The sequence below is a fragment of the Balaenoptera ricei genome, chromosome 13 (assembly GCF_028023285.1).
Source record: "Balaenoptera ricei isolate mBalRic1 chromosome 13, mBalRic1.hap2, whole genome shotgun sequence".
In the NCBI taxonomy this organism is placed as follows: Eukaryota; Metazoa; Chordata; class Mammalia; order Artiodactyla; family Balaenopteridae; genus Balaenoptera; species Balaenoptera ricei.
The window spans coordinates 82,554,331-82,682,352 of NC_082651.1; the positions used below are offsets into that span (position 1 = coordinate 82,554,331).

Genomic DNA, 128,022 nt, shown 5'->3' on the forward strand with positions numbered 1-128,022 from the left:
TATTCTGTTCTTAAATTCATCTATTAGTTTTTATAGCTGTTTCGTAGATTCCTTGGGATTTTCTGTGTACAAGATCATGTTGTCTACAAATAAAGACAGCTTTATTTGATCCTGTCCAATCTGTAGGCCTTTTATTTTGCGTCTAACTGCATTGGCTAGGACCTCCAGTCCTATGTTGAATAGGAGAAGTGGAAGTGGACATCTTTGCCTTGTCTCTGATCTTAGAAGGAAAGTCTTTGGCCTTTCACTATTGAGGACGGTGTTAGTTGTAGGTTTTTTGTAGATGACCTTTATCAGGTTGAGAAGTTCCTTTCTTACCTACTATTTTATTGTTTTCTGTTCATCTCCTCTATTTTTTGTTCCTCTGGTTCTTCCTTCCTTGCCTCTTAAAGAAGTCTATTTCATTTTTTTCTATTGGCTTTTTAGCTATACTTCTTTCCACTTTTGTTTTTTTTTGGTGGTTGTTCCAGGGATTACATTATTCATTCTTAAACTTTCACAGTCTATATAGAGTTAGCAGTATATTAAATATAGAAAACTTGTAACATATAGATCCATTTATCCCTTCTCCAATATACATAGCACTGTATGTATACATTGTATGTATGTACACACATTTACATGTATTTCATTAACCCCACAAGACAATGTTGTCATTTTTAGGTGTAAAGAGTCATACATATTATAATGAAACGAAGAAGAAAAAACAGACCTTTATATTTACCCACATATTTACTTACTGATGCTCTTTATTCCTCTCTGAGGACCCAAGTTTCCATCTGGTATCCTACACCTTCAGCGTGTAGGAGTTCCTTCAGCATTTATTGTACTGCAGATCTGCTGGCAATGAATTCTCTCTTTTTTTTCCCTCTTTTATCTGAGAATGTCTATTTTCCCTTTTTTCTGAAGGATGTATTCATGGGATATAGAATTCTGGGTTGACTTTCTTTTTCTCTCAGCCTTTAGAGATATTGTTTCACTTTTATTTGGTAAATAAATAGTTCACTCTCTAGGGGCTTTATTTAGCTGATTTTTTGTATAAAGTCCAGAGTTTATCTTTTTTTAATTTTTCCCCCTGTGGAGGTTGCTTTTATAGGATTTACTCAACCATTACCAGAAGCAGAAGTGCCCCAACCTTATTTTTCTATTAAACTTTTTATTTTGAAAAGAGCTAGACCTATAGAAAGGTTGTAAAAATATTATAACAAACTCCCATGTATCTTTCACCTCGATTCACAATATAATACGTATTATTCTTTTCTTTTCTGAGCCATTTGAAAGCAAGTTCAAGACATCATGCTCCTTTGCCCATGAATACTTCAGTATGTGTTTCCTAAGAACTAGGACATTCTCTTACACAGCCACAGTTCAATTATTAAATTCAGGAAATTTAATATTGATACATAATATTCAGTCCACATTCAATTTTTTATCCCAGTATTGTCCTTTATAGCATATTTTCCCAAGATTTAATCTAGAATCATGCACTGTATTTAGTTACCGTGTCTCTAAGCTAGAACATTTTCTCAGCCTTTTTTTTTTTTTTTTTGCTTTTAAGACATTGGTATTTTGAAGAATATAGATCATTTGTTCTGTAGAATGACCAGTTTTGCCTGATGCATCACTGTCAGGAATACTCAGGGCATCATACCAGGAGGCAAGTGATGTCAGTTTGTCCCACTTTTCGTGATGCTAACTTGGATCACTTGGTTCAGGTTGTGTTTGCCAGGTGTCCGCACTATAAAGGCACCGTTTTTCCCTTTGTGATTAACAGAGAATCGGTGGGAAGATGTTTGTGACTGTTCTCAACATCCTGTTCCCCAGCACACTTGCACCCAATGATAGCATCCATTGCTGATTCTTGCCTGGGTCAATTATTACTGTGATGTTTACTAAATGGTGATTTTCTAACTCTGTCATTCCTTAAACATGTATTAGTTGGCATTCCACTACAAAGAGGAGCTTGCCCTCAGCCCCTTATTTATTATCAATTCATGAATTCTTTTAAATTCTTTATTTTGATGCTCAAACTGTCCTATATTTGACCAAAGGCAGCATCTTTCAGCTAGTTCCTGTGTGCCATTGGCATGCACCCATAATTCTTTGGAATTTTCCTTACTTTCTGAAACAATAGGATGTTCCAGGGTCATTCTGCCCTTTGCCTGCCCAGCTCTGGAATCAGCCATTTCTTCAAGGACTACTGCTTCCTTTTAGTGATTTGGGGACTGTACTCCCAGCAGCACCATCTGTAGAGTCCAGGTGATAGAGGCTTTTCAGAGTTGAAAACAACTAAGAAGTCTGTGTTGTCCTCTGAGGGAAATATGTCCACGATTCTGTCCACTTGCTACATAGTTCTGCGGCTGGAACACCATAATCACTTACCCCTCTGCTAGCAGGCTGGATAGACCAAAGTACAGTCTGGAAGTCTTCCTGTTGATGTTTGAAGCACCATATGGATATTGTCACCGTGTGTTCTTTTTTTTGGGGTCGAGCCACGCAGCTTGTGGGATCTTAGTTCCCTGACCAGGGATCGAATCCGTGCCCTCGACAGTGAAAGCGTGGAGTCCTAACCACTGGACCACCAGGGAATTCCCATGTCATCGTGCGTTCTTATAAAGGGCTGGGACATTCCTAAGGACATTTTTATTTTTTATTTATTTATTTTAAAGCCATTCACTTTTTTCTTTTTATTTACTTATTTATTTGTTTGTTTGTTTGTTTATTTATTTATGGTTGCGTTGGGTCTTCGTTGCTGTGCCCGGGCTTTCTCTAGTTGCGGCGAGCAGGGGCTACTCTTCGTTACAGTGCACGGGCTTCTCATTGCGGTGGCTTCTCTTGTTGTGGAGCACGGTCTCTAGGCACATGGGCTTCAGTAGTTGTGGCTCGCGGGCTCTAGAGCTCAGGCTCAGTGCTTGTGGCGCACGGGCTTAGTTGCTCTGCGGCATGTGGGATCTTCCTGGACTAAGGCTCGAACTCGTGTCCCCTGCATTGGCAGGCAGATTCTTAACCACTGCACCACAAGGGAAGCCCGACATTTAAAAAATGAGCTCAATTTGTTGACTTTCAGCCCTCATTTTGTTATCACATAACATTGTGTTAATTTCCTTTTCATAAGTTCTCTACAATTAAGAAGAATTCATTGAAGATGTTCTTTCTTATTTCTGTGGTGTGAACTATAAAGTGTCTTAGAATCCTGCGAAGTAGGAAAGAACCACAGTTTGGTTGACCTTTGTAATTTACCTAATGTAGTTCATTAGGCAAAAAAATGTAGAAAGGAGCCTATTCAAGGGGTGTGTTTTTTTGCATGTTTATATTTTATCATAAAAGGAGAGAATGTTATAGGGATAAAGAGGAATTGGAACCCAATCCTTATCTATAGGTTGTTCCTGAAATGCTCCTTCCAAAAATTAAATAACTCATGAAATATTTATTTCGGGAAGTTAGAATTTTAAGTTTTGGTCAATAGTGAACACAGTAAATCAAACTACACGTCTTATAAGTTGGGTATTTTGTTAGTTGATACACTTTTTTTTCAAGTAAATAATACATGTTTATCCAAAACAAATAAAACGTTTTGACTCTAAATAGTATTTTAAATAATATTAGGAAAGAAGTAACAATCAACATGTTTCATTATTTTCATTATTCCATATTTTTCATTTTGTAAAATTTCTTCTAATTAAGCTTCACCATCACTAAGATGTTTTTAAACTGAAGCTTCATTAGCCTTTTCATCTCTTGCTTTTAAATGGTGGTGTTTATGTTCACGACATGAGAAGCTTCAGAATCCTTTAAAAATGACTTTATTCAAATTGTTTTCTAAAAAAGAGATTTTGTGCTACTTGTTTTTCATACCATTCAGAACCACACTTGCCTGAATAAACATTTCAGATGGCCTTGGTATCATCTGGGCCCAAGCGACAGCAAATAACCAAGCAAAACTGTAGAAATTGTCCAACGTCTTCTCTGTGAATCAAGTCAACGAATTAGCTGAGGCTCTGACAGCTTTGCTTTTGTCTGCTGAGACAGATTGTCCAATAATTCCACTGAAATTCCAATCTGAGCAATAAGACAAATAGATCAATGGAAGAGAATAGAGAGCCCAGAAATAGACACAGGCAAATATGGTCAGCTGATCTTTGACAAATGAGCAAAGGCAATTAAATGGTAAAAGAAAGAATAGTCTTTTCAGCAAATGGGGCTGGAACAACAGGACATCCACATGCAAAAAAGAGAGAGAGAGAGAATATAGACCCAGACCTTACACCCTTCACAAAAATTAATTCAAAATAGCCCATAGACCTAAATGTAAAATACAACACTATAGAACTCATAGAAGATAACACAGGAGAAAACCTAAGTGACCTTATGTTGGGCGATAACTTTTTAGATGCAACACCAAAAGCGTGATCCACGAAAGAAAAAACTGGTAGGTTGGACTTCATTAAAATTAAAACCTCTGCTCTGCCCATCTGAGCAATAGTGTCTGGATAATATTCATGGGTCTGAAAGATGTGAGCTTCCTTCTCTAGACTTAAGATCTGACGTTTTGAAGATGGCAACACAACACGGTTGATATTTTTATAACGGGGCAAGTTGACTTATTATAGATCACACATTTACCCTTACCACTTGCTTTGCTGCTGTTTTCACCAGTCTTCTTGCCACCAACCAGGCATCAGGTATGGAAGACAGCAACTGAGAGCCCTGGGCTTACTGTCAAGCAAAGAAGCTTCCAGAACTTGTGGGAGAGCTCCCACTCAGTCACTCATATAGCGACTGAACAGTTGGTAGGAATGCCTTCTGGGGAAGTTGGATTCTTGACCATGTATGTGAGGGTTTATTTCTGGGCTCTCTATCCTGTTACATTGGTCTATATGTCTGTCTTTATGCCAAGACCATATTGCTTTGGGGTTTTGTTTTTGTTTTTTACTGAGGTATAATTGACATATAACATTATTAGTTGCAGGTGTATAACATAATGATTCAATATTTGTATACACTATGACATGATCACCACAATAAGTATCATTAACATCCATCACCATACATAGTTACCTATTTTTTTTCTTGTGATGAAAACTTTTAAAGTCTAGTCTCTTAGCAACTTTCAAATATACAATACAGTATTATTAACTGTAGTCACTATGCTGTACATCAACAAAATGAAAATGCAACCTACCAAATGGGAAAAAACATTTGCAAATCATATATCTGAAAACCCCAAACAACCCAATTTAAAAATTGGCAGAGGATCTGAATATATATTTTTCCAAAGAACACATACAAATGGCCAACAGGTACATGAAAACGTGTTCAACATCACTAATCATCAGGGAAATGCAAATCAAAACCACAGGGAGATATCACCTCACACCTGTTAGAACTGCTGTTGTAAAAAAGATAAAAAATAACAAGTGTTGGCGAGGATGTGGAGAAAAGAGAACCCCCTGGGCACTGTTGGTGAGAATTTAAATTGGTGCAGTCACTGTGAAAAACAGTATGAAGGTCCCTCAAAATATTTAAAATAGAACTACCATATGATTCAGCAATTCTACATATGGGTATTTATTTGAAAGAAAGAAAAACACTAACTGGAAAAGATATCTATGCCCCCATGTTCGTTACAACATTATTTACAATAGTCAAGACATGGAAACAACCGAAGTGTCCATCGATGGACAAAGAAAATGTGAAATATATGTATATATATGATAGACATATATACACATACATACACAATGGCATATTATTCAACCATAAAAAAAGAAGGAAATCCTGCCATTTTCAACAACATGGAGGGTATTATGCTAATTGAAAAATACCATATGATCTCACTTATATGTGGAATCTAAAACAAACAAACAAAAAAAAACAAATGAAAAAACGAGCTCATAGATACAGGGAACACATTGGTGGTTACCAGAGGCAGAGGGCTGGGGGGTGGAGTGAAATGAGTGAAGATGGTCAAAAGGTACAAACTTCCAGTTATGAAATAAGTCCGGGGGTGTAATGTACAGCATCATGACTGTGGTTAATAACACTGTACTGTATGTTTGAAAGTTGCTAAGAGAGTAGATCTTAAAAATTCTTATCACAAGGAAAAGAAAATCTGTAACTATGTCTGGTGATGGGTGTTAACTAGACTTATCATAGTGATTGTTTTGCAATATATACATACATTGAATCATTATTTTGTACACCTGAAATGAATATAATGTTATATGTCAATTATACCTTCATTGAAAAAACAGTATGTTGTTTAATTTTCATATATTTGTAAAATTTCCAGTTTCTCTTCCATTATTGATTTCTAGTTTCGTTCCATTGTGGTCAGAGAAGATACTTTTAAATATTTCAATCTTTTAAAATTTATTGAGACTCGTTTCATATAATGCTATTTTATAAATGACCAGAGTCTATTCTATTTGCTTTTTATGTGAGCACTTATTATTACAATATTATGGGAATTTAAATTTTAATAAAAGACATTTAATCAGTTCTAAAAAAAGGACTTGTAAACTCTAGTCTGTTGTGTATAATATACTTCTATGTGGTGCAGGGTCAAGTCCCATACTCAGTGATGATATTATAGTATACACATGTCTCATATTATTTTCTAAAGTACTGCTCTATTTTTACAACAGATATCAAGGAGTGAAAGTGGCCCTCCATTAGGGCCTGGACTTCCAGGGAAGGTAACTCCCCAGGTATGGGAGTCAGACCCACCTGGGAATGGGCCTGAGTTTTTCTTTCTGCTAGTGTGATTCTGACAATTTACATAATTTGCTGAGCTTGTATTTATTCACTTGCCAAATGCGGACAATAACACATACCTCATGGAGTATGTATCCTAAATCAGGATTAGCTGAAATCAGATTAGCACAGGGAACTCTACTCAATACTTTGTAATGACCTATATGGGAAAAGAATCTAAAAAAGAGTCGATATATGTATATGTATAACTGATTCACTTTGCTGTACACTTGAAACTAACACAGCATTGTAAACAAACTATACTCCATTTAAAAAAAAAGGAAGATGAAGAAGACACCGGCTCTGAGACTGAGGAGGGCAAGTGAGGGAGGGAGAGAGCAGTGTCCTGGGATCCAAGTGAAGGAGGTGTTTCAGGAAGGAGTGATATTAATGAGTCAACATCTCAGATTCAGCACCGCTCTGACCTCGGCAAGAGCTTTCCTGATGGGGTGATGGGAATGCAGCCCTGATTTAATTGAGCAGAGAGGAGAAGGAGCAGAGAAGCATATAGACAGCCCTTCAGGGAGTTTTGCTATAAAAGGGAGTAGAGAAATGGGTGGGAGCTGGAGAGGACGTGGAGTTGGGAATCAAGGGAGGGTGCTTTTCTTTTTGGCAAGTATTAGAGATCTTCCATCATGCTTCAAGTTGTTGTTTGCCCTACTCTTGTGTGAAATGTTAAAAGAGATTTACCCTATTCTAAATAGTTTGGAACCACTTCTCTGGAAAGCATTTTCTTTCAGAATTCTCCACTCAGTTTTGTTCTCTTTAATTATTGTAACCGGTTTAAAAAGGGAAACTCAAGGGGCTGTTTCACCCCTGCTTTCTACATCTCACTGAGTGTGTGGATTTATCACAGCCCAGCAGTGGAGGTTTAAATATCACCACAACCCCTGTACTTGGTTCCGCTAGTTCTCAAGTAAGTGGAGAGGCGCCGGGAGGGATAAAGTGGGAACCGCCTGGATTGGGAGGATGGCCACCTGGGCTCCCCGCCCACTAAGTTGCTGTCAGCTGTGTGATCCTGAGCCTGTCATGTGGCATCTCTGGACATCTGTAAATTAAAGCCCTGCAATATGATTTCTAAGTGACCTGTTTGTCCCTCAGTTATCCTTGCTTTCTTGAGAATTTTGCTATGCATTTAAAATTACATTTATCCTGTATTTCTAGGTGTCTGCTGTATTGCCTGGTTCAAAGCACAAACGTGAAGCTTGATCAACTCTCGTTTATGCGTTCATTCACTCACTCCTTTAACATGATTTACTGGGCACCTTCTGTGTGCCAGGAACACTTAGGCACTGGAGATCCCGTGGCAAACCAGGCAGATTTTCTCCCTGCTCTCAGAGAGCCTGGTCCCTAGCCTGGTCCCTTTCCTCACTCTTTTCACATGCTCCATCAGCTCTGTAACATCCATCACCTATCAATATTATTTCTCCCACTTGCGTTTCTGGAGACCACGTCCTCCGGGTCCACTCGAGATCGGTTGCTTCCTAGGCCAGCGGCACAGCCCTGCAGGATCTCAGGTCTCCCTTTTTCCTGGTGTACTTTTTCATTTTGCTAGAATATATCCTCCAATAGATTCCTGAGAAGGCGAGTAAAGGAAGGAAACATTTACCTCTTTGCATATTTGAATACATCATTTCACATTTAACAGGTAATTTGAATGAGTATAGAATTCTACATAGAATATCCTTTTCACTCAGAATAGGTCTCAGCATTACTTTAGGAACGTTTAACTCATTCAGGTCCTTGATTCTTTTGTATGTGACCTGTTTTTTCTCTGCTTTTTTTTTTTTTTAAATCATTTATCTTTGGAATTCTGAAATGTCATGATGACATTCCTGGGTGCAGGTAATTTTTTGTTTTTTGTGCTAGGCCTTTTCAATCTGGAGACTAAAATCCCTCAATTCTAGGAAGTTTTCTTATATTCTCTCTTCGATAACCACCTTCCTTCAGCTTTCCTCTCCATTTTCTTTCTCTAGACCTCCAACTAATCAAATTTTGGCCTTTAGATTGGCCTTCTAAATTTCTTATCATTTCCTCCTGTTTTCCATTTCTCACTCTTTTTTGTGTGTGTTTTACTTTCAGGAAGATTTCCTTAACTTTTATCTTCTAATTCTCTTGAATCTTTTATTTCAGTTGACAGTTTTTATTTTAGAGAATTCTATCTCATTCTTTGTTTCTCTTTTTATGACATCCTAATCTTGCTTTTTGGATACAATATCATCTCATATCCAAGAATATTAATGAAAGTGAGTTTGGGATTTTTATTTGATTTTCTGCATTTTTTTCCCCCTTTGTTTCCTTTTTGTGTTTTTTGTTTGTTGTTTTATTCTCTCATTTATGTTAATGTGAAGAACTGAATATCTGATTGAATGCAAATATCTGTTAAGTCTGAGGGTCAGGAACGTGGATTTTTATTAATTTGTCTATATGTTTCTGTGTTTAAATGATCTCATATATATATTCTAGGTAGATTAGAAACTTTATGTATATTCATCTATCTTGATGACTGGAGACCTTCAACATAGAATAATGTGCAATGAGCCTAACTTGTAGTTGGTGAACCTCCAGTATTTGTGAGTCTTTTCTTTTGGGACAGGTTTTCCAGAGAGGACATTCCAAATCTTTGGCCTGGCTATGTGTGTCTGGCTGCCAGAATTCTGGGAAAGGGAGGGGAGAAGGAAGGAAGGAATCTGAGGAGCTCATCATTCAAGATGCAGATATTGGGACTTCCCTGGTGGCACAGTGGTTAAGAATCCGCCTGCCAATGCAGGGGACACAGGTTCGAGCCCTGGTCCAGGAAGATCCCACATGCCGTGGAGCAACTAAGCCCGTGCGCCACAACTACTGAGCCCGCAAGCCACGACTACTAAAGCCCCTGCGTGCCTCAAGCCCGTGCTCCGCAACAAGAGAAGCCACTGCAGTGAGAAGCCCGCGCACCTCAATGAAGAATAGCTCCTGCTCGCCGCAACTAGAGAAAGCACACATGCAGCAATAAAGACCCAATGCAGCCAATAAATAAATAAATAAATAAACAAACTAAAAAAAAAAAACCCAATGCAGATATTCACTGAACTCCTGGTGTTCGACCCTCTGACTCACCTCCACCTTTCCCCATGCCCTGTGTCCTCAAGTCTGGAGGTTCTGTCATTCCATTTCTGCAAATAATAAGCCTCCAGGAAGAGTGGCAGCAACTCCTGGCAGCAAGAGGTGGGCAGGGACACCTGGGGATCCCATTATTTCTTACACAGACTTTCTACCCGTCCTCATTTTTAACCCATCACCATATGTTTATCTTCTCCACTGTCCCTAGTACTGCTAAACTCTGGAACTCGGATTCAGGGTGAATCTACTCACTTTTTATTGGCATCCACCTTTGAAAACACTTAGGTTGTAACTTCTGCTCTAGAATAGTTAGCGCTGTTTTCCATCTCCCACTTTTTAAAGACCTAGGGCGATATTTGCATAAATAAAATGTTTTATTCTTACAGATGTTTCTTGCCTTTTTTTATTTGGTTTTTGTAGGATTATACTTTGTAAATTCCTTTACTCCCATCTTACTGGAGGTTGGGAGAGAGAATTCAATTTTGTGTGGCTGTGTTTACCACAAATTCTTGATGACGGATCTCAGACTGATGGGCTCTGTTGAAGTTTCCGGTGCACAATGAAGAAATGCAGTTCCCAGGAATGGTCACAAGGTGGCTCAGTGACTCTACTTAATTTATAATTTCTCCATAGCCATCCCTGCCAACTCGCCAAGAGTTAAGAGTATTTTGAGTCTTGGTTAATCAGGCAGAGAGGAACCACAGAATCAGAGAATATTTACATTGGACTGAGTCTCCGAGGGCTTGCTAGCCCACCTCCTCCAAGGCAACGGAGATCCACGGAGTCATCCAGCTTATCCTGTGTCTGGAGGTAGTTGTAGAAATAGATTGGGCTTGAATTTTAAGGTTCTTTTATGGTTATATTTGAAGTTGCCTTTAAATTGGAATACAAATGTGAATGCATGAAAGGAGGCCAGTGCAGCGGGAGAAAGATGGAGAAGGCTGTCACTGGTTCACTGATCACACATCCTGAGCTCCCGCCGCTTGGATGGCAGTGCGCTAAGTACTGTGAAGACACAAAGGAGATGAGACGGGGTCCCTGCCCACCAGAGCTTATAGTCTGGTAAGGAGATGAGCCAAGAGAAGACAATTAACCACAACCAAGGAAGTCTGCAATACATGCCCAGTGGAAATGTAGCTCAAAAGTGCTACAGAATGGATGGAGAAGGGCAAGGTCACTTCCCTGCTCAGGAGTAGGGAATATCCTTGCTGGTGGGACTTGGGCTGGCCTTGGAAGAACAGTGTAGATCAGCCCTTCTCAAATTGGAATATGCATAACAAGCATCACCTAGGGCTCTTGTTTCAAGATCCAATTCTAATTCAGTACAGCCATGGTGTGTGTGTGTGTGTGTGTGTGTGTGTGTGTGTGTGTGTGTGTGTGTGTTTGCCTGGCATTGAGATTTTGCATTTCTAACAAGCTCCCAGGTGATTCCAGTGTGGCTGACCTAAAGACCACACTTTGAGTAGCAAGAGCGTAGGCACTGGTTCATGAACTTGGCTGCACATGACAATCACACAGGAAGTCAAACAAGAAAACCACTAACAGTCTCACCCTAGAGATATCCTGTGTTAATTGGCCTGGGGTGCAACCTTAACATTGGTATTTTTAAAAGCACTTCCCGGATATTCTAATGTGCAGTAAAGTTTGAGCATCACTGACACCAGGGGCATTTATCATTCATTTTGTCCACCCAGCACCTGAATCCCCGACCCTTAGAGTCAGAGCCCACCCCCACTTTTGAAGCTGAAAACAAGAGATACTCCCTTTCCCTCACTTGCCTGGAATTTGGGCTCCACCGACCAACCCAGACTTTGCAGCGAAAGCTACTGAAAACAAAGAAAGAGAGGCTGAACTATATAGACTTAGCAAAGATTTTGCATTGGTGGCAGCTATACTGTTTCAGTGACAATTCTTTTTTTTTTAATATTTATTTATTTGGCTGCGAGGGATCTTTTAGTTGCGGCATGCAGGCTTTTAGTTGCGGCATGCGGGATCTAGTTCCCTGACCGGGGATCAAACCCGGGCCCCCTGCATTGGGAGTGTGGAGTCTTAACCACGGGAACACCAGGGAAGTCCCTATTTCAGTGACAATTCTTGGGGCCTGATGCTCAGCAGCAGGGACTGTAGCGCCTTAGCAGACCAATTCTGCTAAGCTTGATTTTGAGCATTGGTCTTGGCTGCATAGCCTCTCAGACTGGTTCTACAGTCCTGAAAACTGTGGTATCATTTAAACACACACACACACGGCACCCTTTATGGTTAAATACAAACTTTAAAACCCATATAGGACAAATGTGTAGATTAATGTATTGCTATAAAGCAAACACCCTTGTAAACAACATCCATGTCATAAGATAGGATTTTGCTATCCCCAAAACCCTTCATGTCCCCCTACAATGTGTAACTCCTCCCTCCTGGCTACGAATACCCCTACCTGACTTTTAATCGTTTCCTTAATATTCTTTATATTATTTCTGTACTTCCCTAAACACATTAAGGTTTAGTTTTCCCTTTTCCTTTCCATCTTTTGTTAATTTACAATCTCTCTCTCCATTGAAACTTAATTGTTGAAGAGACTGGATCAATTATCCTGTAAAATTTACCAGTCTGGATTTTGTTGACTGATGTAGTTTAATACATTCCTCTGTCCTTAGATTTCCTGTAAAATTGGTAGTTGGATCTAGGTAAGTTTGACCTGAGGTTTGATCTTTTTTTTTTTTTGGCATGGCCTCAGCATAGAAAGTGTTGTGTTGTCAGAAGATACATAAAATGTCTGGATTTCTCTGAACTTGCACTGGAGACATTTTCACTTTGTAGTTCAATGACAATTAATGTTAGAAGTTCCTGAATTTTTTGCTACAGATTTTTCCCTAAGCAGCTGTTATTCTCCCGTTGACTAGATGCAACAGGAACACACCATCTCTTTTTATCTTGGTGCTGGAAGTTTCAGACCTAAATTCGACGTCCTAGCAAAACACTTTGACTTGGAGCACTCACATCCCATACATGGCTCTTGATCTTAGGGAGTCATACTGATCTCAAATCCACCTAGGAAGTTGGCATGAACTTATACCCAGCTGCCTTTCCCCCCGCCCCTGTATTTTGACTTACTTCACTACTATTATTCACTGCTGTGGCCATTATTAAGTAACAAAAGTCCCCCTCAAAGTACATAGCCTCAGAAAGCCAATTAAGAGAATCGTGAAAAGCAACTTCATCATCATTTACTTCTAGCCAAGAGATGGTTTGAAGTAGGAGGAAACAAAATTAACAAGATGGTAAGGGGTAATATAGGTTTCAAGAAAAGATGTAGTAAACTGAGCTAAGTACTTTTCAAGGGCATTGTTCTTTGTTCGAGGTACCAAGGTTAGGCTAAATGGCTACATTAACTCGATAAGCTAAGGTTACACTCGAGCATTCTATCTTTCTGTTGGCTCTGGCACATGTTTGTTTTATTACCCCCATTATAATCAGTATAACCAAACCTTAGGACCTTATCCTGAGAAACTGTGATATGGAGAAGGTGAAAATAGACTGAGCACTGGCTTGGTTTCAAAATCCAACTCTAGCACCAACTGGCAGTGCAACCTGAAGCAAATTACTTAACCCTGAGACAGTTCATTTTGTACAAATGGTACTACACCAGGCTGTTGATGACATAACCCAAAGAACAGTGCCACAAGTACCTAATCCGCTTCCTAGTAGGCAAGAGACAGTCTTTCTCTTTCACATACTCCCCTGTATATTAAGCCTGCCCTCTGACATAACCCAAAGAACAGTGCCACAAGTACCTAATCCGCTTCCTAGTAGGCAAGAGACAGTCTTTCTCTTTCACATACTCCCCTGTATATTAAGCCTGCCCTCTGCCATCATTTTAGTCTGGTCTTATTCAAATCGCAGTAATTCAGCAACCTTGTCTGATCTCTAGAACCCTTGTTTCTCCTCTTCCAGCCCACCCAGACTCGCTTTCCTCAAACACACTGCTCTCTACACTCTGCAGGGCTCACCAGGACTCCTACTGTCTATCACATTGTCCAGCTGGACTTGTAGTCTGCCACACAAGCAAAGCTTGTTCTTAATGTGCTCGTGGTCTCTTCTTAACCTCCCCTTAGCCCTAGCCATTCAATCCACGTATCTGAGGACCAATTCATGTCCCTCCCTCCTCTCTCAAACACCACCCTAACTACTCTCACCAGCTGAACTTGCTCTTCTATTAATACAGCACTTAAATCTGGATCACAACTATTTGGCTCTTGTATATGTTTACCTGATCACCAATTCCTTCTGCTTTCTAAACTAGATCATAGATGTAAGGGCAGAGGCCATGGTCTCTTTTCCTATACCAATCTTAAAGGCAGAAATCATAGGCCCCACCCGAGACACAAAATTCTGTGTTGATGGGAGTGAACAGGGAAGCATTAACATCACTCTAGGTGATCCTTATAAAAACTGCACTATGAGAAAACCTCTATATATCCTTTCAGCAGAGATAATCTTGTCAACAAATATTTATCTTTATTTATTGACTAATAAGGCCTTAATACAGGATCAAACATTTCTTTCATCAATACTACATATAAAAAAAGCCAAAGTTGTTTTTTATGGTTCACAAAAAAAGTAGGAAACACTTTATACTTTTCAGATAAGAGGACAGTCGCTGCTAAAACAAGGATTCATCCTCCAGCATGGCAGCCTTACCTTGGTGCCCCCGGGTAATCAGCTGACTTCAGTTGTAGTTGGCCTCTGGCACATTCTAGCAAGTGTTAGCTGGGGAGGGACTATGGTTGTGCACTTGATGCCAGGATGACTCTGCGTTTAAAATGCAGTTTCTTCCAATGATAGCCCTTGAAATTGCCTTCCCAGCATTCCCTAGTTGAAAAAGTTATTCTATTTCTGCTCCTCTAATACCCAGTTTGCTATTCTGCACTATTTCCAGAAGGAATCCTCCATCTTAAACTCCATAAATAAATGAAAACCAAGCCACGCAGTTGGAAATCAAGTTTTGTTTTTATACGAACAGAAGTAGACCATCTAGAAATATTTCAGTTTATTTAAATTGTTAAGTAGAATATGAAACCGAATTTGTAGCTAGTACCAGAGAATGGACTTAACTGTTTGGTGTTGAATGAGAACGGCTTCTACACAGGATCCCAAGAGACTTACAGAAAAGGGGGCAAAGCCCTATTATTAAGCAAATAAAACTCATGTTTCAAACAGGTTATACAAAAATTGATTTATACTCCATTTCCCTTTTTTTTGATATTTAGAAAGTGCAGATTTAACAAAAGGTAGCCATATCCTTTCTATGTACAATGCCAATTATAAGTATGCAAACAACAAAACTGTCAGTCTGTTACCCAAAAATCCCAGTGTTTAGCTCTCAAACCTTAAGTCACTGAACTGAATAAGGATTAAAGAGGGTTAAAAATAAAAAAAGCTACTGCCACATTCCAAATAAAAGAAAGCAACAAACACATTAAAATTAATCTAACAACAGTAGGTTTAACCTAAAACTTTTTGAGAAGCTTAACATCATTTCATTATTATTTTTAATGGAAAATTAAGGATTATTTGGCAATGCTGCTTTTACTAGTAGTAAACAATGATAAAGTCAAGTGAGGGAAAAAACCTAACAACAACCACCAGTGAGGCATATAAAATCACTTTTAGGGCACTATCTGAAAATTCATGGATGTTCATAGCAGATACGTCCCTATGTTGTTTATGTGAGCCAAGAGGTCATTAAAATGCTATCCACGACACAAAAAGACTTTTCAATGGAAGCTGCTGTCCTAAACTCAGCCTCTGCTAGAAATGAATCATGCTATTCACAATTATTTCAACAAAGGTATCATCTTAGGATGCCAGCAGCATAGCAAACTTAACTTACCCTATCCTAATGATAAGCAATGAAGCAAAACTAGAAAAATGAAGTGAAAAAATGACAGGGTGAGAGAGAGCTAGAGTATCTTATCTTCACATGAAAAGCCTCTGTTGTCCTTTTTCCAAATCCATGGTAATACAAGTTTTCCAAAGGGATGTGAAGATAGGACTTAAAATTAATAATATTCTAACGTACTTCTAAATCTTAAGGTAAAGACAACTTAACACTGAAAAAATGTTCTTCAAAGGCCAAATCTCAATATATTTGGCAAACATGTTAATAAATTTCACTCCTCCTTCCCACCTTTTTGAAACAACCTTGACTGGGCTACCAAACTGCTAGAGGAGTTGCCAAAATGGAGACTATTCAAATTTAGGTTAAGAGGTTTATTCTAGGAAAGTGAATAGGCTATACACCTAATTAGAAAGACAAACCACAACACCCTCCAAACACTAGTGCATGCAATTAACTCTTCCATTTCATAAACTCAATGGAGAGACAGGAAGGGAACAAAGAGGGAAAGAGAAGAGGAACATGAAGTCGAACAGCAAATGAAGGAATCTGGGACAGAAGCTTTAGGGGAGAGAGAAAATGAGGGGAGGACACAGTTAACTGACATTTGATAACAGGCAGTTAGAATTTATCTTTCAGTTTACTTAGCAAGTTAAATCAGTGCTTTATGTTAAACTTGACAAACCTGCTAGTTTACCCCTTTCATTTTTAAATAACTCATACCACAGGGTGGTGGGGGAGAAGCAAATAAAGCAGCATGCAGGAAGAGACACAAGGAAAAAGTGGCCAAGGAAAAGAACCGGTGGCAGGAATAGTTTTAAATATCAAGGCCACTTAAAATGAGACGCCGCAAACCAAAGCTATCATTTCTGCATTATCCTTTGTCCTCAATTAACTACTTTGAAAATTAGAGCCAAGCAAACCACAAACATTTTAATGCTTTATGTTTCGATGATATGTCTCCTGCACATGCTTCCACCAAAACAAAAAAAGGAAAAACCAAAGAAGTTCCTTTCCACATAAGGCACAGGACAAAATTAACCCCATTTACATATCCAAGGCGAAAATGAGTGTTTTCCTGGCTTTTGTTTCTTTTGCTATCACATGTCTATAGATTATAGGGACTCAAGCACATTATCCATGACAGAAAATTCCACTGTTGTACAAAATAAAATTGTTAATTCTAACTTTTATTCTTATACAATTTGCAGAATAGAGTTGAAATGATTGCTATAGGTTTTAATGTTGATAAGAACTGGACTATAATACAACTGAAATGCAGTGGTGAGCTGAGCAAGTACATTTAAAAATGAACTCACAGACATGATTTTTCTATACATATTTTTGTTTGAAGAAAATTATAAAGTCAGCAAGCAGTCACAGATGAAAGAACAAATAAAACAGGTGGACTAGGAGTTAAAAGATGAGGAACAAAAATATCTGTTGAAGAGTTAAAAATGGACAGAGTGGTTTATTTTGCAGCAGGAAGAGAAAACAGGGTGGTGGATGGTAACTGATGGAGCAGGAGAGCGTTCAGCAACATTTGCTCTTCCAGCCTGTCACGCCTCCTCCACTGCTGATATCTACGTTTTCACTGTTGGGCTCTTTTACAGGGGTCTGGAACAAACACACAAGGAAAGCAACCCGTGAAAAAACACTGCCATGGATACATCAAGATTTAACAGCAATATTCTCATAAATGTTAATTTAAGTAACACAGTGCAATTACAGTCACATGAGATAGGTTTTCCCTCCCATGCAAAGTAAAGAAATGGAAGTTTTGTTTTTGATCTTCATTTTGCCTTTTTCTTCAAAGTTGTGAAATGTCTTGAGGCCTCCTGGCTTTCCTTTGTAGAACTTCTGCAACCTTCTCTGCCCTAACTCTTGTGAAGAGAGGTATGTTATCTCCTGGCCTGACCCCTGAGTATTTAGTACTTAAAAAGCATCATCAAGCATATGTATAAAACCAATGATGGATCATGTCTAACTTCAGAGTAGTGAAACAGCACTTTTCTGTTTAGTTTTACTTGCCTTTTGAGATTGGAGCTTGTATTTCCATAGCATTGCTTTAAAAAGGCAATTTTAACTATGATACACTAACATTAAGTGGAGGAAATAGGGTGGGGCAGAATGCAAAGTTGTATTATTCATGTTAAAAATGGATACAGAAAAAAATCAAAATGAGAGACACCAAAATGTTAATAGTAGTAACCCTTAGGTGGTGGGTTTATGAATTATTTTATTTTCCTCTTTGTATAATCCTGTATTCCCCCAACACCCTAAATATTACTTGTATAATCAGAAGAATATACTATTTTAAGTGGATAGCCTATATGTATGAAAGCAGAATTTATTTTAGGGATAGCATACCTACAGTAAAGTATACAAATCTTAACTGTGCTTGATGGATTTTTAATATATGCTGTGAAACCACCAGATCAAAATATAGAACATAATATGCCCCCAGAAGGCTCCCTTGTGTCCCTTTCCAGTCAGTACTATCCTCCTAAAGGTAACCAATACTCTGATTTCTACCACCATAGATTAGTTTTTTCTGTTTTTGACCTTCATATACATGGAACCATATTTTATGTATTCTTTTGTATCTGATTTCTTTTTCCTTTTACTCAGTATCAGCCTGTGCAATTTATCCTGTGTGATTTATCCATGCTGTTGTGTGTGTAACAGTGTTCATCATGAATGGAATTTTAAAAGCTAGGATATAAGTGGGAACTTATTTTCTCATGGAAACAATATAAAGTTAAGGTAGCTCAAGGGGAAAAAATTAAAATAATTTCTAAAACTCACATAGCCCAAGAGAGGCCTGCTGAATTCATACTGAGGTGAAATTTCTACTTGCACTTTGAGCTAACCCACCTACTCTCACTGCCTTACGGAATTCTTCTTTTCACTGTATGTTAAAGATGCAAGTTTTGCATTAAAAAGGTCTTTGTGAAAAATGCACAGAAGAGAAATAGGCAGCTCAGCACCTGGCCACAGCAAGAAAAGTTGCATAGGCAGTACTCTTTCTCTGGGACTCCTGGGTGTGGGTCAGTTAAAGATATATGGGTGCTTATAGCCAGGGAGGTCACTACATTTATTCAGTTACATATCACTCACAGTCTGTGCTTGCACAATTTAACTTAGACCCTTGAAACAGACTCTCAAAAAAAAGGGCCAATAACTAAATAGCAAAAGTGGGCAAAAGAATAAACAAAAAAGTTTACAGAAAAGGGAAACACAAAGGTGCTTCTTAAACATATCTTTAAAAGTGCTCATCTTATTCATAAGAGAGCTGCAAATTAAATCTGTGTTTTTTACCTGTCAGGTTGGAAAACATCTGAAAGTCTTATAATTCACTATGTTGGCCAAGAGTTTGAGTAAACAGACATTCTCATATACTGCTGGCAGGAGTATAAAAGGGTACAGCCCTCAGGCAGAAGGTGGCAAGCATGTATCAGAATTATAAATGTACTATATGCTCTTTGGCCACTTCTGGGAATCTGTCCTTCAAATATACTTGCACATGTGTAAAATAATATAAAGATTATTCACTACAACACAATTTATGAGATAATAAGGCTGAAAATCACCTAAATGTCCCTCATTGGGAAACCTGTTTAATTATAATACTCAAAGGAGTAGCACTCAGTTATTTAAAAAATGGAACTATTTTACTTATATTACGTGCCAAGCAGTGCAGAGCATGTTGCCTTACCTGTTTTTTTTTTTTAAAAAAAAGGGGGGGGGGGCGGAGGAAGGATGGGAATAAAATGTATATATATTCATATTTACTCATATATTAGTAACTAAGAAATTAATTATTGGTTACCCATGGGGGAGGGATGAGGAGTTGGGGGAATATAGTGAGAAACTTCTCTGTATGTTTACTCTTTTTATTTTAAATGTCTGAATCATGGGAATGAATTATCTATTCAAATAATTAAGTTTTAAATGTTTTAAATTGCTTTCATTCTAAAGTTATTTTTTCTTTTATCAACTCACGAGAAAAAGCACTGCACAGAAGGTTGCTAGTCAGGAATCACTACTGTATTTTACATCTTTTAAAGCAAGTTTACATTTGATGTTTTAACTCATAACTTTATCACACTGAAAAGTGCATGTATGTGTATGGGGAAAAAAATGCTGCCTCACAATTGGGCCTGCCTACCTGGGGAAGACTCTAGACTGAGATCTTTATTTATTGGTGCATCCATACCTTTTAACCTTTAATATGATAAGGAAGATCTACCTCACTGACACACAAATTATATGCCTATATAGCACTATTTTTTTGAAATGCAAAGATCTGGAAGAAGATCAAGGGATATAATACAGAAAGAAGTCAGAAACAATGGAGAAGACCAAATTTCCAGAAAGAGAAAAAACACAGAGAACACGGGTATTTCAGTAACTTTTGTGATAATTCCTATAAGTATTGAAATAATTTTTCACTGTAACCCACCAATCTCAGAAATACAAAATATTATACTTTCCACTAATTAAAGTATTTTTCTGTTATTCCTTTCATTTAATTAAAAATACAAATGTTTTTTCGTAGTCTACCTAGTATTTTTCTGTTCTACTTTAATTTTTGTTTCTTACAGGAATATTTTAAAATAAAAATATATTTCCTCAAGGAATTCTAATGGGTTTTTACCTATATCCAGTTGTGTACAAATATTTTTTTAATTGTTTTTATAACTTTAAAAAGAAGCAAGTTAAAATTTCAAAACAAAACTGTACATGAGGTAAAAGTGATTCTGTCCTGTATCCCCTTCCCCTTCCCACCATCACACTAGAGTACTCACTACTTAGAGTCTGGTATATATCCTTCCAGATCCTTATTTGCTAAGCATAACCAAATGTGTGTGTGTGTATGTGTACATGTGTTTTTGGTATCATATATAATTTTTAAAAGATCATTTACCACACAAGTTATATCCTAACTTGCTTTTTATTACTCAATATATCAATACATTATAGATATCAGATATGATATGCAGGATGTCGGCAGATGTGGACAGGCACAACTTTTGTAGTTACTCTAAACATTAATGAGTGATAACTGTTTTTTCTAGTTTGAACACTATAGTAAACAGATAGCTCTCCCCTCAAAAAAATTAAGTTGCTTGGTTCCTCAGAAATTTCATTAGATTTACACTTGATAATACCACCTCTATTACAGCTTAGATTTATATGTGTGTGTGTGTATGAAATTTGAGGGGTTTTTTTGGGGGGAAAAATACTGATATCTCAAGTATAAAAACAGAAGGGTTACTAGAAGCAATTAAATTTTCTCTTATACAATACTTGCTTCTCCTTCAGGATTGTGTCAGATTTTCTCTATTTTATTTGCGTTTAAATATACCATTAAGACTGAATAGAGAATTCAGGACTCATAATCTTAATTCATAACTGTGTATTTTATCTAGTCATTTGAGGGAAAAATATGAAAATCAGATTTCCCAATTTTGCTACATGTTACTTGTACTGGCAAATTTTGGGATTCACAAATTAAACCCAGAAACTAACCTCGAGGTAAAATTCCCCGAGATCAATTTTCAGCTTTTTTTTTTTTTTTTTTTTTTTACCTTACAGGTTGAAATGATTGGGTAAATGAAATTTGGGGGCAGACTTACTCTATTTATTCAGTATATAGTATATACATGCCCTTCACTGGCACGTCTGAGAAATGACTGTATAGAAGAATAGTGATTTTGTAGCAATAACTGCATCATAGATTCACCTCTTATCTTAAATTTTTTATCTATGGGAATGCAAAGGATATATAAGAGAAATGAAACAGAAGAACCATAACACCATGGACCAGACAAAAAGTTGGAAAAAGGAGCATGAAATTAGGCTAGAGACTGAGTACTGGAGCTCAGAATATCAACTGTTACCACTGACTAAATCCTAGAGATTTCTAGATGGCTGCCTGTTCCTTCCAGCTCCTTTCTTTACTTTGGAGGATTATATATTGGTGATGGGTAAAAGTTTAGAAACAATACCACCCAAACCCAATTTCTGTATGTAAGTCTAGTACTTTAGAAAACATGAAATGTTCAAATGTGACACCAGGCACCTTAGCAGTAAAAAAAAAAAAAAAAAAAAAGAAAAGAGAAGAAAAAGAAAAAAGAAATTTACCTTTCGAAGGATATCTTCAGCTAATGTGAGGAACGCCTTTTCGATGTTTATATTTGCTTTTGCACTAGTCTCAAAAAATCTAATACCATGCTCTCTTGCAATCTAAAATAGAAGCAAAATATCATCATAAAATTATCAAGTATAGGTTACCAATTGATGACTTTAGCATCCTAAAGGAAATAGTAATACTATTCTAAAGGTAGTAGTCTCAACTAGGTTATCTAAAATGAACAGATTATTTCAATGGGTCAAGACTCAAATGGTCAAGCTCCTTAAAAAACAAACAAACAAACAAACAAACAAAAATTCACTCAAATGATAAGCTATTTCCAATAGCATTTTTAAAAGGATGCGAATAGCTCAAGTGCACTCCACTACCACTAATGTAAAAACAATCAAATGCAACACCATCTTCACAAAGAAAAGGGCAGCATATTAGTCTCATTCAGAGCTTTTTACCTGTTCTCCTTTTCCTTTAGGTACAACTCTTTTATCATCCATATCACACTTGTTTCCTAGTAACATTCTTTCCACATCTTCATTGGCATGCTAAAATGAAATAAAATTTTAATTTACACACTACCATGAATTATGGCTTAATAAAAATGACTTTATAGGAGGCTGTCTGGTTTCTAGAAACATTCTCAACAAGAGAGGACATATGCAAAAGATCTGAAACTGTAATTTCTTACACATAGTCTAAATCCAAGCTGGATCATGATTTTAGATAATGTGTATTACCCTATAAGAAACCTTAGTTTAAAATTCTATAGAGCCCTTAGAGTCTCAAAAAGTCACATTGCTAGGGGATTCCATGCACAAAAATCAGTTAAAAACAAATGTTGCTCCACTGAAATCCTAATGACATCTTCTGCACAAATAGGAAAATCCATCTCTAAAATTCATGTGGAATATCAAGGGACCCTGAATAGCCAAAACAATCTTGAAGAGAAGTACAAAGTTGGAAGATTCACACTTAACTTCCTGATTTCAAAACTTACTACAAAGCTACAGTAATCAAAACAGTGTGCTCCTGGCATAAGGACAGACATGGACAAGAAGAACAGAATAGAGATACCCGAAATAAACTCTTGTGTACACCATCAAATGATTTTCAACAAGAGTGCCAAGACCATCCAATGGGGGAAAAGACAGTCTTCTCGACAAATGGTGTAGGGAATACCAGATATCAACATGCAAAAGAATGAAGCTGGATCTTTAACTTACAACACCATACTCAAAATTGGATCAAAGACCTAAATAGAAGACCTAAATCTATTAAACTCTTAGAAAAAAACATAAGGAAAAAGTTTTATGACCTTGGAATTGGCAATGATTTCTCAGATATGACACCAAAAGCATAAGCAACAAAAAAGAAAAAACAGATAAACTGTACTTCATCAAAATTAAAAACTTCTGTGTGTCAAAGATCACTATCAGCAGAATGAAAAAGCAACCCATGGGATGGGGAAAATATCTCAAATTGTCTATCTTTGGCCCAATGCACCTTTCTCTGAAATATCCCTGCAGCAACACAATTATGTTCTCTGGACACCAAAAGTAATTTATGAGACTTGGTTTGTCTTAAATTTGAATCCATCATATTATTTCCACCAGCCCCATCCTTATCTGGATACCTTCTACTCATCTCTTCAGGTCTCAGCTTAAACGTCACTGCCTATTTCAAGACTGTTTGGCTATTCTGGGTACCCTGAATTTCCATATGAATTTTAGAATCAGCCTGTCAACCCCCGCCCCTATCCAAAAGAAGCAGCTGGGATTTTGATAGGGATTTCACTACATCTGCAGAACACTTTGGGTAGTACTGCCATTTTAACAATATGGAATCTTCCAATTCATGGACATGGGATGTCTTTCCAATTATTTAGATATTCTTTAGTTTCTTTTAACAACATTTTATGGTTTTCAAAGGCTTGTGCTTCTTTGGTTAAATTTTTCTTATTTTTTTCTTTTTGATGCTATTATAAATAAAATTATATTCTTAATTTCAATTTTTGATTATTTGCTGCTAATGTATATAAATACAACTGATTTTTGTATACTAATCTTGCTTCCTACAACCGTACTGAACTTGTTTATTAGTTCTAATAGTTTTATTTTTTGGTGGAAGTGTGTGGATTCCTTAGGATTTTCTATATACAAGATCACACCATATACAAATATAGTTTTACATTCCAATCTGGGTGCTCTTTTTTTTCTTTGCCTAAATGCCCTGGCTAGAACCTCTAGTACAATGTTAAACAGTAGTGGCCAGAGCAGGCATCCTAATCATGTTCTTGACTGTAGGGGAAAGGATGATGTTTTCTGTGGGATTTTCACATATGTCTTTTAGATTTTGTCAAATGGGTTTTTTTGTGTGTGTCTGTTGACAAGATCATATGGTTTTTGTCTTTTATTAATACGGTGTATTACATTATTTCATATTTTGCATTCCTAGGTAAATTTCTCTTGACCATGATATGTAATCTTTTCTTAAATGCTGCTGGATCAATTCAGCTGTTAAAGTTTAAATTTCTACAACACATTAAAAATTAGACAAAGTCAATCTCTTATATATCAGAAAAACATTTTTTTTTTAATGGCTGGGTTTTACGTATGTTAGTTCTCATGCTGGGAAACTTAAGCCATCCAGCCTACCAAGTTAAATGTATGAGCCTGTGGTATAATAAAAAACATATTTTTGGTCTTTGTTTCTATTCCTGGCACAGTGCTCCTAATTTCCTGAGTGACAGGATGTCTTTTGTTATTCATAACAAGCCTCTTTCTGTTTACCTAAATTTATGCTAATAAAGGACTCTGGCCAGGGCCTCTACAGAGTTTCACAATGGAGGCTGGTCACCAGAGGAACCAAACACTGAGGGTTGAGACTTTTAACCCCCACCCGCCATGAGGTGAAGGGGGCTAGAGATTAGGGTCAATCACCAGAGGTCAATGATTTAATTATCATGACTATGTAACGAGGCCCCCATTAAAACTTGGAAACAATGAAGTTAGGGTATCTTCTGGGTTGGTGAACACATCAAGGTGCCAAGAGGGTTACATGTCCAGAGACAGCCTAGAAGCTCTGCATTCTCCAAACCCCATACACTGTCTATGCATCTCTTCCATTTAGCAGTTCCAGAGTTGTGTCCTTTATAATACAGTTGTAAGTATAGCTCTTTCCTGAGTTCCGTGAGTCATTTTAGCAAATTACTGAACCCCCAAGTGGGTCATGGGAACCTCCAAATTTGTAGCCAAGTCACACAGAAGTGCAGGTAGCCTGGGGGACCCAGGACTTGCATTTGAAGGAAGAGCAGTCTTGTGGGACTGAGTCCTTAAACCTGTGGAGTCTGACACTGAGTAGTTAGTGTCAGAACAGGATTGAATTGTAGGACATCCAGTTGATGTCACAGAATTGGAAAATCGGTTGCTGCTGGAACATTGCATAGTCTCTCCATATAAATTGCTCTTATTACACATGCTACTTGGCCGAACAATAAAATAAAGGCTAAGGAAATTTTAAAATGGAGGCTTTGTTTTTGGTTTCAAAATCTGTGTCATTAACAGATTATTAAATACTAACAGACTTCTTGTAGCAACGGAAAAGTTAGTAATAAGCCCTTAGGATTGCTACCATTGAAGATATTATTATCTTGGGTCTAATACTGGCTTAAGACTTGGTCTTTGTGTTTCCAGCCAAAAGTTGCTTTAAAGAGGTTTTTTATTTTTGGCCATGCCACACAGCTTGCAGGATCTTAGTTCCCCGACCAGGGATCAAACCTGGGCCCTTTGCAGTAGAAGTGCAGAGTCCTAACCACTGGACGGCCAGGGAATTCCCAAGAGTTAGTCTTAATGAAATTCAAAGCATAGAAGGTAGCAATAAGACATGAAAAATAATTCCAACAAGAAGCTACCTATGCTGCAGCACAGAAACAGACATGCTTTGACACACTACCTTATAAAAACTGACATCTTCACGTGCAATGATATGGCACTATTTTCTTGGTTAGCATTTTACTGTATTAGTACTCTGTATCTTTCAAAATGTCTAGAAGTGATACGGTATTTCCATAAGTTAAAAATACATTTTTATTTATTTATTATTTATTTTTGGCATGCCACACGGCTTGTGGGACCTTAGTTCCCTGACCAGGGATTGAACCTGGGCCACAGCAGTGAAAGTGCCAAGTCCTAACCCATGGACCACCAGGGAATTCCCAAAAATATGTTTTTAAAATTACTATTGAAAATGTAATTCATTCACTCAATAAAAATTCCCCAAAAAAGAATTCATTTAGACAGGTGTGTAAAACCACTGTTAGCTTCTATTTGGGGCCATCTTACAAGATGGCTGTATAGAGTTTCTGGGTAATCTGGTAATTGCCTTGGATGGGGTTCAAAACAGATCTGCCCAAAATTTTAAGAAAAAGGTAAGCAAAAAATAACATTACCCTATAAATAAGTAGAAATATTCAATAGTAATGATAGCAAACACTGTAAGATCAACTGGAATATTTATTCTTCTTAACCAAGCACACAAATGTGTGTTTATGTAGGGTTTACACAATTTCTAGGTCTTACCTCATCTATGTTTCTAAGCCATTTGCTGATGTTTTCAAAACTTTTACCATTGGTGATGTCATATACTAGCATGATACCCATTGCTCCTCTGTAGTAGGAGGTTGTGATGGTGTGAAATCGCTCCTGGCCTGCCGTATCCCTGAAATAAACAGCCAATAATTTGCACTGAGCATTTTGATATTACTAAGTTCTAGATAAAGGGCAAAACAGTAGAACAGTTTGGTAAAATAGAGATTAAAATCCACTATATGACACAAAACAAAATAGAACCACCAATCATTTAATTCTTAAATAGTAAACAATTAAGGTTATTCGTAAACATATATATGTGCAAATACTTTTTAGTCTAAGGAAATTAACAACCTACCAATACTGGATGAAAATCTGAAAGGGAAAACAGTACAAAGTGACATAAAATTCTTTTTAAAGTTATTTAAAGACGAATACCAGCAAGTGTGATAAAAACTCTTGAAATTCCATTTATTTAGTGATCTAGTTCCATAATGTAATACAAAAGCTTGTGGAATTTTTAGAACATTAAAGGACTACACCATAGTATAGCCACATTTATCTTTAGAATCATTTACAAAAAGTTGTAAAGATAACCTCATTTATAAATAACAGGACAGAAATACGTAAATAGTAGTATTTTTCAATGCTTTCAAGCCAAAGATTTAAGATATTTTGCCTCTGTAATTTTTCCCTCATTTGCATCACCAATTTCTTTTTATGGATCATTATAATTAGCATATATACATATTTAAGTCTCCCCCTTTTTTAAAAAAAATTTATTTATTTTTGGCTGCGTTGGGTCTTTGTTGCTGCGCGCGGGCTTTCTCTAGTTGCGGCGAGCGGGGGCTACGCTTTGTTGTGGTGTGGGGGCTTCTCATTGCGGTGGCTTCTCTTGTTGTAGAGCACGGGCTCTAGGCGTGTGGGCTTCAGCAGCTGTGGCACACGGGCTCAGTAGTTGTGGCTTGCGGGCTCTAGAACACAGGCTCAGTAGTTGTGGCACACGGGCCCAGTTGCTCCGCAGCATGTGGGATCTTCCCGGACCAGAGCTCAAACTCGAGTCCCCTGCATTGGCAGGCGGATTCTTAACCACTGCGCCACCAGGGAAGTCCCTCCCCTATCTTTTCTAAAAAAAGCAAAATTCAAACAAACCAAAAACCCCACTCTCAACCCCACATCCCTCCAACTAACACTGCATTTCTCTGTTCCCCTTCCCAGGAAACTTCTTTTTAAAACTTTTGTTTTAAAATAACTATACCCTCACAGGAAATTTCGAAAACAGTACAAAGAGGTCCTGTGTACCCTTTACCCAGTTTTTCCCAATGGTAACATCTTACATCATAGTACAAAAAGAAATTGACACTGGTACAATCTACAGACATTATTAGAGTACTGTTCTCTGCAATTTTATCACATGTATAGATTTGTGTAGTCACTGCCACAAAAAAGGCAAAAAACTGTTGTATCACTCACTCCTCTACCTCCTATAGTCCCTACACCCTGGCTAATAGTCTGTTTTCCATTTCTCTACTTTTGCCATTTCCAGAATGTTATATAAATGGAATCATGCATAATGCAACCTTTTGAAACGGTTGTTTTCACTTTTTCCAGCTTAATGCCCTTGAGATCTACCCAAGTTGTTGCATGTAATACTAGTCCGTTTCATTTTATTGCTGGGTAGTATTCCACTGAATGGACTCATCACAGTTTGTTTAATCACTCACCTGTGTAAGGATATTTGGGTTGTTTTTAGTTTTTGGCTATTACAAATAAAGTTGCTATGAACATTCGTGTACAAGTTTCTGTGTGTACATAAGTTTTCATTTCTCTGGGATGAACACCCAGGAATGTTACTGCTGAGTCAGATGGTAAGTATATGTTTAACTTTATAAGAAACTGCCAGACTTTTCTAGAGTGGCTATACTACTTTAATACATTCCCACTAGCACTGTATGAGAGACCCAGTTTCTTTGCATCCTCATCAGCATTTGGTGTTCTCACTATATTTTATTTTAGTTGTACTAATAGGGCACGCAGTGATATCTCATCATCATTTTAATTTGTATTTCTCTATGGCTAATGATGTTATACACTTTTTCATGCAGTTATCTGCAATCCATATATCCTCTCTGGTGAAATGTCTATTTGTGTCTTTTGCCTATTTTCTTTCTTTTTTTTTTTTTTAGCTGCACAGTGCAGCATGCAGGATCCTAGTTCCCCAACCAGGGATCAAACCTGTGCCCCCTGCAGTGGAAGCACAGAGTCCTAACCAGTGGACCGCCAGGGAAGTCCCTCTTTTGCCTATTTTCTAATTGGATGGTTCCCCCCCGCCCCTTTTTTTTAAAACTATTGAGTGTCGAGAGTTCTTTTTACATATAAGTCCTCTGTCAGGTTATGTGGTTTGGGAATATTTTCTCCAAGTCTGTAACTAGTTTTTTCATTCTTTTGACAGGGTCTTTTGTAGAGCAAATATTTTTAATTTTGTTGAAATCCAATTTATTAATTTTTAAAATCTTCTATGGATTGTGGTTTAGTGTTATATCTACTCTTCACCTAATCTTAGGTCCCAAAGATTTTCTCCTATGTTTTCTTCTCAAAGTCTCATGGTTTTACATTTTACATTTAAACTGATGACACAGTTTGAATTAATTTTGGTACAATGTGTGAATTTTGAGTAGAGGTTCACCTTTTTACTCATGGATGCCCAACTGCTCTAGCACCATTTGTTGAAAACGTTAAGGAAATATCCTTTCTTCATTGAATTGCTTTTCACCTTTGGCAAAAACCAGTAGGCCATGGTTCAATCTATTTCTGGGTTTTTTATTCTGTTACAATGATCTGTGTATCTATCTGTGCCTCCCCCAATACTGTACTGTCTTGATTACTTTAGCTAAATAAATTCTTAAAATCAGGTAGACTGATTCCTCTAACTTCTTTTTCTATCAGAGTTGTTTTAGCTATTCTAGCCTTTTCATACACATTTTAGGACAAGCTTGTCTACACTGACAAAAAAAAATCTTCCTGGCAATCTTCTTTGAAGAGTTATCTCTAGTTTCTGTCTCTCCAAATTCATTCCTCAACCAATTCTAATCCAACTGCTATTACTACTACTCTACCAAGACTGTTCTTGTTCAAAAAGTCTGATGGCCAAATCCAGTATTTAGTTCCCTTACATATACAGTAATCATTCAGTAGGATTCTACACAGTTGACCACCTTCTCTTGAAACATTCTATTCTCATGACTTTTCAGAAACCATGTTTCTGCTCAATTCTCAGTATCTTTTGTTGGCATTCTAACATTTAGAGAAGTAGGAGCTGACATTCTCTACACAATAGCAGAGTGATCTTTAAATATATGTGTGATCATATCATTTTGCTGCTTAAAATTTCCAAAAGCTTCAATGGGGAAAAAATGGAGCTGAAACAACTGGCTATCTTTATGCAAAAAAATGAGGTTGGACCCCACCTCATACCGTATATAAAAATTAATGCAAAACAGATCTAAGACCTAAATGTTAAGAGCTAAAACTATGATACTCTTACAAGAAAACATAGGAGAACAGCTTCATGATTTTAGATTTGGCAACTGTTTCTTAAACATGCTGTACCAAAATCACAAGCAATGGAAAAAAAAAATAAACTGGACTTCATCAAAATTAAAAAGTTTTGTGCTTCAATGGACACCATCAAGAAAGTGGAAAGAAAACCTGCAAAATGGAAGAAAATATTTGTAGATCATATATTGATAAGGAACTTGTACATGCAGAATATATAAAGAACTCTTACAACTCAATAAAGGATAAATGATTTTTATCCAAAGAAGATATACAAATGCCCAATAAGCACATGAAAGGATATTCAACATCATTAGGAAGTTGCAAATTAAAACCCCTTCACAGGCACTAGATGGGTATAATCAAAAAACCAAACAATAACACATGTTGGTGAGCATGTAGATAAATTGGAACCCTCTAACGTTGGTGGGAATGCAAAATGATGCAACCACTTTGGAAAACAGTCTGGCAGTTCCTCAAAATGTTAAACATACAGCTACCAAATGATCCAGCAATTCCACTCCTAGGTATATTACCAAGAGAAATGAAAACATATGCCCACCCAAAAACTTATAAAAGAATGTTCATAACAACATTATTCATAACAGTCAAAAAGTAGAAACAACCTAAATGTTCATCAACTAATGAATGGGTAAATAAAATGTAGTATATCCACACAATGGAATATTATTCAGCCATAAAAAGGAACGAAGTACTGATATATGCTACAACATGGGTGAACCCTGATAACATTATGTTCAGTGAAAGAAATCAGACACAAAAGATCACATATTGTAATATAATTCCACTTCTATGAAATATCCAGAATAGGAAAATCTACAGAGACAGAAAGTAGGTTAGTGGTTACCCTGGATGACGGGTTTGGGCAGGATGGAAAGAGGCTGCTAAAGGGTACGGGTTTCTTTCCAGAAGTATAAAAATGTTCTAAAATTGTGATCATGGTGAATATACATTGCAAATATACTAAAAAACTATTTAATTGTACACTTTAAGTGGGTGAATTATAAGGTATGTGAATTATGTCTCAATAAAGCCATTACAAAACAAGTAAACAAACGGAAAACATGACTAGGCTTAAAAAAACAAACTAAAAATTCCAATGGCAATTCATTATAACCAGAGCCAATCCCAAAATCCTTACCCTGAAGTTTACAAAGTATTACAGGATTTGTACTTTTCACCAGCCCCCCCAAATTTTGAGGCACTCTTTTCCCTGACAGCTAGAACCACATTTTTTTCATGTCTCCAAATTCACAATCTTGGTCTCACCAGAGAGCTTCTGTACTAGCTGTGCCCACAGTCCTGTACATGGTTGGCACCTCATCTTTGCATTTTAACCATCACCTTATCAGAAGCCTTCTCTGCCCATCCAATTTAAATAGTCATCCAGTCTCTCTCCATTCCATCTCCTTGCTTTACTTCTCTACAAAGCACTTATTACAGATTTATTTACTGTCTCCCCTGTCCTCTAAAATGTAGGTTCCATCAGAGATTTGTCTGTCTTGTTCACTGCAGAATCCACAGTATCTACATGGTGAATAAACACTCAAATGTTTGTTAATGAGTCAGTATTTCAGAATCTTACCTAGCAGTCCTTTATTTTATTTTAGAATCAAGGCATTCCAATTTAGTTATGTGACCCTTAAAAACGTACATTTTTAAAAATAGTGCTTATATGTCTAAAAATATAAGTAGCAAGGAATATAAAAGAACTACCAGGGCTTCCCTGGTGGCGCAGCGGTTGAGAATCTGCCTGCCAATGCAGGGGACACGGGTTCGAGCCCTGGTCTGGGAAGATCCCACATGCCGCGGAGCAACTAAGCCCGTGTGCCACAACTACTGAGCCTGCGCGTCTGGAGCCTGTGCTCCGCAACAAGAGAGGCCCGCGCACCGCGATGAAGAGTGGCCCCCGCTTGCTGCAACTAGAGAAAGCCCTCGCACAGAAACGAAGACCCAACACAGCCATAAATAAATAAATAAATAAATAAATGAACCCAAAGCTTAAAAAAAAAGAAATTATATTAAAAAAAAAAAAAAGAACTACCAATACATTAATATTCCTTACATTTAATCACAGTGTGCATTACATGTTCATATATCTGACACCTATCCATTTATCCATCAATTCAAATATATACTGCGGGTCTACCATGTGCTAGGCATTATGCAAGAACACACACAGAACATGGGTCTGGAGTCAGATCCAACTTTATTGTCAGGTTCCAATTCTTCCAGCTGAGTGACCTTGAAGGTATTTAACCTCCCTGGATCTTTGGGGTTTCTTTTTACAAAGTAGTAGGGATAACTAAAGTAAAATTTTATAGTTAATTTGTATTTATTATAGATAACCCCAAAGAATCTATAGTATAAAAATAGGCAAACATGTAATAATATCATTATATGTGACCCAAAATTTAATTGTGCTTTTAAAATGTCCTAAGTCAAAACCATCTCTATAGAGATGCTCTATGTCTATGGTATTCAGAGCTCTCTCAAGTTAATAGTTGTGTGTGTTTAAGCTATAATCAAAATTGCTTCACAAGGAAAACCTTGGCCTATCCTAACCTGAAGCCTATTTCTGTAAAAAAGTAGTATGTTTTTTTATTTAGCCAAGTTAAAGATTTGGCTGGACTTTTCAATTTTCTTAAGAGAATCTCAGCCCTGTCATACTAATTTCTGCAATTACACTTCTTCAGAGGGTGAAAAGTGCCAAGAAGACAAAAAGTAAAGAGACTAGGGGCTGATGCTGGGGATGGTGCAAGCAAGTGAAATTTTAAACAGGGCAGAGGAAGTGAAGGGAATAAGAAAGTGAGCCATACAAATACGTGGGAGCAATGGTATTCCAAGAAGGGGAAAGAACAAGTGCAAAGGTCCTGATGCATGGTTGAGGAATAGAAAGGAGATCAATGTGACTGGAATGGAAGGAGTGAAGCCAGATTGGTAGGAGATCAGAGAGGTGGTGGGGCGGCAGTGCAGATCGTGTAGGATCTTACAGGCCTCGGCAAGCATCGCAGCTTTTCCTCTGAGTGAGATGGGAAGTCTACTGGAGGGTTTTACGAAAAGAAATAACTTAATCTGGGTTTAAAAAAAAATTGTTCTGTCTACTGTGTTAAAAATGCGTGTGTGTGCAAAAGCAGAGTTAGGAGGTAATGTAATACCTATCCAAAAAAATGACATTTAAGAAAAACCATCTAACAGACTTGGTATCAATTCTTCTATGTTGCATCCTTAAATTAGGTTAGACTACTAAGAGGCCACACACACACACACAAACACACGCACATGTATGCATTTGTATTTATGTATTTATATACCTTCTTAGACCACAATTTTATCTCCATTATCTCAATATTATGTTAACAAATTAGAATCATTACAAATAGCTTTATGAAAACTTATTTTGTATTAGTTATGACCTGTTCTTTCCTGCTTTTTTACGTTATTTCTGAAAAGAATAACTTACTTTTTTTGTTGGTAGCCCTCCCTCCCTGCCCTTTTTGTGTTGGACGCCAAGAAGTTTATAGGTAAATTTTACAAATTAAGCATAGCAAATGAATTGTCCTTTAGAGACAGTATATTTACATTTTCCATTTTTCTCAATTCCAAATTCTTATTTTATCTTTCATTAATCTATTTAGTTACAAGTTGCCTTAAAACAGATGTAATTATAAATGTTTTCATGAAAAAACAATAAAAATTTGTCCTATCACAGTAGAAATAGTTTAGTTCTTTTGTAAATTGCAAAAAGAAGTATAAATTAACTAATAATTCTATCCCATTAGAGAGGGGTTAAAGTTTCCTACCTAAAATCCAGGCTAAAAATGTACTTATCCAAGACAAAGAACATACAGGACCGGGCTTCCAGTAGTGTCTAACAGCTATAATGTAGGAGGGATAGAAAACTTGCATTTCAATTTTTATCATAAGTAATAACAATTTAGGGAAAAAATCTTCCACAGCATTCTGCTATGAATACCACCCCCAACACTGTCTAACATTCTTGGAACACTGTTACACCCAGGTATTTATATGGCTCACGTCCCCATTCATTCACACTACACAATTAGCAAATTATATACACACTTCAGTGTCAAATCTATGACTAAATTCTCCACCAAGAAAAAACACACTGCAAAGAAACTACTTAGCTAAATCTAAATCAATGGCACCTGGAGAGGATATTTTATTTTTATATTATTATGCTGCTTAGTTATGAAATACTGATATAAAAGATATTGAAATATTAATGGCCCTTCTGAAAAAGTAATCATGATTTCAAAACAAAATCAGAGTTTTTGTTTTGATTGATGGCATACTACTCCATCTGTTCTTTGATTTTTGTCTCCTCCATCTCCCAAAACTTCTTACACCCCCTCTTCCTTCTTTTTATATGCTCTCCTTGCTAAGTCTTTTAAAATTATCCTTTTCCTGGATCCTCCTAATACCAATCCCTACCAATTGTTAATGCAATCAACAATTTATTTCAAACCAGAAAGGGAGTCCCTGCCTCACTACCTCTAAGCTAATTGGTGACCCTCTGCCCAGGGCTAAAAATAGCCACAGCTGCTAATTCATGGTCAAATTATTTTTAGGTTTGCATAAAACCTAAAACACATACACTCAGGTCTAAAGACAGCAGGTTGACTCCAATCAGCAAAAGCAGGTGTTTATTATCTGAAGAGCAATTAAACACTGTATATATTCACATTATCTTTTTATGTCCCATATTACAGGTTTTTGAGCCTGTTTTCAAAACCACTTGGTTTTCCTCTATTAAAAATTTTTTCTTCTCAGCCTATGTAGTATAATCAGATTTCTGAAATTATGAATCAATGGCAATAGAATTTTCCTTACATAAAATGATAGATGCACAGCTAAGAGAATGTTGTAAAATCCTATTTTTTCCCACTGACATATAATGAAAGGAGTGATATATTCCTAGGAACTAAAAGAGCTTAGTTACTTAATTGTTAGTCCCACACACAGGGTCAAAGAAGCCGTGTGCTCTGGCTGCTATTATGACAGTTATTTTTAGTCTAGACACTGACAGCACTAGAACAGGCCAGAGACAACATCAAGCTGCTCGGCAAGGCAGAGACCCCAGATTTCGTAACTTTGTGCTTTTGGTAACATAATGAAGTTATTTACTTTATAAATTAGGATGTTAAATTTCTCACATTGAGTTTTATTTTAACAAGGCCTGGATTTCCTCACAGATATGCAACTTCTCTACACCTAAAATACCGTGAGTTTAAATTATGCTCATCTTCATTGCCCAAAATGGGTCAAAAGTCAAAAGCCTGATACCTACCCTTGCAGAGCTTACATTACAGTGGGGACAGGAACAAACAAGTAAATAAATATGTAATTCCAAATTGTGATAAATGTTAACAAGGTAAACAGGGTGGAGTGATGAAGAATGATGTAAAGGGGAGGGAGGAAGTAATCTAGATAGTATGATCAAGGAGGTCCTCTCTATAAAGGTGATGTTTAAGGTAAGTGAGAAGTGAAGTATAAACAGAAACCAATCAAACAAAGTCATTCAGTCAACAAATATTTTATTCAGCATCTGAATCTGCCAGGGTCTGTTGTAGGGGGTGGTTACATAAACACAAATCAGACAGATGGCATCCCCACCCTCAAAAAGCTGACATTCTAGTGGGGGGAACAACAATGAACACATTTTTTAAATATGGTAAATTTAGATACTAAAAAAAATACTATGACAAACATAAACTAAGATAAACATGATAGTGCCTAAAGGACTGGGGTGGCTTTAGCTTGTCATCATGCAGGGCCTCTCTCAGAGGCTAACAATGAACTGAGATTGAATGAGAGAAGGCAGCAACACAAAGATCTGATAAAAAGCATTCCAAGCAGAAGGAACAGGTGAATAACAAGGGCCCACAGATGGGAATATGCTTGGCATGTTCAAGAGAGGAAAAAATGACCACATTGGCTGGAGCAAAGCTGGTAAGAGATGAGGTCAGAAGGGGCAGTAGCCAGAACCTGGAGTTTTCAAATTTATTTCTGTTGAAATGGGAAGCCTCTGGAATGGAGAGGTACTTCAGAATGCTTAGTCTAGCTACACTTGGGTGGGTTACGGGGGATCTACAGGGTATGTACAAAGGTCCTAAACTGGAAAAGAGCTTGCCATGTTCATGGAATTGAAAGGAGATGAGCTGTGGGTAGAGACTATATATACAGGGAGCACAAAAGGAGGTCAGAACAGCGGGCAGGGGACCACTCTGTAAACTGTGGAAAGGAGTTTGGATTTGGAATTTCGGCTTTCATTCGAAATGCAATGGAAAGTCAAAATGGTTATAAATAGGGGAAGGAATGACAACCATGATCGTATTTATATTTGAAAAAGGTTACTAAGGCTGTTACCTGGGAAAAGTACTGGAAGAAGGCAAAAGGGGAAGTAAGGACCTGTTAGAATATTAAAAGCCTACTGCAATGGTCCAAAGAAGAGGTAATGGTGGCTTGAACTAGGGGGTAACAACGGAGACATCAGATTGTATTTGGATTCTAGACATATTTTAGAGATAGAATCAATAAGACTTGCTAAATTGGATGTTGAGGTTAAGGGAATGGGAAAACTCAAAGATGGCTCTCATCTATCCGGCACTTTATGTAGGTAAATGGTTAATTTCTCTACAATATGATACTAACTGGTTTCTGGTAACGGTGCTGATGTTAAAATCTGCTGCTGGTACAAGATACAGATGTTGACAGTGGCAAACATTTCTGATCCCCCCCCCCAAACAAAAATAACAGAAAAGAAAAAAACAGAAAGAAAAGGCAGACTTAAAGTAACTCACTATGACTGTTTTCCTGGCAGGACCCACTACTCTATGGAAAATGTAGATAGCAAAAGATACTTTGGTAGAAACTTTCTAGAGATCTGGGATTTTAAAAACCATAGCTAGCTGCTTCTCTATCAGCCAAACAAGCTAAATTTCAGGCCCACACATATGTGCCTTGGACAGGTGAGACCCTTATGCAACAGTTAAACTAAAAGATTCCTAGAAAGAAATGAGTGAAGACTATTCGAGTAAGAAAAATAAGACAAAGTTTTAGCACAGATTAAAGAAAGTTTCCAAAACTAATATTCAATCACAGAACAACTTTTCATGCTGAAACAAGAACCTGAATATATTCATTCAAACTAAAGAGAGAGAAAAATCACTGTGCTTTCTTTCAGTAGCAACTGGAAGCAAAGCTCTAAAGTTGAGAATAGCATTTTGATTTTGCTATCATCATAAGTTAAGAGTAATGGGGTTTTTCATCCTAAAAGCTTTCTTGAATCACTGCAGCATATCCCAGCAGATCTCTTAACCTGGAGCTACATGACTTTTTTTCTCCCTGGAATATTAACATGCATATCAACTCAAGCAAAGAAAACAAAATCAGCTGGCATAATGCTAACCTCTTGAAAACTATTAATCACAAATTTTAACCAGTCACTCATTCCTAATCTTTATAAGAAAATGGATATTTAAAATTAAAAGCAGGGCTTCCCTGGTGGCGCAGTGGTTAAGAATCCGCCTGCCAGTGCGGGGAACGCGGGTTCGAGCCCTGGTCTGGGAAGATCCCACAGGCCACGGAGCAACTAAGCCCGTGCGCCACAACTACTGAACCTGCGCTCTAGAGCCCGCGAGCCACAGCTACTGAGCCTGCGTGCCTAGAGCCTGTGCTCCGCAACAAGAGAAGCCACCGCAGTAAGAAGCCCGCACACCAGAACGAAGAGCAGCCCTCACTCACCACAACTAGAGAAAGCCAGCGTGCAGCGACGAAGACCCAATGTAGCCAAAAATAAATAAATAAATATTAATTAAAAAAAAAAATTAAAAGCAGTCAATTGTATACATGAAAACCTAAACTACATCAAATTTTCCTTCTGAAGTGTTATAAACAACTCTAAATTATAAATGTTGCCATTTCTGTGCTATACTTGATTTTATAGGTACACTAGAAATCTTTTCTAGATTATCTTGAAGGCTACACTGGAGGACTTATTATTTCAAAAGAGCACCTTCTGAGGAAGGCTCTCTTTTTAAAAACAAGTGTTAGTTACGTGTTACTCTTTACTTCTAAAAGCTACAGAAACTAAAATGGTAAGAAGAGGGAAAAATGTTTAAAGCCACAGGTCAAGAAACAGAAGGGAGAGTCTGTGGAGGACAGAGTGGAGGAGGAGGAACAGGACATATTCAGTAGGGCAAAGGTTTTATATATTGTATAAAGAAAAATATATCTTAAAAAATATTGTTTTGTATGCTCCTATTTCTGTTATATACACACTCACATATATACATGTACATGTATATTGAGTCACAGAGTCACAATGTAAAATGTATCTTACCTACTGTCAAAAAAGTTTGAGAATTATTGGCTTAAATAATAATTGTATCCCCTATACAGAGGGGATACAGTTAAGAAGAGAGCCAATCAGTCTGGCAAGGCCTAGGAGGGGGCTTGAAACACAAATGATATATAGGGACAAGGTCGGAATAACACGTGAGGGGCTGGTTGAAATTCAGAATAAGTAATTGACATCCTTTCCCTTGAGATCACTTTAATTATAATGAAACAGAATATGAGGCATTTTTCATTTGCCGGGTTATTTCCCAGTTAAAGAAAAGAAAAAAATCAATGATCATCAAGTGGGTTGTGCTTCAAAGAGAATCATTAAATTGAGGAAATGCTTTAAAATGTCTAGGTTTTATTTAAATTTGTATTAAATTTTAAAGATGTTATAAAGATTGCACTTCTAATTACATGGTCAGGTAACGAAGACATTCTGGTTAGACATACCCGATTTCTAATTATACCTAACTTTCTGAAACTGTCTTTTGGATTCTGGGACGTTGTTCTCTCCTAATTCTCCTTTCTAACTCTCCAACTATGGCTTTGCAATTTCCTTTGCTAACTTGTTCCTCTGCTCAAAAATGTTACCATTCTTAGGGTTCTAGCCTCATCATGGGAGATCCCCAAATAATAATATCTACGATTTCTTGAACATTAATTATGCACTGGAGACTGCTCTAAGTGCTTTACATGTATCACTAATCCTCATAACCACTCTATGATAGGTCCTATTACAGTAAAACCAAAGATTAACATGAATTCATATTTAACACAACTGTTGACTGGCAATGAAGAAAGAAAAATGATAGTTACTGGAAAGAGCAGCAAAATCAATCGACAAACTACTACTTATAGGAGGAAGTATAGCAATTAAGAATGTCACTCTCAACCCTACATTCTGAGCATGTAATGCATCCCAGCTCTGCTATTTACATGCTGTATGACCTTGGTTAATTTATTTCAAAATGCCTCCATTTCATTATCTATAAAATAGGAATAACCCAAGAGAAAAGAAAGCATTTGCCTATACAAAGATCTGTAGCAGCTTTATGGTGAATAAACAAGTTGTGATTTATCTTAACAATGGAACACTACTTAGCAATAAAAAGTAATGAACCGGGCTTCCCTGGTGGCGCAGTGGTTGAGAATCTGCCTGCCAATGCAGGGGACACGGGTTCGAGCCCTGGTCTGGGAAGATCCCACGTGCCGCGGAGCAACTGGGCCCGTGAGCCACAACTACTGAGCCTGCGCGTCTGGAGCCTGTGCTCCGCAACAAGAGAGGCCACGATAGTGAGAGGCCCGCGCACCGCGATGAAGAGTGGCCCCCGCTTGCCGCAACTAGAGAAAGCCCTCGCACAGAAACGAAGACCCAACACAGCCATAAATAAATAAATAAATAAACCCAAAGTTTAAAAAAAAAAAAAAAAAAGAGCATTCCTTAGTTGCTAAAATATGTTTGAAAACAATGACTATTTCTTACCAAGGACTCAGAACACAAAACGCTTTCATTAATAAACACTTTAAAAAAAAAAAAAAAAGTAATGAACTTATTGATACACATAAAATCATTGATAGTTTTCAAAATAACTATGCTGAGTAAAGAAGCCAGACCCCTCCCCTCAAAAAAGACAAAGAAAAATAACACATTATATGACTGCATTTGTGTATAGTACTAGAAAATGGAAACAGGTCTATAGTGACAGAAAGCAGAAAAGTGGCTGCCTGAGGACTGGGGATAGGAAAGCAAGATTACAAAAAGGCTTAAGGAAACTTCTGAGGCGATGAATATGTTCATTATCTTGACTGTGGTGATGGTTTCACAGATTTATATATATGTCAAAGCTTACCAATCTGTACACTTTAAATATATGTAGTTTATTGTATGCCAGTTATACCTCAATAAGGCTGTTTAGGAAAAGAAAAAAAAAAGGAGTAATATATCTCTCACAGGGTAATTGTGATCACCTAATATTCACTGAAAAATGCTATTATAATTTTAAAGTCTATGATTCATACCTGAATACAAACTTAAAGAACTTTATTGTGCTTCTATGGGGCAAATCCTATACAAACTAATGAAAATAACGCCTATAAAAAGTTATAAACACATTAAATACATTTTTAGCTTAAGACTCTCCAAACAACAAAAAGATTATATTAATTTTTATATAGTGTTTCTGAGCAAAGTATTGTGCTAAAGGCACTACCTAGATTATTTCATGTAATCCTTATAACAACCTTTTGAGATAGGTGATATTATCTCCATCTTACATATGAAGATATAAGGGCCTCACGGTGGTACGTAACTTACCCAAGTTCATACTGTAAGTAGAAAAGGTAAAACACTCAAGCCAGATCTCACAGACTCCGAAGTCCATGGCAACAATTTTTTTTTACATCACTGAAAGAAGGTCACCTGACTACTGGCTTAGAATGGGAAGTTTCCTAGAATTTAAACAGTTGACAAGGAAGGATTTCACTGCCTAACCTTCAGGAACTTAACATTCTACTACATAAAGTGAATAAATTAGCATTACTTACCATATCTGTAGCTTGATCTTCTTTCCTTGTAATTCAACTGTTTTGATCTTAAAGTCTATTCCTACAACACAGAAAAAAAAAAGGTAAATTGTATCTATGGCTCTGAACATGGCTATACTAAAAGTAATTGGTGTAAAAACACACTTTCAAAATTTTTTATTTGGTTCTGGAAATTTACTATGTATGCAATTCTGAGCAAAAGTGTCCAATTGTAAACCTGTGTGATATAAGATCCAAGACAGTAGAAGAAATAGTTATATACAGAGAGATTTTACAATTAGGAAATTAAAAAAAAATTTTTTTTAATATCTAATATTTCAATGCAAAAGAATAAAAAGATGTTTCCTATTAGCAAAAAACATAGCCTTCACTAGCTTGCAGAAAAGAATACTACCAGGGATAAAGAGGGTCATTTCATAATGATGAACAGGTCAATGAATCAGAAAGTGTAAAAGTACTAGATGTTTATGCATCTAGTAACACAGTGTGTCACAGTACATGAAGCAAAAGTATTATAGGTTCCCCAGGATCTGTCTGCTCTTTAACTAACTAAAATCTTCAACTTGGCCCTTTCAGTTTGTTTCCCACACCCAATTAAAAGAAAAAAAGAGGGCCATTTGTCTGACACTTACAAACCTCAGACTATGTCTACAGCCCATAATTTTGTTTCTCTAGGAATTACTGAGAAAATCATCCTAAAATGACCTGGTTGTCAAGAACAACTCTGAACAGAACTGAACAATCCCAGTTAGGCATAGAATTTGTTAATTAATCTTAATGACAAACCTGACAGCCAATACTATTTCAGAAAACTTTCCTGAATAGAGGTGAAATTAGGACAGTCTGAAAGCTCCAAACCCTTTGTGATAGAAACCAGGTAACACTGGAAAACTTCCAAGAATTTAGACTGTTTTAAGCCACCTACCTAATTGTTCAAGACAGAAACCTCATCCTAGACTCCATGAGTTCCCCTCTCCATCTCATGTTGTCTATCCTCAAAATAATTAGCAGCAGTTGAAGCAGTTCTTCATTCTTTTCTGCACAAAAACTCTGCTAGTGTTCCTACCTCTCTGGCCACTCGTCAATCTTCATTATTGGTTTCTCCTCATCTAACTTTTCTAAAAATTGGAGTGAACTTCTTTTCCCTGATTTTATGGCCTTAAATTCCATGTACACACTGGCAGCTCTCAAATTTTATATCATAGCCCAGACTGCTCCCCTGAACTCCAAACTTAAGATACCCAACTGCTTACTGGCTATCTCTAAATCTCATCTTTCACAAAGACTAAAAGCAAAAGTCCCTAAAATAGTTCATAAGGTCTTTATACATTCTGTCCACCTCCCTCTGTTCACTCTGACCTCAGCATTTTCTATATCATCTTTAAAAAAAAAAAATTTACTTATTTATTTTTAAAATTTTGGCTGCATTGGGCCTTCACTGCGGCATGCGAGATCTTTAGTTGCAGCATGTGGGCTCCTCAGTTGTGGCAGGTGGCATGCATGCAGGATCTAGTTCCCCGAGCAGGGATCAAACCCGGGCTCCCTGCATTGGGAGCGTGGAGTCTTACCCACTGGACAACCAGGGAAGTCCCAGCATTTTCTATATCATCTTACTCAGATCTAGCTAACAGTACTGGCTTCCCCAAGTTGTTCCACACACAGGTCAGGCAGATTCCCACCTCAAGGCCTCTGCATATACTGTTCTCCCATCCTGGAATACTTTCTTCTCCATCAGAGCTCCTTCCCCTAGCTAACATATCCTAAGCTGCAACTTTTCCTCATGCCCCTTACCCCATGTCCATTATCTGTTAATACTCCCTTAACCCTATTCCTTACTTTTTAATCTTTAACATTCCTTAAATATACTGTATATATTTACTTATTCCTTTTCTTTTTCTGCCTCCCTTTGCCAAATATAAGATCCAACAAGGGTAGGGATTTTTATCTGTTCAATTCTATTAAATTCCCAGCACCTAGAGCTATGCCTAACATATAAGCAGGCATTCAAGAAATCACTGTTGAATAAACAGATAAATGACATTTTCTAGAGAAAATAAAAGGGTCCCTGAGAAAAGACACAGATACTTCACCTTTAGGGCGAAACTCACCACTTGACAAGTTCCACACTTGCCTACTTAGCTTCCCAGTCAGCTTTTTAGAGCTTCAGGCAAAAGCATGAAGGACAAAGTTCCAATGAGATATCAAAATAAACAAGCAAAAACAAACAAAAAAGGAAACCTGGAGGAAACAGGGGCAATACAGAGGAAAAGATATAGCTCTTTTTATATTCTCAGAACAAGATGGGGTGGGGGGTGGGGGGAAGAAACAGTAATCTGAACTAGAAAACTCCTGGAAATTAAAAAGGCAGAAATAATATACTCAACAGAAAGGCTGTAAAGGAAAATTAAGATCTCTCAAAAAATACAACAAAATGACAAAGAATGGAATATATGTGAGATATAAGTCAGAAGATCATACCAGGAGATCTGATATCTAACTCATAGAAGTTCAAGAAAGAACAGAGAAAATGACACACAGAAAATAGTAATCTAAAAATTATGCAAGAAAACTTAACAGAATCAAAGGAATCTATTTTAGACTGAAAGACTCACCTAGTGCCTAGCATAATGAATAAAATAAGATCTATACCAAATTATATCATCATGAAATTTCAGGGCTAAAGATACATTTCAGGAATAAAGATAATATTATAAAAGCTTGCAGAGAAACCAGGCCATGTTAAACAATCAAGAATAACAACTCTGAACTACTCAGCGGCAACACTAGAATCCAGAATACAAAAAGGTAAATAAAAAGTATTCTTGGGCTTCCCTGGTGGCACAGTGGTTAAGAATCTGCCTGCCGGGGCTTCCCTGGTGGCGCAGTGGTTGAGAGTCTGCCTGCCAATGCCGGGGACACGGGTTCGAGCCCTGGTCTGGGAAGATCCCACATGCCGCGGAGCAGCTAGGCCCGTGAGCCACAATTACTGAGCCTGCGCGTCTGGAGCCTGTGCTCCGCAGCAAGAGAGGCCGCGATGGTGAGAGGCCCGCGCACGGCGATGAAGAGTGGCCCCCGCTTGCCGCAACTGGAGAAAGCCCTCGCACAGAAACTAAGACCCAACACAGCCATAGATAAATAAATAAATAAAATTAAACAAACAAACAAAAAACAGTATTTGTCGTTTAAAAAAAAAAAAAAGAATCTGCCTGCCAACACAGGGGACATGGGTTCGAGCCCTGGTCCGGGAAGATCCCACATGCCATGGAGCAACTAAGCCCGTGCGCCACAACTACTGAGCCCACATGCCTAGAGCCAGTGCTCCGCAACGAGAGAAGCCACTGCAATGAGAAGCCCGTGAACTGCAACAAAGAGTAGCCCCCGATCACTGAAACTAGAGAAAGCCCGCACGCAGCAACGAAGACCCAACGCAGCCAAAAATAAATTAAGAAAAAAGCATTCTCAACCTATATCCAGCCAAAATCAAATAAGAGTAAAAAAAAAGGCATTTCTAAAGATGAAAGATCTCAAAATATTTAGCTCTTGTGTATCTTTTCTAAGACAGCTACTAGGAGAGATTGCTTTACCAAGAATAGGAAGAAAAAGAATCCAGCAAAGAGAGTGATATAGGGAATTCCCTGGTGGTCCAGTGGTTAGGACTCGGTGCTTTCACTGCCGTAGCCTGGGTTCAATCCCTGGTCGGGAAACTAAGATCCCGCAAGCCATGCAGCACACCTCTCCACCCCCCAAAAAAAGAGTGATGTAAAGGGCAGTTCAAACTGGCCTAGAGAAGCAACCAGTTCAGGAGAGAATGAGGACAGAAAACAACAGGACAGAATAAAATGCTAAAATGCAGAGAAAGTGCCAAGAGGTATGCCTCCTAAGAGAGGGAGGGGATGAAATGGTATTAATGGAATTTAAATGAAAAGAAGAGTTCAGAGGGTCTGGCAATTCTGTTGTAGAGTTTGGGATAAAGTATGAATAGTGCCTTGAAATCTAAGCATATGTAACAATGAAGGGACTGTAAACTCAGTAAAAACAGAAAGCTGTCCAAGAAAGGAAATGCAATTATAGTACACTACTTGGTTTAGCAGTTAACAAAACGTGTTTTAACTATTTGAGAAGATGAAGGGAGAGGCACCAAGAATGCCTCATGGTATTAGAGTATTCCAATTCTCATCTTCCATAACAACAAGACAAAATTTCTCAAATTAGTCTTTTTAAAAGTTAAAAACATATGACTAGGGAATATGGGGTTGAATATCAGAAGTAAAGGCCAAAAAATGTTTGGGAAAGGTAACACACAAGTGAGCACGGGGCAAGGATTTATTGTTGCTGCTGCTGTTGTCATAGGCCTTAAAGTACTAACTTCTAAAACTCTGTAGCTATTACATTAATAGAAACAAAAATTAGGTTAATAGAGGAGGAGGTATGTTTACAAATGTTCTCTCCACTACGCAAACACTCCGACTTGATCACCGAACTTCTAGCATGGCCCCAAGCCACCGCTACAGTCTCATTCCTTCCAACCTTCTTTCTACAGTCACTCTCAGAAACAACTTTTACAACTGTGCACTTTTCCCAAGTAAATACCTTAGTCACTCCAGCACGTACTTTCCACACCCTCAAACATAGGTTGAAAAAACCTATATTTAAGATAGAGCAGAAAAGTTTTTGATACAATTTAAAGATTAGGGCAAAATCAATAACTCAGTTGCCAAGAGAAGCTAGGAAAACCTATCACCCTTTACGATTATGCCAGGAAGAATCAGATTCTCCTGCAACACTATCATTTGTTAAATTACCACAGACTAGAGCAAAATCATAGGGTTTGATCCAACCAGCGATTCTTTTCCAGCTTTTGCTTACGTAAAAACATACTAGAGGAAATCCTCACTTTTTACAGATTCCTGGGACCCAGTTCAAACGAGTATTTCAATTTACCACAGTCTAACTCATTTATCAATTTTCAGTTGCTCAGGAAAGTGAGAAACAATATCAGGCAGAACATTTGCCTTAATGATGTTGCACCATCCAGTGGCAAGAAAAGTAACTGCAACTTCTAGTCACTATAAATATCAGTTCTCCAAAGCTTGGCTTCTGATGACACATCAATAGTAATTAATGCAGGCAGAAACAACCTATATAATAAACTCCAGACAACCAAAGTTTAACAACTTATAGCTAAATGATCAATATCTGTGGTTTTTAACAGTGAAAATCAAGTGTTTTCACCACACCAGGAGAGGAAATAGGAACCGCATACCTACAATCCTTTGAATGTAGCTTAGTCTGAAATTTAAAAGACCAAGTCTAGTCCTAGCTCTGTCATTAACAGCACAAATTTTGAAAAGGCCATTTTCCATAATGGACATCTCCATATGGATGTGAAAATGGAGAATGCAAAAAAGTTCCCTCTAAAGATCCTTTCATTTAATAGTAATAGCTTAGTAAACACTTTGAGAATTTACAATGTGCCAGGCACTGTTTTAAGCCCTTTGCATAGATAACTCATTAAGTCATCAGAACAACCCTAGTCCATACTATTATTTCTATTCTACAAATGAAAAGTGAAATAAAAACCAATAGCAGCAGCAAAAGAAAAATCAATTAACACTAATATTCACTGGATAATTAAATATTGTAAGCATTTCACATATACTATCTCATTTAATATTAACAAAAATCCTCTGAGAAAGTACTAATATGCTTATTTTATTTTATTTTTTATTTTATTTTACTTTGGCCGTGCCACACAGCTTGCAGGATCTTAGATCAAGGATCACACCCAGGCCCTGGCAATGAGAGTGCCAAGGCCTAACCACTGGATCGCCAGGGAATTCCCCTAATATGCCTATTTTATAGAAGACAAAATATACAGTAATTTACTTAAGGTCACAGAATTAATAGGTGGCAAAAACCAGGACTCAATTCCATGTCTGTTTGATTGCAGACCATGCATGCTCTTAACCTATTTTCTACTGAGGTAAAATTCACATAACATAAAATTTACCATTTTAAAGTGAACAATTCAGTATATTCGCAATATTGTACAACCAGCACCTCTATCCAGTTCCAAAACATTTTCATCATCTCAAAAGGAAACTCCATACCCATTAAGCAGTGGCTTTCCATTATCCCCTCCCACCACTCCCCTGGAAACCACCAGTCTGCATTCTGTCTCTATAGATTTACCTATTTTGGATATTTCATATAAATGAAAGCATATAACATGTGACCTTTTGTGTCTGGCTTCTTTCACTTAGCATAATGTTTTCAAGGTCCATCCACATTGTAGCATGTATTGGTCAGTACCTCATTCCATTTTATGACTGAATTATATTCCATCATATGTATATACACCCTTATCTGCTTATCCACTCATCTGTTGACGGACATTTCGGCTGTTTTCGCCTTTTGGCCTTGGTAAAGTGTTGCTATGAATATGCATGTATATGTGTTTATATGAGTACCTGTTTTTAATTCTTTGGGGTATATACAAGGAGTGGAATTGCTGGGTCATATGGTAATTTTGTTTAACTTTTTGAGGAACCACTGTTTTCCACAGCAGCTGCACCATTTACATTTCCACTAGCAATGTATGAGGGTTCGTTCAATTTTTCTACATCCTAGCCAATGCTTATTATTTTCCTTTTTGTAAGTCATTCTAGGGGGTGCATATGAAGTGGTGCCTCACTGTAGTTTTGATTTGCATTTCCCTAATGACTACTGATACTAAACATCAGTTCATGTGCTTGCTGGCCATTTGTATACCTTCTCTGGAGAAATGTCTATTCAAGTCCTCTGCCCATTTTTAAATCAAGTTATCTTTTTGTTGTTGAGTTGTAAGAGTTCTTTATATCTTCTGGAAAACAGAGTCATATCAGAAATATGGTTTGCAAATATCTCCTCCATTCTATAGGCTGTCTTCACTTTCTTAATTACCTTTGATGCATCAAAGTTCTTAATTTTGATGAAGTCCAATTAAATGATCTATTTTTTTCTTTTGCTGCATGCCATTAACTACACTGATTTTAATTTCTGAAATGCATGAGACAGGGTAAGTTCCTGGGAACTGAGAAGTTACTGACAAAACCAAAGCTAAATTCAACTTTTCCAACTACATCCTAAGATGTAATAAAGGGATAACACAAGCATTTCTAGTGCAATGTAACATATATGTCTATATATGTATTGTCTGCAAGCTATTTCACATTATAGTAATGTGTGTTACAGCAGAATAAACCACACTTACTATGTACTTGACACTGAATGAAGCAGACAAAATCCTCTGTTGAGGGGATTTACATTCCAGGGAGAGGAGACAAAAAAATAAAATACGTGAGGAGAGTGTTTCAGGCAGAGGAAACAATAAGTGCACAGGGTCTGAGGTAGAAATATGCTTGGCATGTTCAGGAAAGATAAGTAGGAGTTTGGGTACAGTGATAACAAGTCTTCTGATCCATGAACATGGTAGAGCTCTCTGTTTATCTGGGTCTTCTTTAAGTTCTCTCAACAGTATTTTGTAGTTTTCAGTGCCTAGGTCTTGCACATATTTTGTTAAATTTATCCCTACTTCATTTTGTGGATAATACCGTAAATGATGATTTTAAGTTTCATTTTCCAACTGTTTTTTTTTTGCTAACTATAGAATACAATTTATTTTTGTATTGACCTTGTATCCTGCAACCTTGCTACATTCACTTATTAATTACAGTTGCTCATTTTTTTTCAGAGGGGGGGTGATGGTGGCTTAGAATTTCAATGTATTTAATCAGGTAGTCTGTATAAAGGCACTTCCATATCATCTTCCTTTTGACTTGCTTCTTTCCCTTGCCTTATTGTACTAGCTAGGACCTCTAATACATGCTTCTTTGACTTGCTTCTTTCCCTTGCCTTATTGTACTAGCTAGGACCTCTAATACATCGTTGTTTTGTACTTGATCCTCAAGAGAGAAAGCTTAGACTGAAAGTTTCACCATTAAAGTTTGGTGTTAACTGTACATCATTTAGTTGGTTGAGGAAATGTCCTATTCCTAGTTTGCTGAGGTATCATGATGCAAAATGAGGTTGCATTTTGTCAAAGGGTTTTCTATACGTATTAAAGATGTTCATGATTTTTCTTCTTTATTCCATTAAGGTGGATAATTTAAATTGATTTTGAATGTGAAGTCAACATTGGATTCCTGAAATAAATCCCACTTGGTTGTGACATATTATTCGTTTTATAAGTTCCTGGAATTGATCTGCAAGTTAGATAAGAGTTCTTATATACATGTTCATGAAAGACATGTCAATGATCATTAGGAATAGGTCTTATCTTTATATGGTTTTAGTATCCAAGATAAAGCTGGTCCCATAAATGATTTGGAAGTGTGCCCTCCTCCTATATTTACTGAGGTAGTTTAAGATTGGTATTTTCTCCCTTAAACATTAGATAAAATGCACCAGTGAAGCCATCTGGGCCTTGAGGTTTCTTTCAGAGAATTTTAAACTAAGATTCAGTTTCTTTTTATTTTTTTACTATTTTAATTTTTTAAAAAATTTTTGGCCGCACCGCACAGTATGCGGGATCTTAGTTCCTGGACCAGAGATCAAACCCGTGTCCCCTGCAGTGAAAGCGCGGAGTCTTAACCACTGGACCGCCGGGGAAGTCCCTCAATTTCTTTAATATATGTCTACTTAATCAATTACTAAAGAGGAATGTTGAAACATCCAGCTATGTAATTGTACATTGTCTATTTCTCCTTCCAATTCTGTCAGGTTTTGCTTCAGGTACTTTGAAACTGTTATTAGGTATATAAATATGATAAATTGACAACTTTATTGTTCTGAAAAGTCTGTATTACTGTAAAGTCTGTATTTATCCCTCACTCTGAAATCTATTTTGTCAAATATTAATAGTCATTTGAGCTTTTTTATGATTAATAGCTTATTAGATATACCTAATTTTTTTTAAGTGGTTGCACTAGCATTTATAATATACATTTTTAACTTAGGACAGTCTACCTTCAAACAGTATTATACCACTTCTGGTATTAATATAAGACACTTATAGCAGTATACTTCCATTTTCTCCTATTACTGGGCTATTTAAAAAATCTTTTTTCTTCTACATGTTACACTTCTACGTTTGCTAAATATTTTGAATCCTATAAAACATAAAAATCTTTGCTTTAAATAGTCAATTGTCTTTGAAATAAACTAAAATGAGAAAAAAGTGTTTTATATTTCCCCACATATTTACCATTTCTTAATCTCTTCATTCCTTTGTGCAGATCTGAGTTTCCATCTGGAATGATTTTCTTCAGCCTGAAAAACTTCCTTTAACATTTGTAATAGTGCAAGACTGCCAGCAAGAGATTCTCTCAGCTTTTGTATGGAAAATGTCTTTATTTTGACTTCATTTTTGAAAGATATTTTTGTTAGGATTAAATTCTAACTTGATAGTTTTTTCCTTTCAGAACTTTAAATATGTAATTTCACTGTCTTCTGGATTGCACTGTTTCTTTCTCCAACTCCCCAATTTGGGGAGAACTATAGATTTAAGAAATTTTTTATTTTGAAATTATTTTACAAAAAAGTTGCAAAAATAGCTCAGAGTTCACATATACCTTTCATCTAAGCTTCTCCTAATGTTAACACTTACATAACCATAGTACATTTATCAGAAACAAGAAAGTAACACTGGTACAATGCAAACTACAGACCTAATCCACCAGTTGTTTTTTTTTTTTTTTTTTTTTTACTAATGTCACTGTATTCCAGAATCCAATCCAGATTCCCACTTTGTATTTAGCTGTCATACGTCCCTAGTCTCCTCCAATCTGAGACAGTTACTCAGTCTTTTCTTGTCTTTCATGACCTTGATACTTTCGAAGAATACTGGTCAGGTATTTTGTAGAATTCTCCCTCAATTTGGATTTGTCTGCTGTCTTCTCATAATTAGAGTAAGGTTTTGCATTTTTTGATAAGAATACCACAAAACACCACAGATGTAATGTTTTGCCTTTCTTGGTTCATTGTATCAAGTATATATTGTGGATGTCTTCGTTCTATGATATTAACCTTAATAACTTAGTTAAGGTGGTATCTACAGAGCTTCTCTCCACTGTAAATTTGCTGTTTTTCCCTTTGTAATCAATAATTTCTAGGAGAAAATACTTTGAGACTATGCAAATGTTTCTCATCGTACCTTCACCCACTGATTTTACCTTCCATCACTGGACTGCCCGTGACAACTATTACTGCAGTATTTGCCTAATGGTAATTTTGTTTCAGTCACGGTTTTACACTTATTAATTAGAATTCTTCATTTATGATTTGTCCCTTCTACCTACCAACCTACCTGTTTGTTTTATACATACCAATATGGACTAATGGCTATTTTATTCTATTGGTAGTAATGCAATATTATAATTATTTCATTGCAGCTTTGGACATTAGAAGCTCTTTCAGGCTGGTTCTTACATACTTTTTTTTTTGATTATTTATTTTTGGCTGTGTTGGGTCTTCGTTGCTGCACGCGGGCTTTCTCTAGTTGCACCGAGTGGGGGCTACTCTTCATTGTGGTGCACGGGCTTCTCATGCGGTGGCTTCTCTGGTTGCGGAGCATGGCTCTAGGCACGTGGACTTCAGTAGTTGTGGCCCGCAGGCTCAATAGTTCTGGCTCGAGGGCTCTAGAGCACAGGCTCAGTAGTTGTGGCACACGGGCTTAGCTGCTCCACGTCATGTGGGATCTTCCCAGACCAGGGCTCGAACCTGTGTCCCCTGCATTGGCAGGCGGATTCTTAACCACTGAACCACCAGGGAAGCCCGGTTCTTAAATACTTTTGACATATCCCATCCTCTTCTGAGCACTTCTTCATTTTCTGGCACCAAAGATGCTCCCATATATCCCAGTTCTGGAATCAGTCAGTTCTTTTTAAGAGTCCTGGTTCCTTTTGTTGAAAAACTGAATGTAGAGTCCAAGATCTGGGCACTAGGTATGCTCACTGCTTCTTCTAGGCATTCCCAGAGGACAGAGTGAGAAAATATATTTATGTACACTAATCCATGCATATACACACACCTGTATTTCTACAACCATCTGCAGGTATAATATATAAAACCATGAGTTCATACTGATCATTCTGATTCCAATTCAACATCACAGAGTTCCTTCTAGTCTTCTTCCTTTCCTTAACCTCTTTAACAATAGAAACCTGGCTCTCATCTAAAATATATTTACTTGTATGTTCATTCCTAGCATATACAGTTTCCAACTTGCTAACCCATACCCTTGTGAGAAATCAGATTTACCAAAATTCATGTTTACAGTCCTTTTTATCTTTAGTCTTACAATAGCTAATCAAATACTGTTTTCTAAAGGTATTTTGATTATTCTTTTCTTCTTCCTTAGTGTGGTTATGTTGCTCATTTGTTGGCTTATATTGTTTCATGAAAAGTCAACAGCTGTTCTTATCTTTGTCCCTCTGTATATGTAATGTGGTCTTTTTTCCCTCTGGCTTCTCTTAAGATTTCTCTTTGTAACTGGTTTTTAGCCACTGGATTAGGACGTGTCTCACTGTGATTTTCTCTATGTTCCTCCTACCTAGGTTCATAAAGTCTATGGGATTATAGTTCTCGTCATTACTTGGAAAATTTTCAGCCATTATTTCTTCAAATACTTCTTCTGCAACCACAGGACCCCCACCTACCGTCCTGGAGTCCAAATGCACATGCATGAGACTGCTTGATAATGTCCCACACATCACTGAGGCTCTCTCCCTTTTTTCCCCAGACTTTTCCCCCTGTGTTTCATTCTGCACAGTTTCTATTACCTTACACTGATCTTTTCTTCTGCAGTGTCTTTTCTTCTTTTAATCTGCTGTTAAGCCCATCAGCTGAATTTTTCATTTCAGATATTGTGTTTTTCAGTTCTAGGAGTTCTAACAGATCTTTTTTACATCTTACATTTCTCTCACGTTCATGCTTCCTTTAAATGCTTCAATGGGTTTCTTACATGTTGAGTTTTGTTCAGGTGGGCAGCTAAATTAGTTGAGAATCAGCTTAATCCTTTTGAGGCCTATTTTTCAGCACAGTTTTAAGGTGGGACTTGAGTAGCCTCTTTTCTAAAGTTACTTTGGCCCTACTCCTAAGGAGTACCATATCTGGGGACTCTCCCAAATGGTTCTGATATTCCACAAAGTCTCTCCATTCTGGCTGGTCAAAACTAGAAATGTCTCACAACCCAACATTAAGTCCCAATACTTCTACCAAGTCTTTGGTAGTTGTTCTTCCTCTAATAGTTAGTTGTTCTTTGCCCAGCCTATGGAGCTCCACCCAGCTTAGTATCCAGCCAAAGAGTCAAAGGAACTCCTCTGCAGATTTCTGGATTTCACTGTCTGTGTAACCCCATCTTCTATGGTAATCACCCCCGCAAATTCCAGCCTCCCAAGTCTATTCTCTGACTTCTACCTCCTTGGCCCAACAAGACTGCCTCACCCTGCTTAGATTCTAATTAACTTAGATTCTAACTGGAATCTAGTTTCAGAAAGAAAGCCTGTGAGATTCGCAGGGCTGAATTTTATTTTCCTTCTCTCAGGGAATGCAGTCCTGCCCTGCCTGTTGAATGTGTTTTGTCCAGTTTCCTCCTTATTTATGGCCAGAGGGCTAATCTGGTACCAGTAAATTACTCTGTAATGTCCAGAAGTAAAAGTTCTCAACAGCTTTATTGTCTTTTAAAGGTTTAAGCAATCCTTAATCTTTTTTGGGATATGTTCCAAATCATTTGAGAACCTAATGAAAATCATGGATCCTTTGCACATGCCCTCACACCAATGTGCATACATACAAAATTTGTAAGTAGAATTTCAGGGAGTTCATAGCCTCTGCCCCAGTCCCCCCACCTTCTATTGTTCCAGAGGGTTGTAACTTATAGTATTGGTACACTACACTATCAATTCTTTCCAGGTTTTAGGGCCAATTTTTATTTACTGAAAACTTGCTAAGTCTGAAATTAAAGTATCTGAGCCAAGGAAGTTTTTTTTTTAAATCAAATGAGACTTTTTAAAAGTTTATTACAAAGTTCAGAAACAATCCAGCTATTATTCTTTCTCCACCTGTGACAGATAATATTTCTCACATATCTTCATTATGATATACTGGCAGTCTGACACTACAGAGTGAAGAAACAAAGCCAAAGTAATCTGGATTTTGTACCCGATTTTGTAATTAGCTTTCTTTCATTATATAATTATTAAATAGCGAATTCTTTTCTTTTACTATCCCAAATCTAGCCACTAGCAAGAGCAACACTGATACTGAGTTATAAATGTATATATTTCATATACATACTTATTCACCATTCTTCTCTAACTGCTGTTAAAAGCTGGCATTCTTCTAGGATACAAGTCCTTAGAGTACAAGCCAGCTCTGTCAGGCCAGATGTATGTGAATAAATCACCTCAGAAGTCACCCTAGTCCTATGCACTCACAATAAACACCTGTTGATTTAAGTAATGGAAGGAAGTTGAGAGGGTAGAGACAGAAGGGTGAATTGGAAAGGACAGTATTTTGCAGTACTTAATATCAAATTAACAAAAATCAATTGACCAGAATGTAAAGGTTTATTTCTGAACTCTCCACTCTAGTCCATTGATCTGTATGTCTGTCTTAACACTAGTACCACACTGTCTTGATTACTGTAGCTTTGCTTTAAGTTTTGAAATCAGGTAGTGTATCTTCCAACTTTGTACTTCTTTTCAAGGTAATTTTGGCTACTCTGAGTCCTTTCTATTTCCACATGACTCTTAGGGGCCACTTGTCAACTTCTGCAAACAAGCTAGCTAGGATTTTGATAGGAATTGCACTGAATATGTAGGTCAATTTGGGTAGTACTGCCATCTTAATATTGTCTTCCAGTCCATGAACAGTGGGGTAATCTTTCCATTTACTTAGATCTTCTTTAAGCTCTTTCAACAGTGTTTTCAGTGTGCAAGTCTTGCAGTTCTTTTGCCAAATTTATTCCTAAATACTGGTTTCTTTTGATGCCACTGAAAATGGAATTATTGTCTTAAATTCATTTTTGGATGTTTCATTGCCAGTGTATATAAATACATTTCATTTCTGCATATTGCTCTTATATCTCATTCATAGACTTTAAAAAACCAAAGTAGCTAAAGTATCTGTACATTATATTACCTTAAAATTACATTACAGATGCCAACAAAAGTCATTCTAACAAAAAATAATTTCATCCAAGTAAACCAAAGAAGCTGACATCACACGGTAATATATAATAAAGCCCAAGAACTGCTGTATCTGTAAGTCAGGATAAAGAAAGTCTTATTTGTTATGCACTAATTTTAGAGACACTCCTCTAATTCATAAAGTCATTAGGATTCTCACAAGTAATATAGCTGGAAAAGACAGCTGGGAAATCTGACAAATTCCACATCAGTTTATAGACAGTAATATAAAAGCAAGAGAAGCAATACCACAAAAACAGAAAATTAACATGTTTCTCTATACACAAAAGATGTGATGCCTTTTCTCGACCTGCCAGAATAAGTTTTCCTATTTGAAAATTTAAAGTTTCCTTTAATACCTATATTTGTAATATCCATGTGGCATTTTAAATATTTACTTAGAATTTGCATTTTACCACCTATGAAATTTGGTAAAAATGAAAAAAATATAACCAATTCACATGTACATCTCACACAATTTCTGAAAACTCAAACGCTCTGAAAAAGTAAAACACAACCCACTTAATATGTCTTAATTATTCTGAATTCAAAATTAGTATAGTAGAAATTAATAAGTTTTGCTTTGTTTCACAGAAGTCATAAGATTTGTTTTACTGGAGTCATACATTTCCAGAGGTAGTTTTAAATTTGGCATGTGTAGTTAACTCCTTGAGTCCCTAATGAACTTCCTCCATTCCTTTATTCCTGAGCTTCTTTTATAATGCTCCTTTGACACTTTTCTAAAAAGGAAAGAGAAACTTTTTTCATGTCAAAGAACTGAGCAAGTAGATTCTGTGATAAAACACCAATTAGCTGCTTTTGTTGCTACTTCCACTACTCAAAATTTTGGAGGCACCTTCCAGAAGGTGGTGTTCTCTAGAACATGGCGGTATCTTCATATGTTCTTATTTGGTACCACAGCATCAAGAGTAACTCTGCCTCAAATAACCATCATGATCCCTCCCAAATTACTCCAATCATATTGATGATCTGTTAGGTTATACACTACACATCAATAAGCAAATATAAGGTTAGGGCTGACAGTGAATTAACTTTAGGAATTAAGAAAGGCAGTATGGTGACTTCCTTGGTGGTGCAGTGGTTGAGAATCCACCTGCCAATGCAGGGGACACGGGTTCAAGCCCTGGTCCAGGAAGATCCCACATGCCGCGGAGCAACTAAGCCCGCGTGCCACAACTACTGAAGCCTGTGCTCTACAGCCCGAGCTCTGCAACAAGAGAAGCCACCACAATGAGAAGCCCGCGCACCGCAACAAAGAGTAGCCCCCGCTTGCCGCAACTAGAGAAAGCCCGTGTGCAGCAACAAAGACCCAACAACAAAGACCCAATGCAGCCAAAAATAAATAAATAAATAAATTAAAAAAAAAAAGAAAAAGAAAAGAAAGGCAGTATGGACCACAGTGATTAAGAGGATACAGACAAACATGCTCTCTGACTCTGCCACGTACTAGCTGTGTTGCACTGGGTGAAACTTTTAACCTCTCTAGACCTGTTTCCCCCATCCACAACAGGAATTAAAATTTCTATCACCAGTATGCTGTGAGGATTACATAAGGATTACATGAGGATTAATGTGTAAAAAGTCTAGGATGGCGCATAAAAAGCCCTCAATTAAGCTATTACATTGGTTCTGAACATTACTCTAGCTACCCAATTTCAGCCTTCTCCCAGTCTTATCGCTTTGCCATTAGTGAGTCAAACTGTCTCTCCTGTTTTTGGCCTGCCCTTATCTTATTCTCCTGATACCTCCTTGATCCAGACCAAACTGTATTCCAAGCAGCATCTCAAGTCAGCAACATTGTTCTCAATTTTTCCAGAACTTGCTCACTTATCTTCTAACCCTTTGTTGCTTTCTATCTTCCTTCCCCTTTTATGGATATTTGCAACTTTTCAAGTATTAAAAGGTTTTCTAAATCATTAAAATGAGTTCATATACTATCTTTAAAGGCCACCAAATCTTCAGAATCTAGGACTTGTTGATCAACTGTTTCAAACTTATTAATGAATAATGCTTATTACTCTCTAAGTAATATGACAACTTGTTATTTGGTCACGAAATTTTTACATCAGAATAATACTTTGCAATGGCATTTGTTTATTCTGTATTAGATAAAACAAAGCCACTTTAAATTCCTGCTAATTCACTTGACTTCCCCAAATCCTTAAGTCCTCCTCCCCTTTAGATTTCAGATGAGGTTTTATTTAATGTTTTTCGTTTTTTAGTCTTTTTATTTTTTTAATGTATTTATTTTTGGCCACGTTGGGTCTTTGCTGTTGCACACGGGCTTTCTCTAGTTGCGGCGAGCAGGGGCTACTCTTCGTTGGGGTGAGCAGGCTTCTTATTGCGGTAGCTTCTCTTGTTGCGGTAGCTTCTCTTGTTGCGGAGCACGGGCTCTAGGCGCACAGGCTCAGTAGTTGTGGCGCACGGGCTTAGCTGCTCCGCAGCATGTGGGATCTTCCCAGAGCAGGGCTCGAACCCATGTCCCCTGCATTGGCAGGCGGATTCTTAACCACTGCCTCACCAGGGAAGTCCTCCTTTTTTTAGTCTTAAGAAACAAAAACAAAAAAACCTTTCAAGCAACCCTCTTCTCTAGCTTATTTATCAGAGAGACAAAAACATCTGCTTAAACAAGTTAAATCTGTGCTGATCCACTCAGGACACTGCCAGCCAAAGCACAAAACCATTTCATTCCAACAGAGAACCGGGAGGAGGTGGATGGGAAGGATCTTCAAATGGCATCAGGCAATAAATGACTTAATGGAGGAGATGAGGACTGTTTTCCCTACTGGAAAATAAAGGATAGTTCTACTTTTGGCACTTAAGAATTTAGGAGACATGGCTTGTTAAGAATGTTTGATGTGGGGAAAAGGGATGTACTAATAAACTTTAAGCATAATGTTCTCTAATTCCTTAGCAATATTCCACTTTCAATTATCTCATCTTGGCATCTTTTTTCTTCTACTGTCTAGGAAGCCTGTACCCTCACACTGCTGCATGTAGCTGCTTCAAGATTTAGAACCAGGCATGCCTCTTCAAGACCTCCAAATTAATCTCAGTTTCCACTCACAACAAATGTGGGAGAAGAACCTCTGCCTTTGGCCCCAACTTCTTATTCCTCCCAGAGGTCCCTGGCTTTTGTTACTACTTTTGTTTTATCTAACACTTATATACTGCTTACTATGTGCCAGACACAAGCACTTTACACCCATTGACTCATTTAATCCTCATAGTAGCTCTTAGGGTTTTGTGGATGAGAAAAACTAAGGCACAAGGAGGATAAGTAATTTACCCAAGGCTCATTTACACAAGGCTAAGACTGGCTTTTTAACTCCGTCAGCTTGACTCCAAAGTCCACGCTCTTAACTATGAATGCCACCGCTTCTGTTTTTTACCTTGAAAAATAAAATCTGTAACTTACAGAATGCCTGTGCAAGAAATCAGACCAATGGTTCTCCCTCCTTTACAGGACCAATCTTATGTTGTTTCCAGAGGTGATAGATGACAAAGAAAAGGTGGAAAGATTTAAGAGTCCTCAAGATCCAATCAATGTAACACTACCATTGCTATCACAGCCTTTCACTTTACTGCTCCCTTTTGAAGCCCCAAAGTAGTATATAAGTTATTTTGCATATCAGTTAAGTCACTTTCCTCCAAATCTCTTAAAGAAATGTTGCTTTATTCTCTCATAGAGGCACTACTGCTGGTACACTGCTATTTCTCTATATGTAGGACTGCACAAACCATCTCTCAGACCACGCTAATACCGGAACCAGAAAGACAATCCATATAAACCCCTTAGTACAGTTCCCAGCACATTAGTTAGCCTGTGTTAGATCATATCACTTTTATTACAGACAGGAAACGAAGGCCAAGATATGAAGTCATTTGCCTATTAAAAAAATTTATTGTTACCAAAGCTAGTTTTCTGTCTCCAATACAAAGTTCTGTCTACTACTATACTACCAAAAGATTACTACATAGCAGAACAAAGAAAGTATTCCAGTTTATAGCCTCTGGAATTAGTTTAAAAATCCAAGGATTCATTCAGTCACTCAACTCTTAATCTCTCCATTCCATAACTTTCATCAACTGCTCTTTCTTCTTCTACTCTTTGTGCTACAGAACGATGATGATAGTCACAAACCTAAGAACTTCAAGCCCATTTCTAACTCATATTGGTTTGTATCAACCTCCCATTAATTGGTTACCTTGGTTATCTTTCACTGTAAACACAGAATAAGGAATTGTTTTTCTATTTGAGAGTTCCTAGACTGCTAAAAACATTCTACTAATACACTGTTAAAATTAACTATTTCTAAATCAAACAGAAATTAACAATTGTAATAACAATACAGAAAGCATTAATTCCAAACTTCCTGAAAGGAGTACCCTCATTTGCTCTTTACATTTCCTGAAACATGTGTGATTCCATGCATGCCTACGGAAGTCCTCCTTGTCTACTGATAGATTCCAAGTCACAAGGCTGTAAAAAGAAGGTAAAGTTACAACACCATGAAAATACTAATAAATACACAACTTACTAGCATCTATCCCTCAGCCATCACATAGACATCGTTGGTATGTCTCTTACCAGATGTTCTAATAATATAGTGTAAACCTAATTATAAAGAGAGACTGGAAATCCAGTAAAAGATGCACTGAAAAATGATAGGGAAGAAATAAGTCACTGACAAAGGAGTGGAGAGTTAACATATAAACAGAAATAGATAAAGATGGCAGCACAAGTGGGCCTAAAATTAAAATTATATGAACAGGAACTTCCCTGGTGGCACAGTGGTAACGAATCCACCTGCCAATGCAGGGGACACGGGTTCGAGCCCTGGTCCAGGAAGATCCCACATGACGCGGAGCAATTAAGCCCGTGCGCCACAACTACTGAGCCTGCATGCTAGAGCCCTCGAGCCACAACTACTGAGCCCATGTGCCACAACTACTGAAGCCCACATGTCTAGAGCCCGTGCTCTGCAACAAGAGAAGCCACCGCGATGAGAAGTCCACGCACCGCAATGAAGAGTAGCCCCCGCTCACCGCAACTAGAGAAAGCCCATGGGCAGCAACGAAGACCCAACACAGCCAAAAATAAATAAATTAAATAAATAAATTTATATTAAAAAAATTATATGAACAAAGGACTAAGAGAGTCCCTTGAAGAAATGAGTAAGACTCAAACTTTTTTTTTTTGAAGGTGTTATGTATGTTTATTTTTTAAACAAATTGTAATCATAACCGTATGTTATTGTGTTACTTTTTTGGGCGAATTGAGGTAATATCACTTCAAAATAAAACAGTCTGAGATACTGCCATGGACTTGATGTATTTTTCATAGTTAGAATAGCTTCTTTGTTGGATCCCTCTGCCCTATTTTAATCTCCTGTTATTCCATATTGTTTAAACATGTTTTTAATGGCTTTTTATGTTCATACTATAAAAGTCAAAAATAAGATTCAAGGATTTTATTTATATAATTTTGTCAGAAAAAGTATGCCAACACTTCCAACGTTAGATTCTTTTTCTCAGTGCCAAATAGTAACAAGGAATCAAAATTATAATCTAAATTTTGTCAAATACAAGACAAAACAAACTAGGTTTCATAAGTTTTAATTTTATTTCTCAACAATTTCCCAACATTTTTGTCTGTTTTCCATTACTTGTTAGGAAATTTCTTTTACTGTTTTGAATGGATTCCCTTTAAGTGACTTTCCTCAGTACCATTATTTCATACATTATCCTACCATCTGACTTTTCATTTTGTGTCAGTCTATCCTACTAGATTATAAACTGAGTTAGGATCGACCATACATAGAAGCAATGAAAGAGGTAGACCACCAGGACTCAAACTTTTTGTGCTGAGGAACCCTTTATACTTCTAAAATTACTAAAGAGCCCAACAAGCTTTTGTTTATGTGAATTACATCAATTTATATTTACCACATTAGATATTAAAACTAAGAAACATTTTAAAATATTTATTAATATATTTTAAAATAACAACAAACCCATAAATAACATATTTATGAAAAATAACTATATTCTCCAAAACAAAAATAAACTGTGAGGACAGTGGCATGATTTTATAGTTTTGTAACTTTAATGTCCAGCTTAACAGACCACAATTTTCACATCTACTTCGGCATTCAGTCTGTTGCAATATGCTCTTCTGATTGAAACGCATTAAGAATATGAAGTATATGAAGAAAAGTCTAGTTGCATGCAGATATGTAGCTGGAAAAAGGAAGAATATTTTAAGAGCCTTTTCAGATCACCCTAAATATTCTTCTTTGACACCGCCAAACTCAACAAATGGTACTTTCTTAAAGATTAGTTGCAATGTGGAACCTTAAACCATGTCAATGAATTTTTCATATTCTATTACATTAAATCCATCAGTTACTTTACACTTTGAGTGGATCTTTTTATCCATGCGTGATTTTATAACATATAAAGCATTAATTTTTTGGAAAACATCAGTTCACTAAGCTTAACAACATAAGTTCCAAATGTCGACACATCTCATTACACAATATGAAAAAAATCATATTCATTAATATCACCATGGACCTCATCAGGAGAATCTCTAAGAACTGGAAAGCTGTCAAGCTCATGGAGGCAGACCCAAGTTTTCCAAAATTCTAATTTTCATTTAAAAGCATGAATTTGTCATTGGCAACAAATACTATCATTTCATTCATTTGAGAAAGTATCTGCCAAATACTCGTTTGAATAACCATACGATGCCAGTTTTCTTTCAAGAATAAATCGAGTTCCTGAAAAAGGTGGCCAATTTAAACAATTTCACAAGTGCTTTTCCTTGAGACAACCATCACTGTTACAGAATGAGGCAGAAGTATTTTACATTTACTTCCCATTTTGTCACAGAAAAAAGATGTGTGCTCATGCGTCAAGATTTAATAAAACTGAAAATTCTTTCCGCTTCATCAAGGACATTTTTAAGTGAAATTAAGCTTTGTTTTCTCCTGTTTGAGTCCATGGTGGTGAAGAATACAATAACTAACTAGGCCAGCTTGGTGCCATTGTCTTAGTTCACACTAAGACCAGCAATTTTACATACCATTGTTTCTGTACCGTGATGAAAATGGCAAATAACATCTTAGAATTAATATGAAAATAGTTTTGACTATCTGGTCAAAAAAGATCCCCAGGTGGGGTCAGTGGAGATCCAAATTTTGAGAACCATGGAGGTACATTAACATTTGTTGATAATATACATGCCATACGATGTTAGACGCTTTCATTATGTATTTCACTGGTTCCTTTTTTAAAAAAAACAGATGAGGAGGACTTCCCTGGTGCACAGTGATTAAGAATCCGCCTGTCAATGCAGGGGACATGGGCTCGAGCCTTGGTCTGGGAAGATCCCACATGCTGCAGAGCAACTAAGCCCATGCGCCACAACTACTGAGCCTGCGCTCTAGAGCCCGTGAGCCACAACTACTGAAGCCCACAAGCCTAGAGCCCATGCTCCGCAACAAGAGAAGCCACCGCAATGAGAAGCCTGTGCACTGCAACAGAGAGTAGCCCCCTCTCACCGCAACTAAAGAAAGCCCGCGTGCAGCAACGAAGACCCAACGCAGCCAAAAATAAGTAAATTTATATATATTAAAAAAATCAATTCCAAAAAGGAAAAAATAAGTCCTTGAGGTTCAAAAAGATGTACAGTCACTCTATTAAGTGACTGTGAAAACTTAATGTTTTTTAAAATGGTAAAACACACACACAAACAGATAAAACCAGATTTAATACTGTTTTGCTCAAATCACAACTTCATGATTTGATCTAGTCTTCCCCACCAAATCTTATTGAGCTCTCTAGCCTATCCTTCTGAAGTAAGCTCGAATTTCTGAACTTCCCAGAAGAGCCAAAAACAAGTCCTCTACACTCTGTGAAAAAGCCAGGAAGTCAAACACAGAAAAAGAGAAACTTAAATTAGCCAAGAAGACCAACTTCCGTGATAAAGCCAAGGATACGTAGCTTCAAGTTCAAGGGCCCAAGCATTAAAAATCAAGGAGCTCTCATAGAATACTTGTAGCTTACACGTCCACTATGGCTCAATATAACAAGCAATGAAAAGTAAAGAGAAATCTAAGACTAACACGCAATGAAGTACAATGCTCCACACCAAGACTGTTACCAACAAAGCTATCTGAGCAAAGTTTTTTAAACACCTTGCTATCTAATACATTAATATCTTCAAGATACACCTCAAAAAGTTTAAATTATGGAAAAACATAAATCTGTAAATGCTGGAACACTGCAATCCAACAGTTCCAGGGACAGTTAGGATTATGGTTTTTATTTACAGAGACAAAGATGCAGTTTTACTGATGCTACTAGGTAGGTGCTTGCTACTGGTGACAGGACCACTAGCTTCAGCCACGGTCCTGCTGCAGAAAATTTAAACCACTTCTATTAAAGCCAACTTTGGGGGCAAAAAATTCCAAAGCATCTCAATGCTGTTTAGAGGGAAAAAGAGGCTGCATTAGACACTAAGAATGTATTAGCAGCTCAAATTTTTTAAAAAATGTATGAGATTATAGACGTAACAGGCATAAGGCAAATCAGAAATTCTTAAATTTAAAATACAAGGAGGTGCCTCAGTAGTCCTGTCCCCTAGCTATAGTGTACTGTATTCTCTCTCCTCAAGAACGAATCTGCATGAACTGACACGCTAACTGCTCTGCAAAAAACCCTTTTATTAAAAACAATAAATAAAACATACACACAACGACTCTTTCTTTCCCCTGACTTCTACAGATGAGGTATGAGATATCATTAAGTTTAACTGGCCTTTATTAAGCCTTGCCCACATAGTCAGTCTGAGAAAATGACTCAGCAAGACTCAGCCCAATATGAGTTAAGCGATTAACACAATTAGGTTCAACACACATTTCTCTAACATGCCCAATTTACAGATAAAGCAAGAGGCTCAGAGGTTAAATTACTTGCTCAAGCTCACAGAGCAAATTAACCATGATTAGAATTCTGTCCCCTGGCTCACATATACTTGGGCACTAAAAGACTATTTCCAAAAAATTAAAGGCTCATTGTCAGTCACCAATAGGCACTTTCACATATACTCTACCATGATCCTTAAAGATTAAATCACTCAATGCACAAACAAGAGTTTAAACACACCTTTGTTAAGTCTTTCACTAGAAAATTCCAACTCCAATACATTCTGCACATTGTCTGGGCCAACCATCCTTTTAAAGCTGAATCTGACCACATCACATACCTGCTTAGACCTTCACTGGAATTCAAATCATTAGCATGGACTACCAGGCTCCGGATGATCTAGCCAACGCCTACCTCTTCAACATCTACTGCTCTGCTCACCTTACCTGACTCATACCTGCAACACAGACCTTTTCGTTCTTTGAACTAGATAAGCTTCTTTACTCACCAAGGACCTTTTCCTGACTATTTCCTCTGTCTGAAATGTTCTTCCTTCTCACTCTTTTCTCCTACCTAACTTCTAATAATATCTCAGATAGCAGCATAAATTCCAATTCCTCAGGACCGAATTCCATGAGCTGCCTCCCCATTCCCTGAAACAGATTAAGAACCTGTTTATTCTAATTTCACAATATATTTTGTATTCCTAGTGATTATCTAATTAGAGATTACTCTGGTTTGGTGTTTTTGTTTGATGAATATGCATCACATCACCCCCACCAAATTGCTGCAAGTATGGTGATCATTAAGTCTGTTTGACCAAAACAGTCTTCATTTGTCATGTTTCCCAATGTCCTGTCCAAATTTACTATGTCTCAGATTTCATATTTTTAACAAAGCTGCGTTAAAGTATGTGGAGAGGGTTTGGCAGACCTTGAATTGGTACTAACTTCTGCCAAGGTCTTACCAAGTAGTTATGTGAGACAAATGTCCAGTGTAAACAGTTATCACTTTTTAACACATGGTTGCATCTAAAAAGATAACCAGTGATAACCTGTTGCTCTTTCCCAACCCTTTACAAATGCAAAATGACTGACATTTCCCTTTCCAGCATAGCAAGCTGACAAAGTGTAATAAAAGGCAGCCAGTTCCCTGTTTTTTTGGGGGGGTTTTTTGGGGGTTTTTTGGTGGGGGGAGGGGGGTGGCGCACCGCTCTGCTTGCAGGATCTTAGTTCCCAGACCAGGGATTGAACCCAGGGCCATGGAAGTGAAAGTGCCAAGTCCTAACCACTGGACCACCTAGCAAGTCCTCAATTCCCTCTGGTTTTAACAGATGCTGGGAAGAGAGTTTGAAGCTGCTGCCTCAACAAGATGCAAGAAGTCATCAGGTCACCAGTCAGTGGGATAAATGGGAAACATGGAAAATTATATGTGTATATGAAATGTTTCTTTTATAAAGTATACAGAGAGTAAAAATGTTTTTGCTACGATAATTTTATATTATACAATGTATATCTACAATCAATCTATATATTTTGCAGTAAGCCCTCTAGGCAGCAATTTACTCAGAAAAAATTTATGTTTAAAGTGATAATACTGACAAGAAGAAAAAAATCTGATGCAGCATCAACATTTAATTCAGAAGGTAGTAGTTACTGTAACACTGTGTCTGAAGATGACAATAACACATGCAGCTACAAAAGATGCCATTACAAACATTCTGTGAAGCATGACTTAATTTAGGTCAAATGACTGTTCCTCTAAATTAATTTTTCATTTTTTCAATTCCAAGTTTCTTGTCACTCAAAAAAATTTTTAATGAATCAATAATTATTAATCTGTTGGCTTCATTAGCAGAATAACTTGACAAAGAGATAGTCATGTTTCAAATAGAAAAACCATCATCCCATTAATGGCATGTTTTACTTTGTCCAATTTATGGAATGAAAATTAAGCTTTTGGCACTGAAAACAGAATGTAATTTGAAAACGACATGTTAAGAAGTTAGTTATATATGAACATTATGGCAAAATGGTTATTTGCACTTCTTAAAATTTTGAAAATACTGTATTTTCAAAGTCAGTCCCAGGGTCATTACAAGTGTTTTCTAAAAACACCAAATAAGCCTTTACGTGAGCAACAAACAGGAACAGAAATCACTTTAAGACACATGGTAAAAAACTGGAGACTTTATTCTAAAGATGTTTTGTTTCACAAGTGGACTCATCATGAAAACACTAGAGAATTAGAACTTGAGCAACTATTGGTTTTGCCATACTCCCATTTACTAGGCACACCTCTCCCCTATAAAGTGTTGTGGGTAAATAAATAATAATAAGAGTAAAGCTTCTGTAAGTTCATTCTGTTGAAGGTGAAACATCTGATATTACTGTGAATGCTACTGTGAATTGAGTTAAAAATATATGTAACATTGAAGACAATTTTTTTTCCCTTAGTGATAATGAAGATACAAATTCCAGCGGAGTACAGATGTCATGGTAAGACATACATTCTTAGTATTTCCACTAAGCTTAAAAAAAAAAAAAACCTATACAACAAAAAATATACTTGGAATGATTGTAGAACACATTATTCATAACTGCAGGGACTTCCCTGGTGGTGCAGTGGTTAGGAATCCGCCTGCCAATGCAGGGGACAAGGGTTTGAGCCCTGCTCCTGGAAGATCCAACATGTCACGGAGCAACTAAGCCCGTGCGCCACAACTACTGAGCCTGAGCTCTAGAGCCCGCGAGCCACAACTACTGAGCCCGCGTGCTACAACTACTGAAGCCCACGCACCTGGAGCCTGTGCTCCACAACAAGAGAAGCCACCGCAATAAGAAGCACGCGCACCGCAACAAAGAATAGCCCCTGGGGCTTCCCTGGTGGTGCAGTGGTTGAGAATCTGCCTGCCAATGCAGGGGACACGGGTTCGAGCCCTCCTCTGGGAAGATCCCACGTGCTGCGGAGCAACTGGGCCCGTGAGCCACAACTACTGAGCCTGCGCGTCTGGAGCCTGTGCTCCACAACAAGAGAGGCCGCGATGGTGAGAGGCCCGCGCACCGTGATGAAGAGTGGCCCCCGCTTGCCACAACTAGAGAAAGCCCTCGCACAGAAACGAAGACCCAACACAGCCAAAAATAAATAAATAAATAAATAATTTTTTAAAAAAATTATATTTGAAAAAAAAAAAAAAGAATAGCCCCTGCTCAAAGCAACTAGAGAAAGCCTGCACGCAGCAACAAAGACCCAACACAGCCAAAAATAAATAAATTAAATAATAAATTTTTTAAAATTAAAATAAATAAATAACTGCATACAAAAAGGCTACAATATTCTACCAACTGAAAGACAAGCTTAGATGTTAAACCTTAGAAATACACACAGTGACTCAACTATAAAACCTGTGATCAAGCTGTTAATAATACATATGAATGAACGGGCAGCATGTGATTTGTTACATGTCCTCAATCATATTTTAGAACTGTTTGAGCCTTTAAAGAACTACTTCATGAATCTAAGTATCCTACAGTGGTACTGAACTTTTTTTTAATAAATGAGTCTTCTAAATTTTGGTTGCATTTTTAAAAATCAGCTGGAAGTATTTAATCAAAGTATTTAATGAAGTGGAATGCCAAAAACATCTTCAGGCTTTGAAGCCTTTGGCAAATTGCAGTTCTTGAAAATAAGAGGTCGCAAACAGGGAAGTGCCAAATGAAATTTCCAATTATGTATTTGCAATATATAAACTCTAAAATACAACTCAGAGAACTGCAGAAAACTCTATTTAAAAAACGCAACCATACTGGAAAAAACACATTCTTCACAGAAATACAAGGGACATGGCATTAGAGACAAAGTTAATAGTTAATAAAGGTATATGACTATGACACAAAGACTATTCTGCCTGGATCATGTTTTTTTTTTTTTTTTTTTTTTTTATTTTATTTTATTTTATTTTTGGCTGTGTTGGGTCTTCGTTTCTGTGCGAGGGCTTTCTCTAGTTGCGGCGAGCGGGGGCCACTCTTCATCGCGGTGCGCGGGCCTCTCACTATCGCGGCCTCTCTCGTTGCGGAGCACAGGCTCCAGACGCGCAGGCTCAGTAGTTGTGGCTCACGGGCCCAATTGCTCCGCGGCATGTGGGATCTTCCCAGACCAGGGCTCGAACCCGTGTCCCCTGCATTGGCAGGCAGATTCTCAACCATTGCGCCACCAGGGAAGCCCCTGGATCATGTTTTTAACAATCAAATACTTGATACTAAAAAAAAAAAAAGTTTTACTTTCATGAAAACAGACATTCATTTTTAAGAATTAAAAATTCTTATTTTTTAAAATAGTTTTGGAATAAATTAATAAAAACAGTGTCAAATATTTCAACAAATTATGTAACTATTTTTAGCACCCCTTTCACTCTCAGACTTCAGTCTGGCTGATAAATTACATGGTCACTCCAGCCACTAGGCATACTCAACTTTGTTCACTCTCCAACAACCTAGCACAATGCCCATAGTGAGTACTGAATACATGTTTGCCAACTTACTGAAGAGCTCATCCCTTTGATCTTTCCAATAGAGTTTATATGGATTAGTAGAGACCTCACATAAATGAATCCACAAATAAGGGGAGGAAATCCCCATCCCCGCCCTACCATTAACTACTTCAGTTAAAGATATCAGTTACTAGTTACCTAAGTTAGGTCCCTTGATCTCACCAATCTTGTCCCCAACATGAATCACACCAAATCTTTAATATCTTAATTCTCACCTTCCCAGCTTGGACCCTCATCATCTCTCTCTCTTGGATTCTACCTAGCATTTTGCAAATCTGTCTCTCTGCCTCCATTAATTCCCATGTTAATATTTTGGTATGTATCTCTTTGTGTTCTTTTTAACACACACATCAAAGTATATATACAGTCATCCCTCGGTATCAGTGCACGCTCAAGTCCCTTATGGTTGGCCCTCTGTAACTCGGATACAGAGGGCCAACTACAGCACACTTTTTAAAGAGAGAAAAATGTCATACTTTAAATCTGAACTCATTGCCCTACTTGATGATATCTTAGAAAATCCAAATTCCTTAACAAGACTTTTAAGGTCTTCTACAATCTAGCCCCAATTTATGTCCTGTCACGCCTCGAATTCTAGCCTCTTTGTACTACCTGCAGTCCCCAAACACACCATGTACCAATGACTCCTCCATTCCTATATTCCTATATATTCTGGCTCCAGAATGTCTGGACTCAAACTCTCATATTCCACAACAGGAAATCAACAAATAATGTCTAAAATTAATAAATAAACAGCAGTATAATAATCACATGATTTAGAAATATGACTTTAAAAAAAAAAGTCAGGAAAATGCTTGCTTAATCATGGCCATGTTAACACAATTCTAGCTAATGAAATGTGAACGTAAGCCGGCCAAAGGGCTTCTGGTCAGAGTTTTCACGCTCTTAAAAGATAAAATGGGGGAATTCCCTGGTGGTCCAGTGGTTAGGACTAGGTAATTTCACTGCCGGGGCCCAGGTTCAATCCCTGCTCAGGGAACTAAGATCCCGCAAGCTGCGAGGTGTGCCCCCCGCCCAAAAAAAAGAGAAAAAGAAATGAAAGACAAACAGTTTTTGCAACCAAAAATGTAATAACTGATTCATTCATAGATCAAACCAACAGGTAAAATGTTACTAGAGAATAAGATAGTTGCACCATCTCAAAGCATCACCCTACCTATAATTTATTAATTACAAAGGGGGAAAGTACCTTTAATGGAGAAATCCGGCAGGCTCTATCTTACCCAAGGGCTCAAACTTAGTATCTCCAATAATAGGACAAAATGACATTATGCACTGAGATGTGATGCACTGAGAAAGACACATCATCTAGGTAGTATTTTTGCCAAAATGTTTAACATGAATCTATTCATGAGGAAACAAATCCAAAATGTGGGTCATTCTTAATAAAATATTTAGACTCATTCAAAAAACTCAATGTCACGATCTTATTTATTCTAGATTAAGAAAAGTAAAGAGACAGGACAACTAAATTCAATGCATAATCTTGAATGGGACTCTGGACACCTACACCACCAACCACTCCCCAAAAAAGGCAAAAATGTTGAGGCAGTTTGAATAAGAACTATAAAGCATATACTACTGACTAATATTAAATTTCTTGGGTGTAACTATGAGGTTGTAGTTATATAAGAGAACATTCTTGTTCTGAGGAGATACGTACTGGAGTATTTAGGGGATGAAGTGTCATGATATCTGCAGCTTACTTACAAATTTTCAAATGGCCTAGCAAATAAAAGAAATACAAATACAAATGGTATGAGTGCACAAATGCAGCAAAATGTTAATAATATAGAAAATCTACATGAAGGACATATATGTGAATAGTTACACTATTCTTCCAAATTTTCAGTGCATTTGAAAGTTTTTAAAATAAAAAGCTGGAAGGGAAAAAAAGAGACACGAGGAAAAAATTGTCCCTTTTCCTTTGGATGATGTTATGACTCAGTATGTCTGGAGCCTAAAATTGCTGCATGTATCTCCACACCAATGAAGAGAACTAGCCTGAGGACAAACTAACTGACTGAGTGGCAGGATGTAAAGATAACTTGGGTTCTTGGTGAGGTTGCTGAGCATTTAACAAACTAACCCTAAAAGTGACACATAAACATTTTGTTGTTGTTTAAGCCATCTGGGTTGGCGGGGGGCGAGGGGGGGGGGCAGGGAAAAGCAAGGAGCTGTCACCTCCTAATACACAAATGTACTGAAAAAAAGTATTGCCATCAAAATTACATTAAGGATGTGCAACAATTAGCAGCAAAGAAGAGGGACATCACAGTACTTACCCTTTCTATGCTATACATTCTAATGCTATGTTTTTAAGCTAATAGGCATTACTTTAAATATAATTTTAAAAAAATATTATTCAAATAAAAACAGATGCACCTGTCATTGGAAATCACTTTCCTGGCCCAGGAGTAAAGGCACTTACTACAGTGATTTACCACATGATAAAAATATTCTAAACCAAACAAAATATCATATATAGAAACCAACTCCAACCCTTTTCTGAAAGCTCCTACAACCTTAGGCTGGTGGTAGTTAGAGATTTTGACGTTCCAGTGAGTCCCATTTAAGGGGTATGATGTTTGATGCTGGGAAGAGCAATGGCTGCTTAAAATTATCAACAAAAGAGATAAATAGAAAAAAAAAATCTCAACTACGTATCAGCTCTTTCAACCTAAAAATATGAAAAGCAAGGCAAATTCTTTGTCTATAAAGAAACTACATCTAATCTGTTTATAACCATCCCCAAAATTATGTACCCAAAGAAATTACTCTTGTAAAAGATATTTTTCTTCTCATTTGTGTGTGTGTGTGTGTGTGTGTGTGTGTTTTGATAACTACTTTTTTTTTTTTTAATTTATTTTTTGCCTGCATTGGGTCTTCGTTGCTGCGTGCAGGCTTTCTCTAGTTGCAGCGAGCAGGGGCTACTCTTCGTTGCTGTGCACGGGCTTCTCATTGCGATGGCTTCTCTTGTTGCGGAGCACAGGCTCTAGGCGCATGCGCTTCTGTAGTTGTGGTGCACAGGCTCAGCAGTTGTGGCACGTGGGCTTAGCTGTTCCGTGGCATGTGGGATCTTCCCGGACCAGGGATCAAACCCATGTCCCCCGCACTGGCAGGTGGATTCTTAACCACTGCACCACCAGGGAAGTCCGAAAACATACTTTTCAATAAAGTTTTATGAGTCACAAAATGGTAGCCCTTGTACCAATATTTCAGGTCTGGCCAGTATTGTTTTGTTCTAGGTTTTTTAAAATGATTTCACTTTTGTAAAAGTCTGTATTTCCAGCTTCTCTGGTATAATGTACTGGAAAGAATATGGGCTTTAGAGTCTGAGGGACCGGGATTAACAATTCTAGTTTCACCATTTACTAGCTGTGTGACCTTCTTGGCTCAATTACCTAATGTTCCTAATCCTCAATTTTCTCATTAACAAAATGGGGATAATACAAATTTCCTCAGAGGATTAGTGTGAGAATGAACTGAAATAATGTACAGTCATACCTCATTTTATTGCATTTCACTTTATTGTGCTTCAAAGACGTTGCGCATTTTTACAGATTGAAGGGTTTGTGGCAACCCTGTGTCGAGCTAGTCTGTTGGCATCATTTTTCCAACAGCACTACTCACTTCCTCCTGTCTCTGTGTCACATTTTGATAATTCTCGAAATATTTCAAAGTACTGGGGGTTTGTTCCAGACCACCACAATAAGGCAAATGCCACAATAAAGCAAGTCACATGAATCTTCTGGTTTCCCAGTGCATGTAAAAGTTATGTTTATACAATGCTGTAGTCTATTCAGTAATAGCATTCGGTCTAAAAAAATGCACATACATTAAAGATACTTTATTGCTAAGAAATACTAACCATCATGTGAGCCTTCAGCAAGTCATAGTAACATCAAAGATCGCTGATCACAGATAACTATAACAAACACAATAATAATGAAAAAGTTTTTGAAATATTATGAGAATTACCAAAATATGACAGAGACACGAAGTGAGCAAATGCTGTTGGAAAAACAGACTTGCTCAATGCAGGGTTGCCACAAACCTTCAGTTCGTAAAAAGTTAAGAATCTGTGAAGAACAATAAAGCAAAGCACAGTGAAATGAGGTACGCCTGTACTGAGTGCGCTTTGGACATGACCATGGTGGTATGGCCTGAACTATGTATGCTATACAATCCCAACCTAGTTGTGATGTGGGGTTTTTTTATTGTGGTAAAAACAAGTACCAGGGCTTCCCTGGTGGCACAGTGGTTAAGAATCCACCTGCCAATGCAGGGGACATGGGTTCGAGCCCTGGTCTGGGAAGATCCCACATGCCGCGGATCAACTAAGCCCACGCACCACAACTACTGAGCCTGTGCTCTAGAGCCCATGAGCCACAACTACTGAGCCTGTGTGCCACAACTACTGAAGCCCACATGCCTAGAGCCCATGCTCCACAACAAGAGAAGCCATCACAACGAGAAGCCAGCGCACTGCAATGAAGAGTAGCCCCCAGCGCACCGCAACTAGGGGAAGCCACAGCAACAAAAGACCCAACGCAGCCAAAATAAATAAATAAATAATAAAATAAATAAATTAATTTATTTTTTAAAAAAGTACCATAGAATTTACCATCTTAACCATTTTTAAGTGTACTGTTCAGTAGTGTTAAGTATATTCACACTGTAGTGCAACAGATCTCCAGAACTTTTTCAACTTGCAGAACTACATGCATTAAACAACGCTCCTTTGCCCCTTTTCCCCCAGCTCCTGATAAGCACAAATGGACTTTGGGTTCCTTCCACCTCATGGCTACTGTAACAAGTGCTGCTATGAACACGGGTGTGCAAAATCTCTTCAAGACTCTGCTTTCAATTCCTCAGGATCTATATCCAAAGGTGGGACTGCTGAACCATACAGTAGTTCTATTTTTTAAATTATCTGACTAGTTATGATAATCGTAATCCTAAAGTACTCACAGTTTTTGCCCCAATAAACCTTTGGAATATTTACCATGTACTTCTCAAATTTCGCATTTTGGTTAAAAAAACTTATCATCATGCCTGTGAGACATGCTCCTAACTAGCATATTCCCTAAGTTAGTGGCACCGATTCGCCCAGACAGTGGTAGCATCAGGATTATGTGACATGGATCTAATCCTGCCACTCACTACCCCATCTACAGGATGAAGTACAAGCTTACTGCCAGATCATATAAGGCCCTTCACAGTCGGCACCACATAATTTCTAAACACTTTATGCTCCAGACCCAAAATGTTGATAAACACGGAACTCATTAACTAAATCGTGATACATCTAATGGAACACTATGCAGCAGTTTTTAAAAAATGAAGAAACTAATCATGAGGAATGATCTCCAAGATACACTGTGGAAGGAGGAAAAAAAGTAAAATACAACTACTTCTGTGATGTATTTAATAGTACAACCTTGGTTCTCAAACTTTAGCTTGTATGGAAATCATCTGGACGGCTCCATCAAAATACAGATGGCTGAGTCCTACCCCAGGAATTTCTGATTCAACAGTTGACAGGTAGAACGTGAGAATTTGCATTTCCAGCAAGCTTCCTGGTGATGCTGGTGCTGCTGTGAAGAGATCCACACTTTGGAACCACTGTCTTCACAGTCACTGCGTATTTCAAAAAATGGATCATTCTTTGTTCACTGCAGCACTATTTACAATAGCCACGACATGGAAGCAACCTAAATGTCCATCAATAGATGAATGGATAAAGATGTGGCACATATATGCAATGGAATATCACTCCGCCATAAAAAGGAACGAAACTGAGTTATTTGTAATGAGGTGGATGGACCTAGAGTCTGTCATACAGAGTGAAGTAAGTCAGAAAGAGAAAAACAAACACCAGATGCTAACGCACATATATGGAATCTAAAAAAAACGGTACTGATGAACCTAATGGCAGGACAGGAATAAAGATGCAGACATAGAGAATGGGCTTGAGGACACGGTGGGGAAGGGGATGAGGTGAGAGAGTAACACTGACATATATACACTACCAAATGTAAAATGGATGGCTAGTGGGAAGCTGCTGCATAGCACAGGGAGATCAGCTCGGTGCTTTGTTGACAACCTAGAGGGGTGGGAAAGGGAGGGTGGGAGGGAGGCTCAAGAGGGAGGAGATATGGGGATATATGTATACATACAGCTGATTCACTTTGTTGTACAGCAGAAACTAACACAACATTGTAAAGCAATTATACTCCAATAAAGGTATTTAAAAAAAAAGGATCATTCTTTATCATCTTTAAAGAAAATCAACCCACCACAGATTGTTCAAATTCAATGGCTGAGGAAAGCCAAATATGGTCTTAAAAGAAAATCATCCACTGAAGCAGATCATGGCAGTTATGTGAGAAAATTTAACTGACAAATAGCAAGGAGGATGAGCCAAGCTGTAATAGTACTCCATGGTACATTTCAAAATCTACAAAACAACATATGTACAATTGCATTGCATATATCATACAATACCAAGCAGGCACACTGACACCATTGCTTTGAGGAAGATGTGTTTTACAGTAGAAGAGTCAAGAACAAACTAACAAAAAATTTTAATTATTTACTCTTGAAATTAAGTTACCTATAATGCTTTCCTTAAAATTAATGTTTTAAGACCTCCATTTCTTCCCTTCTAGCCACTCATTTCCATCAACCAACAAATTCACCTAACAACAGATGATAAAACAAACTGTATTTGAAAATACAGTTCCCTAAAAAACTCTCACTCAACTGAAGCAATTTTAAACTCAGTAGGTTTGCTAAAATTCAATAGAAGATCAGGAAAAAAGGCAAATGTTTGAAGAAACAGTCCATTCAGCAGGGGCTAAAGCATTCCAGGGGGCTCACGCATTCCAAGGGAGACAGAATGTCAAGGATGAAGATGTCACCTGAGACTGAGGCAAGTTTTAAAAGGCAAATTGTGCTTAACTAAATCACTGCTGGAGCTGGAAATCATCATTTAATAGAAAGACCACAACCTAGGGCAAAGAATAAGAGCATTCATATATATATATATATACATATATTCATCACCAATGACTTAAACAGTGCCTGCTAAAAAGCATAACGTAGAAAAAAAGTAAAAATCAGCTCAAGAAAATGTGTTGGGGGCTAAAGAAGAAAGTTTTAAAAAAGTCCTGTAATCTGTGGCACCTACATATAGACATCTTATTAAAGAAAGTTTTTCAGAAGAGAAATTGAAGAAAAATTAGAGGGGGAAGGGGCTTCCCTGGTGGCACAGTGGTTAAGAATCCACCTGCCAATGCAGGGGACACGGGTTCGAGCCCTGGTCCAGGAAGATCCCACATGCCGCGGAGCAACTAAAGCCCGTGCGCCACAACTACTGAGCCTGTGCTCTAGAGCCCGTGAGCCACAACTACTGAGCCCACTCACCACAACTACTGAAGCCTGCGTGCCTAGAGCCCGTGCTCCACAATAAAAGAAACCACCGCAATGAGATGCCCAAGCACTGCAATGAAAAGTAGTCCCCCTGCTGCAATTAGAGAAAGCCCACGCGCAGCAATGCAGACCCAAGGCAGCCAAAAATAAATACATAAAAATAAATTTAAAAAAAAAGATGAACCAAAATTGATAGGACCACTTTGTAAAATTGTTCAGTACTATCTGCGAAAGCTAGTACCTACCAAAGCTAAATATATGCGTACACCATGACCCAGCAATCCCACCCCTAAATACACACCCAAGAGGAATGCATGCGTATTTTTAAAAAAAGAAAAAGAAAAAGAAAAATTAGAGGGGCAAGTCACGATATTATAGTGTAAAAATTAGTTATTTGAGTATATCAGGTTAACATTGAAATTATCTTTATTCCCTTAAGCACACATTGATCATCAGTCACAAATACTCCACAAAGGAAACTGTCCACCTGTTGCTTAATTTATAGTTACCTGTGTTATATAAGATATTATTATTAAATACTTTTATTAGAATATTTTATTGTACAGAGAAATACAAACTGCTAAACCCTGTCTGACTTATTCAAAAAGCCCACTATTCTTGAGGGAGGCATATTAAGTTAAGAGCATGGCTGACTTCCTGGAAGTCCATCTTAGAGCTTAGGTATAAGCCAGTTTCATTAAGATGCTATTTATGGTCCTGACATTCACACAGCTGTGCAGACCCTTTTTGAATCCATTTAAAATAGAGAAATTACTTCTGTAAATGTTTCATTCAACATGAAAAAAAAAATCCTTATATTTATCCCCCAAACTGTTCACTCACATTTTAAAGGATAATCCTCCAACAATCCTAATACTTGAGAACTAGTGAGTAAATCTTAAATTTACCTCATCCAAGCTCATAACTTTGTTTGGATTATATTCACCCTCAGGCTTCACTTTTCCATCAATGCATCCCAATTTTTTAAATTCTTTCTGAATACGAGAAATAATTTCATTTTATTATAATAAAGCATTTATCCAGCATCTTGTGGAAAAATTATTCCACAAAAGTTAAACTCTGATTATACATACATAAGGCACCAAAACTCATTTTTTATTATGTCTCCAAAATATATCAAACTTTCTACCTCAACAGAGACTACTGAAGATAAAAGAACTTCTTCTAGGGAATTCCCTGGCGGTCCAGTGGTTAGGACTCGGTGCTTTCACTGCCACAGCCGGGATTCAACCCCTGGTCGGGGAACTAAGACCTCGCAAGCCGTGCGGCACGGCCAAAAAAAAAAAAGGAACTTCTCATTGGCCATAATCATCAATTCACAAATCTGTAACTGTATAGTATGGTAATACAATCTTTAATCTTTGTCTTAGTTTTCAGGTCTCCTACCTAAATGTCTATCTGGTCTCATTTCTGCTGGCTGGACATGTCACCGCCATAAAAACAAAAGTCTGCTGCTTCTTCAGGGTCTAATAAAATGGAATTAAAAAACAAAGTCAGTAAGGCACTAAGAAAACACTAAGTACTACGTGTGGCTTTAATTTAGGTGATTTGTGAATATACGATTTGTTTTCGTCTGTATTATGTTCAGAGGTTAATGGAAGACTAGTCTCTAGATACATGTAAGTGTTACTACCTGACTGTTTAAAATTCTGTATCTTAAAAAAACAAAACAAAACTTTCTTTCATGAGGTATAGCAAACGTAACTTTGTAAGACAAGAAAACAGAACAGAAAAATAAGGTGTCTTAAAGAGCATAAAGCTTGTATTTCCCACAAATATGAAATGTCTTAGAAGAGCAGCAAAGATATTGAGAATCAGATTCTAACTTAGGTGCTGAGAAAGTAGTGGTATGTTGGTGCACTTTTCAAAATTCTCCACTAGAACTTAAACTCCACAAGGACAGGCACCAAGTTGTACTACTCACCACTGCATCTCTGGTGCTCACAGAGAGTGCCTGACACATTGCAAAACCTCAACGGCAAGTGCAAAGGCTTATAGCTTAATTTCCTACTTTATTTTTGAAAAATGACTATGGCATACAAATCTTTAATCTATTTTGAATCAGACACCACTTCATACATAAAATAAACTATCTAAAGAGACATAAAACCAAATGTAGCAAAATATTGGCAATTGGTGAATCTAGAGGAAGGATATAAGAGGATTCATTATAATAAGTATCTTTACTGTAGGTCTGAAACTTTCCAAAAGAAGAAAAAAGTTTTCAGAATTCTTACTCACTTAAGCAAAGAGCTAACACTTGAACAGTTATTTTGATATTATATTTACCTTCCACAGCACTCTTGTCCATTTATTATGCTGACTATATATTCCCACACACAAAAATATGCAAAAAGACACGAATGGATTTAAAAAAATTCACACGTATCCATTAATGTCTAATTTAAGGAAGGCAAAGCCATTTTAGTAAGACTGAGAATATACAAAGAGGCAGAATAACTCTACTCACACTTTGTAAGGAAAAATATTTACTAGTAGGTTTCAAACCAGCTAAAAATCAAGCGGGCGATACCTTATCATTCAAAGCCAAGTGCTGTAATATATAGGACCCACTGCAATCCTCTGACAGATTATGAGTTTGCTGAATCATTTGTTGGTCAGTATTCTATAAAATAGTATACATCGAGAGCAAAAGACTGAAGTTTAAGACTACAGTCATACTTTGTTCAAAAAGCAAAAAATACTCTCCCTTCTCCCCAGGTAAATCAGCCAAGAATTATACATCTAAATTAAAGCTCTTTCCTTTAAATGGTGCTGTTGTGAATACTCTGATTCCCTACTACATTCATTTGACTACCCTAAATAACAAAAATATCAGTATTTTGAGGATGGACTAGATATTTACAAGAACAGTAGCAAAGTATCATCCATCCCTAATCCTACTGGATGTTATTTATGAGTTAAAAAGTGGAGTCAAAAATCATTTGGAGTGAAAAATTACTTCAAATTCCAGTTAAACTAAAAGAGAAAAATCTTTCTGATCCCTTCTCTCCAAAATCACACCAAAACTTTAAGGAAAACAAGAAATATAAAGAGTTTACCTTCATTGCAATGGAGAGACATTGTAACTAACCACAATAGATGAAGAAGTTTATGACCTCAGAACCCACTGAAGAAGATACCAATGAGGAGCAAGCCAATTCACGTCTAAATAGGAGGTTTAGCAATAGGAGGTATTAGGTACCAGGCAGAAAGTAAAGGCCTGATTGAAGGTTTATATAAGGACACCCCAAGACCTAGTCTCCATTTCACATAACCAGATATTACCACTCCTCAAGACCTAGCAGGAGTCTAAAGATTTATTCTCTAGAAAATCTGAAACTGACACACTCTGAATTCAGGAACAAGAGGTTCAGTGGAGTGTGGAGATGAAACTAAAACCAGGGAGATTAAAAAGCCCCACCCATGTTTACAAAGCTCATGAACATCTTTTCAAAGACCCATTCTTTTTTTTTTTTTTTTTGGCACTTTTTAAAAAAATCTTATTGAAGTGCAGCTGATTCAACCACCCATTCTTAATTATGAATGTATGTCCTGAAATCACCAATCATTTGAGGAAGGCCTCTAAAATAAAATACAGAATAAAACAAACAGGGGTATGGAAAACTCGAAGGAAAAAGAGAGTCAAGAAGAAAATGTCAAAAAAGCTATCTTCCAAGAAAAATACTGTATTTATAAAACAAGAACAGAATGCTTAAAAACAAATTTTAAGGAATAAACCAGAAAAAACACTAGAAACTTAAACATACTACAGCTGAAATAAAATCTTCAATAGAAAAGTTAAAAGGTAAAGTCAAAGAAATCTCCCAGAAAGAACGAATTAGCAAAGCTAGAAAATAGAAAATTATACAATCAATCCAGGAAGTCCAACATCCAACTAAAAACAGAAAATAAAGGGAAGAAAATCACAAGAGGGAAAAATGTAAGAAAACGTGAAGAAGTTAAGGACCTGGAAAGGCCCACCAAGTATTGAGAATGATAGATTTATTTTAAAAAAAGACCCACCCACTGAGGTACATGATCTGTTACCAGGAATTCAAAAAAACTAAAAATCTAAAAACTTCCAGAGACAAACTAGGCCATAAATGATGGATAAAGAATCAGAATGGTATTGTACCTGCCAACAACATCAGAAGCTAAAAGACAAAAGTAATACTTTCAAAATCCTAAGGGAAAATTATTTTCAAACCAGAATCCTAGGCCCTGTCAAACTTTCAATTGAGTGAAAGGAAAGAATTTAGACATTGTCAAATATGGAAAGTCTCAAAAAATTTCCTTTGCCATGTACCCTTTTTGCAAGAAGCTACTAGAGAATGATATGATCCAAGGCAATAAATTAACAACAGTATCTCACATGAGAGAGGCTAAGGGAACTGAAGCAAGAAGGAGAAAGACCTAGAAGAGAGGTATCCAGGAAGAAATATATATATCTCTAATAGTTTGACTGTGTAGAAATTCATTCTGAGAGGTTGTTGGAGGATGTAGGAAGACTTGATAATGCGTAAAGGAAATTAATCAAATAAAAAGAACTTTCAACTTCAGAAAAAAGGAAATAGAGTCATAACAGACTATTTGGCTTGATAGGGAATATTCACATGGGCATATTAATGTAACCACTGGATATCAATTTAACAAAAAAAAACTGGGATAAAAGTGGGATGAGATTATAACAGGTTAAAATTTTCATCTAATATTAAATTAATACTCAAGAGATGGCTGTATACCTTATCTTTTGAAAATACAGGAGTATATAACAGAAGAGGTAGAAGATGCTTCTAAAGAACAGGACTGAAGATGGAGAGGAAATGAGACAGGAGACTGCTTTTTTTGTTACTATAAATCTTTTAGCAGTTTACTTAACTTCAAATATGTGTACACATCACTGATAAAAATTAACTTTAAAAAGCTTTCAAGGGACTTCCCTGGTGGTGCAGTGGTTAAGAATTCGCCTGCCAGTGCAGGGGACACAGGTTCAAGCCCTGGTCCGGGAAGATCCCACATGCCGTGGAGCAACTAAGCCCACGCACCACAACTACTGAAGCCCACGTGCCTAGAGCCCATGCTCCGCAAGAAGAGAAGCCACCGCAATGAGAAGCCCGCACACTGCAAAAAAGAGTAGCCTCCGCTCACCACAACTCGCGTGCAGCAACGAAGACCCAACGCAGCCAAATAAATAAAATAAAATGTATAAAGAGCTCATAAAACTCAATAGTTAAAAAAAAAAAAAGAAAAAAGAATGCAATTAGAAAATGGGCAACTGACGTGAACAGATATTTCACCAGAGAACACACAGATGGCAAATAAGAACATAAAAAGATTTTTCAACACCTCTGGCTATCAAGGAAATGCGATTTAAAACAACAGTGAGTGAGATTATTACTACACACTTATCAGGATAGCTAAAACACAAAATAGTAAAACCACCAAATGCTGGTGAAGATGCAGAGAAACAAGATCACTCACACGCTATTGAAGGAATATAAAATAGTACAGCCACTCGAGAAACAGTTTGGTAGTTTCTTATAAAACTAAACATGCAATTACCATATGACCCAGTAATTGCACTATTAGGCATTTATCCCAGAGAAACAAAAATTTATGATCATACAAAACCTTCTACATAAAAATTCACAGCAGCTTTATTTATAACAGCCAAAAACTGGAATCAGCCCAGGTGTTCCCCAATGGGTGAGTCATTAACCAAACTTGGGGAATGCATACCATGAAATACTACTCAATAATAAAAAAGGAACTATTGATACATACAACTTGGATGAATCTCCAGGGAATTAAGCCGACTGAATAGAACCAAATCCCAAAGGTTACATCGTATATGGTTCCGTTTATATTACATTCGTGAATGACAAAATTTTATAAATGGAGGACAAATTTTTGGAGGAGAGAATGGGGGGGGTGGAGGGAGGAAAGGGGTATAGTTAAAAAAGAACACAAGGGATCCTTGTCCCTTGGAACTGTTCAGTATCTTGACTGTGGTGGTTGCTACATGAACCTACAGAAGTGACAAAATTGTAGTGAATTTCATACACACACACACAAATAAGTACAAGTAAAACTAGAGAAATTTGAGTAAGACTGGTGTGCTGTAACAGATGACAATATCCTGGTTGTGATATTATACTACAGTTTCACAAAATGTTACCATTAGGAGAAACTGGGCAAAGTGTACAAGGGATCCTTCTGTATTGTTTTTTACAACTGCATGTGAATCTACAACTGCCTTAATAAAAATGTCAATTAAAAAAAGCCTGCATAAGCATTGCTACTGATATGAAAGAAACAAATCAATACTGTCCTCTGTTCTGATTTTGCTACATTGTACTTTTTGGGTCTCCAGAATAATGGTTTTTTTCATTTTCTAATGTTTTACAACCTTGGATGCTCTGTTTCTGGGTCATGCTGGAAATTTAGTGTTCCATCACCAGTTGCTGTTTTCCCCAAAAATATGATTTTTCATCTCTGGAAAGAAGGACAAACATCAAGCAATCACTTTTGCTTGTAACTCAAAATATATGGTACTACTATCTTCAAAGATAATGTTTTTTCTCATTTGAGATTTACCTTCAGATGAGTTTTCTTCACCAAAATTTTACTCTTGTCATCTTTTCAAATTCCTTTTCTTATAACCCAAATTTAAAGGACTTATTCCATTAACCCCCAATATTCACCTCTTTGAAGGAAGCAAATCCATGACCTTTACAAGACTTTTATCAGTCTTTACGTTCAGACAATGGTCTCAACACTCTCTATAGCTCTTTTACACTCTACCTTTAGGACTGAACCATCTCCATAAGCAGTCTTCCCATGCAGATCTATTAGCTATTCACAAATTTATATTTTGTGCTAAATAATGGTCTCTTATTTGTAAATTAACTCAACAAGCCCCTATTTCTCTGTTAATCACAATTGCTATCACAGCACTGGCTGGGCAACTCTGTACTGTTAAAAGTTGTTTGACAGTATTTCTCCTATCATTCTTTCCCTTTACAAACCAAACAGGAATATCAGTATTTCCTTTGCCACATCTCGTATACCATTATACACCATAATTCTTGAAAATAAAATAATTATTTCTAACATTATAAGCTCAGCTCTGCTGTGTTATGCTCTGTTTGCAAAAGACAAGTAACCTGAACAAACCCCTTGGTATTTGGTGCTGAGACTTGTTACTTTCCCACTTCTGTCAAAACAAAGACAAAACAACAATAAACCACTGTAACTCCACTTTTCAAATTAAAATTGATGAGTAGGAGAATGATCCTATCATTAATTTTTTCAAACAAAACAATGAAATTCTCAGGATGAGAAACACAGCCATGAACAGGATTGGATGTGGATTTTAGTCAAAACTCTTTCACTAATTAGCCATATAATCTTCTGCAAGTTACTTCCCCTCATCAGTATCAGTTTCCTGACTCAGTTTCCCTGGTGGTGCAGTGGATAAGAATCCACCTGCCAATACAGGGGACACGGGTTCGATCCTTGGTCCAGGAAGATCCTACATGCCGTGGAGCAACAAAGCCCGTGCGCCACAACTACTGAGCCTGTGCTCTACAGCCCACGAGCCACAACTACTGAGGCCCGCCCGCCTAGAGCCTGTGCTCTGCAACAAGAGAAGCCACTGCAATGAGAAGCCCGCTCACCGCAATGAAGAGTAGCCCCTGCCCCCGCTCACTGCAACTAGAGAAAGCCTGTGCGCAGCAACTAAGACCCAACGCAGCTAAAAAAAAAAAAAAAAAAAAAAAAAATTCATTGCAGGGTACTTTCCTGTATTAATATTCCAAGGAGATCTATGTAGATACACACAACAAAAAGACAAACCTGCCTTCAGTATCTAAAAGTACAGACCAGTAATAATAAAGCATGGGAAAGTACCTTAAAGGATCCTGTTGACTTAATGACCACTGGTTAACAGTAGCTATCACATGAAACAGTGAGGGGCTGTCTGTGATTAAATGCTCTTTTAGAGAGCTGTGTCAAGTGGTAAAGAGTTTTTTGGGGGCTTTTTGGCAGTAAAATATACATAACATAAAATTGATCACTTAAACCATTTTTTTAATTGCAGTAAAAAAAACACATAACATAAAAATATACCAACTTAACCAGTTTTAAGTGTATAGTGCAGTAGTGTTAAGCGTATTCGCACTGATAACACAACAGATCTCCAAAACTCCTTCATCTCATAAAACTAAAACTATACTATATCCATTAAACAACTCCCTATTTCCCCCTCCCCCCAGTCCCTGGGAGACCATCATTCTACTTTCTACTATTCTACTTTCTGTTTCTATGAATTTGACAACTTTAAATACCTCATATAAATGGAATCATGCAGTATTTGTATTTCTGCGCATGTTAACCATTTCTAAGTATACAATTCAGTGGCATTAGATATATTCACACTGCTGTGCAACCATCACCACTATCCATCTCCAAAACTTTTTCATCTTCCCAAACTGAAACTCTGTACCCTTTAAGCAATAATTCCCCACTAACTGAAATTCTGTACACATTAGCCAATAACTTCCCATTACCCAGTCCCCAGGCCCTGGTAACCACTATTCTACTTTCTCTATGAATTGACCTATTCTAGGCACCTCACATAAATGACTTGATGCAGTATTTGTCCATTTGTGTCTGGCTTGTTTCACTTAGCATAGTGTTTTCAGTGTTTATTCATGTTGTAAAATCTATCAGAATTTCACTCCTTTTTAAGGTTGAATAATATTCCATTGTATGTATATGCTACATCTTGTGTATCCATTCATTGGTCTATGGACATTTGGGTTGTTTCCACCTTTCGGCTACTGTGAATAATGCTGCTAAACAGACAATAACAAGTGTTGGTGAGGATGTGGAGAAATAAAACCCTGGTGCAGTGCTATGGGAACATAAAGCTGTGCAGCCACTGTGGAAAACAATATGGTGGTTTCCCAAAATATTAAAAATAGAATTATGGTATGATCTAGCAATGCCACTTCCAGGTATATACCCAAAAGAACTGAAAGCAGGGACTCGAACAGATAAGTCTATGACAAAGTTCTTTTTTTTTTTTTTTTACCAAAGTTAATTTTTGATGTCAGTCATCCTAATGGATGTGAAGTAACATCACATAGTGGTTTTGATTTGCATTTCCCTAATGATTAGTGATGTTGAACATCTTTTCATGTGTTTACTGGCCATCTGTGTATCTTCTTTGGGAAAATCTCAGGACAGTTCTTAATCAATCCTAAAAATACACGTTCAGGGGCTTCCCTGGTGGCACAGTGGTTGAGAGTCTGCCTGCCAATGCAGCGGACATGGGTTCGAGCCCTGGTCTGGGAGGATCCCACATGCCGCGGAGCAACTGAGCCCATGAGCCACAACTACTAAGCCTGCGCGTCTGGAGCCTGTGCTCCGCAACAAGAGGGGCCGCGACAGTGAGAGGCCCGCGCACCGCGATGAAGAGTGGCCCCCACTCGCCACAACCAGAGAAAGTCCACGCACAGAAACGAAGACCAAACACAGCCAAAAATAAATAAATAAATAAAGTGTAAAATTAAAAAAACAAAAAAATACACGTTCAAATGAAAGAAATTCCTTAGGCGGGCTTCCCTGGTGGCGCAGTGGTTGGGAATGCGGGGGACACAGGTTTGAGCCCTGGTCCGGGAAGATCCCACATGCCGCAGAGCAAGTAAGCCTGTGCACCACAACTACTGAGCCTGCGCTCTAGAGCCCATGAGCCACAACTACCGAGCCCTCGTGCCACAACTACTGAGCTCGCGTGCCTAGAGCCGGACCTCTGCAACAAGATAAGCCACCTCAATGAGGAGCCCGCGCACCGCAACAAAGACCCAGCACAGTCAAAAATAAATAAATAAATAAATAAATTTTTTTTTAAAAAGAAAGAAATTCTTTAGGCACACTGGCATTCCTGCAGCATGAGCCACTGCCTGGGTGTCACAGCAAAGTCCTGTCACGTTTAATATGAAAAAGGTTTTGCTCAATTCTCTAAAAAGCAGCCTCTCCATATAAAATGGGCTCATTTCAATTAAATAAACCAATTCTTAAATGCATGTTAGTGGAACCATCCTACTCTTCCAACGCTTAGTAAAAACACTCAGAAAGACAACAAAAAGGGTGTGTTCATTATACCCCTCCCAGAGGCAAGAGTCTTTACCAATTTAATTTTTTACATGGAACCCAGAGACTCCATTTCCCAGTGAAAGACAGTCCTTACAGAAAAAGTAATATGAAGTCGAGGGGTGGAGGGAGGATTAACAACACCAAAAGATAGCACTTTCAGTATAACAGCCTACAAAAAATTTCTGCTTTGGGACGAGTCCAAGTAACTACCGTATCACGAAAGGGTAATGCTTTCCTGAGCTCATACTGCCAACAGGGTTATAGCCAAATCAACCAGTGAAATCTGCTCATCCAAAACCAGTAACTCTCTTTAGCAAATACTTCAACAATCTGAATTTCCAAGACCAGTTTTACCCTAAAATTACTCTATTAGCCAAACAGCTGATTTTCTTAAGTAAAATCTGACCTCAATCTACTTCACATATTTAATGCTCAGAAAATAGATAGACAAGAAATGTTAAAATAAAACTAGCCAATTCTAGAGGATGCTGATTATACTTACTACCTGTCTGTCTGCCTGCCTTCATTCACTATTTACCATGCACCCATTAAATGCAGGGATTCTTCTAGGTGCTTAGCATCTATCAGCTAAAAAAAAAAAAGACAAAGCCCTCTGCCCTTGCGCAGCTTATATTCTAGTGCCCTTGGATTCACTTTGCGATTGGTGAGTGTGGAACATACCAGTAATTTGTTTTTACAGCTCTGTCTGCAATAAATCTGACCATAAACATCATACACAATTTCTGGCATAGATGTGTGGGAAGTGAAAAACATACAGAAAAATTTAAATACGGTAGTCTGTGTAAGCACTGTAAGTAAGCACCATAAGCCTATAAAAATTATTTCTTCCAAGAATCAATAACCAATAAGTAATTGAAATGACTGTGCCTAAAATAATGAGGGCCAGTGTTATACTGGCAGTTTGGCCCTACTGAACACCTGCAAGGTAACTACTTCTGTCCAAACCTCAAGAGGTTTTAATAATCAAGTGACAACTCAAATTTCAGTATCATTCATAATTAGAGAGTGCTCTAAATTTTTTAAAAAGCAAAGCAAAACAAAAAAACATCCTAGTCAACTGATGAAATTTAAAATGTCCTAAAAGTAGTACTCATTCCAAGTATCTCTAATCATCTGCACATTAGCCAACTGGCTAGTTTATACTGTTTAAACATGCACTGTCCAATATGGTAGCACTAGCCACACTCAGCACCTGAAATGGGCCTAATCTAAATTGAGATGAGCTGTAAATATAACATACACTCTGGAGAAAAAGAATGTAAAATGTCTCAACTATTTTTTAATCTTGATTACATAATAAAATTTTAAGACTGGATAACATGAGTTAAAATATAGTATTAAATACTTCTTTTACTTTTTAAATGTGGCTACTAAAAAATATGATCTATGTGACTCACATTATATTTCTTTTGGATGCACTGGTGTAAGATGCCAGCAGACTTCTAAACCTGCACACAGAGCTAATACATGCAACATGTTGGAGCTGTACTCAGAATTTTACACCCATGTATGTATCCATTTCTCAGCTTACACTGTTCAATATATCTTATATATCAAAGTATCACACATATCAAACACTTTTACATCAAACTATGAAAGCTTCAGAATCTGAAGTGAGTTGTTACGCAGAGCGCTCACAGATATCTGTGCGACCACTGCGTGCAGGGCACTCAATCCATAAAGTACCTTGTTCTGCCTCACTTCAGCAGCACAAGGGTCACGAGTTCCATATACAGCTAATGTGCATGCACGGTGCTCCTCCAGTGTGCCTGGCACCACGCTAGGTGCTTTGCTCTCAATGACCCATAATATCCTCACAACGACCTTATGTGATAGGTACTATTATTAACACTATTTAAAGAAGAAACAAGCAGACAGAGATTAATTAACTTGCCAAGGTTCCATAACTAGTAACCTGTGGAACTAGGATTCCAACCCAGCAGGTCTGATCCCAAATTACTACACATTTTCCCTAGTAAAAAGACTACACAAGGGAATTCCCTGGCGGTTCAGTGGTTAGGACTCCCAGCTTTCACTGCAGAGGGCGCAGGTTCAATCCCTGGTCAGGGAACTAAGGTCCCCGCAAGTCTTGCGGGGCAGCCAAAAAAAAATAAAAGTAAAAAAGAAAGACTACACAAGAAGATTATGTCATTATCTTACAGGATTGGGCTTTAGTTGAGGGTATGCACTCATTAAAAAAGACAAGAGTAGATGGAGTTAATGTTTTGCTTCCTACCCTCCACCCCCTACCCTTCTCAACGACAGGTTAAAGTTGACCACATGAATTAAATCCCTGATCTTACTACAGGTTTATTCTATGCTCCCCTTTCCAGAAAGGCCCTATCCCACCCCTGTGGTCCAATTCCTATTTGTCCTTCAGACTTCATTTTAGACATCATCTCCATGCAAGCGCCTAATTTAGGCTAGTCACCCCTCCTTCCTATGCTCACCCCCACTGTAGCACTTTCCACACTCTATTGTGATTGTCCTCACTAGACTGCTCCTTAAGAGGTCTATTGTGTTCACTTATCTATCCCCAGTGCCTAAAACAGTGCCTAGCATTAGGTGCTCAATAAATATTTACTGAACTATCTAACTACCTGACCCACCCAGATACAGCTAAAAGTGGAAATGTTAAAAGTAAACATAGTGGTAGGAAGTGCTAACCCACAGGCAGAGAACAAGTTCTAAGTTTCGTGAAATTTATGACAGGTCTAGAGAGCAGTATGACACTCAGAAAATAATGATTACAATGACCCCCTCCCCCCAAAAAAGGGAGTAAAATCAAAACCTAGTTAAAATGATCACTTGCCCAATTTAAATTCAGTAAAATTTGTTTTATGAAAATGAATTAAGTAGCTGACAAATATTTATCACAAGAAATCCAAATCAACGATTCCAAATGCTATAAACTGTTTGAAGTCAGCTTAATTGTGACAATTCCCAGAGTTCAAAGAAGACTACAGTTGCTTCTTTCAAAAATCATCTTAATATAAAACTAGTTACACTTAAAAATGGGTTTCATTGCACTGCCCAAACGCTGTGTTCTGGGCCCCAAGTGACAGAGACAACCATGTGTCCTTTAAGATATTTATTGTGTGTGGGGAAAAAACGGATTTCACATACAACCCATTTAACACAATTCGTGTTAATGCACTAAATTTTCTCAGCAGAGTCAAATGGGACTTTCCTAGAGCGTTCCCTTTTCTTTTCCTAAACGGGAAACCGATTTAAAAGGTCAATCTTTAGCTCTTACTTTCACACTAAATAATTCTGAAACATGAGGTGAAAAGTACATTATAAGTCCTAAGGCTATGACTGGCAAGACAGTTCCCTGTAAATTCTAGAGTAAAACAGAAGGGAGAACTTCATTCTTTCGGGTTCGAGGACAGAAGCTGATCGTCTCCATTAGATTACTGCTTCTGTTGATGTCTCGAACAGCTCTGTGAGCAAACATGCCAGAGTCCCACCCCAAGCACGAAGAGCCTCCAATTGTTTGACACATCAATGGGTTAGTCAACGCCGAGCAACACACTTTTCCCTTCTAATTTACCTTAATTATTCCTCACACAAATCCTCAAGTTTACTTTAAGACCACATGGAATCTTCTCTTTGCCCTGAAGTATGAATCCAGGCCTTTACCAAATGACTCCTAGTGCTTCAGTCCCAACCACCAAAATAAATCCCTTACAAATATCGTACAGCTAGTAACGCCACACCAACATGGAAAAAGCCAATCCAGACCCTTAAAGAAATAGGATTCTAGAACGCTGTTAATGCTGCATATTTTGTAACAGCAGGCACTGAGCAGAGTGAGACTTGAAAGCAAAAGACCGGATGCAAAGCTTGGGAAGACCCCGCCCCAGAAAGCTCAATGCCGATTCAAACAGTAACTTGGGTCTGTCGCTTGGAATCAGAATCACTGAAACAAAGGCGTATATTACTGGAAGCAAGATGTCTGGAATAAAAGAAACGGTTTGCAGATGCAGAGACCGCACACCACCCTCCCACAGGTCTTACCTATGGTGGAAATAAAGGTGGTATTGAAGGCATCATCCGAAAAACGAAAAAGGACGCAGGTCTTCCCCACTCCCGAGTCCCCGATCAGGAGCAGCTTGAAAAGCAGGTCGTACGTCTTCTTCGCCATTGGGAGGAGCGGCACAGGCTCTCGCCGCCGGCGGCCCCAAGGGATCGGTCCCTCTCACTACGGCCAACTCCTCCTCTCTCGGGCGTTCTCAGGCCGGAGGACCGGGGAAGCGTGGGAAAAAGGAGGGCTCGAGAGGGCGCGGGCGACCTAGGAACGGCCTCGTCGAGGAAGCCCCGACGGTGGCTGCGTTCGGTGCCTCCGAGGGCGGCGACCGCGGCTCCGCAGCCTCTCCCAGCCGCTCTGCCCGGTTCCGGGGAGTCGGTCGGGACAAAATGGCCTCCCCTCCCCCCTCAGGGCTGCTCGGCCGGGACGCTCCCACGGGCGAGCAAGCAAGCTCGGCCGTCGAGGGAGAGCGGCGGGCGTGAAGACAGTATCCCTCGCGAGCAGCCGCTCTGCGCTAGGACGCGGCGATGGCAGCGAAGGAGGACCCCGAGCCGACGAGCTCAGCTACATAGCCACAGGAAGCCAAGCCGCCCCGGCCAGAGCCACCTTTCCCCCGTGCCCTCTCACGCCGGCGTGCGCGCTGCCTGAGACGCACGCAAGGACGTACGCCCGCCCTCCCCTCGCGCCCTCGCCCTGCGGGCCGCCTCTGCGCACGCGCGCCAGAGGGTGTGGGGGCCCGCGGGGGTGAGGAGTGGAGCTGTAGGTCTCCGAGCCTCAGTCTAAGGCCCGACGGAGACTAGAGAGGGGAGGGGCGAGAGAGGGCGAGGCCGCGGGCGCGCTCCCTGCGGCCGTCTGATAGGGTGCGCGGCGTTATGAGCACGCCCCGCGGGGGGCGCTGCCTAGTGACTGCGCAGGCGCGGCATGCTGGAGTAGCCCCTTGACACCCCCTGTTTTCCTCCTGTGGTCGCTCTCCGGGCTCACCTGAGGATGCTTCGGGCCGCATTTGGCGCGTGTGTTTCGCTGAGAGTCTTGGCGCAGCCAAGGGCTTGGGTCGCCGTGTGTTCCTGTGTAGCTGTAGCTCGTAAATGCGAGAAAAAGTAGCGCCCTGAGTCATTTAATAGCCTCTTTGCTAAACTGAGGCGCATCCTGGAGTGCCCTCTCTCGTGGCTAGTCGGGGCGGGGGAAACATTAAGCTCCGTCCCGGTTTACTTAAGGAACCAGAGTTGGCGTTCAAGAGAGCAGGAGTTTGAAATGGGAAAAACTGGCCACGCTGCTCAAGTTGGGATGATGTAATCTGCCCTCCAGGGCGAGGAGTAGAGGGCCGAGGAACACTTGGGTGCAGGGCGAACCTCCCCGCCAAGTGGAAGCGCCGGTGCTGTGGTCTACGTGGAGAACCGGCTCCAGAACTTGGACACTTCTTTTAAAATTAATTAATTAATTTATTATTTATTATTATTTTTGGCTGCGTTGGGTCTTCGTTGCTGTACGCAGGCTTTCTCTAGTTGCGGCGAGCTGGGGCTACTCTTCGTTGCGGTGCGCGGGCTTCTCTTTGCGGTGGCTTCTCTTGTTGCAGAGCACAGGCTTTAGGAGCATGGGCTTCAGTAGTTGTAGCACGCGGGCTCAGTAGTTGTGGCTCGGGGGCTCTAGAGCGCAGGCTCTGTAGTTGTGGCGCACAGGCTTAGTTGCCCCGCGGCATGTGGGATCTTCCCAGACCAGGGCTCGAACCCGTGTCCCCTGCATTGGCAGGCGGATTCTTAACCACTGTGCCACCGGGGAAGCCCTTGGCCACCCTTTTGCAATAGGGAGAGCCCAAGAGCACCGTGCAGAGGAAGCAGGGCCCCTCCCTGCTGCCAGAATCGAACCACCAGTGTACCAAATTGAGAGATAGTGAAGCCAACCCCAACCCCGCTGCCTTTTCCTTGCACTTTCTTTTCATATGCCTAGCACTCTTCCTTCCCTCTCTTTCCATCAGTCTCAGGTGTACCTTCCCTTTCTTCTTCCTTTCTGTAGTTTAAATGTTCATACTCCTGCCCTACCTTTCTTAGTGTGCGTCATGGCTCCAAAGCACACCTAGGATGTGATGGCAGAGTAGTTGAACCTGGTGGGCTGGTTCAACCCGATACAGGAGAAAACCCTGAGACATCTGGAAAGCAAGAAACAGGAATTGCAAGAGAAGTAAAAACTGCATTTTTACACCCCACCACCACCAAAATGTTTGTGTATTTAATATGTAATTAAAATTAGTCTTTAGGCAGTAGGGTAATCGTATTTCAGTCTCCCGTTCTTTGAAGACCTGTCTTACATTCTTCTTTTCCAGCTACCCCTAAAGCTTCGTTTCTGAAGATGCCTGTCTTCTTTAATCTCACTCTCCAGTTTGCTTCTGGGATTGCTCTTGTCATTTAAACCTTACCTCTATGAATCATTCTTTCTCCAATTGGGAATGTCTTATTAGGAATAATGCCACAATTCTAAAATAGCCCAGCCATGCAAATCACAAAATGAGCTATGGTCAGTGCTTCACAGGTTTGTTTGTCATCAATTCAGAGTTATAACATTCAGGAAAATCATCAGTATTAATATGATTCTCCCTTTCAAAAGAACTACGATTAACTCAAGCCCCAATGTTGTGAAGCATTTTAGAAAGTTATGATTTTTTTTTTTTAATTTATTTATTTATTTATTTATGGCTGTGTTGGGTCTTCGTTTCTGTGCGAGGGCTTTCTCTAGTTGTGGCAAGCAGGGGCCACTCTTCATCACGGTGCGCGGGCCTCTCACTATCGCGGCCTCTCTTGTTGCGGAGCACGGGCTCCAGACGCGCAGGCTCAGTAATTGTGGCTCACGGGCCCAGTTGCTCTGCGGCATGTGGGATCTTCCCAGACCAGGGCTCGAACCCGTGTGCCCTGCATTGGCAGGCAGATTCTCAACCACTGCGCCACCAGGGAAGCCCGAAAGTTATGATTTTTAAACATAGAAATCCTAATTAGTTCCACTACATAAATGTTGGGGACAATGGGCAACTAAAAATGAAAAATAATTTTTTTAAAATTTCTTTGTTTGGGCTTCCCTGGTGGCGCAGTGGTTGAGAATCTGCCTGCCAATGCAGGGGACACGGGTTCGAGTCCTGGTCTGGGAGGATCCCACATGCCGCGGAGCAACTGGGCCCGTGAGCCACAATTGCTGAGCCTGCGCGTCTGGAGCCTGTGCTCCGCAACAGGAGAGGCCGCGATAGTGAGAGGCCCGCGCACCGCGATGAAGAGTGGTCCCCACTTGCCGCAACTAGGGAAAGCCCTCACACAGAAACGAAGAGTCAACACAGTCATAAATAAATAAATAAAAGAACGTGAATTTCTTAAAAAAAAAAAAAAAAATTTCTTTGTTTATCCCAGTTGTTTCCAACAGTTTTATCAGTTAGAGCCTTTTCTCCATGCACTCAATATTCTGGAACTTTAGTAATTAATTATACTATTAACGAAGTTTATTTAGTATTGGATCAGGATCCTAGAAGTTTAGAGCTGTAATATCTTTTAAGTCATAATTCAACTCCTGCACATAATTTACAGATGAGTCTAAGGCTCAGGGAGGTTAGGGACTTGCCAGAGGTCACAGGGAGGTTAGGGACTCGCCAGAGGTCACACTGGCAGTGGCAGAGCCGGCCACTATATGCGCAAGGGAAAAGGGAAGAACACCTCTACAGGACATCATACTGCAAGAAGGTGAGAATTGGGAGGCTCAGCCAGTACTTAACGTTTGGCTTCCCTAAAATTAATTAAAGGTTTTGCTGCAGTGAGGCCTAAGCCTCAAGCCCTGTCTCCCACTGAAGGCCACTAGAGTGATCAGGCATGATCTCTGACTCTAGAAAATAAGAATAAAATGGGAGTCTATGTAGGCCTAAAGGTAAACCTAGAGTTGCAAAGTAATATTTGATAATAACTGAAACAGTGAAAATGCCAATTTAGTAGTAGCTTGGGGCTTATACCTGTTTTTAAAAATTGCTCTGTACAGAATCTAGTCCAAATATTTGCAAAGCCAAGAAAGAAAATAGGTATATTTATATGTTCATACCAGTAATTAAGGTATTGTCTCTATATTTTTCTAGAAAGTGCACAGCTGGCCAGCTCATGGGTCCAGTCTTCAGCTTCAACTTTCAGGACCTGCCTCTACAAGATGTAAGAAATCCCTGCGTGAAAAGATACTGACTCAGGATTGTCTTTATCATTCTTCCCACATACATTTTCCAGTCTGTCTCCCTGATTTCTTCCTCTTTAATCTCCCTGCCCCTTGCTCTCTCTGTTCGTGTTAAGAATGAAGTCTTCCCAGGGACTACCCTGGTGGCACAGTTGTTAAGAATCTGCCTGCCAATGCAGGGGACATGGGTTTGATCCCTGGTCCGGGAAGATCCCACATGCCGCGGAACAACTAAGCCCGTGTGCCACAACTACTGAGTCTGCGCTCTAGAGCCTGTGAGCCACAACTGCTGAGCCCGCGTGCCATGACTACTGAAGCCCGCACATGTAGAGCCCGCGCTCCACAACAAGAGAAGCCACTGCGATGAGAAGCCCGCACACCGCAACAAAGAGTAGCCCCCGCTCGCCGCAACTAGAGAAAGCCCGCGTGCAGCAACGAAGACCCAACGCAGCCAAAAATTAATTAATTAATTAATTTTTTTTTAAAAAAAGAGAATGACGTCTTCCCTTGAATGGCAGCCCCACTGCTAAGTCATCACCTTGCTGTAAAACCTACCCCTCCAGTTCCTGGGACTTTGCCTATTTACTACTGCCTAGTTCCTGTGTTCACACTCTCATTCTTCCCCAAGGCCTTCTTAGAGGAAGGTCTTTGTTTGACCTTCCTGATGCTAAGTACTGATTGCCCAGAGGCTACCACCCACTGTTCTTATCACCATAGCCTGCCAATATTCTGCTCTGCCTTCATATCTTGATTTAGTCCTACCTCCTGTTTGAGAATTACTGGCCCATGAGCCTTCCCCAGCACATTGGATGTGTTTGTTCTAATCTCCAGGAATATCTCAGTTCTGAAATGCTGGCCTCCTCACCTGGCACTTAAGGAGCTTCAGGCCCCAGCCAACGAACTTTATTTCCTACCCTATCTATCTTCCACATACTAGTCTCTAGACAGGCTGAACTACTCATCTTTCTCACAGTTACTCTGTATCTTCTTGATTTCATGCTTAGTTTACTGTGGTTCTCTCCATGCAGAATGCACGCTGCTCCTCACCCCACCTACATCCCTTCAACTTAAATGTCCTCACCATAGCCTGTCTTCCCCAGCACACTCTCTAAGAAGGAACTTGTTCCTCCTTTGAACTCCCTAGCACTAAAAAATCAAGTATGTTTCCTCCTTTTCATTTCCACAAATAATACATATTTACTTTTAGAAACTTAAAACCTGCAGGTAATCAAAACAAAAATTTTAATTATTAAAAATTCTACCCCAGAGATAACCACTATTAGCATTTTGGTGAATAGCTATGTGGATATTCTTCTTCCCACAACTCTTTATTCAGACATTTCTTATGACACATTTTCTATATTTTCTGAAAGACATTTATGTACATATCTTATTTTCTCAAACTGGAATATCCTTGAGGGCTGTGACTATTGCATACATCACTTTGCACAGTGCCTTGAATATATCAGAACATCAAAACATGTTTAGTGAAGGAAAAAGCAAATGAAATTCAGAGAGAGATTCACTTTTTTTTTTTTTCCTGGAAAGCAGTACTAATTTGGAGAAACTTTCAAGATGCTGGGGGTGGGGGTGGAGGGTGGAATTGAAAATTCAAAAGAAGTGAATGGGAAGATAATACCTTTGGAGCAATATTTTATTAATTTTAGAAAATACATGAAGAACTCACCTAACTCCATTTTAGAGTTTATTTCTATGAACAAGAAATACTGTTAGGACTAATGGAGCAACTGTGATATAGTGGAATGAACACTTAACTTGGAATCAGATAACATAGACTTAAGAACCAACTGTGTGGGCTTCCCTGGTGGCGCAGTGGTTAAGAATCCGCCTGCCAATGCAGGGGACACGGGTTCGAGCCCTGGTCCGGGAGGATCCCACATGCCGCAGAGCAACTGGGCCCGTGCGCCACAAATACTGAACCTGTGCTCTAGAGCCTGCAAGCCACAAGTACTGAGTCTGCGAACCACAAGTACTGAAGCCCACGTGTCTAGAGTCCGTGCTCCCAGCAAGAGAAGCCACCGCAATGGGAAGCCCACGCACCACAACAAAGAGTAGCCCCCGCTCACTGCAACTAGAGAAAGCCCACACGCAGCAACGAAGACCCAACGCAGCCAAAAATAAATAAAAATTTTAAAAAAACCAACCGTGCTACTGACTAGCTCTGTGATTCATTTAACCTCACTAAGCCTCATACATCAAAAGAATATAGTACCTCATGAGACTTTTAAAAATTAAATAAGATAATGCAAGTAAATGTACTTTATATAGTGTAAAACACTATGCAAATATAAATGATTACTATTATTACTAAGAGATAGGAGCAATGAATTGCACCATAAGGAAAAAGAAAGCAGAAAATTACAAGTGAATTTAGAATACTTATAAATGATCAAAGCAACAAGCCATCCTGGACAAAAAATGGTGCCAAAGGAAGTTGAACTAAGAACAGGAATAGGTCAGAAGGAGAAATGAAAGATTAAAACTGGGAGAAACAAGAATTGGAACTGACAAACTGTGAGCATTGGCAAAGTGAGGAAAGAGGTCTGCTCAAGGAAAGACTTGGAACCCCAATGGAACAGAAACTTAGATATCTCTCCAGAAAACTGTATCTCAAGCATCAAGACCTAGAGGATTCATCCGACTTAAAAAGACAATGACAAGCAGGGAATGCTTTGACCCTTTGCCAAGACAAGAAGTATGAAGCTACACTTAACATAAATTCGTAGACTCATGGCATGGTATGATGGAGTCACAATGATCTGATTTTTTTTTTTTTTAATTATTTTTGGCTGTGTTGGGTCTTCGTTGCTGCACACGGGCTTTCTCCAGTTGCGGTGAGCAGGGGCTACTCTTAAGTTGCGGTGTGTGGGCTTCTCATTGTGGTGGCTTCTCTTGTTGCGGAGCATGGGCTCTAGGCACGCGGGCTTCAGTAGTTGTGGCACATAGGCTCAGTAGTTGTGGCACACGGGCTTAGTTGCTCCGCGGCATGTAGGATCTTCCCGGACCAGGGCTTGAACCCATGTCCCCTGCATTGGGAAGTGGACTCTTAACCACTGCACCACCACGGAAGTCCCCACAGTGATCTGATCTTGAATCGTTGTTCCGTCTCATTTTAGCTGGGTCATCTTAGACCATTTCTTAGCATTCCGAAAGTCAGTTTCCTCATCTGGAAACTGAGGTTATCAGTAGCTACCAAATTCAAGCTATTGTAAAGATTAAACTAATCTATGCAAAGAACCTGGCAGGAGAACAAGTGGTTCATTAAATACTTATTCTCTTCCCCCATAAAATGTAAACCATCTAAGGAAGCACTGTTGTATCTCCTATAATACCCAGCCCAGTATCTTGCATGTAATAGGGGCTCAATAAATATTAATTAGGTTGAATTGTGTCTGCATTAGAAGAAAGCTTGGAAGTCATCTAAACTGATTTCTGCTCTGTGAAGAAATGCCAAAACCAACCTATGGCCTGTCCAGCCTCTGTGTGAACACTGCCAGTGAGGTTGCTGACGCCAAGAAGGCTGATTGCAGGGCTGGATGTTTCTGACAGAAGAGTGTTCCACATACTGAGTCTAAGTGTGCCTCCATGTCATATCATCAATTTGTTTTAATTCTGTCCTCTGGAGCAACACAGAATAAACCTTCCCCTATATTCACTTGACAACTCTTCAACTATTTAAAGATAGCATTGGTATTTTCCTCTAAACTGCTCCAAACTAACCCTCTTCAAATAAGATGACCCTCAGATAACTGTTAGTGCCACCATTTCTGATTTGCACATGTCCCTTTTCGAACGTGGCATCCATAATTGAACACTGTGCTTGAGTTGATAACGTAACCCTGTGAAAATGCCCAGATCAGGCTACCTTATTATAGTAGTAAGGGCCAGTTGGGATACTCTGTAAGGCTGAGGTGGTTTGGTACCTGACTGAGAAGAAACTGCCTTCCCGGGGAATTCCCTGGTGGTCCAGTGGTTAGGACTCCTCACTTTCACTGCCTGCGTTCAGTCTCTGGTGGGGGAGCTAAGATCCCACAAGCTGCAAGGTGCGGCCAAAAAAAAAAAGAAAAAAGAAACTGCCTTCCAGATCAACCTTGCATTGTAACCATTAAGTTACTAAAGCCATTCAATAAATTATCATATAAATTACATTTTACATATACAAATCTAAAATAGACAAAGGAGAGGAACAGGCAATTCACAGATGTAAGAAAAGAATATATTTTAAAAAGTTCAAATTTGCTTGTAATCAGAGAAATTCAAAGTAAAACAAGGTAAAATTTTCTGCCCATCAGAATGGCAAAAATTAGAAAGATGGATAATACCAAGTGTTGGTGAGGATGTAGAGAGACAAGAACTCTCATGTATAGCTGATGTGAGTGCAATTTGGTCCAGCCATTCTGGAAAGCAATCAAGCAATATTTACTAAATGATATACATGCCTGTGATTCAACAATACCACTCTTGGGTGTGTCCAAGAGAAATTCTCACATAGATTCATCACCGCTTTCTCTGTGGCAGCTAGATGTTGGAATCAATCTAAGTGTCTTTTGCTAGGGGGATGAGTAAATAAAACATTGTGGATGCAAATTGAGTTAGTCCAGATGACAAAGAGTTGGCTTGGGTTTGAAAATTGGCTAATATGACAACTCAGACCCAAGTCAAGTTTGTTATCACTTCAGTTTACTAATAAATTAGCAAACTTGCAAAGAACAATGCCTTCCTAGTTCCTCACAGAAACATACCCCAATTCTGGTGATCAGAGCAGGCTTTTCAGAGGGAGAAAACTTGTCTAATGAGTTCAGTCAGGACTAAGTTTTTATAAGATTAGGCTTGGGGAGGGGCTGAGTCAGCATTCAAGGGTCTACCATCTACCATGTAAGAAAACTCCTGTTGGGGACTTCCCTGGTGGTCCAGTGGTTAAGACTCCGTGCTCCCAATGCAGGGGGCCTGGGTTCGATCCCTGGTCGGGGAGCTAGATCCCGCATGTCACAACTAAGGCCTCGCATGCCACAACTAAGAGCCCGCATGCTGCAACAAAGATCCAGCATGCCTCAAGTAAGACCTGGCGCAGCCAAATAAATAAATACATATATACACAAATATTTTTTTTTAAATAATACTTTAAAAGAAAAGAAAATTCCTGTCGTACTATTGGACCTGTAGCAGGCCTGCCCATGGCCTACCCCACATGCTATTGAATACCTTATAGCAATATTAAACTACTAACTAGCTACACATTCAGCAACATAGAAAACTGAAACAAAGGAAACAAACTGATTTATAGTACAATGCCATTCATGTAAATTAAAAACATGCAAAACTATATTTTATGAAGTTTCATAGGTATTTAATAACACCCATCCAACATTAGAGAAGGAACCTGTGGAGGGAGAGGACATTGAGAAGGGAAGAAGGGAAAAATATAAAATGAGATAAAACAAGAGGGGGAATTCCCTGGAGGCCCAGTGGTTAGGATTCAGCGCTTTCACTGCCATGGCCCAGGTTCAGTCCCTGGCTGGGGAACTAAGATCCCACAAGCCGCATGGAACAGCCAAAAAATAAATTAATAATAGATAAATTAAAAGTGTCTCTTCAGATCATTTCATGTCAGAAAATGTCTTTTCAGACATTTTTTCAAAGAAGAGATACAAATGGCCAACAAGTATGTGAAAAGATGCTCAGCATCATTAGTCATTAAGAAATGCAAATTTAAACCACAGTGAGATACTACTTCACATCCACTAGGATAGGTATAATAATAAAGGGAAAATAACAAGTGTTGACAAGGATGTGGAGAAATTGGAACTCTTATTCATTGCTGGTGGAAATGTTAAATAGTACAGACATTGTGGAAAACAGTTTGGCAGTTCCTTAGTAAATTAACATAAAATTACCATATGACCTCATAATTTCATTCCTGGGTGTACACCCAAAAGAAGTGAAAACAGATGTTCAACAAAAACTTGTACATAAATGTTCTTAGCAGGACTATTCACAATAGCTAAAAGGTGGAAACAACACAAATGTCCATTAACTGACAAATGGATAAACAAAATATTATTTGAAAAAAGTACTGATACATGCTATAACACAGATGAACCGTAACATTACACTACATGAAAGAAGCCAGTCACAAAAGGCCATATTATATGATTCATAAGTATGAAAATATTTTATTTTCACATGTATGAAAAGAAATAAAGTGTGATTCCATTTACATGAAATATCCAGAATATGCAATTTCACAGAAACACAAAGCAGATTAATGGTTGCTGGGGGAAATGGGAGCAGCTGCTTAGTGGGCATGGATTTCTTTTTGCGGTGATAAAAATGTTCTGGAAATAAATGGTGGTGATGTTTGCACAACAAAAATAATAATAATAATAATAAATAAACAAGGACTTTAAAAAAAGTGAGGAAGGGATTAACATTGTACATGGAGATAGAGGAAACTGATATTGATACTCCTTATAGATATCAGAATAATAGTAAAGTGAGGGGAAAAAACCCTAAATATTTGGTTTGGTTTGATAAAAAGAACACAGATTCTGGCTGTTTGCTTTTATGCCTAACTGACACATAGCATAACAATAGTTATACAGATTTTAAAATTTGTGGCAGATTGATTTGTTCACATTTATATGATCACGGAAGCTCAGACTTCACGGACTTGCCTGTTCACAAAGCTTGTACTCTGCTCTCAGCTGTCCCTTGTCAGCCCTTGCCCAGCCCTGTCTGGTCCCAGCTTTTCAGACTAAGCACCCAGTTATTTGCAGGCTGCCCCACCTCTTTCCCAGAGCCAGAGAGAGGGTAGAAGCGCAGGGTATCAAAAGCCCTCATGCTACATACCAATTGAATTAGAAACTGCCAAGATAATATCTGAGCTCAGCCATCTCTTTTGTCCAAAATACCCCCAGGAGGAAGCGAGGCTCTCTCCCATGTAGCTTGTGCATCCAGCATTCCACTACCCTTTGCCCTACCTCAGGGCTCTGGTGTCCCTGGCAGCCACATGGAGATCCTGTTTCTTTGCCTTGTTCTTACCAGTGCCAGTCTGCCACCCCTCACCCATATTCACACTCGCTTCCTTGTGTAATGGACATTTGACAGGTCTTTGGCTGCCCAGCCTTGAACCCCCTTCTTTGACTAAGAAACTCTCCACCGTGAGTTTTCAGTACGCAGAGCCCTCCTCCCACTATCTTCTCCTCCCCAGCACCCTCCCCCACTACACCCCCAAACACACACCTAGGCTGTGGGGACATGAGTGGGGCTCTACCAGTTTCAAGCGCCAGCCCAGAACCCTGACACAGGGGCTTAGGACCCAAAGAAGCAGGCGCAGTGGGGTGTGTACTGAGAAGGCAGTGGGGTACAGCAGGAGCACCTGGTTTCCAGGGCACCTGTGGGCCCCAGAGCTAGGTGTATCCCCCGTCCGGTGCTGGCCCTGCTGCCGGCTGCAGAATCTCTTTAGTGTCTGGAGAGGGCAGTGATGACCTCATTGTCTGGCCTCAACAGACTGCATGTGTGGCCTGTTTCTGCGCCCCAATTCCTTAGCCTGGTTCTCCAGCCTCCCCAGTAATTCTGAGAGCTTCCCAATAGCCCTTCAGTAAATTTATTTTCTGCTTCTATTTGCCAAAGTCAGTCTGTGCTGCAACCAGGATTCCTGATGGACGCACTTGTTTCTGGTAGAACTCCTAGGGTGACTCCAACTTTGCCTGATATTCTCACCATGTCCACTTTCTCTTTCCTATCTTCTGCTGCCCTTGCCACTTGGACCTGCTCAGAATTTGCCCCTGTCTGCTGGTGTCTCTCCCAAGGCTGCTGTACTTTTTTTTTTTTCTGGCTGCACAGCACAGCTTGTGGGATCTTAGTTCCCCGACCAGGGATTGAGCCCCAGCCCTCAGCAGTGAAAGCACGGAGTCCTAACCACTGGGCCTCCAGGGAATTCCCAGGCTGCTGTACTTTTGATCCCTCTTTCCTGTGTCTCCACTGCCTTCCTCCAGCTCCCTCCCTAGGGCTCAAGCACCCTGTGCTCCCAGCCCATCCTGAGGCCTGGACAGCTGGGCAGTCATCCTAACCCTTTTGTGATGTCAGCACTGGACCTAGTACTGACCAGGGGAGAGAGTCCTCAGATAGAAGGAAAGGTCACCAAGAGGAAAGAAGGGCACAGGCAGAGAGATGGGAGGGTAGCAGAGACATTTCCTATTTTTATATTTTACATCTAATACTATAAATTGTCATTTACTGAGTTCCTACATTGTGCTGGCCCTTTACATGCATGACCTCACATTAATACTCTGAGGTGGGGATTATTATAATCCCCATTTTCAAATGAGGAAACAAAAGTTTAAAGGAATAAAGAGGGATGGAATGAGATGATGCCTGGGATCTCCTCTAAAATAATTGGAGGGAGGTAGATGAGTAGGATGTGGATGAGACAAGTTGCCCATGGGTCAATAATTGTTCAAGCTGGATAACAGGTATATGGAAATTCATACTGTTATGTCTAACTTGTATATATTTGAATTTTTCCATAATTAAAAGTATGTTTTGTTTTAAGTTGAGAAACTTGATCAAAGTCATACAAATAATAAGTGATAAAGTTGGGTTTTGATCCCAGGCCCTCCTGACTTCAGCACCTGCTCTCTTAACCTCTGCACTGGATTCCTGGCAAGGTACCTAAAAAGATCTAAGGGGAACAGATTAGTGATTTTCAAAGGAATCAGAGGGAATTCAGAAGACTTGACTAATTTCTGCTCCTGCTCTCTAGGTACATTAAAGCAAGAATCAACAGGGTATGGTCGGGTTATTAATTCCCCACGCCTACAGCTTATTATAAAGAAGATGCCCCCGTTTTCTCTGCCTGCTTCTGAGTAGGTGCAGAAGCAGCCCATGAGAGAGCCTTTGGCAGCCAGTTTTCTAAAAACACCCAGGCAACAGCTGTCCTTGGCCGTCACCTGACTTGCCAGGCCCTGAGTCAGCACCACGCCCCCACCCAGTCCCCCTTGCTGAGCCAGATCTGACTTGCCCTTTCCTGGCTGGGCTGAACCGGTTGGGCCAGCCCAGCCCTGCCCCATCCCAGCATCCTCTTCCGTGGGTGGCTTCTTGCTCCCTTACTCTCACTTGGGGTTCCCACCCTTGCACTGCTCCTGTCAGCTCTGAAGGGAGCTGAAGACCACCCCCGAGCTGTTGGAGATATGGACAGGGCTCAGGAATCTATCCCTGGGTAGAAAGGATGAGCTGGGCCCCAGCATCTCCCACCATCTACCAAAGATAGTTTTCCATTGCTTGGTGACTCTGGGATTTGCTTTAGGAGAAAAGCAGAGGAAAATACAAAGACACCTCCCCTCTCCTACAGAGGAGGATTCCATGCCTAGGCTCAAACCCAGAAGAGACCAGGGCTGGGGCAACATGAAGACCAAATTCTTGGTCTGTGTTTTTGTGGAGAATGCTCATTGTCCTCTTTTTTTTTAAATTAATTTTTTAAATTCATGTATATTTGATTTACAGTGTTGTGTTAATTTCTGCTGTACAGTAAAGTGTCTCAATTGTACACATATATACATTCTTTTTTATATTCTTTTCCATTATGGTTTGTCCCAGGATATTGAATATAGTTCCCTGTGCTATACAGTAGGACCTTGTTGTTTATCCATTCTATATATGACAGTTTGCATCTATTAACCCCAAAATCCCAGCCCATCCCTCCCCATTGTCCTCTTATTATACCCATTTCTTGGTCTAGATGTGAAGCTACAGCAAGTGCTGACATGGTATATTCCCCAGGTGTTGGTGCCCTGGCGCCGCGACTGGAGGATCCAGACATTGACCCCATGGCTAAGTCACTAAGGTTAGCTTTTCCCCCATGTCAGCTCTATCCTTCTGGCCTCCAGGCCAGCCTGTTCTGAATCCTGGCCCTGCCACTTAGGCGTTCATGACCTTGGGCTAGTAACTGACCTCTATGAGCTTCAGTTTTTTGTTTTTTAAAAAATATTTATTTATTTGTTTATTTTTTGGCTGCATCGGGTCTTAGTCGCAGCGCATGGGCTCTTAGTTGCTGTGTGTGGGCTTCTCTCTAGGTGTGGCGCCCAGGCTCCAGGGCCCATGGGCTCAGTAGTTACGGTCTATGGGCTCAGTAGTTGCGACATGCGGGCTCTCTAGTTGTGGTGCATGGGCTCTGTAGTTACAGCTCAGGCTTAGTTGCCCCGCGGCATGTGGAATCTTAGTTCCCCGACCAGGGATCGAACCTGCGTCCCCTGCATTGGAAGGTGGATTCTTTTTTAAATTTATTTATTTTATTCGTTTACTTTTGGCTGTGATGGGTTTTCGTTGCTACCTTCGCGCTTTCTCTAGTTGCGATGTGCGGGGGCTACTCTTCGCTGCGGTGCGCAGGCGTCTCATTGTAGTGGTTTCTCTTGTTGCAGAGCATGGGCTCTAGGCACGTGGGCTTCAGTAGTTGTGGCTCACGGGCTTAGTTGCTCCGCGGCATGTGGGATCCTCCCGGACCAGGGATCGAACCCGTGTCCCCCGCATTGTCAGGCTGATTCTGAACCACTGGGCCACCAGGGAAATCCTGGAAGGTGGATTCTTAACCACTGGACCACCAGGGAAGTCCCAAGCCTCAGTTTTTATGTCTGTAAAGTAGGAATAAAATACCTACCTTGCAGGTTTATTGTGAGGGTCAGACAATGTTGTGTATGTATAGCACTTAGTAGGTGCACAACACCCATCAGTTTCCTTCACTCTACCTGGGGATTGGCTTCTGCTCAAATTGGACTGACATCAAAGTTTTCAGGCCTGAAACCAAGTGCTTGCCCCAGCTCTTGTGCCTCAATTCTGGGTACTCAGACCTACTTTCCCATGATTCCCACATGGGCCAGTCGTTTTCTGATCATCTGCCAGCCCAGACCACACTACACCACTGTCCTGACGCCATGATTCTACATACTCTTAATTTGTTCCCTTGGCTACCACCATGCAGTCACACCTGATTATTTCTCTGTCGCCCACTAACTAATGAGCTTCTTCTTCCCTTTCTTTAGCTTCAAAACTCCTGAATGTGAATATTCCAGAAGAATGTTCCTTCTCCCAGCACCATCTCCTTGTGCATACCCAGTTTCTAAGGACCCTCTCTGCCTTGAGTCACACACCCAAATAAACAGCTAGCTCTCCCACTCCCTTCTCCCCTCGCTGCTCTCTGGCCAAAGGAAGTGTGTTTCAGCTCTCTAACCAGGATCAGGGCTTTGTCTAAGTGTGCCAGTTTTCAGTCCCTCTGACAAACTGGATTGGGAGGCACAATCAGGACAATATTCCAGGCAGGATTTGACCTGGTATGGTAGAAAAGACCCACCACATCTTGTGGTGTGCGTATATACTGGGGTTAATCTAACCTAAGTATATATTGGGACTTTGGCAACTATATCATAGTGTTGACTATTTTAAGTTTGTGGCCAACTGAAAATCCTAGACCTTTATTCACGAACTGCAGGTGTCTCCAACATTTTGTACTGTTACAGCTGACTTTATAAGATTTAATTTTAGTATTACATCTATTTATCTCTACTAACTGTCATTTTGTTATCAAGATTATTTTGGTTCATTAACAAATAAATTGCAAGGTAAAAAGTGGTAGAGAGGGCAACTGGTAGAATAAAAAAGACCTAACATATCAACCAATTACAGTGTATAGACTTTGTTTAGATCCTGATTTGAACAAATAAACTGCAAAAAATACTTTTTTTAATATTTGTGAGACAATTGGAAATTTGAAAAATGGATATTTTATGATGTTAAGGAATTATTGAGTTTTCTTTTTAAGTGTGATAATAGTGTTAGAGTTTTGTTTTTAACAAATAGGATGTCTGGGATTTGCTTCAAAATAAAATGAGGGAAGGGAAGTTGGGGTAGGAGAATAGGAGAAACAGCATGGGCCATAAGTTGAAAGTTGTTGAAGCTGGATGATTGGTAGATGGGGTTTATTATACTATAATGTCTAAATCTGTGAATGTTTGAAATTATCCTAAAGAAAAATTAAAAGAAAATTACTTTGAATCTTGCCTCTGTCATCGAACGTATTAACTGCTCTTAGTCCTGTAACCTCTCTCCATCTAATAAGCATGATTTCTGTATCTGTGTCTAAGTAGTTAATAAACAGGTCAACCAGGTCAGCACTAAGAGCAGATCTCTGTGACCCACCAAGATCTACTAGGTTGACTCATTCGTCAGTCCTTTTTGGAAATGGCTGATCAATGAAACATGATTCCACCTAACTCAATTATCCAGTCTTTGTTTACAAAGATATCATGAAAAACTTGTCTAGTGCCTTGCAAGAATCAAAATGCAAAATGCCAAGCATTACCCTTATCTGCCACTTTAGCAATCTATTTTTTTAAATTAAGAGTTTTGATCCATTTGTTTAAGTGAATTAATGTTAGTTCCAAGTATCCATCTTTCTTTTCCAAAACACCCAAAGGTGACTTGTTCTAAATAATCCAATTCTGAAATTGAAAGCATCAACAGTAACTCACTATAGTTTGTCCCCTACCATAATGCTGGGCCAATACGCCTCCCTTTCCACACACATGACCCAGGCCACAACAGTCAAAGTCTAACCCTGGATTTTTGTTGGGAAACACATTTTCTTTCCCTGCTAAATTAGGTTGTAATCCCATATTCACTGGCCATCCTGCCATCACTTGGGGAGAGTCTGCCTGAGAATGAAGCCAACACAGAGGAAAGCAGAGCTGAGGGATGGAAAGATGTATTACATCATTTGAGCCTCTAGATTTGGCTATGCCTAAAGCCAGCAACCCCTGTAATTTTCAGCTACATGAGCCAATACATTCTATTCTTTTCTTAAACCAGTTTAAACTGGATTTCTGTCACTTGCAAAAGAAGTCCTGACTAATAGAGTGTGTGTTGTCAGTTGAGCAATGGAATGCATAATCTAAAATCCTCCATTTTGTATAAGAACTTTTTGTATGGTCACATGGTATAGGCAACATTAAAAAAAAACACCTTTATTGAGATAGCATTCATACACCACAAAATTCATCTATTAACATATACAGTTCAGTGGTTTTTAGTATAGTCAGAGTTGTACAACTATTGCCACCATCTTATTTTAGACCATCTTCATCACCCCCAAAGAAACTGTATCCATTAAGCATCACTTCCCAGCCCCAGTTCCCCCCACAACCTTCCTTTAACCCCTACCATCCACTAATCTACTTTCTGTCTCTATGAATTTGCCTATTGTGGACATTTCATATAAATAGAATCATACAATATGTGAACTTTTGTGACTGACTTCTTTCACTTAACATAATATTTTTAAGGTTTTTGCATGCTGTAGCAGATGAATAATATTTCATTCTGTGGAAATACCACATTTTGTTTATATATTCATCATTGATGTACCTTTGTGTTGTTTCTACTTTTGGTTATTATGAGTTATGCTGCTGTGAACATTTACGTACAAGTTTTTGTGGGACATGTGTTTCAGTTATCTTGGGTACATACCTGGGAATGGAATGGCTGAGCCATATGGTAACTTCCTATTTAACTTTTTGAGGAATTGCCAAACTATTTTCCAAAGTAGCCACACCATTTAAATTCCTACTAGCAGCATATAAGCATTCTAGTTTCTCCACATCCTCAGCAAAACAAGTTATTTTGTCTTTCTTATTTTAGCTATGCTAATGGGTTAAGTAATATCTTACAGTGGTTTTGATTGGCGTTTCCCTAGTGATTAATGATGTTGAGCATCTTTTCATGTGCTTATTGCCATTTATGTATCTTCTTTGGAGAAATGTATATTCAAAACCTTTGCCTAGTTTTGACTTGTGTTGTCTTTTTAAATTATAAGAGTTATTTATGCAGTCTCTTACCAGATATATGACTTGCAAATATTTTCTCCTATTCTCTATGTTTTCTTTTCACTTTCTTGATGGTATCCACTGAAGCACAAACATTTTAAATTTTGATAGAGTCTAATTTACCTTTTTTTTTCCCCTCTCACTTATGCTTTTAGTATCATGTCTAAAAAAAGCATTGCCTAATACAAAGTCAAGAAGATTTACTCCTATTTTGTCTTTGAAGTGCTTTATAGTTTTGGCTCCTACATTTAAGTCTATGATCCATTTTATTTATTTACTTTTTAACATCTTTATTGGAGTATAATTGCTTTACAATGGAGTGTTATATGATCCATTTTAAGTTAATTTTTTTTAATATGGTGTGAGGTAGGGGTCCAACAGCATTCTTTTGTGTGTGGCTATCCAGTTGCCCCAGAACCATTTGTTATATGCTTTCCTCCATGGATACAACATTGTTTTTGTAAACATGTTTTACTTAGAACAATATTAATGTAAATTTATATTCTCTGATCACACCCCAATTGCTTTTGTCAGCAATGTGACGTGCTGGAGATTGGGGATGAGGGTGATTTTTCTGTGGGTGATTAAACATTTGACTAGAAGATGATGAGCATGTGTACAATGATGCCCAATGCTAGTGTGCATCATAATCACCTGGGGAAATTTTTTTTAATGGGAATTCCCAAGCCCCACCCCAACCTACTGCATCAGAATTTCCAGGGAACATTCTGTCTCTTACACATATAGAATCTCAGAACATTAGAAATGGAAGAGCCCATAGGGTCATAAATTCACCTCCTCATTTTTAAATTGATGATTGGCTTTGCTCTCACTGCCTCTAACCATCAAGGCCAGCCTGAGCGCTTTGTTTGTATCCTCCCCAATACATTCAAATTCAACAATACTTATGACTAATAAGATTTTACTGAAGGCTTCATGGGAAGATGGAGAAGAGGATTACATCGCACACCACAATGAAAAAATTATATCCCTCCATTTGACTAGCTAGACCTGTTCTTCTGCCCAAAGTTTTCTCCCTTGCTACCCTATTGTCAGGTCTCTTCTCTCCATCTCTCCTACTATACAACTTCATTTGAAATTCCTCCTTTTTTCCCAAACCATTCAACTGTGGTCTCAAGGTTTTTTGTTTTTGTTTTTGGTTTTTTAATTATTTATTTATTTGGCTGTGCTGGGTCTTAGTTGCTGCAGGCGCGATCTTCGTTTCCGTGTGTGGGAGCTTCGTTGCAGCCTGTGGGATCCTTAGTTGCGGCATGCAGGAAATAGTTCCCTGACCAGGGATCGAATCTAGGCCTTCTGCATTGGGAGCAAGGAGTCTTAACCACTGAGGGAAGTCCCTGGTTTCAAGTTTATACACACTCAACAAAGCAATAGTACAATAGCTACCTGAAAAGCAACCGACTACGTTTCCTCAAGCATTCTCCTTGGGAAAGTGGGAGGTGTCTCAGTTCATCCCGTGGTCATAGAGCCATATCATATGATTTATCATATCATATCTCGTGAAGGCTTATTAAGAACAAGACACTGAGCTAAGTACCTCATAAAAATGACTTAATGTCATGTAGCTCATTAATGGCAAATCTGGTATAGAACTTTAATCATAAGGGTCAAAGCACAACTTCTAAGCCTCTCATATTCATAGTCTTCAATTTCTTTGGCTTCACAGCTCTGTGAGATACATGAAAATTTTCCATTATTTCACCTTTTAAAGATAGGGAAACTGAGGTCCAGTGACTGTGCAGCTCAGTTGGTGGAAAGTTTTGATCTGGGGTCTAGGATTGTTTATCTTGAGCAGGATATGTGAAATTGTGGCTGAAATCTCCCTGGGAAGCCACAGTGGAAAATGTAACCAATAAGGGACACTGTGTAATCCTCAACACTGTAACATGAGGTCAGGCCTAAAGGACTGAGGCATTATTACTGATAAGGAGCACAGAGAAGGAAGAATGGGGGAGGACAGACTGTCAGTGTTTCCCCTACAGTGACAGGAAAGGGATGGCAGCGTTGGGCAAGGCAGGATCCTGTTTGGCAAGGGACGTCTGTCCCCATGTGGGAAAGCATGACTCATCGGGGTGCCACAGGTCAGTGACACAATCTCTTAAGATCTTCCAAGTCACTTTGTCCGACTCTGTATTTACCAAGCAACTCTCAGATCTACTTCTGGCTTCTAAACTATGCCTTCCCACAGAGTAAAGAATGTGCTGACTGGGGTTTCTTCAGGCCTATTGTCAATTATATTTTACAGGATGAATGAATAATGCTGTATCTGGTCTCTCCCTCATGAGTTTGGTTTAGAGTGAGTTTATTCATTCAATATTAATTCACCAAATATTTACTGAGTGCCATCCATGCAGCAGGCGTTGGTCCAAGCCCTTGTGATACAAGTCAAATAAGATCCCTATCCTCATGGAGTGCACACACTAATGAGGGGGACCACGTAACTGAAAAGCAAGCAAATCAATAGATCATTTCAAACTGTGACACTCCTCACCTAGGATTACTGAATTTCTTCCCACAGGCTCAACTATACCTCAAGTTCTATAAACCTCCCCCTCCCATACTCACTTGGAAGACTTAAGAGGCTTTAGCCCCATCTCAGAGTGTTCAGCATCAAATTTCCTTTCTAGTCTGACCTGGACCCTGAGAGGGTGTGTTTCAGTGAGATCCATTGCCCCCCTCACTGCTGGAGGTCTAGCCCCTGGACCTCAGTGGTGTTTCCTAGGCCATGACTTGATAACCTCATCCGTTTGTTCACTGAATAGATACTTTCTGCACTCCTCCTGGGCACCAATAATTTGGGGCTGGGGACTCAGAAATGAATAAGACGTGGTCCCTGCCCTTCAGTTCACAGTCCAAGGGAGGAGGCACACACTAATGATTCCTGTGCTTCTCCAGTGGGTGAGGAGAGAGGGAAGAGCGGGTGCTGTCTGTCCAGAAGAGGGTCCCTAAGTCATACTGGAGAGATGGATGACCAAGGAAAGTGTCTCTGAGGAGGGGATATTTAAACTGAGGTTTTGTTTGTTTTAAAGTAACTTCTATTATTTTTTTCTTTACAAAAATAACAATTGTTGAAATTTGAGAAAATACAGAAACAAAGGGCGTTTAAAGCCACCCATAAAGACACCATTGATAACAACTTGGTGGTGTGTACCTTCCAATCTCTTTGCTATTTGAACTTAGTTTTGGAGGGCAAAGATTTACCTTGACAGTGAACACAGGGAGGAGAAAATATTTGGTAAAGGCAATTGTCCTTAGGTTGCTTTATCTATTACCTGATGTAATAGATAAAAACATGAAAGTATATATATATATATATATATATATATATATATATATATATATATATATTTTTTTTTTTTTTTTTTTTTGGCTGCATTGGGTCTTTGTTGCTGCACGCAGGCTTTCTCTAGTTGCGGCGAGCAGTGGCTACTCTTCATTGCGGTGCACGGGCTTCTCATCGCAGAGGCTTCTCTTGTGGCGGAGCACGGGCTGTAGGCCCGCGGGCTTCAGTAGTTGCAGCACGTAGGCTCAGTAATTGTGGCTCGCAGGCTCAGTAATTGTGGCACGTGGGCCCTACAACATGCGGGCTTCAGTAGTTGTGGCGCGTGGGCTCAGTAGTTTTGGCTTGCGGGCTCTAGAGTGCAGGCTCAGTAGTTGTGGTGCACAGGCTTAGTTGCTCTGCGGCATGTGGGATCTTCCCAGACCAGGGCTCAAATCCGTGTCCCCTGCATTGGCAGGCAGATTCTTAACCACTGTGCCACCAGGGAAGTCCAGTATATATTTATATATATCTTTTGTTCATTGAAATATTGCTGGCATCTAGCCAGCACATGACAGACAATAGTTGCTCAACATAGATTTGTTAATTAAAAAAAAAAAAGGAACAAGATGTAATGGAAAGATGAGCCTTTGAATATTAAAGCGTAAAAGGCAGTTCCTTCTTTGAGGCCCAGCATCTGCACAGTGGAAAAGAGAGGGTCCTAGGAAGGGGCCATGCTAGGCTGAGGTCTCCTGTCACTTGTTAGCAACAGTGTGAACTCTACAAAGACTGACGACTGTGCTATTCTGGGAGAGAAGGTGTCAGAAGGAAGAAGGAGGCTTCTGGGTGGTCAGGTATGAGGGACGGAGGAGGCTCCGACTGCTGTATGAGGTGGCCTGGCCGCAGGGATGTAGGTAGCCAGTAGGGGTTGCTCATCTACGCCCAGAGAGCTCCTCCTGGTACTGTGTGGAAAAGTTGGCATGGAGACTTTGAGACATGTATCATATAACTAGCATTCAGGGAGGTGTGGAAAGAAAATAGATTTGACACCTCTACCTATTGTTTCTCAGGTGACTGGGAGGGGTTCTTCCTCAGGAAGAAGGAGAGGTTTTAGGGATCTTTACGCAGGGCCACCAGGTGCAGTGGTTAAGATAGTGCACTCCACAAAGGCACCGCATTGAAGGAGGCAACATTCATGGCCAGACAGACATATACCAACCTGAATGAGAATGCGCAAGCAGTTGCAGACATTCTAGGCCTCCTGGCTGGAGCAACCCAGGAGGGTTGCTATGTAAACCCCAACTTGCATACACAGCCATGCACAGACTTGACAGCAAACACTTGCACATACTCACAGCCAGTGCCCAGCCATGTCTGTCTCAAGTGCATGGTGGGTGGACCTGAGGTCTCTTTTCTCACCACTTGCTGCTCTCAGAGGCCCAACTTCTAACACTCACTCCTCCCCCAACTCTAAACTTGACATAGTTCACCTAGGAAGCTGGGGGAAGGATGAAGTTGTGGTGGGCTCACAAGTTGACAAAGGGAAAGAAGTGGCATTAGGTTATGTGTGAAAGAGCAAGGGTGTGAGTAGGCCTGAATGCAGCCACGGATGCTTCATGCTAGGACCCTGACCGGCTGCCTGGGCCAAGCCCAGGATTTGAGCCAGCACACGCTACTGCACGGCTTGTGCAAACAATGTGCTAACTTAAAATGTTTTTAACTTGAGGAAGGGGACACTTTTCCTAACTTGCAGAACCTAGTGGCAGCCCTGGCATTGCCCTATGTATTTCCTCCCCTCTTTTTACATCTTAACAAGTTTTATAACTTCTGCTTCCTCTTGGATTCCAAGGAGACAAGTTCTGAAAGGCAAATTCTGCTTGCCTTTCTAAAGCATGTGAAAGAGCTTTGAAAACATAAAGTACTAGTCAGGGATTGCAAACTCGTATGCATGCTGGAGACAGAGAGGAGGCAAGGAGTTAATCTACGTGTGTAACGTGGGCCTTTATGTATTTAATTCTGGGGGGTAAGCTTCATGGAGGTGTAATTTACATACAATAAAATTTACCAATTCAATAACTTTTGACAAGTGCATACAGATATGTAACCACCGCCACAATCATGATATAGAATATCTCTATTACACCAAAAGCTCCCTTGTGGCCCTTAGCAGTCAATCCTTTCCCTCTAACTTCTGGCCCCTGGCAACTACTTATCTACTTCCCTCACTGTTGTTTTGCCTTTTCCAGAATTTCATATAAATGGATCCATACATTCTGTAGTCTTTTGTGTCTGGCTTCTTTCTCTTGGCATAATGCTTGTAAGATTCATTCTATTGGGCATGTATCAGTTGTATTTCTTGAATTGCATACCATTGAATGGGCATACCACCAATTGCTTATCCCTCCATTAATAATGGACTTTTTGTGTTGTTTCTGGGTTTTGGCTATTTTAACTAAAGTTTCTACAAACCTTCATGTACATGTTTCTGTAAGACACACTTTTCCATTTCTCTTGGGTAAATGTGTGTTTAATTTTATAAGAAACTACAAAACTCTTTTCCAAAGTGGCTGTATGATTTTTGCATTTCCACCAACAAAAACTGAGAGTTGCTCCACAGTCCTGCCAACACTTGGTATTGTCAGCCTTTTTATTTTGAACATTTCTAGTGAGTGTGTTGTGGTATGTCATTATGGTTTTAACTTACATTTCCCTAATGACTAATGAAGTTAAATATCTTTCCATGTACTTATTGGCCGTTGCATATCTTCTTTTATGAAGTGTCTGTTCAATTGACACTCTGCACACACATGCACGCGCACACAGTTGGTTCTTTTTCTCTGGAGAGCCCTGACTGGTACAGTTATTTTTCTCCAATGAGTGTGTTTCCTTTGTTTTAACAGGAAATTTTCTTGGCTGGGCTGGAATGGCAAATCCTGTTTCTTGTGCAGCGTCTTCATCCTTTGTTCATGTCATTTGTCTTTAGCTGAGCTACTTTGAGTCTGTTCCATGCATATGTGGTTCAAGAATCAGTCAGAGATATGAGTAGACAGAGTTTGGAGATCTCCTCTCTGGTTCTCTTCTTTCTGAGGTTCTACTGTCTTCAGTCTTCACTGTTTTCCTGGCTTCTTTTTTCTGGTTTCCCAGGCCATGAGGACTGTGTGTTTTTCCTTGTGAACCCATCTGCCCTTTGTGTGCAACCTGGGACACACTTGGCCTTGGGCTCAGTCTATCTGCTTCTGTTTACTCTCCACTACCTGCAGAGTACCAGCTCCAGCCTCAGTTCAGTTTGCCTTTAGCTGGGCTACTTTGTGTGCTCCATTCATGAGTCAGTGAGGTGGGTCAGAGAGGTAGGTAGAGAGTCTCCAGTATCTTCAGGTAGTTCCTTTTGGTATTGAGCCCAGATTTTACCACTGTTTTCTGTAGGAAAGATTCATGTGGTAGAATCTTAATCTGTCACACCTGGAAGCAGAGTCACAGCTTTTGTATTTCTATTTCACCTTCATTTTTGAAAGATAGTTTTGTTCTTGGTTGGCAGTTTTTCTCTCAGTGCTTCTTTTTTTTTTTTAAATAAATAAATTTTTATTTATTTATTTATGGCTGCACTGGGTCTTCGTTGCTGCATGAGGGCTTTCTCTAGTTGTGGTGAGCGGGGGCTACTCTTCATTGTGGTGCGCAGGCTTCTCATTGCAGTGGCTTCTCTTGTTGCAGAGCACAGGCTCTAGGCACGTGGGCTTCAGTAGTTGTGGCTCCCGGGCTCTAGAGTGCAGGCTCAGTAGTTGTGGCGCACGGGCTTAGTTGCTCCATGGCATGTGGGATCTTCCCGTACAAGGGCTCGAACCCGTGTCCCCTGCATTGGCAGGCGGATTCTTAACCACTGAGCCACCAGGGAAGTCCTCTCTCAGTGCTTTAAAGATGTCTCTCCACTGTCTCCTGGTCTGCATCATGGCCAACAAGATGTCTGCTACCATCCTTATCTTTGTTCCTCTGCACATCGTCTGTTTTTCCCCTCTGGTTGCTTTCAACATTTTTGTCTTTATCATTGGTTTTTTAGCAATTTGATTATGATGTGCCTTGATGTGGTTTTCTTCATGTTTTCTCTGCTTGGAGTTTGTTGAGCTTCTTTGATTTGTGAGTTTTTAGTTTTCATCAAACTTGGAAATTTTTCAGTCATTATTTCTTCAAATATCTTTTCTGTCCTCTCCTCCACCCCACCCTCTCTTTCTGGGACTCCAGTTATATGTATGTAAGGCTGCTTAATGCTATATCAGCTCACTGATGTTCTGTTCATTTTTTTAACCAGTCTTTTTTTTTTTTTTCTATCTGTGTTTTATTTTGGATTGTTTCTACTGCTATATTTTCACAGTCAATAATCTTTTCTTATTTAATGTTTAATCTGCTATCAATCCCATTTAGTATATTCTTCATCTCTAGAATTTTGATTTGGGCCTCTTTTATATCTTCTACTTCACTCTCATGATGCTCATGCTCTCCTCTACCTTCTTGAACATCTGAAATGTATTAATAGTAGCTGTTTTAATGTCCTTATCTAAAATTAGAAGTATAATTTCTGGATCTGTTTCTATTGGTTGATTTTTCTTCTGCTTGTTTGAATGATAGGTAATTTTTTAATTGGATGCCAGATATTTTGAATTTTATGTTGTTGGGTACTAGTATATTTTTTTTGTTTTAGGATTTTTTTCTTTTAGATATTTGGGTAGTTTAGTATGGGATGCAGTTGTTACTTGGAAACAATTTAATCCTTTTACTGTGAGCTTTTAAGCTTTGTTAGGTGGGTCCAAAACACCTCTTAGATGGGAGCTAATTTGGCTTGGTATCTATACCCAGTGTGTTGGGAGGTCTTTCTATTCTGGCTGGTGGGAACACCAACTCTTCAAGAGTTCTCTCTCTCTCTGTGGTAGCCTGGAAACTCTCTCCAGACAGTGGGCAGGGACATTGGTAGGACTCATCTCATTTGTTTTCATTCTCTCAGGGATCACTATCCCCCCCTGTTATCCAAAGTCTTAAAACCATTGTTTTATATCTTTTGTTCAATTTTATAATTGACTAAGGCAGAGGATAAATCTAGGTCCTGCTACTTCATCATAGCCAAAAGTAGACATTGCTTTTATTCTTTTAAGTGATCCTTTTTATTGAAACATAGCAAACGTACATAAAAATGTACAAATCCTAAGTGAATGGCTCCATAAACTTCCACAAAATAAACACACCTGTGTAACCACCTCCCATATTAATAACTAGAACATCACTAGCACCCCAGAAACTTCATGTTCCTTTCCAGTCATTACCTCTCTTCCCAGAATAACCACTGTTCTAATTTGTAGCACCACAGTGCATGTTTTTGAACTTTATATAAACGGAATCCTGTAGTATGTACTTTATGTCTGGCTTCTTTCGCTCAACATGTTTGTCAGATTCATCCATGTTGTTATGTGAAGCAATAATCAATTCATTTCCGTTGCTGTGTAACATTCCATTTTATGAATATACCACATTATTTATTCTACTGTTGATGGGCATTTGAGTTATTTTGAGTTTGGGGGCTATTATGAATAGTGCTGCTATGATCATGATTGCACAAATTGTTTGTGTACATATGTATGTATTTTCAGTAGGACTGCTGAGTCATAAGCTAGGCATCTTTTCTACTTTAGTGGATACCACCAAATAGTTTTCCAAAGTAGTTATCCCAATTTACATTCCTTCTAGGTTTATATGAGAATTCCAGTTGCTCCATATCCTCACCAATACTTGCTATTATGTCGTTTTCTTTTTAGCCATTCTGATGGATTTTACTTACATTGCCTTTCAGAACACGCTGCAGACATAATAAAACTACCAGGTGGAATGAGCTAACAGTGCGCCAGTTTGAGACTCCTGTATATAAGGTTTACTTCTCAATGGCTTTGAGCATTCCTAAAAGCGTTCGGTTGTTACATTTGTGTTCATCAACATTATTTGAGTGAAATTTGAAAGCTAAGTGTTTGATGATTCACCAGGTGAAGATATGGTGGGAGGGAAGGCAAACAGTGGCATTCTTGGCAGAGGAAGCAATACATGGAAAGGAAGTCATAAAAGGACCTGGCTCAGGGCTACCTGGTACAATTGTACATGATTCTTAGAATTGCTTTTCACTTCTTTGTCTGTGGGAATGGCACCTCCAGGAATTATGCAGTGCACAACTCATCAATCTGTACACAGCAGCCATGCCTATAATGGTCAGGGGTGACACGAAATTTGCTGTGACTGGAGGGCAGGGTGGGTGGGGTAGAGAAGTAGGAGAAGCCAGATCCAGAACTGGGACAATATAACTGACTCAGATTTTGACAGAGGCTTACTTTAAAACTCCACCCTGCCCCCACCCCTACTAGATGAGGGATTGTACAAGCTTCCTCCTCTTGGATCCCTCAGCCTCTGAGCCAACAGGGCTGCCACTGAAGTGGGGCTGGGGTGAAACCCAAGCCAGGAAGGAGAAATGCTGAGTGTGCTCCAGCTTGTCTTGCTACACGACTCTGGTCTCAGCAAGTTGAGGAACCAACGCCCTGTCCTTCCTCTATGTTGGGCTTCCTCTCTTGCCTGCAGCCTCAGCACACTCCTGTGCCTGGGAAAATTGGTAACCCTGGATGGGACGCTGTGCCCACCTACCTAACACCTAGGTTTGTGTCATTGAGGCACTGGAAGTGGTTTCTGAAGGCACAAGAAAGTGAAAGGAACATCCCAGGTCCCCCACATACCTCCCCATGACCTGCCAGAGTGAAGGGTATCCCTCTGAAGGAATGATACTTTTTGGGTCGACACTCTGTCTATAAGCCCTCATTACACTTTGTGTGTGTGTGTGTGTGTGTGTGTGTGTGTGTGTGTGTGTGTGGTATGCTTATTAAGGGCATTAAATGGTTAAAGTAGGGCTACCTGTTGGGCTAGAAGGAACTATCCACCGTCTGTCAGAGAGGGCAGGGTCTCTTCTGGAAGGAGAGGTTCATGTTCAAGCTCTGCCTTTCTTCCAGTTACTCGGACAAAAAGTACTTGGACAATATATTCCTTAAAGTAGAAACTGGGACTGATGCAAGGGTTCCAGGGAATGACAGAGAGAGACTCTCTCTTGGCTCTGGCAAAAAAGGGAGTAGCTCTAGAGAAGTAAGTGGTAAGGTTAGGGAGTTTGGGATTGACATGTACACACTGCTGTATTTAAAATGGATAACCATCAAGGACCTACTGTATAGCACAGGGAACTCTGCTCAATATTATGTAGCAACCTAAATGGGAAAAGAATTTGAAGAAGAATAGATACATTTATATGTATAACTGAATCACTTTACTGTACACCTGAAATTATCACAACATTGTTAATCAACTCTACTCCAATATAAAATAAAAAGTTTAAAAAACAAAATAAAAATAGTAAATTGAATTAGAAGAATAGCAAAAACTAATGATAATGTTATTAGAAATTAATCAGGCAAAAAAGATGGAACATCCCCGGTAAAGCAGTATTAAAAAAAAAAAAAGAAAGAAAGATGTGGTAAGATGGCACCTCCCCAGGAAGAGACAAAAGCCAAAGCAAGGAACCTGGGAAATGTTCCATGGCTGCACCAGAACTCTGGGACTAGAGTGTACATGGTAAGATCAGATGTCAACTGGAGATTTGGCCCTGGGACTAAGTTAACTATGGTATGAATAGATACCTTTCCAACCTAGCTTTTTGGCTTATTTTTCTGCTTCTTCACAAGGTCAACTTTTTTGTTTTTGGCCACGCTGTGTGGCATGCGGGATCTTAGTTCCCCGATCAGGGATTGAACCCATGCCCCCTGCAGTGGAAGCGTGGAGTCCTAACCACTGGACAGCTAGGGAATTCCCACAAGGTCAACTTTTAAATCAACCAACAGGGGTACACACTTAAAATGTGTTCCCTGTGGCTTGAGGCTTATGAGGATCAGAGAACAAGAGACACAGGGTCTCCCCTCAAAGAGGCTACTAAGTTATCAGAGAGAGGAGAACAAGGCACGTGAAACGCCTAAGGAATAGTACAACTGATATGATTTTTTGTTTTCTATTTTAAGCCAAAATGAAAATTAGCATGAACTCCCTGAGCAGCCACCAGCTGGGCAACAGTGAGAGTGTGAAGCATCCCAGGAGGCAGGGAGGAGGTGTCCTGATCCTGGGACTCAGAATTGTTTCCAGTTCATCCGTAAGTGTTGATGATCTGTGTGTGAACTGTCAAATAAACCGTGATATCCCTAAAAAAATGACTAAACAAGATAATGAAAGACCATATCTAATTAAATGCTAATCTATGTGGGCTGAGGGGATCCACATGTACCCAAGAGGCTCCAGCTGCTAGGAAATGTCCAATTCTTGCTGGACAGGGCCTGAAGGAAGGGTAGGCTTGGGATAAACAAACAAAGGGCATTCTGGACAGGTGAACAGTGTGAGGAAAAGGCAAAGAAATATTCACCTTCAAAATCACCCCCATTTCCATTGAATTTTAAAGTTTTCAAAGAAACTTAATAGCCCTGCTCTTTTTTTGATCTTCTCAGCAGCCTCAAGCATCTGACAGAACAGAGATTCCCACTCACAAAGAAAGTGAAAACTGGAGAGAGTCTGTTGATTTTGTTTGCTCAGCCTCCCTCTCTCCCATTTTCTGCATCTAGCATCCTGGTTTTCCTTGGAAAAACATCTCTCTCCACTCTCAGACCAACCAGTGTTCTGACTCCACCCCTGAATCCAGGGTGGGCCTAACCAGACCTGGTCTACTACTGAACTACCACCACAGCAGTTCAGGGATGGGCATGTGACCCAAGTAGGCCAATGAGACTCACATCCAGAACCTTTGCTGGAAAACTGGGGAAGAGAATAAAGCCAATGCAGAGGAAAGCAGAGCCAAGAGACCATTTTCTGTTGACATTGTTTGGGTGTTTAGATCCAGCTGTGCCTGAAGCCAGCATTATCCTAGGATTTTTCTGAGAGGGTAAGCCATTACATTCCCTTCTTGTTCTAAGCCAGTTTGAATCTGATTTCTGTTACTTGCTACTAACAGAGTCCTGGCTGATTCAGAAAGCTTAGACCATATATTTAAATTCTAATCCTGTGCTCTTAAACTAAGTATAATAACTGGAGTGATGGTAGTGTGGGAAAGGATTATTAAGCATGGTGGGGTCAGCCTGGTAGGGCCTGACTAAACGACATGCTAGGAAGTTAGACAAGGAATAGGGAGCCTCAAAAGATTCTTGAGAGAAATATCATACGATATTGCTTATATGTGGAATCTAAAAGAATGATACAAATGAACTTATTTACAAAACAAAAATAGAGTCACAGATGTAGAAAACAAACTTATGGTTACCAGCAGGGAAAGGGGTTGCGGAGGGATAAATTGGGAGACTGGGATTGACATACACACACTACTATATATAAAATAGATAACTAATAAAGACCTACTGTATAGCACAGGGAACTCTACTCAATACTCTATGATGGCCTATATGGGAAAAGAATCTAAAAAAGAGTGGATATATGTATATGTATAAGTGATTCACTTTGCTGTGAAGCTAACACAACGCTGTAAATCAACTATTCTCCAATAAATTTTTTTTTAATTCTACAAAAAAAAAGATTCTTGAACAATTTAAAAAAGACATTTAAAGAAAATACTGGTACAGTCAATGTTCTGTTTCTTAACATGGGGAATGGTTATAGCCCACATACGTTCACTCTAAATTATGCATATATGTTTTTTACTCTCTTCTGAATAAAAACATGATATAATGTGTACCTTTGAAAAATGAAAAAGAAAATAAATAATGTGGAGGTGATGATTACAGAATGGAATGGAGAAGAGAGACCTTGAAATCAGAGATGCAGGAAGGAAGCTGGTAGTGAGATGGAGGCCTAGGGTAAGGAAGGATGGCGTAGAGCAGTAGGAATACGGATGGAGGGGGATGGAGAGGTGAGAGATGCTTCCGGCATGAATGAGGGCATGAGAAAAACATAGCTCCAAATACTGGTAATGATGACAGAGGCAGGGTAGTTGAGAGGGAAGGACCTGGTTGGGAATATTAAGGGGGCGTGTATGTGGTTACATTTTGAACTTGTTCAGGTGGGAACATCCAAACTGTGGGTCTGGGGACTTCCCTGGCGGTCCAGTGGTTAAGACTCTGCGCTTCCACTGCAGGGGGCACGGGTTCGATTCCTGGTTGGGGACCTAAGATCCCGCATGCCATGAGGTGAGGTCAAAAAAAAAGGAAACAAACTGTGGGTTTGTAATATCGTTTGGTTGGAAGGAACAGAAGCTTCGTTGAGTTAGCTTGAGTGGGGAACTGGGAAGTCAAAAGTGGAGGCTCCTCCCTCCATATCTCTGGGGCACATGTGGTCTTTCCTCTGCTCTTCTCTGCGTCTGCCGACCAGGTCCTTCTGCTTCCTCGGAGGGAGGGCCCACCTGGCAGAAGCTGGAGTGCCCTGCGAACCCCACAGGGAGGCAAGGCCACTGTCAAAGAAGCTGAGTGAAGGCACCAATGGAAATTCTGTCAAATATGTCTAGAAGTGACCAACTGGGTGACGAACAGTTCCTGGTGTGGACAAGGTGTAAGGTCTGTGTTCGAGGAAAGCCACAGAAAAGAGAGCTTGGTTTTAGCCTGGAAAGGGAAGCAGCAAGGTTAAGATCTGATGTGTCCAAGGGTGCGAGAAGGCCTTGTGGCCAGTGACATTCTCTACCGGACTCTTCCTTTCAGCTCAAACAGACTCTCCCATCCCCAGCCCACCTCCAGCTCCCCTACACCTCCCTTCCTTCACTTCACACTCCTTAAAAGCTGCCCATGCTCCCTGGCTCACCTCCTCCGCACTCCTCCACCCTCAGCACCATGCCTGCCCTGTTGGCACTCCTTAGAAGTGTGCTAGCAAGGTCTCCAAGGACTTTCTGGTCGCCATATCCAGGCAACAGATACTCCCCAGCTCTAATCTTGTTTCATTCATTTGTTGTTCATTCATTCATTGATTCAAAGAATATTTGTTAAGAGCCAACTACTTTCCCTGTGCTGGAGGTACGATACTGAGCAAGATCCATTAGGCAGAAGTTCTCTACAGAGACAGTGTCTACTTCTTCCTCCCAAAATGCCACATGCTCATATATGCACACATGCACACGCACACACACGCAGGCACACACACTTGCTTTTTCTGCTTACATCCTCCCCAGAGCCTCCCACTAGGGACTCAGCTGCCAGGCATGTGATCTTTGAGGGACACAGACAAATGGGAAGGAAGTTAGGCCAGTAGCCTAAGGAAGCTGGGGAGGAAGAGGGTCCAGACGGCCTGGAGGGGCACCCCAGGATGTACACATCATCACCTGGCCATTTGCTAGTGGCCTGGGGAGTGTGTAACTCTGAATGGCAGGCACCCAGTGGAGAAGGGCACATGGCCAGGATCTCAGGTTCTGGCCACTTCAGGCAGTTCTCGAAGCAAGACCCTTCCCAGAGGGCCAGGGAGGCACTCAAGGGACTGGTTGCAGCTTTTGGGGAGACAAGCAGTCTGGGCACATGCCCGCTACATCATACTCCTTCACTGAATCCTGGCCTTGCTCCTGGAGCATGAAACTCCTAGAACTGTCCCCATGAGGAAGGGAGTCTCTGGGCGGGACCCTGAGTTCTGGGCTGAACACTGGCACCCTATAAAGTCGAAGAGCCAGCCCGTCAGGGAACCCCAAGGGTTCTGGTGATGGAAGGTCCCAGGATGTTCCTTTCTTTCTCTTCCTAGGGAATTACATAAAGTGAAGAATAAAGAGGAGAAGGAGAAAGAAGATGGAGGAAGGAGAAAAGGAGTAGGAAAGGAAGGAGGAGGTAGAGAAGGAAAGCATTTTTTTTTTAAAGCACAGCCCTGATCATAGTATTTCTCTGCTTAAAACGTTTTAATAACTTCGCGTTACTCATTGGATAACCACATCCCCCCTCCCTCTTCTCCCCCTCCCTCCTCACCCCTTCCAGTCATAGGAGGCCTGATAGGATGTGTTCACACAGCTCTTGTGGGAAATTGCCCCATGGGGTTGCAGCAAGTGAAACAGAGGGAGGACCACAACAGGCCCATCATAAGGAGCATTGAGAGCTACAAGGAGGGGGTTTAAGGGGAATTCCCTGGCGGTCCAGTGGTTAGGGCTCTGCGCTTTCACTGCTGAGGGTATGGGTTCAATCCCTGGTCGGGGAGCCAAGATCCTGCAAACTGAGTGGCCAAATAAATAAGTAAATACAATAATTTAAAAAAAAAAAGGGGGGGGTTTTAGTCCTAGGTCCGTGACTATAGGACCATGGGAAAATCATGGTCTAAGCCTCCTTTTCTTCACCTGGTCAGTGGTCAGGGAGGATAAAACCTGCCCTGCCTGCCTCACGGGGTTATTGGGAGGCTCAGGTGAGATAAAGAGCCTAGAAACCTTTGTGAATTATCAAGTACTGAATAAATAAGGGATTGTTCCTACTATTGAGGAAACTACCTTGAGAAGTGTCAGAGGCCCACTCCTTTCATCTCTCAGTGCTTTTCTTTCTAATAATCCTTTATGTCATTATAACACCTTACGCTTTTCAAAGTACTTTAATATATATTGTGTCATTTGTTCTGACACCATCCCTGTGCAGGGGCCGGGCAGGGCTGCCCCCTGCTGGGCATATAAGGGCAGAGGCTCAGAGGGGTGAAGTCACCAGAAGGTCCGGTGTCACCAGGCAGGCGTGATGCGGCCGAGACAGGCGTGAGCTCAGGTTTCCTGACCTCAGCGTGGGGCCTGCTCCCAGCTCCTGGAGCCGCTCCGCTCCCAGCACGTACTGATGTTGTTTCTTTAGATTCTAAACCTACAGAGGGTACAGGCAGGGTCTTCTTAGGGGATGACCTTCCCCATGGCGGCTATCATGGCCTTTGGGTGGGGCTATTTCAGGGAACACTTGAGCTTTTGCCAGTGAGACAGGCTTGGTCTTTGAAGATCTACTCACCCTGGGCCCTTGGGAATTTGCCCAGGCTCCTTTGTTACTCCTCTGTGTCAGTGGTCAGCCAACCACCAGGACAGAGGTGGGTCTTTTGGATCATTTTGGAATCCTTCCTCCAGGTGTGAGTCTAGCCACAAAGTGTGCTGATGCCTAGTGCCACACAAACATCATCTGATGGCACATTCTCACAACCAGGGAGTGTCAGCCCCGTCCAGCCTCTGGGGTAGGGCGAGCGCGGAAGCACAGCCCTGCTCCCTGACCGGGAGTTGCTCACAGCTGGAGAAACAGCGGCGCACGGGAAATAACAGCAAAGAGGACGGCGTGAGCGCCCTCTCAAGGGGGCGACACGATGACCCTCCTGGATAAAAGACAGTATGAGACCTCTGGGGACTGGGAGCCTCCGAGGCAGCTTCCTGACTGAGGACACCCGGTCCCCCTCCCCTAAGTCGGTCTCCAGTCGGACTGAAACATTCTTGCCGTTCGTGAATCACACCAGGAAACCGCCTCTGCAGCATTCCAGGATGCGAAAGCCAGGCCCTCGGTCTGACTGCTGATTGGTGGTGTGTGAGTCAGGGGAAAGGGCACCAGACGGGCAGTCTCGAGATGCGGGACTCTGCGCCTTGATCTACATCAGAGCCGCAGGAGGCGAAGAGATTCGGGTGTTTTTCCTGTCAAGGTCAAATGCCCGGGTGGCCCCAGTTTGGCCTCAACTCAGGTGTCCCGAGTTTCCGTTGTAGGAGCCTCCCCTCAAGTCGGTGATGATGGCGAGCATTCCAGAGGGAAGGCGGCAGGCAGTGGGAGATGCGATCTGAAATTCAAGGAGAGCAAAGCTAGAACGATAGCCCACACCCCACCACAACCTCCACTTCCTTTCCCTGAGTCCCTGAGGGGCTGAATGAGACGGAGAAGAGTGATGGGAGTTGTTCCCACGACATTTATAATAGTTAAAAAAAAAAAAAAATCAGACACATCCTAACTGTTCAATACGGAGAGTGACCTGAAATAAATCAGAAACTTAAGTAGCCATTCAAAACAATAAAGCTTTTAGAAAATAATATAGAATGTCTTTGTGATCTTGGGGTAGAGGAAGAGTTTTTAAGTAAAATGCATAAAGTGCTAATCAAAGAAAAAAATTGATAAATGTGTCTATGTGAAAATTAAGGAATCCTGGTTATAAAAAGGTACCACCAAAAGAATGAGATTGGGACTTCCCTGGTGCTGCAGTGGTTAAGAATCCGCCTGCTGTGCAGGGGACACGGGTTTGATCCCTGGTCTGGGAAGATCCCACATGCCGCGGAACAACTAAGCCTGCGAGTCACAACTACTGAAGCCTGCGCACCCTAGAGCCCACGTGCCATGACTACTGAGCCCGCGTGCTGCAATTACCGAAGCCCACGAGCCTAGAGCCGGTGCTCTGCAACAAGAGAAGCCACCGCAATGAGAAGCCCACGCGCCACAACGAAGAGTAGCCCCCCCACCGCTTGCAGCAACGAAGACCCAACATAGCCAAAAATAAATTAAAAAAAAAAAGAATGAAATGGCAAGCCACAGAGAAAATGCCTGCAAAAGCAATAAAAGGCTCAAAGCCAAAATATAAAAGAACTCTTATAAAGCAGTAAGAAAAAAGTGACCCAGTAGAAAAATGACCAAGAGACTTGAAGGGGCAATTCACAAAATAAGACACAGAAGTGCCATGTCATAAGCATGTGAAAAGGTGTTCAACTTTATTTGTTGTCAGGAAGTCCAAATTAAAACCACGTTGAGATACCAAATATCTAAAACTAAGAATGCCGATATTAAGGGTTGGTTCTGATGTGAAGCCACTGGAGCCCTCATACACTGCTGGCAGTGCATATTGTTATTCCCACTTTGGAAAACAGTTTGACGTTATCAACTGAAGTTGAAGATATGCATTCCCTGTGACCCAGCAATCACACCCCTGGGTGTATGTGCAACAGAAATGTGTCCAGTGTGCATAGGAGACATGAACAAGAATGCTCATAGCTGCACACCTTGTAACAACCCCAAACTGGAAACAACCGAAGTATCCATCAAGAGACAATGATAGGTTGTATATTCACACAACAAACTATTATACAGTAGTAATGGATGAACAACAGCCAGACACAGCAACATGGATGAATCTCTCAAATAAAGGAAACCGGAAAAAAAGCCAGACACGAAAGAATACACTTAGGTAAAGCTCAAAAAAGGACAAAACAAAACCACAATCTTTAGACGGTAAAAGAAAAAAAAAAGAAGCAAGCAAATGATTACCATGGAAACCAGGAGAGAGGTTACCTTAGAGAGGAAGGAGGGAATTGTGACCACAGAGGGTCCTGCAGGGGTTTCCTGGGATGCTGTCAATGTTCTGGTTTTGGCCTGGGTGGTGGGTACCCGGCTATTTTATGACAATTCTTTAAGTGGTATATTTATGTAATGCAACTTTCTGAGTGTGTGGTTTATTCAGCTGAACTATGTGAAATTGACAATATTCAACCCTTTTTAACTTAATAGTTAAACCTACTGGTAATTTCATATGGTTCAACCTAATATTTCATAATAAAAAATAACTTATATTAAGTTAAGCAGCCATTCAAAATGATGGTCATGAAGGCTATTAATAATTTCATTCACTCATTTACCCATCAAACAAATGTTTCCTGGGGGCTTGTTGTGAACCAGGCATATTTCTAGGCACCGGGATACAGAATAAAATTTGGTCCTGGTGCTCACATTCTAATGGGAAGATAATGTATAAACAGATACTGAAACATCTGGAACGTCATATTGTGATAAATGCTATGAAGAAAAACAAAGCAGAATAAGGATATAGAGAGGGATGAAGAGAGACTTTAAGAAGCATGGTTAGAAAGGCTTCTCTGAGGAGATGACATTTGAAAACGCAGCTGAATGAAGTGAGAGAGAGAAACCATGTGTAGCCATGGGAGAAAAAGCCTGTGGCAGAGGAAAGAGCAAGTGCACAGGAATGTGCACGGCAGGATTAAGGAACAGACCAGTGTTACAAGTTCAGAGTGAGGGAGGGGGAGAAGATGAAGACACGAAACAGGAGAAGTAACGAGGGACCCATCATAGAAGGCCAATGCAGCTTTGCAAGGGACTTCAGATTTTACTCTGAGAGTGATGAGAAGCCATTGGAAGGTTGAGAGCAGGAAGTGGTAGGATTTGATTTATAGTTTAGAAGGAAGACTCTGGCTGTTCTGTGGAGGAGGGAGTTGAGGCGGGGTGGAAGCACAGATTCCTGTTAAAATGCTACCACAGTGTTC

General features: G+C 39.5%; 1 protein-coding gene across 1 annotated transcript; it reads right to left on the reverse strand.

Moving 5' to 3' along the window:
• Positions 1 to 14,890: 14,890 nt before the first annotated feature.
• On the reverse strand, positions 14,891 to 91,052 carry RAB10 (RAB10, member RAS oncogene family). The gene is made up of 6 exons (XM_059893444.1): positions 90,398 to 91,052; positions 40,982 to 41,042; positions 26,486 to 26,624; positions 22,364 to 22,453; positions 21,905 to 22,006; positions 14,891 to 17,371 (listed from the first exon to the last, which is right to left on the reverse strand). Exons 1-6 carry the CDS (start codon positions 90,522 to 90,524, stop codon positions 17,288 to 17,290), a joined length of 603 nt encoding a protein of 200 aa, XP_059749427.1. The 5' UTR covers positions 90,525 to 91,052; the 3' UTR covers positions 14,891 to 17,287.
• Between the last annotated feature and the right edge of the window lie 36,970 nt (positions 91,053 to 128,022).

Excerpts from the sequence above, each read along its gene's own strand:
- RAB10 (XM_059893444.1), bottom strand. The coding sequence starts at position 90,524 with ATGGCGAAGAAGACGTACGACCTGCTTTTCAAGCTGCTCCTGATCGGG. Across the intron at positions 22,454-26,485 it reads GGCTTAGAAACATAGATGAG|CATGCCAATGAAGATGTGGA; the intron begins GTAAGACCTAGA and ends ATTTCATTTTAG. Across the intron at positions 17,372-21,904 it reads CTGAAGATATCCTTCGAAAG|ACCCCTGTAAAAGAGCCCAA; the intron begins GTAAATTTCTTT and ends TGTTTGTTCCAG.